Below are 144,179 nucleotides of genomic sequence, written 5' to 3'. Positions count from 1 at the left end.
CCGTGTGTTTACCATGTATAGATATCCTTACTTGAATCTAAGGTACCACTTACCGATGTAAAAGTCCATTTCAACCATGGTACCATGATCTGCTAAGACTCATTAGCCAGGCATGGTGGTATGGGACACCGTGGTCGAGCTGTCGGCCTACGCTGGGGTGATGAGCCTCCCTGTAATGACCAGTGAGCAACCCAAATTCGTGAGCTGAATACGGTAGTATGAGACACTATATTTGAGCTGTCGGCCTGCGCTAAGGTGACAAGCCTCCCCGTAGTGACCTTGAGTATAAACTCTTGAATTTACCTATCCACTGTTTTTCATTAGGGGTGATGCCCTACAACGTGCCTATCGTATGTGATTACTAGGATTGACGACCCTAGATGGATCTTTTGATTTGGGTAAATGATATAAAGGGAGGTAACTTGGCTTCCTAAATCTACTGCATGAATAAGTGTAATTAAACACTTGACTAACATGACCATGCACCGCATGCATGGCATGTGCTTTGGCGAGGAAGTACACATTTAGGGAGTTTTTCATGCGCGATGGTTGACATAGTTGCTTGAGGGAGCTTTGTACGAGGGCATGCATCATTACTGCACTTCATTCTTGCATTAACAAGAGTAGTTAGGAAGTAATTGTTGTATTGTTTTATCATTACTGCTTGATTAACTTGATAACATGTTAACCTTTGCCTTATAATACCACTGAGTTGATCACTCACTCCCACTCTGGGACGATGTTTTAAAACACCAACCAGACTTTGTTATAGATGCAGGTGATGAGGATGTATATGCAACAAAGTTAGACTTCGTAGATGAGGAGGAAGAGTTCTCCTATGTTCAGCTCTCTGGCAGGTCTATGTAGACCTCGTGCTGCTTCGATGGGATTACACTAGGATACTTGATTAGTTGGACATTCACATTTTGGTATTTTGTATATTGTGAAACTACACTTGTATATATTCAGCCCGGCTACATAATCATACTCTGGAGGTTGTGGAACACGTATATACTTTATATATATATATATATATATCAGTCTTCCACTTGCTTAATTACATTAACTATGGAGTATGATATGCTGATTTAGTGTAATCTCTTTCATGTTTAATGTACTAATATGGACAACATTTAAACGTCATTATCTATGTTGCACAAGTGATGCGTTAGATCTCGGGAGTTGAGCTTTGCTCGACCCTTAAAATCTGGGGTGTTACATTGGTGCATGTAGATCTCTTCTTCCAGGTCACCATAGAGAAAGGCAGTTTTCATATTTTACTGCTCTATCTCTAGATCCATGCTAGCCGCCAACCCAAGTAACACCCGTATGAATGTCATCTTCACCACTGGTGAGAATATCTCCTCGAAGTCTATATATTTCCTCTAACCAAAACCTTTTACCACAAGTCTGGCCTTGAACCTTGTTTGTGAATTCTTTTGCTCAATCTTCTTTCTGAATACACACTTGTTGCTCAGAGCTTTCTTGCCCTTAAGCAAATTCACCATATCATAGGTGTGGTTCTTATGCAAGGATTCCATTTTCTCTTGTATAGCTTTCAACCACTCCTCCTTATGCTCATCGGCTAGGGCCTTAAAATAATCTTCTGGCTCTCCCCCATCAGTGAGCATAATGTACTAATGTGACGAGTACCTCTTGGACGACTGTCTGTCCCTAAATGACCTCTTCACCTGTGGCTCAATAGGTGGATCAGGTGGGGGCTACTCCCTCAGTCCATCTTTTATAGGAACTCCCTTGTTCTCAGGCGTGATTTTTTATACGAACTCCCTCGTCTTCTATAGAAACTCTCTCGTCTTCAATAGGTGGATCAGGCGTGAATTTTTATATTTTATTTTTAAGTTTACAACTTCCTGGCTATTTATATGATGTTTGTGTTTATATGAATGAATATTCCTTTGACACTGTTTGTTGATTTTATAATTTGTGTTAGAAACTAGGAAGTATTCCTTATGGTTATTTCATTTGATTATGCTAACTTAAATTTGATATAAATGCCAACGAGTTAATTTCAGTTCATTAATAAGTGCTCTAAATGTACTCTTAGAGTTTCCTACATACCTTCACATCTTTGCAATTCAATTTAATAAGTTCTTCACTATTCCTTCATGTTTTCTTTGGATTGCAAAAGAAAATTATTAGAAATGCTAGTTGTAAGACCCATATCCTAGTCCGTACTGTTCCATTGACTCCCGCGATCCTTCCCGTTGAATTTCGGTAACCTACGACGTATAATCGACGTTTGCGCGCGACCGTAAGTCGAATTTCGTAGATTTGAGTCAGCGTAATTCGAAACTTATACCATTTCGACTGCACCGTCTCCGCGGTTCCAACGTCATGTCTTGCATACCGATCCGATACCCTGGCAGGGAGATGTGGACCCGCGTTCATTTTGAGGAAACGCCGTGCGTTTGCAATCCCAAGAGAATCTCTATAACATGTCAAATCAATCCAATCAATCACCTCACATGTCAAGTACATGTCCCATCCCCAAAAGCAACCCCAAAACTCAACTCTCTCCCTCTCTCTCTCTCTTACACACCCATACATGTCAAGTACATGCCCATTACCCCATCACTCCATCACTCCATCACACATCACCTCTCCTTACAACCCTCTCTTTCTCTCTTTCTCTCCACACTTTCCAAGCAACACCAAAGAAAGAAAAGAGTGTGGACGTCCAACATTTCTATAGAGAGAAAAGTGATTTTTGTGTGGCCCACTTTCCGAACCCAAATCCTTCATCCTATTCATTCAAACCTCATCACCCTCCATCAAAGAGAAGCACAAGGAGAACGGCTTTCCAACGGACCAAGAAGATCGAATGGTGGGTGCTTATTAGGCTAGAATTTTCATGTTTTGATGATGGGCCAAGTGAGGCCCACCGATTGATGGTATGGATCTCACTTTGGACCCTAGGTGTGGCCGATGGCCCACCTTGATCCACATGATCATTCTATGATGGGGCCATTCTCCATGGACCCCATCATGATGTTTATTTTCTTTGCATGGCTAGAGGTCATCTAGACCTTCAATTTTGGTGGAGAAGGAATCTCCACCATTGATCTTTGATTTGATGGGCCCACGTGTTATGAGACCCACTTGATGTATAATTGAATGCAAGGGAGGGCTCATAGTGGTGGAGTCCTCCATCAAACATGTCCCCCTTCTCTCTTTTTCTCTCTCCCTTTTTTATTTTTATTTTTATATATTGTTATTGTGTGTGATGGAGTGGTTGTGTGGCCCACTCAGATGGCCCCCACCTCGACGTATGTATTACCCACACCATCCAACCATTGGTGGCCCACCTAGACAGCATGCCTGTAGGTGGGGCCCACCTGAAATATGTGTTATATCCAAACCATCCAGCATCCAGGGACGCTGGACATTGCTACAAGGTGAAGGGTGAGCGTGCACTAACCATCCAATGTACTGACGGTAAAAACAAAAGGAAAATGTTTATATATTTTCAAGGTTTTGGGGTGGACCCTCACGCAAGCCCCACCTTGATGTATAAATTCAATCCACACCATCCATCATTTTTCCCAGACCATTTTAAGCGTTGAGTCAAAAAATAGGACCAATCCAATTTTCTGGCGGGTCATACCTTTGAAAACAGTGATTTTCATCATTTAAATTCACCTTAATTTTTCTATACGCCAAAAGATGCCCAATATTGGGCTTGATGGATGGGTTATGGACTACAGATTCCATTGGCCGAGGTGAATTCACCTGATGCGGGCCCTAAAAATCACAAAAAAAAATAAAAATATATAGAAAATATAAAAATACATACAGTAGCTGATGCTGCTGCTGTTAAAAGCGCAGGCAGCGCCTGCTGCGCTGGCGGGCGGACGAGCAGGGACCCATGGTCCCAGCCGTGGGCCCCACCATGATGTGTGTTTATGATCCACACCATCCATTTTGTGGACCCCTTAGGGCCGAGGCCATCCCCAAAAATCAGCCATATACACGGCTCAGGTGGCCCACATCATAGGAAACAGCGATGAATGAATGTTTGCCATTGAAACACTTTTTGGGTTCACAGAAGCTTTGGAACAAGATGAAATTTGTTTTTCCTTTTCATCCAGGTCCATGTGACCTTACCAACGGGTTGGATTGCAAATAAGCATTATGGTGGGCCCCACATGGGACCCACAGTGATGTATGTGTTTCATTCACACTGTCCACTGACCGTGGACGGTGGAACCCACCATGATTTATGCGTTCTATCTGCACCGTCCACATTGGTCGGTGAGACCCACCCCACGTGTGGGACTGCAGTGTGTGTGTGTGTGTGTATTGTATATATTATGTATAATATATACATGATGGTGGGCCTTCATGTGGACCCCCCACCATGATGCATGTGTTGCATCCAATCTATCCAACCATTTTGAAAGCTTGTTTTAGGGCTTGAGGCTAAAAATAAGATAGACCTATAGTTCAAGTGGACCCCACCTTGGTATATGTATGAGGCCCATCTTGATTTATTTGTAGCCTTCCGTTGAGGCCCACCTTGATATATATATAAGGCTCATTTGAGGAGGCTCATCTTAATGTATTTATGGCCTTCCATTGAGGCCCACCTTGATGTATACAAGGCCCATTGTGATGTATTCAAGGCCCATGGGTATAGCGCATTGCAATGTACATAAGGCCCATTGGTGCGGCCCACTTGATCAATATAAGGCCCATATGATGCAGCCCATTTGATGTATCTAAGGCCCATGGGTCAAGGCCCAACGGGATGTCCTTAGGGTCCATTGCAATGTTTGATTCTTCCGTGGTTTGTATAATGATGTTTTATGGCGGGCCATGCCTTGGGAGCAATGCTGGTTTGACGTCCACATTATAAGATTAATGTTGGTTAAAAGTCCGCATTGTCACTCTCCCTAGGGCCATTGATAAGCCCAACTTGTTGTGTATGAGGCCCCTATGCAGGGCCCATCTGTGATGTATATTAAACCCAAGTGTAGGGCCCACCCATTATGCATTAAGGCCCATGGGTTGTGGCCCATTGTGATGTATTTTTGGCCCAGATGGTAAGGCTCGATGTTATGTATGAGAGGCCCATGGGATGTGGCCCAATGTGATTTATTTGAGGCCCAGGTACGAGGCCCATTGTGATATATTTAAGACCTATGGGACGTAGCCCAGTGTGGTGTATTTGAGGCCCATGGGATGTGGCCCATTACGATGTGTTCGGGGCCATGGGATATGGTCCATTGTAATGTACATGCGGCCCGTATATGGGGACCATTATATTGATACATATGGCCTTGTGTGAGGACTAATGTGATGCATGCGAGGCTTATGTGATGAGGCCCACTTGACATGCGAGCCCATTGTGATGTATTCAAGGCCCATGGGCGAGGCCCATTATGATGTATTCGAGGCCCATGGGCGTGGCCCAATGTGATGCATATGTGGCCCATGAGTGAGGCCCATGGCGATGTATGTTAGGCCCTTGTGTAGGGCCATGGGCCCACTATACGTATGGCTCTATGTGGACCACTCCTTGGGGAGCGATGTCGGTTAAATGTCCATATTGATGGGTAATGGTGGTTAAATGTCCACATTGTGACCTTTTCTTAGGCCTTGTTCGGCCGATTCCGATTGTCAAGGTCGAGTATCGAGGCCGATTTTAATTATCGATCGATCTCGATTATCGTGGCTGATTGTCGATTCTGATTGACGTGACCAATTTGCCGATTCTAATTGTCAAGGCCAAGTATCTTGGCCGAGTCAGATTGTCGAGGCCTAATGTAATGAATATAAGGCTATGAAGCCCTTTGTGATGTATATTAGGCCCGTGTTAGAGGCCCATTGTGATGTATATGTGGCCCATATTAGAAGCCCATTGTGATGTATATGTGTCCCATGTGATGCGACCCACTTGATGTATATGAGGCCCATGTGACGTATTTATGGTCATCCATTAAGGCCCATCTTGATGTGATGCATAATTGACCCGTGTGAGAGGCCCATTACGATGTACTTGGGACCCATGGGTTGTGGCCCATTGTGATGTATTCAGGGCCCATGGAACGTGGCCCATCCGATGTATATAGGCCCATGTGATGCAGCATATGTGATGCGTATTAGACCCATGTGACACGGCCCATTATGATTATATGAGGCCCATTGCGTTGTATTTGACGGCTAGGCTATGGAGCCCATTGTGATGTATGTTAGGCCCATGTGAAAGGCCCATTGTGATGTGTATTAAGCTCTTGAGTGAGGCCCATGGTGTTGTACATTTGGCCCTTGTGTGAGGTCATGGGTCCACTATATGTTAAGATCTATGTGAGCCATTCCTTGGGGGTAATGTTGGTTAAATGTCCACATTGTCGAGATCGATTGTTGATGCCGGTTATTGATACCGATTATAAGTATGTGACAACATAGCATCATGATACATGCCCACACGCATCATCTGCATGTTTGTTATGAGATGTGATTGATCATTGCATATGTCATTGAGCATGTTGTTATGAGACTCCCTGATAAGCAGAGGTTATCTCGCATGAGCGTGCGGTATGCGCAGGATTGATGGATGACTGGATTGTATGACTCATGCACTTTGTATTATGATTATTGTACGCCCTAGCGACATCAGGGTCGTAGCCTCCACAGGCATATCGTGGATGGTCAGACGGGACACCAAAAATTTATTCTAGCATCGGGCTGCCATAGATGGCCCTGGGTGAAAATTTTTAAACCCTCTTGATACCAGAGGATGCCTCAACATCGCGACCGAGTAGATACATGAGCGCCCAAGTGCCGAATACCAGGAGGCTGCGTCTCCCACTATGTCGTGGTCGATTGGGAGGGGATGTGGCCTTACTCGTCCGAGCGTAGGGGGCATTGCTAGGCTGAGTTTGACCAGCTCGTGAATGGGTCCGCTATTGACGTGTCAAATATGTATTGGCAGACTATTGGCCAGGCGAATAGTGAGGTCTCTTACGCTCACTTGGATTGTGCGGCTGGGAGAGCAGCAGTGCCATTTGGAGTGTACTAAACCCCGGTAATGATCCCAGAGATGAACCGTACTGATATGTTGACTTATTGAGTAGGAGTTGCATGCTCATTCAATCATTCATTCACTATCCACTCGGGCTGGTAGTGCGCACTATTTGTTACGTGTACTTTCGCATGGCCAAGATTTTGGGTTGGGCGCATGACTAACCTGAGATTAGGAGTTTATCACATTGAGTCTGACTATCCAAATTTAGGTATGAGACTGGTTTGGATAGGAGTCCTTGGTGGTGGACCCCGTAGCCTACGATACTACATACTATCATCCTGACTTTATACTCCAGCATGGTCATTCCAATCGCACTGCATATTGCATTACATCCATGGCATATGACATTTTGGGTTACTATGTTTCTGCATTATATAGTCTAGATACGACTGATGCTATTCGTGGACTCATCAGGAATTGCATATTGCATCGCATCCTCGGTATCTGATATCTGGCTCTTTATGACCCCTCATTTGTATAGCTGTTCTATATTGCGTATTCTGATATTGATTGACTCATGGAATTGTCCGTATTTCCACTTACTTTGATATCGTATGATTGATAATCTTGTCAGTATTTCCACTTATTCCGATGATGTATGATTTATGGGCTTTATGGTATACTTAGCACTTATCTTGTGCACACACTTTCACCACCCTCTAAGCTTTTGTAAGCTTATGCACGATAGATGCGTGAAGGTAGTGTTAGGTTGCAACAGCGTTGAGCTTGGAGCGTGCAGCTATCCTCTGGAGCTTTGATTTTGATATATGTATTTCCCTTTCAGCATTGTATTTAAATGATTATATTAGTGGATATGTGATGATGATGTTGCCTTTATGATTTGGGTATACATGTGGTTATGCTTCTTATGAGACAAATATACATTGAAAAATCCTCCTTGTAGGACCTTAGGATCGGAACCTGGTGTATGTACTCCGGGGGCCGAGAATAGGGTACTACGGAAGCTGTCGGCACTGGGTTCGGTGATCGGGATTCCTGTGAATCCGATTTCTGGGTTTGGAGAGCATGACACTAGTGTTTTTATTTTTGAATTCTGTTTTCCATTTGATTTATTTGGATGGAATTTCAAGGCTTTATAGTAATCAACTGCAATTTTATTTTCTCTTCTTTGAGGCCTGTTTGGATGCACGTTGTAATGAGAATGATGTGGGAACAAGGGTGTTTGTTTTAGATGTTGGGTTTGATTTAGTTCAGAGGGGAGTAGCATTACTAGTTAGAAAATTATGCTCCATAACCATGGATGTCAAGGAACTCTTACGGAAGCTCAATTCTGTCAAAGAGCCGCTGAATCAGGCTAATTCTAATACAAGTTCGTTCATTGAAATGGCCGCATCTGAGCTTGGAAAGATGAAAGACATTGAGGTGAGTTTGTCCGAAAGAGAACCGTTTGTAGAGAAACATTTTACAAGGAAGTCTTTTCATTTTAAAAAAAAAAAAGTCACAAAAATTTCCCAAACCTCCCCTTGTCTTTTTTTTTTCCCCTCTCTAAATACTTTATTGAAAAATAGAAAATGTCACTCTCTCCTTTATTTTCCAAGATCCCAAACTGGCCTTTAATTTCTTTCTTCTATTAGTATTGTACAGTTATTACATAGAACAGTTTGATGGATGCTTTGATTGGTAGTTTGAACAATAGATGGCTTGGTGCATAACTTGCTTCACTGCCTTAGCTTTTACTTCAATTTCCTATAATATTTGCAAGGTTATGGAATATGAATTGATTCATTTGAATGGTCTAGACTCATAAATATGCATTATTCATTTGAACGATTTGAATTATGATTGGAATGAATACTCATAACCAAAACTCAAATTGAGGCTTGAAAACCGATAGGTCCCAACACAGAGAATATACACACTAATACAATTGTTCTCTTTGGGTGAGAACGTACCACACTTTGGAATGCAAATACTTGATATCCATTAACAAAAATAATGGCTGCTTAAATAGGCAAAGCCACGTACCACAACCGAAATACAAGGAAAACGGGAAACTGCAACTAACAAATGGAACTTAACAAATGTAAAATAGAATGCCAATAACAAAGCATAATGAACGGAAGATAAATGACGTAAAACTCGCAACAACCCATTCCACTTCTGCACGTTGAGCTACGACCCAGTCCTGTATGCAACTTACGTCCCCAAATATTTGGGATTCGGTTTACCCCCCCTCTCAGATCGTCGTGGCTTAACAATCCCTCCCCCATCAAGCGGAACCTTGTCCCCTAGGTCCAAATGTGGAAATTGCTCAAGCAACGACTGAATTGATTCCCATGTGGCCTCTTCCGCTGGTAGACACTTCCACTGAACCAAGCTCTCTTCTTCAAACCTGTTTCCTCGTTTGACCCAGCGAGTGTCCAAAATCTGTTGAGGTTCCAGTAAAATTATGCCATCATCGTTCACTGGTGGCAGTTCCGTAGAAGGTACCACGAGATCTCCCACGAATTTTTTTAGCAGTGAGACGTGGAAGACTAGATGAATTCACGCTCCTTCCGGTAGCTGAAGCTTGTAAGCAACCGTTCCAATTTTCTGTACAATTGGATAGGGCCCGTAAAAGCGACTAGCAAGCTTCTGGTGTACACGTTTGAAAATTGATTGCTACCGATAAGGATGCAACTTGAGAAACACCATATCACCCACTTCGAAAGTCACATCCCTTCTGCTTTGATCCGCTGTCTACTTCATACAATTAATGGAAGATTCCAAATTTGCTTTAAGTTAACGTAGCAACTCATCTCTGGACACGAGACTCTGGTCTAACTCATGTACCAAAGAATCACCACTTCGGTAATTGTGAAGGAGAGGAGGTAAACGACCATACAATGCCTAAAATGGAGTCATGCCAGTAGACGCATGGAATGTCGTATTATACCATAGCTCAGCCCATGGAATATAAGTGCTCCACTTGCGCGGCCATTGATGAACAAAGCAACGAAGATATTGTTCGACACATCGATTGACCACTTCCGTCTGACCGTCAGTTTGCGAATGATAGGCGAGCTGAGTTTCAGTTGAGTACCTGACATTTGAAAGAATTTCTGCCAAAACCTACTAATAAAAATTGGATCCCGATCGCTAGTGATCGATTTCAGAAGGCCATGCAACTTGATAACTCCTTCCACAAATTTTTCAGCCACACTCTTAGCAGTAAATGGATGGGACAAAGTTAAGAAATGTGCAAATTTACTTAACCTGTCAACGACTACTAAAATTGTATCCTTGCCGTGAGAGGTTGGCAATCCTTCAACGAAGTCGAGAGTAATATCATCCCAAACTTGGCAGGGGATGGGTAACGGTTGTAGTAATCCAGCAAGGGAAAGTATCTCAGACTTCATTTTTTGGCATATCTCACAGTGCTTGACATACTCCTAGACGGATTGGTGCATTTTAGGCCGATAAAATTGCCGAGCTAGCCGTTTGAATGTCCGTAAGACGCCTGAGTGTCCACCAATTTTGGTGTTGTGTGCCTCATGCAGGAGCTTAGTGCACAGCGTCACACATGAAGGAATAACCACCCTTCCCTTAAATAACCAAAGTCCTTGGCGCCGAGAATAGGGACCATCGGTTTGAGCTTTTGCCACCTGAGCTACGGACTGAATATAAGAATTTCCTTCGTAAGCAGCTTTAATCTCGTCCCACAAGGTAACAGCGGCTGTGTGCAGATGATGAAGTACTGGACTGTTTGGCTGGCGTGAAAGGGCATCTGCTACTGAGTTCTCGCGTCCTGGACGATAAATAATTTCGTAGTCGTAGCCCATTAATTTGGCTACCCACTTTTGCTGCTCCGGCGTCACTACACGTTGATCCAGAAAATACTTCAAGCTGCGCTGGTCGGTTTGAACGAAGAATTTCCTCCCCAATAAATAAGGTCGCCACATGCATATGGCTTCTACAATTGCAAGCATCTCCTTGGCGTAGCTTAACCATAATTTTTTGGTAACTCCAAGTGCACGACTCATAAAGGCAATTGGCTTGCCTTGCTGAGTTAGAACTGCGCCAATCCCATCTCTAGAGGCATCGATCTCAATGGTGAAAGAGTCATTAAAGTTAGGCATAGCCAAAGTGGGAGTGGTGGTCATTGCTCGCTTAAGAGCAGAGAAAGCTGTTTCGGCCTCTTCATGCCATCCGAACTTCCCCTTCTTGAGTAGGTTGGTGAGGGGTTGAGCGATAATGCCGTAATTTTGAACGAACTTCCGGTAGTAACCTGTCAAGCCTAAAAACCCACGTAATTCAGAAATATTAGCAGGTCGGGGCCATGCGAGCATGGCTTCAATTTTTTGATCATCAACCTTCACTCCTTGCGGCGTGATGATATGCCCTAGATACTCCAATTCTTGCTGGCCGAAAACACACTTGCTTGCCTTAGCAAAAAACTTATGCTGTCGCAAAATTTCCAGAGTTTATGCAACATGTATCACATGCTTCTCCCAAGTGGGACTATATATGAGAATATCATCAAAAAAGACCAAAATGAACTTTCGAAGATGAGTTCGAAATATTGAATTCATGATGGCCTAAAATGTGGAGGGTGCATTACGGAGGCCAAAAGGCATTACAAGATATTCGTAATGACCATTATGAGTACGAAAAGCAGTCTTAGAAATATCAGGAGGATTTACCCTTACTTGGTGGTATCCAGCTCGTAAATCCAGCTTCGTAAAATATGCGGCGCCGTGTAATTCATCCAACATGTCTTCCACTGTTGGGATGGGGAAACGATCTTTGATGGTGGCGTTATTGAGCGCACGGTAGTCTGTGCAAAATCGCCAGCTACCATTTTTTTTTTTACCAGTAGTACCGGTGATGAAAATGGACTGGTGCTAGCACGAATATGTCCGGAATCCAACATCTTCTGCACTTGCTTCTCTATTTCTTCTTTCTAGAAGTGAGCATATCTATAAGGGCATACATTAATAGGTTCGGTGCCCTCTTTTAATGTAATGCAGTGGTCTATCTCGCGCACAGGTGGTACGCATGAGGGGTCATGGAACACGTCTGCATACTCTTGTATTACCCGCTGCATGTCTTGATGATTAATACCATGATCTGCACCCTGTAAGACTTCCTCTGTAGCCGAAGGAAAACATACTGTAAATAATGTCTGGCTTTGTCGGCAATCCTTTGAGAGTTCTTTTAACGTAGCCTCCTGAATGGACTGCTCGCCCAGTCCTTGCAACTGTCGGGCTTGGTTATTCCAAATGAAATCCATGGTTAATTGCTTCCAATTACAAACCACGGAACCCAGCATTTCCAGCCATTGTATGCCAAGCACTAGATCAAGACCTGATAACGGCAATGAGAAGAGGGTGAGATAAAACTCAGTTCCTTGTAAATTCACCATTACCTTATCAAAACGCCCTTGACACTTCAATCGCTCGCCATTTGCAACCCGAACAGTAAAAGTTTCCGTTGGTACCACTGTTAACAGCAACATGCTTGCCAGACGATCACTGATAAAGTTGTGTGTTGACCCACTGTCGATCAGCACCACTACTTCAAGAGAACCCATTGTTGCTGTCATACGTATTGTTCTTGGAGCAGTCCATCCTGTCAATGCGTGTAACGTAATTTCAGGTTCAAGTTCAGGTTCCTGCACCTCTGCTGCATCTTCTCCTATGTCAAATTCTCCCGTTTGTTGGTCAGTGACATCCTCACAGGCCACATTACCAGCACCTGCGTAGCCTTTCAAGAGTAATAGTTGAGTTTTTTGGCATCGATGCCCAGCCGTAAATCGTTCATTGCAGTTAAAGCAGAGGCCTTGCACTCGTCTCCTCTGCATCTCCTCCCAGGATAAACGCCTGATTGGAGCAGCCAGAGTAGCAGGAGCAACACGAGTGGGTTGTGGAAGAGCTAGAGGAGCTCTCATAGGTGGTGGTCGCATGAACCGCCGCTGTCGTGCAAGCTGCTCGTCTCTCATTCGTGCTAAATTGATGGCCTCCTTGAGGGATTTCGGTTTAAACATCCGAATCCCATCAGAAATTTCAACCTTCAAGCCGCCCATGAACGTCCCCACCAACGCCTTCTGCGTCCATCCACTTACTTTGTTGCCAAGCTTCTCGAATTCACGTTGATAGTCTCTCAACGTCCCCAGTTGCTTGATTCTTGAGAGAGCTTCATCAAAGTCTTCACAGCCTGATGGTCCGAAGCGAGCCCATAATTCCTCTTGGAATCTTTCCCATAAAATCACCTGTCCTTCTTTCGGTAACGTCTTACGAAGCCACTGCCACCACTGGTTGGCCTCCCCTTCAAGTTGATAAGCAGCCATGGGAACCTTTTTGGTGTTTTGCCGTGCTTTGGTATTCAAAGAATTGTTCCACACGATTGAACCATACGGTTGGGTCATCTCCTGAAAATCGTGGGAATTCCAGCCTCGCTGTTTTGGAGGAAATGATCTGCCGACCCCCATTGTCGCCTTCTTGGTGATGGTTGTCGTGGTTAGGATTCTCCTGGGTAGGATGTTGAGGGTCAAATATTGCATATCAGACCCCATTTATTACCTGGATTTATGAGCATGACTCTGTTTAACGGCTTGGTTTAACTGTGTATGTGATGCAGAGTGTATGTACGAGCCTGGACCGAAATGGGTGCTTAAAGCATGGACTTAACGCTCTAATGACACCAAGGCAAGGAACGGACTCTAGAAGACCAAGAGCGACGGAATTATACACCAGGGGTCCGAGGAAATCGAGGAATTGAAGCTCAAGTGGCCTGAAAAGTGTCCAGAATGCAAGATCATAGGGTTCCCACCATCCGATCAGTTCAAAACTCCATACGTGGCCTGAGGACCATAAATGAACCGTACACATAAAATTTCAGCTCCTGGATCACTGTGGAAGTGGCCCAACTACATGATCAGCCCCTTTAATCATTATGTGGGGCCCGCCTGATATCCGGATATGCTTCAAAATTGTCATAGACCGTTTAAATGAGCTGACAACCAGGATGGACGGAGCTGATCTCTCATATACATCAGCATGGAACCTACATATGCATCGCACGTGTACGGCATGGATGCACCGGGTGTGCACGGAAAGTCCAGGACGGTCAAACCGTCCTGGACTCGATTTCTTTCACAAACAGAGACGGAAACGATCTCTGTTTCTCTTTCGCGCGCAGCCGACAGCGGGAAGTCGCAGTGGGCCACCATCATCATGGATTTAGATGATCCACACCGTTCATTCGTCCAGTGGGGCAGCTATAACCCTCATCTAGGTGACCTTTTGTCCCCATGCAGATGCAAACATGAAGATCGATGCACAACACAGGAATGGACGGTGGGAACGAAGATCGCATGGGCCACACCGAATCTAACATAAAACCAGCCGAATCTTACTGGTTTTTCGACGGAAATCTAATGGTCGGCGTGGATTTATCCATCACCGTCAATCTTGGACCCCCCTGCCATCACAGCGTGTAAACCGGCGACTCTGTTCGCAACAGGAAGCTGCGGTCGTCTCTGGTGGGCCACCATCATTAAACCTCTCGTTGATCCAAACCATTCGGATGGAGCAGGAGCGGAAACCGATCGTGCAAAGGAATTTTCTCGGAGATATCCGCGGTAAAGCATCACCGAACACGTTCTTCTTCCGGCTACGAATCCTTGCTGCATAGGCTCTTTCTGCGTAAACTGAGAGTCCGGCTCCGTTGCAAACGGACTGCGAAGAAGAATTCGGGGCTCGACTCAGCCATCAGGGCCGGGAATCCTATAAAGGAGGGAACGTCCGGAGGCAGGGGAGGGAGGAGAAAAACGGGGATTGACGGTGGGTTTTCTGCTGGCCCATCTTTAGTTCGGCAGGGTGAAAAGCTGGACGTGGCTGCTATCAGCGGGAGCAGGAGCTTGGCTTTTCGGAGAGAGCTTGGGAGAGGAAAAGAGGAGCCGGTTGAGGAGAGTAGAAGAAAGAGGTCTTCCTTTTTCTTTTATTTTATTCCTTTCCTTTAAATGTTTTTTTTTTCTTTTTCCTTCTTCTTTTTTTTTGGAATTTAACCCATATCATGCTCGGCTAAACCTCTTAGCTAGGGCTAAGGGGTGAAGCTTGTAGCCTGATGGGAGAGATGTTGCTGGTGCCCTTTGATTAAGATTGAAGAGATTATTTTTGACTTAATTTTATGGGAATATCTTTAGTTTTTAATGGCATGTTGTGACTGAAATTACAATGGGCTTGCAATGGCTTTGAATATTCCTTTCCTCTTTTTATATTTATGAAGTCAGGAAGCCCTGTTGTCACCATCGTCTCCTGGGCATGGTAGAATGACAGTCCTAACCTTCATACATTGTTGATTGGTTGGTAATTAGTTTAATCCTGTTGTTTACTTTGTCTCCTGGGCATGGTTAGATGATGGAATCCATTCTAATTCATATACCTTTCATCTCTTGAAACCTATATCAATGGCAGTTCAGTGAATTTTCACAATTTGTGATACTGGCATATGATCTCCCTGATCTCTAAAAGTGGATCCTCTGAATCCCTAGTTCCCTTTCTCTGAATTCCTTAAAGTCTTAGATAATTCTTCCACAATTATTTCTTAAATTCTATTTGGTTTAGATCACATTTTAGTCTAGTTCTAGTTCTACTTGGTTTCAGATAACGTACAGGTATCAGTCCCTATGGATTCGACCTCGGTCTTACCGAGTTTATTACTACATCACAACCCTATACTTGGGGAGTGAACAAGTTTTTGGCGCCGTTGCCGGGGACTGATGGTTACGTCTTCCTGGAATTAATTAGTTTTAGAATTAGGTTAGGATTAGGATTTTACTTACTTTAGGATAGAAGTTTTTATTTTATTTTATTCTATTTTTAGAACTTAACCTGTTTTCCTGTTTTGTAGGATCCTGACATAAGTTCTAAATTGGTAATTCCTTCCTAATCTCTCTCTCTTTCTACCTTTTAGAATTAAGGTTTAAATTTTGAAATTTTTAATTCTAGTATTTTTATTTTATTTTTAGGGAGCAGTTTATTTTTAGAAACTAGGGTAGTTATTTCCCTTTCTAGAAGAAATCCTCTAATTTTCGAAACTTTTCCCTTTTGTTTTTCACTATCTATTTTTAACTCTTTTTAAATCTAATTTGTTTCCTCATTTATTTTTAGGATTTTTGTTTAGAAACTAACCTTCCTATTTTGTAGGCTTTTAAGATATAAATTCGGTGAGCTCTTTCCCTACTTCCTATCTTTCAGTTCTCTTTTAATAATCTACTTTCTAGTTTAGATCTTTCCTAATTTATTTTAGAAATTTTCATTTTCTTTTAAGAATTCCTTCTTTTAGAAATTAATTTACTGCTATTTTTCTTTTTAGAATCTAACTTATTTTTGTTTTATTTTGCAGGTTTTTAACCTAGGACTTCAATTTGGTAATTTCTTTCCAACTCTCTCTTTCGTTCTAGATTTTCTTTTCCTTTCCTAGGGTTAAGTTTTTAACTGAGGGCTGCGAGTGTTTTCATGCCCAAGTGGGCCTGTGACGACACTCGACGTCTCTTGACTGAAGGAGGATTGGTTGAGGGGTTGACTATCCATCGCAGGACTAGACACCGCTCGAAATCCCCTGAGTTAACTGAAGTTATGGCTGAACACCAACCTCCTCTACTTCCACCCAGGGTGGAGGATACCCAAGATGAGAATGAGGTGCAACAGGCACCCCCGCCTCGTACTTTACGAGATTTTCTACAACCGGCGGGAGTGAGTACGCCCTCATGCATGATTTTTCCTGAAAACACAGGACAAATGGACATCAAGCCAGGAGTTATCCAACTCCTTCCCAAATTCCATGGACTTGAATCTGAAAGTCCATATTTACATTTGAAAGAGTTCGATGAAATAATAGCTACATTATGTTTTCCTAATGTATCTGAAGATACAATTAGGCTGAAACTCTTTCCTTTTTCCTTAAAAGAGAAAGCTAAGACGTGGTTACATTCACTGCGTCCTAGATCCATTGGCACATGGAACGACATGCAGAGGAAATTCATAAAAAAATTCTTCCCACATCATAAAACGATTACCCTCAGAAAAGCAATCATGAACTTTGCCCAAAAGGAAGATGAAACATTCTTTCAATGTTGGGAAAGGTTCAAAGATTTGGTCAGTTCATGCCCACAACACGGATTTGAAACGTGGCGCATTACAAATTTTTTCTATGATGGACTGACATCTTCCATGCGCCAAATGGTCGAGACAATGTGTAATGGAGAGTTCATTAATAAAGATGTCGACGAGGTATGGGACTACCTAGATATTTTTGCATAAAAAACACAATCTTGGGACTATTACCCAAAGTCGAACACCACGTCTAGGCCGACTCAATTAAAGGAGAAAGGTGGATTATATCTCTTGAAAGAAGAGGATGATCTCAAGTGTAAAGTGACTACGCTCATAAGGAAAGTTGAGGCCATGGAAGGAAAGAAGGATAAGGTCAATGAAATTGTTTGCGGCATCTGTGATTGCAACATTCACACAACAGAAAATTGTCCTACAATACCTGCCTTTCGAGGAGTGTTGAATGAACAAGCCAATGCCATAAACAACTATCAAAGACCTTTTACTGGACCCAACTCCAACACATACAACCCTGGTTGGAAAAATCATCCAAACTTTAGTTGGAGGAATGGACAGACGGCTGCTACTCGAGGTTTCTTCAATCAAAATCCAAATCAAGTGAAACCTCAAGAGGAACCGGTTCAAAATCCCATACAAGAGCTGGCTCAGGCAATGCGGGGAATTACAGATTTTATGCAAAAGATAGATTCTCGTATGACGGTTATAGAAAAGGGGATGCTTCCTGCACAACCTCTCCCCAATCCTAAACCACAATACGAGAATAATGATCCCAGCTCTTCAAATCAGATGGGACATGCTAAATCCATCACCACTCTTAGGAGTGGGAAGATCATTGACAACACTCTTCCGGTTAGGCCCGAAAAGCCTCAAGAACCAGAAGAGGACAACAATGATGGATCCAGTGATGCCCCACAAAAAGTAGAACCGGAACTTCTAGAGAAGCCAGTTGCTCCATTCCCCCGAAGGTTGGTTTCACCAAAACCTCTCTCTAACTCTCAGGATATCCTAGAGGTGTTGAAACAGGTGAAAGTCAACATTCCTCTACTTGATGTCGTTAAACAGATACCTTCATATGCCAAATTCCTAAAAGACTTATGCACGACCAAGCGACGGAAAATTATTCAAAAGAAAATCTTCTTGACTGAGAAAGTGAGTGCCATCCTGAAGCAAGACGTGCCACAGAAATTCAAGGATCCCGGTAGCCCAACCATATCATGTGTAATCGGGAACCATCGAATTGATCACGCACTTCTTGACTTAGGAGCGAGCGTCAATTTGATTCCCTACTCGGTATACAAACAGTTAGGTTTGGGTAAATTAAAACCCACCCTAACCACACTACAACTTGCTGATCGCTCTATTCGTGTACCAAGAGGGATAATTGAGGATGTGTTGGTCCAAGTTGATAGATTTTACTACCCTGTAGACTTTATCATCCTGGACACTGAACCCATCAATAACATGAGCACTCAGATTCCTGTCATTCTTGGTCGCCCATTCCTTGCCACGTCAAATGCAATTATCAATTGCAGGAATGGTATCATGACTATGTCTTTTGGAAATTTGACATTGGAGTCAAACATTTTTTTCAATAACGGCAGCAACTCAGAGGATGATGACGATTTCCACGACATTAACATGATTGACTCTTTCGTGGAAGATACGACACCTCTGACCTTATCCTCCGACCATCTAGAGACGTGCCTGGCCCACTCCCATGATTTTGATGATGACATGATTAGGGAGACGTGCGCCTTGCTTGATACTGAAACTTTACTTGAAGTTAACCGATGGAGGCCACAATTTGAAGAATTACCACAAACTGATGTAGTGCCTCTACCGTCTAACCTCAAGCCGCCGAAGCTTGACCTAAAACCTTTGCCCTCTGATTTGAAATATGCATATTTGGGTCAAGATGAGACATACCCGGTGGTGATCTCTGCCCACCTGGAGAAAGAACAGGAGAGTATGCTTATATCTACTCTCATTGAGCATAAAGGAGCCCTAGGATGGACGATAGCGGACCTCAAGGGAATCGATCCCTCGATTTGTACTCACCGCATATATCTTGAGGATAATGCAAAAACCGCTCGGCAACCACAACGTAGACTAAATCCCAACATGAAGGAAGTGGTTAAGGCCGAAGTTCTTAAACTATTGGATGTGGGTATTATATACCCTATATCTGATAGTCAATGGGTGAGTCCAACTCAAGTGGTTCCTAAGAAGTCCGGAATCACCATCGTAGCCAATGCTAATAATGAACTCGTGCCAACTAGAGTCACTACTGGTTGGAGAATGTGCATTGACTACAGGAAGTTGAATACCGTCACGAGGAAAGACCACTTCCCTTTACCATTCATTGATCAGATCCTGGAAAGGTTAGCTGGTCATTCCTATTACAGTTTCCTTGACGGGTATTCGGGCTACAACCAGATAGAGATAGCCCCTGAAGACCAGGAAAAGACCACATTTACATGTCCCTACGGCACCTTTGCCTATCGAAGGATGCCCTTCGGACTATGTAATGCCCCTGCTACCTTTCAGCGATGTATGCTTAGTATCTTTTCTGATATGGTAGGGCAATATCTAGAGGTCTTCATGGACGACTTCTCTGTTTATGGTCCATCTTTCAGCAAGTGCTTGGAAAGTCTTAAATGTGTGCTGAAAAGATGTGAAGAGAAGAACTTGGTACTCAATTGGGAGAAGTGTCATTTCATGGTTCAGAAGGGAATTGTCCTTGGGCATATCATCTCGTCCAAAGGAATCGAGGTAGATAAGGCAAAAATAGATCTTATCTCTAACCTACCTCCACCCAAGAACATCAGAGACGTGCGATCCTTTTTAGGACACGCAGGATTTTACAGGCGATTCATAAAGGACTTTAGTCTTCTCTCTCGTCCTTTATGTAATCTTCTTCAAAAGGATGTTCCGTACGAGTGGACTGAGCAATGCCAGGAAGCTTTCACCAAGCTTAAGGGCACGTTAACCACTGCACCTATCATGCAGCCACCCGACTGGAGCCTTCCTTTTGAGCTTATGTGCGACGCTTCTGATTATGCTCTTGGGGCAGTCCTAGGCCAGAGAAAAGATAAGAAGCCCTACGTCATTCATTACGCGAGTAGAACTCTAAATTCTGCCCAGGTGAACTACTCGACTACGGAAAAGGAACTCTTAGCTGTAGTGTTCGCCTTGGACAAATTTAGGTCCTACTTGATCGGATCCAAGATCATTATCTACACAGATCATGCGGCACTTAAGTATCTTCTTTCGAAAAATGATTCTAAGCCCCGCTTGATACGATGGATCCTTCTACTCCAAGAATTTGATTTGGAAATTAAAGATAAAAAGGGAGTAGAGAACGTAGTGGCCGATCACCTTTCTCGCCTTAATACCTCTGATTCCCTTGAGGCGACCCATATCAATGACATGTTCCCTGATGAACAGCTGTTCAGAGTCTCCCATTCACCTTGGTTCGCTGATATTGCTAATTATCTTGCTACAGGTGCCATACCGACACAGTGGACTGCGCAAGATAAGAAGAAATTTTTCACCGAGGTGCGCAACTTTTTCTGGGATGATCCTTATTTATTTAAATATTGCCCAGACCAAATTCTAAGGAGATGTGTACCAGACGATGAGCATCAGAGCGTATCCTTCTGTCACTCTCAGGCTGTGGTGGTCACTTTTCGCTAAAAGACCACGGCCAAGATTCTGCATGTGGCTTTTTCGGCCCACTATGTTCGGGGACACTCATGAGTTTTGCAAAGCTTGTGAGCGTTGTCGAAATTGGGAGCATTGTCCGTCGAAATATGATGCCTTTGAATCCCATCCTTATCATTGAAGCATTTGATTCTTTGGGGCATCGATTTCATGGGACCATTCCCCAATCGTTTGGAAATCAGTATATTTTGCTCGTGGATTATGTCACTAAATGGGTTGAAGCGATTCCGTGTCGAAAGAATGACCATCGCACGGTCATTAAATTCCTGAAAGAGAACATCCTTTCTCGATTCGGAACGCCTCGAGCCATCATTAGTGATGGAGGCTCACACTTCTGTAATAGACCATTCGAGAGCTTAATGAAGAAATACAGTATCTCTCATAAGGTGAGCACCCCATACCATCCACAGACAAGTGGACAAGCTGAGATTTCTAATAGGGAGATCAAACATATCCTGGAGAAAACGGTTAAACCTGATTATAAGCATTAGTCAATCCAATTGACCGATGCCTTATGGGCATACCGTACTGCATTCAAAACCCCTATTGGAATGTCTCCCTTCAGACTTGTCTATGGGAAGGCTTGTCACTTGCCTGTGGAGCTGGAACATAAAGCGTACTGGGCGATCAAAAATCTTAATTTCAATCTGGACAACGCTGGCTCGCTACGCAAACTTCAATTAAATGAACTTGAAGAAATTCGGAACGATGCGTACGATAATTCGAGAATTTACAAGGACAAGATGAAAGCATTTCATGACCAACATATTTTGCGAAAATCATTCACGCCTGGTCAGAAGGTCCTTTTGTACAATTCTCGATTACATCTCTTTCCGGGTAAGCTTCGATCTCGTTGGACCGGCCCTTACATTGTTGTCACTGTTTTTCCGCATGGGGCCGTTGAGATAAGAGATCCCGACAATGGCAAGGAGTTTAAAGTCAATGGACATCGATTGAAACCATTTGTCGAGAAATTTGATTCAGAGGACATGTCTATGCCTCTGACAGATCCTGTTTACCAGGATTGATCTCCTAGTCTGATGGAGGTATAGGTAGGTTTCCTGTTTTCTTAGGACTAGAGTAGTTAGTTCAATGTTTGTGGGTAACATTACTGCAAACCCTCACGAGACTACAACTCGTCCACTAGGGGCAACCTAGGGGTTTAAAGGCTTATTGCATACGCTAAATGCAATCGAGAGCACCTACGAAAGTGGTATAGGTAGGATTGTATTTTTGTTCTTTTATTGTACTTCTGTTGGTTTCTCTCTTGTGCTGACCGCTCCTACGTAGAAATCTTTGGAAAGCCTCTTGATTCTTTCATCCAGGTATTATCTTTCCATCACTTCTCATCTACTTTTTGTCCCATGTGCATCGCATGCTTATTTCTTTTACATTGAGGACAATGTAGATTTTGGGTTGGGGGTGGGAGATTATAGTTCACCTAATCAGCATTTTCTTGGTCTTGAACAAAAGTTGTAAGTTGTGAAAATTTTAAAAACTTTCTGACATTTTGTTGAAGTCGAAGTGATTTTGACGGCCATCTAGGGCACTTAGAATTTCAAGATGCGTGATGTTGGTACTTTATGACTCTTGGATTCAGTTATCTATTAAATTTCACAGCTAAGTTTGAATTATTAATCCATTATTAGAATTTGTAAACATTGGTTGAGTCATGAATTCGCAGGACACATCTCGCTTGCATATTAAGGTTTCAGTTCGATATTAAAGGATAAACTTGGTAATCACTAAACATGAAAGGAACCAACTTGGAAAATTGAAAGGATTGGGCAATTGGTCTTTACCTTAGGTTTGCTCCCTATAGGTGTAAGTTTAATTCCCCATGAATGATATGTGAAAAAGTTGGGTGTACAGACTTTACCTTAGGTTTGCTCCCTATAGGTGAGGATCTGATCTCTCTTTTATTTATTTACTTATTTTAAAATATATATATATATATATATATATATATATATATATATATATATATATATATATATATATATTAAAAGAATAAAAGATAATGAGTAAGCCAAGCCAAGAAGAGTTATCGTAAATTCTCTCAGTTGTTACCAATAATATCCTTAAATATCAAAGTGAATCTTAATGTTGACAAGTCGAGATTAGATTATGCATTCATAGATCTCAATGGTTAGAATTTTTCTAATTAATGGAATAATACTTTGAACTTGATTATGAAGTTTACCACGTATTGGAGTCTAGGAGAAAGTAATATCCAACATTCATGAATCTTAAACTTCTAGTATCTGGATTGTTCCCCAAAATCATGCGAGTTTTTAAAATTATGATATAATTCTCAATTTATTTTTCGCATACTTTGCTCGGGACTAGCAAAATGCTGGTTGAGGGTTGTGTTGAGGGTCAAATATTGCATATCAGACCCCATTTATTACCTGGATTTATGAGCATGACTCTGTTTAACGGCTTGGTTTAACTGTGTATGTGATGCAGAGTGTATGTACGAGCCTGGACCGAAATGGGTGCTTAAAGCATGGACTTAACGCTCTAATGACACCAAGGCAAGGAACGGACTCTAGAAGACCAAGAGCGACGGAATTATACACCAGGGGTCCGAGGAAATCGAGGAATTGAAGCTCAAGTGGCCTGAAAAGTGTCCAGAATGCAAGATCATAGGGTTCCCACCATCCGATCAGTTCAAAACTCCATACGTGGCCTGAGGACCATAAATGAACCGTACACATAAAATTTTAGCTCCTGGATCACTGTGGAAGTGGCCCAACTACATGATCAGCCCCTTTAATCATTATGTGGGGCCCGCCTGATATCCGGATATGCTTCAAAATTGTCATAGACCGTTTAAATGAGCTGACAACCAGGATGGACGGAGCTGATCTCTCATATACATCAGCATGGAACCTACATATGCATCGCACGTGTACAGCATGGATGCACCGGGTGTGCACGGAAACTCCAGGACGGTCAAACCGTCCTGGACTCGATTTCTTTCACAAACAGAGACGGAAACGATCTCTGTTTCTCTTTCGCGCGCAGCCGACCGCGGGAAGTCGCAGTGGGCCACCATCATCATGGATTTAGATGATCCACACCGTTCATTCGTCCAGTGGGGCAGCCATAACCCTCATCTAGGTGACCTTTTGTCCCCATGCAGATGCAAACATGAAGATCGATGCACAACACAGGAATGGACGGTGGGAACGAAGATCGCATGGGCCACACCGAATCTAACATAAAACCAGCCGAATCTTACTGGTTTTTCGACGGAAATCTAATGGTCGGCGTGGATTTATCCATCACCGTCAATCTTGGACCCCCCTGCCATCACAGCGTGTAAACCGGCGACTCTGTTCGCAACAGGAAGCTGCGGTCGTCTCTGGTGGGCCACCATCATCAAGCCTCTCGTTGATCCAAGCCATTCAGATGGATTTGGGGCGGAAACCGACCGTGCAAAGGAATTTTCTCGGAGATGTCCGCGGTAAAGCATCACCGAACACGTTCTTCTTCCGGCTACGAATCCTTGCTGCGTAGGCTCTTTCTGCGTAAACCGAGAGTCCGGCTCCGTTGCAAACGGACTGCGAAGAAGAATTCGGGGCTCGACTCAGCCATCAGGGCCGGGAATCCTATAAAGGAGGGAACGTCCGGAGGCAGGTGAGGAGGAGAAAAACGGGGATTGACGGTGGGTTTTCTGCTGGCCCATCTTTAGTTCGGCAGGGTGAAAAGCTGGACGTGGCTGCTATCAGCGGGAGCAGGAGCTTGGCTTTTCGGAGAGAGCTTGGGAGAGGAAAAGAGGAGCCGGTTGAGGAGAGTAGAAGAAAGAGGTCTTCCTTTTTCTTTTCTTTTATTCCTTTCCTTTAAATGTTTTTTTTTTCTTTTTCCTTCTTCTTTTTTTTTGGAATTTAACCCATATCATGCTCGGCTAAACCTCTTAGCTAGGGCTAAGGGGTGAAGCTTGTAGCCTGATGGGAGAGATGTTGCTGGTGCCCTTTGATTAAGATTGAAGAGATTATTTTTGACTTAATTTTATGGGAATATCTTTAGTTTTTAATGGCATGTTGTGACTGAAATTACAATGGGCTTGCAATGGCTTTGAATATTCCTTTCCTCTTTTTATATTTATGAAGTCAGGAAGCCCTGTTGTCACCATCGTCTCCTGGGCATGGTAGAATGACAGTACCCTTCCTGATCTTCATACATTGTTGATTGGTTGGTAATTAGTTTAATCCTGTTGTTTACTTTGTCTCCTGGGCATGGTTAGATGATGGAATCCATTCTAATTCATATACCTTTCATCTCTTGAAACCTATATCAATGGCAGTTCAGTGAATTTTCACAATTTGTGATACTGGCATATGATCTCCCTGATCTCTACAAGTGGATCCTCTGAATCCCTAGTTCCCTTTCTCTGAATTCCTTAAAGTCTTAGATAATTCTTCCACAATTATTTCTTAAATTCTATTTGGTTTAGATCACATCTTAGTCTAGTTCTAGTTCTACTTGGTTTCAGATAACGTACAGGTATCAGTCCCTGTGGATTCGACCTCGGTCTTACCGAGTTTATTACTACATCACAACCCTATACTTGGGGAGTGAACAAGTTTTTCCAAGTTTTACCAACCAATTGCCCAATCCTTTCAATTTTCCAAGTTGGTTCCTTTCATGTTTAGTGATTACCAAGTTAATCCTTTAATATCGAACTGAAACCTTAATATGCAAGCGAGATGTGTCCTGCGAATTCATGACTCAACCAATGTTTACAAATTCTAATAATGGATTAATAATTCAAACTTAGCTGTGAAATTTAATAGATAACTGAATCCAAGAGTCATAAAGTACCAACATCACGCATCTTGAAATTCTAAGTGCCCTAGATGGCCGTCAAAATCACTTCGACTTCAACAAAATGTCAGAAAGTTTTTAAAATTTTCACAACTTACAACTTTTGTTCAAGACCAAGAAAATGCTGATTAGGTGAACTATAATCTCCCACCCCCAACCCAAAATCTACATTGTCCTCAATGTAAAAGAAATAAGCATGCGATGCACATGGGACAAAAAGTAGATGAGAAGTGATGGAAAGATAATACCTGGATGAAAGAATCAAGAGGCTTTCCAAAGATTTCTACGTAGGAGCGGTCAGCACAAGAGAGAAACCAACAGAAGTACAATAAAAGAACAAAAATACAATCCTACCTATACCACTTTCGTAGGTGCTCTCGATTGCATTTAGCGTATGCAATAAGCCTTTAAACCCCTAGGTTGCCCCTAGTGGACGAGTTGTAGTCTCGTGAGGGTTTGCAGTAATGTTACCCACAAACATTGAACTAACTACTCTAGTCCTAAGAAAACAGGAAACCTACCTATACCTCCATCAGACTAGGAGATCAATCCTGGTAAACAGGATCTGTCAGAGGCATAGACATGTCCTCTGAATCAAATTTCTCGACAAATGGTTTCAATCGATGTCCATTGACTTTAAACTCCTTGCCATTGTCGGGATCTCTTATCTCAACGGCCCCATGCGGAAAAACAGTGACAACAATGTAAGGGCCGGTCCAACGAGATCGAAGCTTACCCGGAAAGAGATGTAATCGAGAATTATACAAAAGGACCTTCTGACTAGGCGTGAATGATTTTCGCAAAATATGTTGGTCATGAAATGCTTTCATCTTGTCCTTGTAAATTCTCGAATTATCGTACGCATCGTTCCGAATTTCTTCAAGTTCATTTAATTGAAGTTTGCGTAGCGAGCCAGCGTTGTCCAGATTGAAATTAAGATTTTTGATCGCCCAGTACGCTTTATGTTCCAGCTCCACAGGCAAGTGACAAGCCTTCCCATAGACAAGTCTGAAGGGAGACATTCCAATAGGGGTTTTGAATGCAGTACGGTATGCCCATAAGGCATCGGTCAATCGAATTGACCAATCCTTACGATCAGGGTTAACCGTTTTCTCCAAAATGTGTTTAATCTCCCTATTGGAAATCTCAGCTTGTCCACTTGTCTGTGGATGGTATGGGGTGCTCACCTTATGAGAGATACTGTATTTCTTCATTAAGCTCTCGAATGGTCTATTACAGAAGTGTGAGCCTCCATCACTAATGATGGCTCGAGGCGTTCCGAATCGAGAAAGGATGTTCTCTTTCAGGAATTTAATGACCGTGCGATGGTCATTCTTTCGACACGGAATCGCTTCAACCCATTTAGTGACATAATCCACGGCGAGCAAAATATACAGATTTCCAAACGATTGGGGGAATGGTCCCATGAAATCGATGCCCCAGCAATCAAATGCTTCAATGATAAGGATGGGATTCAAAGGCATCATATTTCGACGGGACAATGCTCTCAATTTCTGACAACGCTCACAAGCTTTGCAAAACTCATGAGTGTCCCTGAACATAGTGGGCCAGTAAAAGCCACACTGCAGAATCTTGGCCGTGGTCTTTTTAGCAGAAAAGTGACCACCACAGGCCTCTGAGTGACAGAAGGAGATGACGCTCTGATGCTCATCGTCTGGTACACATCTCCTTAGAATTTGGTCTGGGCAATATTTAAATAAATAAGGATCATCCCAGAAAAAGTTGCGCACCTCGGTGAAAAATTTCTTCTTATCTTGCGCAGTCCACTGTGTCGGTATGGCACCTGTAGCAAGATAATTAGCAATATCAGCGAACCAAGGTGAATGGGAGACTCTGAACAGTTGTTCATCAGGGAACATGTCATTGATATGGGTCGCCTCAAGGGAATCAGAGGTATTAAGGCGAGAAAGGTGATCGGCCACTACGTTCTCTACTCCCTTTTTATCTTTAATTTCCAAATCAAATTCTTGGAGTAGAAGGATCCATCGTATCAAGCGGGGCTTAGAATCATTTTTCGAAAGAAGATACTTAAGTGCCGCATGATCTGTGTAGATAATGATCTTGGATCCGATCAAGTAGGACCTAAATTTGTCCAAGGCGAACACTACAGCTAAGAGTTCCTTTTCCGTAGTCGAGTAGTTCACAGGCGGAATTTAGAGTTCTACTCGCGTAATGAATGATGTAGGGCTTCTTATCTTTTCTCTGGCTAAGACCGCCCCAAGAGCATAATCAGAAGCGTCGCACATAAGCTCAAAAGGAAGGCTCCAGTCGGGTGGCTGCATGATAGGTGCGGTGGTTAACGTGCCCTTAAGCTTGGTGAAAGCTTCCTGGCATTGCTCAGTCCACTCGTACGGAACATCCTTTTGAAGAAGATTACATAAAGGACGAGAGAGAAGACTAAAGTCCTTTATGAATCGCCTGTAAAATCCTGCGTGTCCTAAAAAGGATCGCACGTCTCTGATGTTCTTGGGTGGAGGTAGGTTAGAGATAAGATCTATTTTTGCCTTATCTACCTCGATTCCTTTGGACGAGATGATATGCCCAAGGACAATTCCCTTCTGAACCATGAAATGACACTTCTCCCAATTGAGTACCAAGTTCTTCTCTTCACATCTTTTCAGCACACATTTAAGACTTTCCAAGCACTTGCTGAAAGATGGACCATAAACAGAGAAGTCGTCCATGAAGACCTCTAGATATTGCCCTACCATATCAGAAAAGATACTAAGCATACATCGCTGAAAGGTAGCAGGGGCATTACATAGTCCGAAGGGCATCCTTCGATAGGCAAAGGTGCCGTAGGGACATGTAAATGTGGTCTTTTCCTGGTCTTCAGGGGCTATCTCTATCTGGTTGTAGCCTGAATACCCGTCAAGAAAACTGTAATAGGAATGACCAGCTAACCTTTCCAGGATCTGATCAATGAATGGTAAAGGGAAGTGGTCTTTCCTCGTGACGGTATTCAACTTCCTGTAGTCAATGCACATTCTCCAACCAGTAGTGACTCTAGTTGGCACGAGTTCATTATTAGCATTGGCTACGATGGTGATTCCGGACTTCTTAGGAACCACTTGAGTTGGACTCACCCATTGACTATCAGATATAGGGTATATAATACCCACATCCAATAGTTTAAGAACTTCGGCCTTAACCACTTCCTTCATGTTGGGATTTAGTCTACGTTGTGGTTGCCGAGCGGTTTTTGCATTATCCTCAAGATATATGCGGTGAGTACAAATCGAGGGATCGATTCCCTTGAGGTCCGCTATCGTCCATCCTAGGGCTCCTTTATGCTCAATGAGAGTAGATATAAGCATACTCTCCTGTTCTTTCTCCAGGTGGGCAGAGATCACCACCGGGTATGTCTCATCTTGACCCAAATATGCATATTTCAAATCAGAGGGTAAAGGTTTTAGGTCAAGCTTCGGCGGCTTGAGGTTAGACGGTAGAGGCACTACATCAGTTTGTGGTAATTCTTCAAATTGTGGCCTCCATCGGTTAACTTCAAGTACCGGTAGTATCAAGCAAGGCGCACGTCTCCCTAATCATGTCATCATTAAAATCATGGGAGTGGGCCAGGCACGTCTCTAGATGGTCGGAGGATAAGGTCGAGGTGTCGTATCTTCCACGAAAGAGTCAATCATGTTAATGTCGTGGAAATCGTCATCATCCTCCAAGGTTGTTGCCGTTATTGAAAAAAATGTTTGACTCCAATGTCAAATTTCCAAAAGACATAGTCATGATACCATTCCCACAATTGATAATTGCATTTGACGTGGCGAGGAATGGGCGACCAAGAATGATGGGGAATCTGAGTGCTCATGTTATTGATGGGTTCAGTGTCCAGGATGATAAAGTCTACAGGGTAGTAAAATCTATCAACTTGGACCAACACATCCTCAATTATCCCTCTTGGTACACGAACAGAGCGATCAGCAAGTTGTAGTGTGGTTAGGGTGGGTTTCAATTCACCCAAACCTAACTGTTTGTATACCGAGTAGGGAATCAAATTGACGCTCGCTCCTAAGTCAAGAAGTGCGTGATCAATTCGATGGTTCCCGATTACACATGATATGGTTGGGCTACCGGGATCCTTGAATTTCTGCGGCACGTCTTGCTTCAGGATGGCACTCACTTTCTCAGTCAAGAAGATTTTCTTTTGAATAATTTTCCGTCGCTTGGTCGTGCATAAGTCTTTTAGGAATTTGGCATATGAAGGTATCTGTTTAACGACATCAAGCAGAGGAATGTTGACTTTCACCTGTTTCAACACCTCTAAGATATCCTGAGAGTTAGAGAGAGGTTTTGGTGAAACCAACCGTTGGGGGAATGGAGCAACTGGCTTCTCTAGAAGTTTCGGTTCCACTTTTTGTGGGACATCACTGGATCCATCATTGTTGTCCTCTTTTGGTTCTTGAGTCTTGTCGGGCCTAACCGGAAGAGTTTTGTCAATGATCTTCCCACTCCTAAGAGTGGTGATGGATTTAGCATGTCCCATCTGATTTGAAGAGCTGGGATCATTATTCTCGTACTGTGGTTTAGGATTGGGGAGAGGTTGTGCAGGAAGCATCCCCTTTTCTATAACTGTCATACGAGAATCTATTTTTTGCATGAAATCTGTGATTCCCCGCATTGCCTGAGCCAGCTCTTGTATGGGATTTTGAACCGGTTCCTCTTGAGGTTTCACTTGATTTGGATTTTAATTGAAGAAACCTGGAGGAGTCGCCGTTTGTCCATTCCTCCAACTAAAGTTTGGATGATTTTTCCAGCCAGGATTGTATGTGTTGGAGTTAGGTCCAGTAAAAGGTCTTTGATAGTTATTTACGGCATTGGCTTGTTCATTCAACACTCCTCGAAAGGCAGGTATTGTAGGACAGTTTTCAGTTGTGTGAATGTTGCAATCACAGATGCCGCAAACAATTTCCTTGACCTTATCCTTCTTTCCTTCCATGGCCTCAACTTTCCTTATGAGCGTAGTCACCTTACACTTGAGATCATCCTCTTCTTTCAAGAGATATAATCCACCTTTCTCCTTTAATTGAGTCGGCCTAGACGTGGTGTTCGACTTTGGGTAATAGTCCCAAGATTGTGTTTTTTCAGCCAAACTATCGAGGTAGTCCCATACCTCGTCGACATCTTTATTAATGAACTCTCCATTACACATTGTCTCGACCATTTGGCGCATGGAAGATGTCAGTCCATCATAGAAAAAATTTGTAATGCGCCACGTTTCAAATCCGTGTTGTGGGCATGAACTGACCAAATCTTTGAACCTTTCCCAACATTGAAAGAATGTTTCATCTTCCTTTTGGGCAAAATTCATGATTGCTTTTCTGAGGGTAATCGTTTTATGATGTGGGAAGAATTTTTTTATGAATTCCCTCTGCATGTCGTTCCATGTGCCAATGGATCTAGGACGCAGTGAATGTAACCACGTCTTAGCTTTCTCTTTTATGTCAACATTAAGATTCACCTCGATATTTAAGGATACATTAGGAAAACATAATGTAGCTATTATTTCATCGAACTCTTTCAAATGTAAATATGGACTTTCAGATTCAAGTCCATGGAATTTGGGAAGGAGTTGGATAACTCCTGGCTTGATGTCCATTTGTCCTGTGTTTTCAGGAAAAATCATGCATGAGGGCGTACTCACTCCCGCCGGTTGTAGAAAATCTCGTAAAGTACGAGGCGGGGGTGCCTGTTGCACCTCATTCTCATCTTGGGTATCCTCCACCCTGGGTGGAAGTAGAGGAGGTTGGTGTTCAGCCATAACTTCAGTTAACTCAGGGGATTTCGAGCGGTGTCTAGTCCTGCGATGGATAGTCAACCCCTCAACCAATCCTCCTTCAGTCAAGAGACGTCGAGTGTCGTCACGGGCCCACTTGGGCATGAAAACACTCGCAGCCCTCGATTAAAAACCTAATCCTAAGAAAGGAAAAGAAAATCTAGAAAGAAAGAGAGAGTTGGAAAGAAATTACCAAATTGGAGTCCTAAGTTAAAAACCTGCAAAATAAAACAAAAATAAGTTAGATTCTAAAAAGAAAAATAGCAGTAAATTAATTTCTAAAAGAAGGAATTCTTAAAAGAAAATGGAAATTTCTAAAATAAATTAGGAAAGATCTAAACTAGAAAGTAGATTATTAAAAGAGAACTGAAAGATAGGAAGTAGGGAAAGAGCTCACCGAATTTATATCTTAAAAGCCTACAAAATAGGAAGGTTAGTTTCTAAACAAAAATCCTAAAAATAAATGAGGAAACAAATTAGATTTAAAAAGAGTTAAAAATAGATAGTGAAAAACGAAAGAGAAAAGTTTCGAAAATTAGAGGATTTCTTCTAGAAAGGGAAATAACTACCCTAGTTTCTAAAAATAAACTGCTCCCTAAAAATAAAATAAAAATACTAGAATTAAAAATTTCAAAATTTAAACCTTAATTCTAAAAGGTAGAAAGAGAGAGAGATTAGGAAGGAATTACCAATTTAGAACTTATGTCAGGATCCTACAAAACAGGAAAACAGGTTAAGTTCTAAAAATAGAATAAAATAAAATGAAAACTTCTATCCTAAAGTAAGTAAAATCCTAATCCTAACCTAATTCTAAAACTAATTAATTCCAGGAAGACGTAACCATCAGTCCCCGGCAACGGCGCCAAAAACTTGTTCACTCCCCAAGTATAGGGTTGTGATGTAGTAATAAACTCGGTAAGACCGAGGTCGAATCCACAGGAACTGATACCTGTACGTTATCTGAAACCAAGTAGAACTAGAACTAGACTAAGATGTGATCTAAACCAAATAGAATTTAAGAAATAATTGTGGAAGAATTATCTAAGACTTTAAGGAATTCAGAGAAAGGGAACTAGGGATTCAGAGGATCCACTTGTAGAGATCAGGGAGATCATATGCCAGTATCACAAATTGTGAAAATTCACTGAACTGCCATTGATATAGGTTTCATAGGATTTTCCTGGTTTACAATCACTATACTCGAAAGTCGATTGATAGCTTCCTCCATTCGCTAAAGTCCTGCGTGAACTACACCAAGTCCAGATTCCAAGTGATCAATACCCTTTTTGTTAGTACCCATTAGTAACCTGTCTCTGATACCAATGATAGGTCCCAACACAGAGAATATACACACTAATACAAGTGTTCTCTTTGGGTGAGAACATACCACACTTTTGAATGCAAATACTTGATATCCATTAACGAAAACAATGGCTGCTTAAATAGGCAAAGCCATGTACCACAACCGAAATACAAGGAAAACGGGAAACTGCAACTAACAAATGGAACTTAACAAATGTAAAACAGAATGCCAATAACAGAGCATAATGAACGGAAGATAAATGACGTAAAACTCGCAACAGCTCATTCCACTTCTACACGTTGAGCTACGACCCAGTCCTGTATGCAACTCACGTCCCCAAATATTTGGGATTCGGTTTACCCCCCCTCTCAGATTGTCGTGGCTTAACAATAACTCAGCCCAAGTCCAGCCCTCATGCATCTAGGGTCAACCAAAACTCGAACCGAGGCTTACCCCTTTTGGCTCTAGCTAGTAGACCAAGGCCGGCTCAATGGCAAATTGCTTTTCATGCCTCCTCAAAGTGCCTATTGGTTCACTTTCTTTGATGGGCTGTTTATTTTGCCCCGACAATGGTTGCATTCAGCCGCAATAATAGCAATTTTACATTATTTGATTCAGCCCCTAATTTTGTCCTGTTCCAGACTAATACTTTGACTAAGCAGTTTAATGATTTGAGATCCTTCTGCCTGAAGATCATTTCATTCAGAACTTGCAGCTGTTACTGCTAAAGAAGGTGGTAGCCATGAGGCTCTGTTTTGGAATTATTTCCTCCTTAATCAGCTCTGTATCATAACAATATAAGATACCCAAACTTGTTTATTAATTATAGCTGCCCAGGCCATTTGAAATGTGGGTCCCATTGTAGATGGAGCATATATCTAAAATCACGCTGATCAAGCAACCTTAACCATCCAATTAAAGGCTATCAAGCAGAGAGTTCCAAGAAATGGGCCTCGGGACTGGATTGGCATGGGCCCATTTTCTACTTTATAGTTAAGTCTCCTCTTTGTTGATATAATCTGGCTATGGCTATTAAGGTAAATAAACCAGGCTATGGCTGACTCATTCCTATATCAAACCATTTCTAGGATGCACGTAAGTGTTAACAAAAAGTTCCAATTCCCAAATATTACAAAGCTATGAATGGGCTTGAAATACAAGCCCTTAAGTAAATGGGTTGAAGGAGTGGTGCTTGGGCCTAATAATTTGTTGACAAGTGGGACCACATGTTAAATTTTAAACTAAATTCTAAATCCAATTAGTAAACGGATGATGATCGGGTCACGGGTCCATGGGTTGTACCTCTGTTTGGGGTTTGAATGGTTGATATGTTTCGTAGAGGCCCACTTACCCCAAACTAGTCCCTCCCTCCGCCACTCTGCATAAATTGTGGATGTGTTTGATCTTTGTAGAGGTGATGGTGATGATGACAAAGAGGAGATGAGCTCCCCAGGATGCCTTCCCATCATCACTTCAAGTACCACGACACCCAAGCTATATACGTCGCGTTTTTCAGTCACCCTCGTCATATATGCAAGCTCTGCAAGAAGGAAGAAAGTTTAGTCATGTTCTTTCTCTTTGTTAATCATCAATAGCTTAACTCTTAAGCATATATCAAACTCACAGGGATTTCTTAATCTAGGTTTCTTATCTTCTAGGTTATTTTGCTTGTTAACCCCAAGGCATCTCTTCAAATTGTGCATATGCCAACTGCCATGTGTGTGGCACATCTGGGAGTTGCATAAGATGTGCTAAACTTTTAGATGATCTTGCTATTAAGTTAGGATGGTCTACTTATAAGGCATGCCACACGCATACATTGAGTGTGTACTATGGGCATTTTTTCTCAAAACTATCCATTGTTTTCATGTGTTGGTGGCCTGCCTGATAAGAGGACCAGATTAATCATTGTGTTGGGTCATCTGCATGGTTAGGCCTACCTTTATGTATGCCTCACATATCCCAAACACATAAGAAGTTGGCATGTGTAATCTAGAGTGTATTGATGCGTCTATAGGTATCGTTGTATCTGCACATTTCATTGGCAAGGATTGGGTGATATGGGCATGTTTCAAGAATTTTCCAATCTTGGAATTTCTTTTGTCGTGTGGGGCATTCACTGTGTGGGACATCACATCAACGGTTTGGATCATAGAGATGTCTAACCCTTATGCAACGGAGTAACCCAACCCTTATGCATCATTTTCACATTTACTCGTATGGGTAGAAGCAATGAACTTTTTCAATCATTTATTAAATAGTGAAGACTTATCCATCTATACTTGGTATCCATGTAAATCTATCCAGACCATCCAATTGGTGGCCAACAAATGGACAGCTGTGGAAAATGGAGAGAGTCACAAATTTAATAGCTGATAACATATGGTTAAGTTGGTTGGGTAAGAATCCTCGTCAATCTTACCATGCAGCAACATTACTCTCATCGTGCATAATGTAAAAATGATGGACCTCAAGTGCAGCAAAGGAAAAACATTCTTAACAGTATCTTCATTTGCATGGTTATATATTAGTTTTAAATACTCACAGATGCTTTACAATTTTTTAGTTAAACAAAGTTGGGGATTTGAACAATACAATCCCTTTTATGTTTCTTTGCAAGGCCTCTTACGACTGCTGGATGAAGGAATCTTCCAGTTTCCCTAGAGTGCCACATTTGACAACAGTATCGTAACTCATGCACAAACTTTACTATGTAATTTCCAACAAAAAAATAGAAAATCTTACGGAAAATAAAAGACCAGTTGCTAATAAAACTATTAAAGCATGGAGAATGAATTAGCAACTACCCTGGAGCGATGTATCCATAACTGCCTGCAAGCGTGGTCCAATTGGATGAATCGGGTATCAACAATCTAGCATTTCCGAAGTCAGGAACACAGGTCTCGAATTCTGAATTCAACATAATGTTATTGCATCATAGCTCTCGTTGGATAATTGGTTGAGTGCAATCATGGTACATGTAAGATAATGCATGGGTAACACCTTTAATAACTTTCACTCTTATATTCCAACCCAACTGTGCAGCTCATTTATCGTTGCTTAGGATGTTGGCCAAGCTTTCCCTTTCCATGTAATCATAAACTAGAAATGAAAATTGATCATGGAAAAAAAATATATATAAAGCTTCACAATGTTGCGATGACAAATTTCTGTTAATGCTCGAATTTTATTTCTAAAACTTCTTTGATCAATTTGATCCGCACCTTTGAAGGGATAAAGTTTCTTCACAACTACTTCATCCCCTAGATGCATTGGACGGTTCGGATCGTCCAAATGGATGATCACAGTGGCCTATTATATGTCTCAGTGGTCGGACATTGTCGAAAAAACAGAATTGATATGCGCTGACCCGTCTCTTGGTTTCAGTGCAGCGCGGGAGTGCATTGACTGTGCACTCTCATGCCCCCATGTGGGGTTCACTGTGATGCTTATGAGAAATCCGCTCCACCCATCCTCTTTCTCGTCTAGTTTAAGGGGTTGAGACCGAAATTGAGGCACATCCAGAGATCAGGTGGCCCCCAAATCGATTATTCATGCACTAATCTGACCGTTGGGACACTATTACAGGGATCCAAGGGCTGAATTTCAACATGTACGGTTAATTTAGAGTCTTTAGGCCCAATATAAAGTTTTGAGCCAAACGAATGGTGGGAACCCTGTGATATTTCTTTCTAAACTATTTTTAAGCCTTTTTAGCATGAATTGCTTGATTTTATCGGATCTCTATTTGTAAATTTTTCGATCTCGGTCCCCTGCGGTCCGTCTCTTGCCTTGGTGATTTTTTAGGGTTAAATTCATGCCTTTAGTATCATTTTTCAGTTCAAGCTCTTAAATTTACCTTGCAACAAAAACACGATTAAAATAGGACGTTAATCATTATCATGTTTGTAAAATCAGGCAATAACCAGGGTCTAATATGCAATATTTGACCCTCAACAGCGATCAAACAAATGGTCCTTGAATTCATAGGATTTATTTATTTAAATTAATTTCTAGGGTTAGACCGAGTCAGTATTGGTTCACCAAGTTTCCCTTTGGTATTTCGTCACTTTTTGGTGGGCCACTTTCTGGGCATAACAATATTAGAACGTCATGAAATTGGTCACCATCGAGCTGGCTTCAAAATGATCCCATGATCATACGATTCTGATACAGTTGATGTGAGGTACAACCAATTGGTTTCTTAGTTGGGCATGAGGTTTTCAACGTCAAACATAGAGCTTGCGAGTCAATTACACTCTGAACATTATGTGCAGGAATGAATGATAATGAAAAGGGGGTGACAAAAATGCCATGACAACAGCATAGCCATTCATAAAAGCTAATGCATGTGTACATGTTCGTGCACTTTTCTATGCATATGTGTTTGAACAGAATATTCAGTCTGTCCAAATTCCTAAACATTAATTCGCAGAGGCCTATGTTAACAAAACAGTTAATATGTTAAACAGGAAAGAAAGGCCCTATGTCAACAAGGAAAAAGAGGTTATCGAATCCATGCACCATGCATGATGTTATGCGTGAGGCTATTAGCTACCAGAAAAACTGGATGCAGGTGGACCCAAATGGATTGGCAACGTAACAAAAATATTACTGGTTGGACAATCTTAGTTGTCCAACTGCCTGCCTACAAATGAGTGGTAGAAAAAAAAAAAGTGGAAATGGACAGCACTCTTTACGAACTAGTTCAATTGGATAGGTATAGATTCATCTCATGTAGCAAATTTTAGGATATGATCCATCCATGGTGGGTCCATGAGATGAACTATCCAGATCAAGGACTGGTATGACCTCTCCAATTAGCGTTATTACACCAGATAAGGAAATTAGTGTGCTGCACACAGGTTTCATTTCTCCCATAAGAAAGTGGCACAATAGGAGACATACAAAATAAAAATACATAACTTAGGGGGTGTTTGGGAACATGGAAACCCTGGAAATGAAATTGCTTTCCGTGGAAACCCGCTTTTTCTCCATTTGCAAAAAGAAAGAAAGAAAAAAAAAAAAAAGTAGTGTTGCAAACTGATTTCCATTTCTAAGATTTTCCTTGAAAAACTGTGCAGATTCATCTCTCTCAAAAAAGAGACACTGATGACTTCTGAGGCAAAGAAGACAACATGAGGTGACAGAACATGGAATCCCTGTAAAATTGGAATCCAAAACAAACAACAGAGAAAAGAAGAAACCATGGTTTCAATTTCCTGATGATTTCAGGTTACTTTTTCATATCCCCATTTTAGTAGTTATCCTTCCATTCAAACACATGAAAAGAAAAGGAAAAATAAAAAATAAAAACTAGAAGCATAGCGTGAAATACAGATACAAATCTTTCCACAGTATACAGAAACTTTCATTTCTAAAAAGAATGTCCCAATTGTTGAGCAATCCAGACCATTGGTGTGTTGCAGCCCACAGTCAATGAACCATGCACCCCTAGAAAAATAAATAAATAATCTCCTCGATTAGATGATCCCCCCACTATTAGGCTTGGAACTTGCCATAGTTAGAATGTGAACTGTTGCTGTAATTCACTTCCTAACCATCTATTTATAGGCCACAAATCTAACGGTTAAACAATTGAAGAGATTTTCTGGGGATTAATCAATCAGCAGTGGGACACAAAAGACTGGTGGTCTGATTACCAAACGGTGCGTATTTCACATTACAAATCACATAATTCCTATAAAAACTAATCCACATCGAATGTAGAGATTGCACGAAAACGCATGAAAAAACAATCATCAAATAATGCTTAAGCAGAGTATCCAAACCCAACTAATGCATAAAAACCGAATTGAGCTTCCAAAATTGGAGAAATATTAAAAAAGCGATGAAATGGAAATTCATTATTTTCTTTATTTCTCTTCTTTTCCCTTACATGAGGAAATGGAAGATGATGAGATGAGAGTTAGAGATTAGCAATATTACCATATTAGGCTTCGATGAGGCTGTGTTCTTCTCGGTCACCCCTTCGGAGTGGGAGAGGAGAAACCTGCAATCTTTCTCCAACCCAAACACTCCAATGCTCTCTTTAGCCGTTTATATTTTGGTGTCCAAAGCTCTGTTGGGCTTCGGGCTTGGCCCACTTTGGACTCATATCAGGTTTGGGCCCAGCCCAAATTTGTTAAAATCACTATTTTATACTTAAATGTTGTTAATCTATCTGTTGATCAAGTGGAGCACACATACACAATGAAATAGATGTTCAGAGAAATGAAACCAGTGGTATGAATTCAAGGAGAATGGGTTGTTGTCTAAAGGATGACTAGAATGGAATACTTATAGGAGCGAATGAAATTGGGTGAGTCTCAAATGACTTGAGCCCAGGCCCAAGCCAATACTGAGGCCCAAGCTTTTGCCATGAGCCGAGGTAGTGTATTCAAGCTAGATTCAAAGTAGAAATGAGCTCATGGAGCTTCTACGGGTCACCCAGTCCATTACTAGCCTTAATTTAAATACAAAGCATGTGGTCTAGCTTTGTTGTAGAATTATGTCATTCCTGAGTGACTCATGTATCCTTATTACTTTACACTTTCCTAGCAAAATTTCTAATAAGGTTGCATTACTTTGATGTGTATTATCAAAATTATGTACAAATTTAATTAGTTCAAAAGTATATTGAGAAGGTGAGCTGTATATTAAAATGTTATATTAGAGTACATTCAAAAAGTTATCTCTTCATTGAAATGCTATGCTAGAGCATTGAGAGCACTAATAAGTTCACGTGGTATTTCTAAATTTGCTGCAGATTGCCTGATTACCCAACTTTGTGGTGCCAACATGATGTATGTGTTTTATTGGTATGGTTCGTCTAATTTGCCTGATCAAAGATCAAGTGAACCACATCATAAGAAACAATGGAGATAATAATGCCCATAGATGAAGCCTTCTTAAGGCCTACTTTGATGTTTATTTGCCACCCAACCAGTTCATATGGTCACACACGCTTGAAGAAAGGAAAACAAAAATATCATTTTCATCCAAAACTTCTGTCACCCCTAAGAAACTTTCAATGGTAGGTATTTAATCCTCATTATTTCCTGTGATGTGGTCCATTTGAGGTGTGGTCCATATGGTCACACACTCTTGAAGAAAGGAAAACACAAATATCATTTTCATCCAAAACTTTTGTCACCCCTAAGAAACTTTCAATGGTAGGTATTTAATCCTCATTATTTCCTGTGATGTGGTCCATTTGAGGTTTGATATACCTCATTATAGGGCTCATGCCCTAAAATGACCTGGCAAAACGGATAGACAATATCAATAAAACATATTGTGGTAGGCCTTACATACTCAAGTCCTAGGTCATGAGTCAATCCATGTCCTTCAAAGTCACTTTTCATAAGAAGAAGAAGAAAAAAATCATCAAAAGCTCTTTTAAATGCCACAAACCTTATTACCTATGGGAGTGGATTAGGTGTTGCCCTTACAATTAATGACGCCCAACTTAATATATGTATTCTACCGTGCATGGCTTTCAAAGAAATGTCACTCTCTCCGTTAACTTTTCAAGCTCCCAAATAGAATCATATTTTACTTTATACAAAAAAGTAAATTTTTTATTTTTTTTATTTTTTTTTACCATCAAATATTAATATTATCTCATATATGGCAAAGCTACAAAAAAAAAAGAAAAAAAGGAGGGAAGTTAACAGCAAAAAGTAAATCATTCTCTTGAAAAAAAAATCATCTCAAGTATTTTCAAAGCTCCTAAACAAGTTTTGAAAATGTTGTCAGATGTCTTTAACCTGTACATGAAACAGGGGTTTGATCAGGTCGATCAATCAAGTGAACAAACATTCAGGGTGGGAACCACAAAGAAAGATATAGACCTCACCTGAAAACCTAAATTTTGCGTAAACATGGATTCCGCACACTGAATTACATTCATATCATAACAAGAAAAACACACCTTCTCTACATTGGATGATTTTCATACAATAAACACACATAATAATAATGTACTTGCCTCTACACACCCCCAACCTCAATGATTTTCATCCACCCAACTATACCTTGAGATCCATCAGCTGACGTAATGTAAGTGCATGGAATGGTCCTAGAGAGAAGGAAGGCCGACTAATAGATAACTCTTGAGCCACGTGGTGCATGGTTGGCCGAGAGTTTGGATCTAGCCGAATGCATGAAAGTGCCATGGACACCACAAATAAGACTTCCTGTGTAATCTCAGCCGTTGGATCCAAGAGACGTTGGTCCAACATATCCTTTAGCAGTGTGTCATGTCTACTTGGTGATGTCAAAGAGGAGATGAGCTCCCCAGGATGCCTTCCCATCATCACTTCAAGTGCCACAACACCAAAGCTATATACGTCACATTTTTCGGTCACCCTCATTGTAAATGCAAGCTCTGCAAGAAAGAAAATACTTCAGTCATGATCTTTTCTCCTCCTTAATCATTAATAGCTAAACTCTTAATCATATATCAAAGTCACATGGGTTTCTTAATCAAGGTTTCATATCTTTTAGGTTTTTATGCTTGTTAAGCCCAAGCCATCTTTATGAACTACGCATATGCCAACTGAGATGTATGTAGCACATCTGTGTGAGGTGTGATCTTGCTAAAAACCACTTGCCAGCCATGCTACATGTATACATTGTGTACCGTTGGCATTGTTTTTCCGAAAACTATCCATTGTTTTCACATGGTAGTGGCCCGCCTAATAAAGAACCAGATTAATAATTGTGTTGGGTGGTCTGCATGGTTGGGCCTACCTTTACGTGTGCCTCGGGTGTCCCAAACGCATGAGAAGTTGGCACATGTAAACCAGATTGTATTGATGTGTTTATAAGTATTGTTGTAGCTACACATTTCATTTGCAAGGATTGGGTGATATGAGCATTGTTTCAAGGATTTTTCCAATCTTGGAACTTCTTTTGTTGCATGAGGCATTCACTGTGTGGGACATTATATCTACGGTTTCGATCATAAAGCTGCTGAACCCTTATACAATGGAGGAAACACAACCATTCTCAAGGATCTATTGGCTGAACATTGCAGAGGATGCCATATTTCCATATGCATCATTTTCACATTTACTCATATGGGCCAGAAGCAGTGAGCTTTTTCAATCATTTCTTAAATAGAGATAACTCACCCATAGTACCCATGTAAATCAATCCAGACCATCTGAAAACATGGCCCCATATTGTAGATGGAGCAGATCCCAACAATTACACTTATTGGAGGATTTTATCTATCCCATCCAACTGGTGGCCAACTAATGTACAGTTAAGAAAAATAGTCAGCACCACAAATTTAATAGCTAATAACGTATGGTTTAGTTGGGTAACTTAAAATCATGGTTAGACTTACGATTATCTCCACCATGCATAATGTAAAAACGATGGACTATAAGTGCAGCTAAGAGAAAACATTATTCTTACAGTTATCTTCATTTGCATTGTTATATTATTTTTTATGTTGGGGATTGTAAAAATAGAAACCCATGTATGTTTATTTATAAGGCCTCTTACAGCTGTTGGATTAAGGAATCTTCCAGTTGCCCAAGATTGCAATATTTGACAACAATATGATAACTTATGCACAAACTTTAGTATGTAATTGCCAACAAAAAGAAAAAAGAAAAGGAAAAAAAAAAAAGAAAAAAAAAGAAGGAAAGCTTAAGAAAAATAAAAGACCAATTGCTAATAAAACTTTTAAAGCGTGGAGAATGAATTAACAGCTAACCTGGAGCGATGTATCCATAAGTGCCTGCGAGCGTAGTCCAATTGGATGAATCAGGTATCAACAATCTTGCAGTGCCGAAGTCAGAGACACAGGCCTCAAATTCTGAATTCAGCAGCACGTTGTTGCTTGATAGGTCTCGATGGACAATTGGTTGGGTGCAATCATGGTGCATGTAAGATAATGCATGGGCCACACCTTTAATAACCTTCACCCTTAGAGTCCACTCCAACTCTGCAGCTCCTCTGTCATTGCTTAGGATGCTAGCCAAGCTTCCCCTTTCCATGTACTCATACACAAGAAATGAGAATTGAGCATGGGAACAAAAACCATAAAGCTTCACAATGTTGCGATGGCGGATTTCTGTTAATGCTCGAATCTCATTTCTAAAACTTCTTTGATCAGATTGATCCCCACCTCCGAGTGGGTGAAGTTTCTTCACAGCTACTACTTGGCCTGATGGTAGATTTGCTTTGTAAACTTTTCCATACCCTCCAGTTCCGATGCAGTATTTGTCGTTGAAACTCTCTGTCGCTTCCACTATCTGTTCAAATGCATCAATCCCATCATAATTCCATATTGAAAATGGATTTCTGCTGCTCCTTTCAAGAACCTCTTTCTCTTTATTTCTTCGTCTTTGGTAATAAATGGAAGAAACGCCGATGACTATAAATAAAAGAAACAAGGCTGCCAAGAGAGGAAGAACAATGAAGATGACAACTTGGTGGGATTTTCTTGTATCACCATGGCTTGTTGAAGGAGCATTGCAGGGTCTCAAACCTTGCATTTCACCACATAAGCCTTTGTTTTTTATGAATGCCTCTGCAGGAGCCTTCTGAAAGGCTTTGTTGTTGGGAATAGGGCCTTCCAAATCATTGTATGAAAAATCTACGGATTGTAAGCTGAGCATCCCTTCAAAAGATTTTGGAATTGAGCCAGACAACATGTTGTGGGAGAGGTTTAACATTTCCAGCATCTGCAAGTTCCCAATTTGTGATGATATCTCTCCATTGAGTGAATTATGGCTAAGGTCTAATGCACCCTGTAGGTGTATCAGGTTGCCTATCTGAAATGGAATGCTTCCATTCAAATAATTTTGACTCAATTTTAGATACCATAGTTTGATGCAATTCCCCAACTGAGGTGGTATTGGACCAGCTAGGTTGTTCATTGATAGGTCCAGAATCTCCAAATTGGTCAGTTTCCCAATTTCTTGAGGAACCCTATTAGAAAGCTGGTTATTACTTAAATTCAAGTTGAACAATGAAGTCAACCTCCCCAATTCCTTTGGAATCTCTCCTACCAGACGGTTTGAAGAAAGACCAAGCACTCCAAGCCGCGTCAACCGCCCAATCTCGCAAGGAATTCTACCAGTGATCATGTTTCCAGAGAATCGTAGCGTCATCAAGTTTCTGCATTCTCCCCAGTTCGGTGAGAGTTCACCAAACAACCTGTTGTTGCTGACATCCATGAAATATAGATGTGGGTATACACCAAAGACCTCTGATACATTTGCAATGAGCTGGTTTCCGTCGAGTCGAACTCTAGTTAACCTAGTGCAATTTCTGAAGCTTTTTGGGATCTCACCAGTTAAATGGTTGTCACTTGCAATGAAGAGTTCAAGCTTGGTCAAGTTTCCTAAAGTGGAAGGGATAGAACCTGTTAGAAGGTTTCTGTATAGCACAAGCACATTGAGTTTTACCAAATTCCCAATTTCCAGAGGAATTGAACCAGAAATTTGATTGCTAGAGAGGTACAAAAGTGTAAGGTTTCTCAAATTACCTAAAGCAGGAGGGATTGGACCTGTCAGATTGTTATCGCTCAAATCCAAATCAACCAAATTCTCGAGATTTCCTAATTGTGCAGGAATTGAACCAGAAATTTGATTTGTGTTGAGGTACAAAACTGTAAGGTTTCTCAAATTACCTAAAGCAGGAGGGATTGGACCTGTCAGATTGTTATAGCCCAACTCCAAATCAACCAAATTCTTGAGATTTCCTAATTGTGCAGGAATTGAACCAGAAATTTGATTGTTGTTGAGGTACAAAACTGTAAGGTTTCTCAAATTACCTAAAGTAGGAGGGATTGGACCTATCAGATTGTTATAGCTCAACTGCAAATCAACCAAATTCTTGAGATTTCCTAATTGTGCAGGAATTGAACCAGAAATTTGATTGTTGTTGAGGTACAAAACTGTAAGGTTTCTCAAATTACCTAAAGTAGGAGGGATTGGACCTATCAGATTGTTATAGCTCAACTGCAAATCAACCAAATTCTTGAGATTTCCTAATTGTGCAGGAATTGAACCAGAAATTTGATTGCTGTAGAGGTACAAAAGTGTAAGGTTTCTCAAATTACCTAAAGCAGGAGGGATTGGACCTGTCAGATTGTTATCGCTCAACTCCAAATCAACCAAATTCTTGAGATTTCCTAATTGTGCAGGAATTGAACCAGAAATTTGATTGCTGTGGAGGTACAAAAGTGTAAGGTTTCTCAAATTACCTAAAGCAGGAGGGATTGGACCTGTCAGATTGTTATTGCCCAACTCCAAATCAACCAAATTCTTGAGATTTCCTAATTGTGCAGGAATTGAACCAGAAATTTGATTGTTGTTGAGGTACAAAACTGTAAGGTTTCTCAAATTACCTAAAGCAGGAGGGATTGGACCTGTCAGATTGTTATAGCTCAACTCCAAATCAACCAAATTCTTGAGATTTCCTAATTGTGCAGGAATTGAACCAGAAATTTGATTGCTGTGGAGGTACAAAACTGTAAGGTTTCTCAAATTACCTAAAGCAGGAGGGATTGGACCTGTCAGATTGTTATCGCTCAACTCCAAATCAACCAAATTCTCGAGATTTCCTAATTGTGCAGGAATTGAACCAGAAATTTGATTTGTGTTGAGGAACAAAACTGTAAGGTTTCTCAAATTACCTAAAGCAGGAGGGATTGGACCTGTCAGATTGTTATAGCCCAACTCCAAATCAACCAAATTCTTGAGATTTCCTAATTGTGCAGGAATTGAACCAGAAATTTGATTGTTGTTGAGGTACAAAACTGTAAGGTTTCTCAAATTACCTAAAGTAGGAGGGATTGGACCTGTCAGATTGTTATAGCTCAACCGCAAATCAACCAAATTCTTGAGATTTCCTAATTGTGCAGGAATTGAACCAGAAATTTGATTGCTGTAGAGGTACAAAAGTGTAAGGTTTCTCAAATTACCTAAAGCAGGAGGGATTGGACCTGTCAGATTGTTATCGCTCAACTCCAAATCAACCAAATTCTTGAGATTTCCTAATTGTGCAGGAATCGAACCAGAAATTTGATTGTCAGAGAGGTAGAGGACTGTCAGCCTGGTCAAGTTACCTAAAGATGGAGGAATAGGCCCAGTTATTTCATTAGACGAGATGATGAGCTCTGAAAGGTGAGAAAGGTTAGCCATTGAAAGAGGTAGAACTCCAGAGAGTTTATTCACAGAGATATTGAAGGAGACGAGTCTGGAAAGAGTGCCAATATCAGCTGGGATGGTTCCAGTGAGTGTGTTGTTACTGAGATTGAGACGGAATAGGTTTGGAAATGACGAGAAGCTCAAGTTATCAAGCTTACCTTGCAAGCCTGCACTCGGTAAGCTTATCTCTATTACACTTCCAAGGCCGTTGCAGTAGATCCCAACCCATTTACATGGAGAGATTGTGTTGGCACTAGCATTAGCAGATGGAAGTGACCATGAATGGAGAGCTTGTGGCGAGAAGACGCTGGCTTTCCATTCCAAGAGAGCCTCTGCCTCTCCGAGTGTGGATGCAGGTGCTGTTGTAAAGGCATTGGAAGAAAGAAATTCTAATAATAAAAGAAGAAAAGCAAGAGAGAGAGATTTCTGTATGGCCATGGCTGTTGTTGCTTATGCTCTGTTACGAACTTACGAGGATGGGTATTTATAGGAGGAGGTTGATCCTACTCTGGACAAGAACAGCTTGTCTTACTCTTACCAAAAAAAAGAAAAAAAAAAAAAAGAAAAAAAGAAAAACAAAAAAAGAGAAGAAAAAGAGAGAGTTAATTGATACAGGCGCTGATCGTAGAAATGCATGTGCACACGATCTAAACGCCCCCAATTTGTGGACCCTAACTTAAATGAGGAATAATAGCTGAAATTAGATCCGTTGGACCTATCTCACCTCTGAATGGACGCGGATTGCGTGCCAAGGACGCGGATTGGCTACTGATGCTGCTACTAGCTACTGGTCGGTGCTCTGTGGGCCCCACCATGATGTATGTGTTTCATCCATGCCGTCCATTCTTTTTCTTTTTTTTTTTTTTTTTAGTTCATTTTATGGTATGAGCCTACAAATGAGGTAGATCCAAATATTAATTTGACCGCTTCACAAGAAACAGTGTTGATTGAATGCCCATCTTGAATTGAGTCCAGAGGAACTGTTGTTCCTGATGGAGGGGGATTCTGCAAGTTCTGGCAGTTGTGAGTGCTTCTGTTGCCTCTTTGTTGTCTGTTTCAGGTTTTGTGGCCGAGTTTTGTTGAAAGCCTCTTTAGCCTTTTCAACACTGGGAAGATTGCATCCACATTTCATGTGCTACTTTCTTTTTTGTAATTTTGTTGATGCTATTCAGAGGTCTATATGATAGGTAAGGCTCCTTTTTTTTTTTTAATTAAAAAAAAAAAAAACCTGAAGGATCCTGATCAGATGGTTTATGTGTACTTTGAAAAGAAATAAAAGGGCTCTGGCATTGCCGACACAGCACACATGTGTCACACGATTGAATTCGAGCCTAACCAACAAAATATAAAAATAAAAATCCACTTATCACAGGATCATCATTGTGTGAGTTCCATGCATCTAAAATCATGCAAATATGATCATCATGGGAGAAAACATGATTTGAACCATTGGACACTTTCTTATAACCATTCATTTTATTTCAATAGGTGTGGCCCGCCTGATGATCATTAGGCTATGTTTTTAAGACATGAAAACTAGATATTGTTAGTATAACCTAAGGAGCAGCTCTAGTCTCACATGAGTATGGCTTGTCTCACTCACATTAGCAAAAGTAAAACAAGGCAAGTGAAGTGATGCAATGGCAATAAGATGAGCTTTCATGGAAAGAGGTAAAGACTACTTTTGTCTCTCTTAAGTTGTGTAAACTTCCAAAGCAGACTGGAATTCCAATGCACGTTTCGATAGCTTATAATGTAGTTAATTATAAATAATAAAAACAAAGTATTATAGCATAATACAATATGTTAATAAAAGGTGTTTGGAACACTCATTAAGATATTAATCTAAAGGTATTATACATGCTTAATGACTTGTTTTATTAATTTTTAGAAACCTAGAATTGTAAGCTTAAGTCATTTCATGCGCTCTCTCCCTCTCACATTTCTCTCATCTCCAATCTGTCTCATCCTCTCCCCAGTGGTCCCCACACCATGTGGGGTCCAAACCAGTGATTGGATCTCCTCAATTGTAATCAATGCACCTTCCTTTTTCCAATCCATGATTGGATGGTTATGACAATCAACTCTAGCTACTTAGAGTCAAGTCTCCATTTTGTTGGGTTTTGCCAATTTTCAAGTAGTAGGCCCATCAATGGATGTATTTGGTCTAGTTTTAAGCTGATTTGTTTGGCTTATCAAGCCTAGTCTATTACAAGTTTTATTTTGCATGGCCCACATTGAAAGAGACCATTGAATTAGAGCTGGCAATATTCTTCAACTCTGTCAGCCCATGGCCGGATTGCCAGTACTCACCTCAGGTCATGCATATTGTGTTGTGCTTCGTTTTTAGCCTGAAACTATTAAGTAGGTTAGAAGATGTGGCATGCAATGACATGGAGAGAGAAAGGAAGAGAGAAATTGGGACTGTAATGGCCTGAATTGCATAGGCACATGGAAAGGATGACATGTGCCAGCTAACTAATCATTATGGGACAAACATGCATCAGATCCACACTATAGGGAAATCCAAGACTTACATCAACCGCACCATAGGGAAGATGGTTTTTCACAACATGGAACAGTGTAAAATCATTCCTAAAATTTTTTAAATCACATGGTTTGGCCAACATGACTATCAGAATGCCTTAATTCTTGGAGAATCAATTAATCTTGGTGTGGAATGTCAGGTGAGTGGATTGGATGGTGGATGCACACCAAAGTGGACACCACATGTAATGTACCCGGACTATTTAAATGATGAGACTTCTTATCTCAGCTATTTTCCATGGTGTGTACTAAGTGTTGAATCAGCCTGATTTTTGGGCCCTGGTCCAAATAAGAGTGGCACACTTGATTGACAGCGTGGATCTCATCCACATGAACCTGGTCCTCATTAAATAAAAGTAATGCATCGAATACATACGAAGTCGTGGACTGCATTTTGGAATTCAGGCAGAGAAGATTGGAGAGATAGACCCAAGTGGAACTACTTACTCGGGATAAAGAATGAGCCATAGGTTGGCTTTTGCAGGTAAAATTCTTAGCCATCATTCGGTTTTTAAACAGAGGTGAATCATAATATGCGCATTTCTATGAGCATTGAGGTGTCAACTTCCACATTGGGGAATTTTGATTGCACACCTAGCAATAATTCCAGGACTTTCACAGTCAATTCCATTTTTTGTTGGGTTTTGCAAAATTCCATTAAGGAACCTGTGACTCCGGTATCAAGCAGGTCCATATGAAGATCCATTTGCCCATTGATAGGACTGTCAACTCATCAAGTGGGTAACCTTTGGCAGAAAGAAAGATAATTGACATCTACTGCATCTAATTAAAGAAAAGTGATAAACAGAATTTTCTAAATCTGTGGGATTTCTAGACCATAGGCCTGAAACCAGGGACTGTAATCGCGGTTTTAAGGCACAACTCTAGCTGACTCGCTTGATTTTGAATCAAAGTTGCAACTCAGAGGACTTGGTAGTGAATTGGCTGGTCAGGCCAAGTCACCAATATTTTCTGTGCAGACAACTGCTGAACTTAATCAGATGCGACCCAGCGGATCAAGTCCACCCAGCCAAGTCGTCAAGCCAAACTGGACATTTTATGGACCATGCATAAACAATCGTGTTGTCCGATCGTATTCTATTGTTCCCTGCAACCTAGCCACCTGAGTTTTGGATTGGCATAATTGTTTGCCTCAGGTCATAACACGAAGAGGCATGATTGATGAACGTGAATCAAGGTCACAAACATGTCACCGTGGACTTACTGAGCATGATAGTTGCATGCTCTACCTAGCTACAACAGGTGTTGCACAGGATTTTAGTCCCTTGGATGGCAATGCCCCAGTCCTCAATCTCATTTTTGCAGAATCCCTTACCCAAAACCCCCCAAGTAAAATGAGAAACTGAGGTTTGAAACTGCCCCCAATGCATAGAAGTGGGTCACATGTGTAAAATCAGATCCACTTAACACAAGATCATCACTGTGTGAGTTCCATGCATCTAAAATTATGAAAATATATTATCATCATGGGGGAACACATGATTTGAACCATTGGACTTTTTCTAATAACCATTCAATATTTCATTTCAACGGTATAACCCACCTGATGATCGATAGGCTATGTTTTTAAGACATGGAAACCACGTATTTGTTAGGACAACCTCAGGAGTAGCTACAGTCTCAAATGAGCAACACTTGTTTCCATGTGTGAGGTAATTAACTAAAACAGATACGAGTGAAGTCATGAAATGGCAATAAGATGAGCTTTGATGGAAAGAGGCAAAGACAACTTTTGTTTTTCCCTAGTGTTGGGTACACCTCCGAAGGAGACTTAACTGGACCTCTCAATATCTCAAGACTTTTTAAAAAAAAAAAAAATTTACCACGCACACTCACGCTAGTGGAATTTCACCACTTATGGATACTCAACACTTGACCGAGTGTTGAAACTCTTGAGAGTCTACCACCCAATATCTCAAGACTTAATTCTGGGGCTCGTTTGGATATATTGTTCACTATGAACTTAATTATAAATTATAAAAATGATGCATTATGTTAATAAGGGAGTGTTTGGATAGTAAATTAGTTAAGATAAGCTATTTATTGCACAAGTAACTTATTTTAGTTTCTACTATATGTTTGGCAAACAACATACTAGCTTCTCCTCTCATTCGTCAGTCTCCATCTCCTCTCTTCAGTCCAAATCAGTGATTGAATCTTAGAATCATCACGCACCTCTCCTTTTTCCTCATCCACTGATCTGATGGTTAAGACAATCAATGCCAACGACTTTTAGACTCAAGTGTCATTTTTGTTGGGTGAGTGGGGCCATGAATTTATGGGTTTGATTCTGATTATAAGCTAATTTGTTTGGACTTTTCAAGCCTAGTCTATTACAAGGTTTTATTTTGCCTGGCCCACGACAAGGAGACCATTAAATTAGAGACAGCAATGGTCTTTGACTTTGTCAAGCCATAGGACGGATGGATGACCAGTACTCGGCCTCAGGTCATGCATATTGCGTTGTTCTTCCTTTCTAGCCTGAAACTATTAAGTAGCCTAGGAAATGCGATGCACAATGACGCAGATAGAGAGAAAGGAAGGAAGATAGAAATCGGGACTACAATGGCCTGAATTGCATGGGCACATGGAAGGGATGACTTGCACTAGCTAACTAATCACTATGTGGGACAATCATGCATCATATCCGCCCCATCCATCAGTTGGGCCGTCACATACCATGAGTCCTGTAGATTCACGTGTAATCCAAGACTTACATCAGCTGCACCATAGGGAAGAGGGTTTTTCACCATAAGTAAAGGTGTAAAATCATTCTGAAAACTTCAAATTCACACTGTTTAGACAACATGAGTAATAGGAGAATTTACTAATCCTGGTATGAAACCACATATGAGTGGATTGCATGGTCAGATGAGTGGATTGGATGGTCTATATAGACAAAAGTGGACACCACGTTACTTGAGTATTATAATAATGAGACTTATTCTCTCAGCTATTTCCCATGGTATGTACCGACCGTTGAATCAGCCTGATTTTTGGCCATGGTCCAAATAAAGAGCGGCATACTTGATTGACGGATTGGATCTCATCCACACATGAGCTTGAGCCAACCAACAGGAAAGAGTCTTCAAACATTCACAGGGACACAGGGTGTTCATGCCAAATCTATTCAGTCCATCTATTTTCTTAGTGAATGGCTCAAAAATGAGGCCGACCTGAAGCTCAAGGGAGCCACGTGACAGGGAACAGTGAGATCCAATGTCCACCCTTGAAACATTTGGGGGCCATTTTGAGCTTCCGATCTGCCTCATTTTTGGGCTCATTCCCTCACAGTGACTGGAAAATGGATGGATGGAATGGATTTCTCATGAACATTAAGATAGGCCCCAGGTACAGTTTGAGTTAGCATGGTGATGCACAGAAGGAGGTGAGGTGGAGCATAGTCTTCCTGAAGGGGATGATGCTCTCCTAACTTTTCTAAGCACTTTCCGTGTTTTACTATTTTTAGTAAAAAATGGAATTAAAACAAGGAAATAACTGTCGATCTGATGGTATTTCACAAATCCGGCTTCCGCATCCCGGCCATGCCAGGTTGGGTGGCTAAAGAAGCTTTTCCTACCTTAAAATCATACATTTTATGTATGATAACTCATTCCGGTTTGTGAGATATGTCCGTTTTAAGTTCTGATGGTCTGGATCATCTTCGTCTCCAATCGGGCCTCTTTTGATCCATCCTGGCCATGAGATTACCTGCAACCCACTCTACATCAGATGGCAACGTTAATTAATGGGTAAGCCAGAAGTCCAGTGGGCATTTAAGCATAGAGGGTGGGGTTGCTTGACCGATGGTGGGGCACACAATGACATGGGTGACAAATACATTCTATCTAGTTTTCGACCTCATTTTAAGGCATGAACCAAAAAATAAGGCCAGTCTAAAGCTCAAGTAGACAAAAACGAATATGAAAGTAAGGGAATATAATTAATGTGAGAGCAAGAGGTTGGTGGACATTTAAGTCTGAGGGTGAGAGTTGATGGACTATAGGTAGGTCCACAAATAATGTTTGTGACAAATCTGCTCAATCTGTCAATTTTGCCACCTCATTTTGAGGCCCGGGACTATGCATAAATTCATGCATAGAAGTGGGTCACATTTGTAAAATCAGATCCACTTAACACAAGATCATCACTGTGTGAGTTCCATGCATCTAAAATTATGAAAATATATTATCACCATGGGGGAACACATGATTTGAACCATTGGACTTTTTCTAATAACCATTCAATATTTCATTTCAACGGTATGTTTTTAAGACATGGAAACCACATATTGTTAGGACAACCTCAGGAGTAGCTACAGTCTCACATGAGTATCATTTGTTTCCATGTGTGAGGTAACTAAAACAGGTACGAGTGATGAAGGCATGAAATGGCAATAAGATGAGCTTTGATGGAAAGAGGCAAAGACGACTTTCGTTTTTCCCTTGTGTTGGGTACACCTCCGAAGGAGACTTAACTGGACCTCCCAATATGCCAAGTTTTCTGGGGCTCGTTTGGATAGCTCGCTATGACCTTAACTATAAATTATAAAAATGATGCATTATAGCATAATGCATTATGTTAATAAGGGAGCGCTTGGATAATAAGTTAGTTAAGATAAGCTATTTATTGCACAAGTAACTTATTTTAATTACTACTATGTTTGGCAAACAACATACTAGCTTCTCCTCTTATTCGTCTGTCTCCGTCTCCTCTCTTCAGTACAAATCAGTGATTGAATCTTAGAATCATCTACTGATCTGATAGTTAAGACAATCAATGCCAACGACTTTTAGAGTCAAGTGTCATTTTTGTTGGGTGAGTGGGGCCATGAATTTATGGGTTTGATTCTGATTATAAGCTAATTTGTTTGGACTTTTCAAGCCTAGTCTATTATAAGGTTTTATTTTGCCTGGCCCACGACAAGGAGACTATTAAATTAGAGTCAACAGCAATGGTCTTTGACTGTGTCAAGCCATAGGACGGATGGATGACCAGTAGGCCATGCATATTGCGTTGTTCAAGGAGACCATTAAATTAGAGACAGCAATGGTCTCACCACAAAAAGGAGACCATTAAATTAGAGACAGCAATGGTCTCACCACAAAAAGGAGACCATTTTGAATTTGTCAAGCCATAGGACGGATGACCAGTACTCGGCCTCAGGTCATGCATATTGCATTGTTTTTCACCATAGGGAAGAGGGTTTTCACCATAGCCTGATTTTTGGCCATGTTCCAAATAAAGAGCGGCACACTTGATCGACGGATTGGATCTCATCCACATGAGCTTGAGCCAACCAACAGGAAAGAGTCTTGAAACATTCACAGGGACACAGGGAATTCATGACAAATCCATTCAGTCCATCTATTTTCTTAGTGAATGGCTCAAAAATAAGGCCGACCTGAAGCTCAAGGGAGCCACATGACAGGAAACCATGAGATTCAATGTCCACCCTTGAAACATTTGGCGGCCATTTTGAGCTTCCGATCTGCCTCATTTTTTAGCCCATTCCCTCGTATTGACTGGAAAATGGATGGATGGATGGAATGGAATTTCTCATGAACATTAAGGTAGTCCCCAAGTACATTTTGAGTTAGGATGGCAACGTCAATCAAGTCCGGTGGGCATTTAAGCATAGAGGTTGGGGTTGCTTGACCGATGGTGGGGCAAACAATGACATTAATTGGTGACAAATACACTATCTCATTTTCCACCTCATTTTAAGGCATGGACCCAAAAAAGAGGCCCATCTAAAGCTCCAGTAGGCAAAGCGAATATGAAAGTATGTGAATATAATTAATGTGAGAGCAAGAGGTTGGTGGACATTTAAGTCTGAGGGTGAGAGCTGCTGGACTATAGGTAGGGTCCACAATAATGTTTGTGACAAATCTGCTCAATCTATCTATTTTGCCACTTCATTTTGAGGCATGTGACCAAAAAACGGGGCTGATCCAAAGCTCAAGTGGGCCAAACAAACATGGAATAGTAGACTAAAACTGCTGTCTAGCTTTGTAACATTAGTGGGGCCACACGATAAAAACAATGGATGGAATGCTTACCATTAAAGCATCTTGGGCCCACTTTGAGCTTTTGATCTGCCTCATTTTTAAGCCTATGACTTAAAATGAGCTGGAAAAATAAGATGTATGGGCCAATTTCTTAGAAACATCAAAGTGGCCCTGTAGACTATCAAAGTTAGGTTTGTAAGGAAAGCTATGCCAATCAATGTGAGAGCTAAAGATAAGTGGACATTTAAGCTGGAGAGTGGGAGTTGCTCGACCATAGGTGTGGTCCACAATGATGTTTGTGACAAATCCGCTCCATCATCTGTTTTGTCATATTATTTGAAGGCATGGGACAAAAAAAATAATGCAAATCCAAACTTCAACTGAGCCAATGTATACGGAATAGTGGAGTTAAACAGCCACCATTGAAACATTAGTGGGGCCACACGATAAGAAACAGCAGGTTGGAACGATCATCATTGAAAGATCGATCATGGGGGCATCATGGGATCCACCTTGAGCTTTGATATCTACCTTATTTTTAGGCCTTTGGCCTAAAATGAGCTGGAAAAACAGATGTACTGTCGATTTCTCACAAACATGCCCCACTTACTGTCGTTGGGTTAGCACCACAATCAATGTCTATCAATGTGAGAGTCAAAGGTCCTTTGTGGACATTTAGGCCAAAGTTGCTCAACCATAGGGGTGTCTGCAGTGATGTTTGTGATAAACTCGTTCAGTCCATTTGTTTTGCCAATTCATTTTAGGGCATGGGACAAAAGTTGAAGCTAATACAAATCTCAAGTGGGCCAAACGAACATGGAACAGCAGGGTTAAATGGCCATCGTTGAAATATTAGGGGGCCATAGGATGTTTGTGACCAATTCACCCGGTCCATCCTTTTTTTTTTTCCTGGCTCATTTTATAGCATGGGCCCAAAAATGAGGCCAATATCAAGCTCCAGTGGGCAAACAATACTAAACAGTGGGGAATGAACACCCACCGTTGAAAAATCTTTGGGCTTTCATAGGCCCACTTTGAGCTTTCGATCTGCCTCATTTTTTGGCCCGCACCCTATAATGAGCTGTCAAAACAGCTGGATTAAGTAAAATTTTCACAATCAACAAGGTGGTATGCCAATGAATCCAACGTAATGTGAGGTAAAGATAATAAAATACCAAAAACCAATCAGCAATTGGTTTAATGTTTAATGGTGAAAACTATAGCCACGTTTCAGGATATAGTTTAAAGGGTTCCGATCCATAGCCGAAAAGGCAGGAGGCCATATGGAAAAATCCCAGTTCTCATGTCCTTTGAATATTGGCATCCCTAAAACTAATAATGGGGCAAAAATATCCAAATGATTCTAGGCATTATATATAGTATTGATCTGCCAAGCTATGGTTTCTACCCATCCATTTAAAACTTCTATGAACGGTTCAGTCCCCAAACCTTAAGAAGAAGTCACTACCGGATCATCCAAGTAAATAGATCAAAGAGCAGCGCTTGGACATAATAATCTTTTTAATTATGCGTGGAGACACATGCTTAAATTCTACTATTGGTTAGTGACAAGGTAACACCGGTTCATGGATCATGGGCTGCAGCTCGTCTGATTTAACGTTGAGGGCGGTTCCTCTGCAAGTCTTTTACGGCCAGCGTAGTCTATGAAAGTTGCACATGGGGTCTACTCTCGTATGTTTATTGCATCGAATCTGTCCAGCAGGGCCATTCCATTGGATGCCCCAAAAATAGGCCGATCAACTGTCACGTGGGCCACCATAGGCCTGTTTTTTAGGCATTCCATCATTATGGCGGTGCTCACTTAATACATTAGTTGGATGGGATATACATAAATGTTGGGCCCCACACATGCAATAGTGTACAAGCATGTGAATAGTTTTTTTAGACGCAGGTAGCCTCAACTTCCAGATCAGACAGTTTGAGGGAGATTGATTGCATGCCTACCAATAATTTCGGGACTTTCGCAGCTAATTCCGTTTTTTTTTTTTTTTTATGGTTGGGTTTAGCAAAATTCCAGTCAGGGCCCATGACTGGATGGCATTGGGCCCAAATTCTTAGCTCGTTCGTTTGGTTAGGCCAAGTCTATCTATTTTCTGCGGTCCATGCTCAAGTGGACCACTTAATTAGGGCTAGAAATCGGTCTGTGATTCTAGTATCAGGCAGGTGCAGTGTGAAGATCCATTTGCCCATTAATATGACCATCAACTCATCAGATGGGCATTTGACAACGTACCACATTTCATGAGTGGAGCAGCCTAACTCATGAGAGAAGGCATGCTAACATTGGACACAGGTCATGGATGGCAGAGATCTTGCACACATGACTTATATATAGACACCTGCCCTGTCAATCTCCCCAGAATTAATCTCTGGCGGGAATTGCCTTGGCAGTGTTCATTAATTTGGAGTAGCGACACATACAAGAAAGGCTAATCTTTCAGGGATCCATACAGTTCATTTACTGGGAGTCTCAGGACTCAATAAATAGGTGGAACTGCAAGGAACTCTGGTATTGAATGGATATAAGAATATATCCAAATCTAAGCTTGAAAGTTGCGGTTAACATTGGAATACAGCCATGGTTCCACGAAAGCAGGTCCGGTAATCAGATAATTGAGAGTGTTAAACGGAGGAGGATTGTTAAAAATGGGTAATATGCATGCTTCTGTGACACGCGTACGTATAGACTACATGTACTATGATCTAGACTATCATTCTAAGCTTATGGACCATCCACAGTTTGCAGCAAGATTTTCACGATTGACTTATCCCAGGCCATCACTGTGTGAGTTCCATGCAAATATGATTATCATGGAGGGCACGCGATTTGAACCTTTGGTGTTTTTTAATACATGCCCTTCGGTCTTTCGAACACATTAAGCATTTTTATGTGTCTAATGAATCAAGTATTAAAGTCATTCATTGGCCGATTCATAATAGTATATTTGATGACATCCTGATATATAGTTAGGGTGAGACAAAGCACATGGAACATCTTAGGCATGTGGTACAGGTCCTGGCAGTTAATAAGTTGTACCTCAATTTGAAGAAGCATAGTTGTTTAATGAATAGCTTATTGTTCTTAAGATTTTGTGTGACCTTCATGGGCATTCGTGTGGACGATGAAAAGGTGGGAATCATCAAGGAATGGTTGATCCTAACGAACATTAATAAAGTGAGGAGTTTCCACCGGTTGGAGACCTTATATCGTCGATTTGTGCAGAATTTTAGCATTATAGTCTCACCAATTATAGATTGCATGAAAAAATGTCCGTTTCAGTGGACCAATTAGGTTGACAAGAGCTTTGTTGAAATCAAGCATCAATTGTTCACGTCACTAATCTTGGTTTTTCCCTGTTTGACAAATTGTTTGATGTTGAGTGTGATGCCCCATATGTCAGAATTGGAGGAGTCTTGTTATAGGAAAGCAGACTGGTAGCCTTCTACAATGAAAATCTTGGCAAAGCTTGAAAGAAGTCATCGACATATCAGCTTGAGTTGTACGTACTTGTTTAAGCACTGTGACATTGACAATATTATCTGATCCAGAGAGAGTTTGTTCTTTATATTGATCATCAAGTCTTAAAATTTATTAATAGTCAAGATAACGTGAATTGTGTGCATGCTAGACGGATTACATTTTTGGAAGAATTCACATTCATTATTACAAAGCACAAGTCAGGACAATAGAACAAGATGGTTGATGCACATCCCAATATCTTAAGACTTATGGGGCTCGTTTGGATAGCTCACCACGTCCTTAATTATAAATTATAAAAATGATGCATTATAGCATAAGGCATTATGTTAATAAGGGAGTGTTTGGATCATAAGTAGAGGTGGGCATTTCTGACCTGATCCGATGGATTCAACCCGATTAAACCTGATCAGAACCGTTCCAAATAGATCTGACAGCCTAGATCAGGCCTGATCGATTGTATAAATCAAGATCCAAATGTTTTTTGGGTCGGGTTCAGATAGAGGTTTATCCGGACCGATCTAACCCGGATACCCAAACCGAAAGGATTCGGCCCGAACAGACCCGACCCGACCCAGAGCTGGTAGTATAAATATTTCTTTTAATTTTTTACCCTAGCTCGTTTTCACCTTTCCCCTCTTTTCTTACCCTAGCCAGAATGAGCGAGCCTTTTGTTCTTCTTCTTCCTCCGCTCCACTCTCCAGTCTCTAGCCTCCCCTTCCCAATCTTCTTCCTCTTAAGTCTCCTCTTCTTCTTTAGCGCCCGATGCCCAACGCCCTTCATTTTAATTTGATTAAAACTTGAGTGTAGGTGGAGAGAGAGTACAGATGTTGAGGACCTTTTCATATCACACATCTCTGGAATTGATACCATGGCCCACGGACTCTGTAATGCTATTAAGCTAATTGAGGTGAGTTCATTGACAGAACCATTGACTTATGTGGGTTTTATGGGATTGCTGACTGTGGATTTTCATGGATTATAAGGATGGTTCTTTGGATGAGCTTGTTCGAAAGCGGTACCAGAGTTTAGACTCAGAAATTGGGGCTCTGATCGAGGGTTGCGACTTATCTCAAGTCATCCCCTCTGTCCTGTGTCTTTTTTGTCTTATGGATGGCTTGGTGTTTAAGCAGGCTGGAAAGGTTGATTTTCAAACACTTGAGAAGAAGGCCATGGAATGGGGTGAACCAGCTGTTGCTTCTAGAAAGCAGGTAACATGCCAACTATATTGATTATGAGCAGGCCTAGTGTGTGTGAGATTGAGGATTGTCTTTGTGCCACACTGGAAACTGGGTCATTAATTAGGTAGGGTCCACAATGAATTGTCCAGAAAAGGATATATGGATCCGAACATTACCCAACTCGATCCGACTCGGTATTCATGACCGAGTCAGACTCAGATCGGCTCAGGAAAGCAGAGGTTCTAGTCGGTCCGAGTCAGTTGACCTGAACTCGGTCCTGGATCGGTCCGAGTTCGAGTTTGCCCATGACGAATCCAGATTGGGTTGAGTTGGATCGAATCCGATTCGACTCAGTCCGATGCCCAACGCTAATCATAAGTTACTTAAGATATGCTACTTATTCAACAAGTAACTTATTTTAGTTTCTACTATGTTTGGCAAACAACATCATGGCTTCATCTCTATGATGCATCTCTTTGGAGGCTTTTAAAAAAGAAAAAAAAAAAAGGAGAAAAAAAATTTAACTGAAGTGATTAAGTACTTCTAAGTTTTTTTTTTTAATTATTATTCTTTTATTTTTTATTTTTTAAGTTGCTTACAACTAATCATAAACCAAACTTAGTTACTTATAACTAATTGTAAAACCAAATTTACTTATCTAAAATAAGTTCCTTATCTACTTATGTAAATAGAAAAAGTAAAAGTTGCGTATCTACTTCTCTAAATAGAAAAAGTAACTTATTTGGTAGCAACCAAATGGACCCTAAAAGGCATATGAAACACTGGTTAAGATCATAATCTAAAGGTATTATGCATGCATTATGCATGCATGATGATTTATTTCCTTAATTTTTAGAAACATAGGAATTGTAAGCTCAAGTCATTTTCATGTACCCTCTTCCTTTCTCTCCTTTCTCTCATATCCCATCTCTCTCATCCTCTCCCCAGTGGACCCCACAGTCCAAATCAGTGATTGAATCTTAGAATCAATAGGCACAATCAATGCTAACGACTTTTAGAGTCAAGTGTCCTTTTTGTTGGGTGAGCGGGGCCATGAATTTATGGGTTTGATTTTGATTGTAAACTGGTTTGTTTGGGCTTTTCAAGCCTAGTATATTACAAGGCTTTATTTTGCATAGCCCACGCTTCAGGAGAGCCTTAAATTAGAGCCAGCAATGATCTTTGACCCTGTCAGCCCATAGGACGGATGGCCCCAGTTCATGCATATTGCGTTGTGCTTCATTTTTAGCCTAAAACTATTAAGTATGCTAGGAAATATGATGTACATGAATGACGTAGAGAGAGGTAGGAAGAGAGATCTTGAAACTATAATGGCCTGAATTGCATGGGCATATGGAAGGGAAGACTTACACTAGCTAACTAATCATTATGGAGGACAAACATATATCATATCCGCCCCATCCATCAGTTTGGGCCGTCACATTCTCACCATAAGTCCTATAGAATCAGTGAAATCCAGGACTTATATCAGTCGCACCACATGGAAGAGGGTTTTTCACCATAGGTAATGGTGTAAAATCATTCACGGAAACTTTAAATTCACATGGTTTAAACAACATGAGTATTAGAAGAATTTAATAATCTTGGTATGAAACGTCAGTTGAGTGGCTTGGATGGTCTATACGCACAAAAGTGGACATCACATATAACTTGGAGTATTATAATAATGAGACTTCTTATCACAGCTATTTCACATGGTGTGTACCGAGGACGCGGATTAGATACTGACAAGGTCAGTAGCCAAATCCTACTGAAGTGACGTCACCAAGCTATGTGGACCCCACCATGATGCATGCTACCATTTGTAGGGATCGTTTTATGGCATGAGAAAGAGAATGGGATTGATCTAAAGTTCAAGTGGACTCACCATGAACATCCTATTCATAAGTTAACATAGAGATAGATGAATTGAAAACAAAAATATCAGCTTTTGATCGGAAACTTCCGTGGCCCCTAAGAAGTTTTGAATGGTGGATGTCAGTCCCCACTGTTTTCTATGGTGGGGTCCACTTGAACCTTAGATCTATCTCATTCTTTTTCTTATGCCATAAAATGATCTCTCCAAATGGATGGACGGTATAGATACAACACACGCATCATGGTCGGGTCCACAGAGTTTGGTGACGTCACTTCAGTAGCGATTTGGCTACTGACCTAGTCAGTATCTAATCCGCACCCATGTACTGACAGTTGAATCAGCCTCATTTTTGGCCCGGGTCCAAATAAAGAGCAGCACACCTGATTGACGGGGTGAATCTCATCCACATGAGCTTGAGCCAACCAACAGGAAAGAGTGGAGATTAAACATCTACAGTTGAAACATTCATAATGAGGACACAGGGTGTTCATGACAAATCTATTCAGTCCATCTGTTTTCTTAGTGAATGGCCAAAAGTTGGGAAGACCGAAGCTCAAGTGAGCCACATGACAGGAAATAGTGAGATTGAACGTCCACCCTTGAAACATCCTAGAGCCATTGTGAACTTCGGATCTGCCTCATTTTTGGCCCATTCCCTCATATTGGCTGAAAAATGGATGGACGGAATATTGGACTTCTCACGAACATTAAGGTAGGCCCCAAGTACGGTTTGAGATAGGATGGCAACATTAATCAATGGGTCAACCAGAGGTCCAGTGGACATTTAAGCATATAGGGTGGGGGTTGCTTGACCGTACAATGATGTTGGTGACAAATCCACTTTATCCATCTATTTTCCACCTCATTTTAAGGCATGGACCCAAAAATGAGGCGGATCTAAAGTTCAAGTAGGCAAAACGACTATGAAAGTATGGGAATTAAACGTCCTGCCAATGAAATAGTCATAGTAGAGTCGCATGATGTTTTTGACAAATCTGTGAGTCCATCTATTTTGACAGATCATTTTATCGAATGGCTCAAAAATGAGGACGATACCAATCTCCAGTGGGCCCACGATAAGAAACGGTGGTATGAAATGCTCACCATTGAAACATCTTGAGGCATCCTCGGCCCATTTTCAGTTTTTGATCTGCCACATTTTTAAGCCCACGACCTAAATGAGCTGAAAAAATGGATGTACCAGTCAATTTCTCACAAACATTAAAGTGGGCCCATGTACGATCAAGACTAGGTTAACACGACAATCAATGTGACAGCAAGAGATTGGTGGACATTTAAGTTGGAGGGTGAGAGTTGCTTGACCATAGGTGTGGTCTACAATGATGTTTGTGACAAATCTGTTCAATCTATCTATTTTGCCACCTCATTTTGGGGCATGGGACCAAAAATGAGGCTGATCCGAATCTCAAGTGAGCCAAATTAAAGAACATGGAATGGGCTCGGATTTTACTTTTAGATTCAAGTCTCCTCTTTTGCAGGGAGCATCAAGATTTCAAAGAGTGAACCCTGGGACCATATGAGTTTTGGCTCATATTCTATTATTAGAGTCAAGTCTCATCTTTTGTTGAGAACATCCAGTTCCAAGCAATGAGCCTCGGGACTGGATTGGCATGGGCCCATTTTCTACTTTATACTCAAGTCTCCTCTTTGTTGATATGATATGGAGTTTGGACATGGATTTCAGAGTCAAGTCTGCTTTTTCATTAATGTTGCCAAATTCTAAGTAGTCGGGCCTGGAACTTGATATGAGCCCACAATTTTTACAGTCTTGTTTGAGCTTGTCATGTCAAAGTCAAAGTTTTTATTTTGCACAGCCCAATCTCAAGTAGAACAATAAATTAGGCTGGCAATGGGCCTGTGACTCTTGTCAACCCTTTAGCCAACTAACCAAGCTTGCTTCTAACTTGGGCTCAGGTGTACTTATTGGGCTATGTTTTGGTTTCAGCATGAAAACAAAGGCTATTAAGGTAAATAAATCAGGCTATGGCTGACTCATTCCTATATCAAACCATTTCTAGGATGCACGTAAGTGTTAACAAAAAGTTCCAATTCCCAAATATTACAAAGTTATTAATGGGCTTGAAATACAAGCCCTTAAGTAAATGGGTTGAAGGAGTGGTGCTTGGGCCTAATAATTTGTTGACAAGTGGGACCACATGTTAAATTTTAAACTAAATTCTAAATCCAATCAGTAAACGGATGATGATCGGGTCATGGGTCCATGGGTTGTACCTCTGTTTGGGGTTTGAATGGTTGATATGTTTCGTAGAGGGCCACTTACCCCAAACTAGTCCCTCCCTCCGCCACTCTGCATAAATTGTGGATGTGTTTGATCTTTGTAGAGGTGATGGTGATGATGACAAAGAGGAGATGAGCTCCCTAGGATGCCTTCCCATCATCACTTCAAGTACCACGACACCCAAGCTATATATGTCGCATTTTTCAGTCACCCTCGTCATATATGCAAGCTCTGCAAGAAGGAAGACAGTTTAGTCATGTTCTTTCTCTTTGTTAATCATCAATAGCTAAACTCTTAAGCATTTATCAAACTCACGGGGGTTTCTTAATCTAGGTTTCTTATCTTCTAGGTTATTTTGCTTGTTAACCCCAAGGCATCTCTACAAATTGTGCATATGCCAACTGCCATGCGTGTGGCACATCTGGGAGTTGCATGAGATGTGCTAAACTTTTAGATGATCTTGCTATTAAGTTAGGATGGTCTACTTATAAGGCATGCCCTATGCATACATTGAGTGTGTACTACTGGCATTTTTTCTCAAAACTATCCATTGTTTTCATGTGTTGGTAGCCTGCCTGATAAGAGGACCAGATTAATCATTGTGTTGGGTCATCTGCATGGTTCGGCCTACCTTTATGTATGCCTCATATATCCCAAACACATAAGAAGTTGGCATGTGAAATCTAGAGCGTATTGATGCGTCTTGTATCTGCACATTTCATTGGCAAGGATTGGATGATATGGGCATGTTTCAAGAATTTCCAATCTTGGAACTTCTTTTGTTTGTGTGAGGCATTCACTGTGTGGGACATCACATCAACGGTTTGAATCATAGAGATGTCTAACCCTTGTGCAACGGAGTAACCCAGCCCTTGTGCATCATTTTCACATTTACTCGTATGGGTAGAAGCAATGAACTATTTTAATCATTTATTAAATAGTGATGACTTATCCATCTATAATTGGTATCCAAGTAAATCTATCCAGACCATCCAATTGGTGGCCAACAAATGGACACCTATGGAAAATGGAGAGAGTCACAAATTTAATAGCTGATAACATATGGTTTAAGTTGGTTGGGTAAGAATCCCTTACCGTTCAGCAACATTACTTCCATCGTGCATAATGTAAAAATGATGGACCTCAAGTGCAGCAAAGTAAAAACATTCTTAACAGTATCTTCATTTGCATGGTTATATATTAGTTTTAAATATTCACAGATGCTTTACAATTTTTTAGTTAAACAAAGTTGGGGATTTGAACAATACAATCCCTTTTATGTTTCTTTGCAAGGCCTCTTACAAAACTGTTGGATTAATGAATCTTCCAGTTTCCCTAGAGTGCCACATTTGACAACAGTATGATAACTCATTGACAAACTTTACTATGTAATTTCCAACAAAAAATAGAAAATCTTACGGAAAATAACAGTCTAGTTGCTAATAAAACTATTAAAGCATGGAGAATGAATTAACAACTAACCTGGAGCAATGTATCCATAACTGCCTGCAAGCGTGGTCCAATTGGACGAATCGGGTATCAACAATCTAGCAGTGCCGAAGTCAGGGACATAGGCCTCAAATTCTGAATTCAACATAACGTTATTGCATCATAGGTCATGATGGAAAATTGGCCGAGTGCAATCATGGTACATGTAAGATAATGCTTCGGCGACACCTTGAATAACCTTAACCCTTATATTACAGTCCAACTGTGCAGCTCATTCATCATTGCTTAGGATGTTAGCCAAGCTTTTCCTTTCCATGTAATCATAAACTAGAAATGAGAATTGAGCGTGGGAAAAAAAAAAACCATAAAGTTTCACAATGTTGCGATGGCAGATTTCTCTGTTAATGCTCGAATCTCATTTCTAAAACTTCTTTGATCAATTTGATCTGCACCTTTGAAGAGATGAAGTTTCTTAACAGCTACTTCATCCCCTGGATGCATTGGACAGTTCGGATCGTCCGAATGGATGATTAAGGTGGCCCATTACACATCCCAGCGGTTGGTCATCGGCAGAAAAATGGGATTTCAGCTCGGGTTAGCGTGGGCTGACCCGTCTCCTGGTTTCGGTGCGGCGCAGGAGTGCATCAACTGTGCACTCTCACGCCCCCGTGTGGGGTCCACTGTGATGCTTATGAGAAATCTGCTTCACCCATCCTCCTTCTCGTATAGTTTAAGGGGTTGAGAGCGAAATTGAGGCAATCTAGAGATCAGGTGGGCCCCAAATCGATGATTAATGGGCCGATCTGAATGTTGGGCCACTAGCATAGGGATTCAATGGCTAAATTTCGACGTGTATAGTTAATTTAGGGTCCTCAGGCCAGATATAGAGTTTTGAGCCAAACGGATGATGGAAACCCTGTGATCTTGCATTCTGGACGATTTTCAAGCCTCTTTAGCATGAATTGCTTGATGTTCTCGGATCTCAGGCATATAATTCTTCGAATCTCAGTTCCCTGGAGTCCGTCCCTTGCCTTGGTGATTTTTTAGGGTTAAATCAATGCCTTTAGTATCCTTTACACGATTAAAATAGGACGTTAAATATTATCATGTTCGTAAAATCAGGCAATAACTAGGGTCTAATAGGCACTATTTGACCCTCAACAGCGATCAAACAAATGGTCCTTGAATTCATAGGTTTTATTTATTTAAATTAATTTCTATGATTAGAGTGAGTCAGTATTGGTTCAACAAGTTTCCCTTTGGTATTTTGTCACTTTTTGGTGGGCCACTTTCTGGGCATAACAATATTAGAACGTCATGAAATTGGTCACTATCAAGCTAGCTTCAGAATGATCCCATGATCATACAATTCTGATACAGTTTATGTGAGGTACAACCAATTGGTTTCTTAGTTGGGCCTGAGGTTTTCAACATCAAACATAGAGCTTGCGAGTCAATTACACTTTGAACATTATGTGCAGGAATGAATGATAATGAAAAAGGGGAGAGAAAAATGCCATGACAACAGCATAGCCATTCATAAAAGCTAATGCATGTGTACATGTTCGTGCACTTTTCTATGCATATGCGTTTGAACAGAATATTCAGTCTGTCCAAATTTCTAAACATTAAGTCACCGAGGCCTATGTTAACAAAACAGTTAATATGTTAAACAGGAAAGAAAGGCCCTATGTCAACAAGGAAAAAGAGGTTATCGAATCCATGCACCATGCATGATGTCATGTGTTAGCTACCACAAAAGCTGGATGCGGGTGGAGTCATATTAGGTTCGTAATTGGCCAGGTTTGTGCTGGGCCTACACTTATGATTCACGGCCGGCACCAGCCCCAGCAGAGTAACCAACATGTGAGCCCGAAAATTGGTTAGGCCCAAACTCTATCCTGCCCAGCCCAAATTTGTTAAAATCACTATTTTTCACTTAAATGTTGTTAATCTATCTGTTGATCAAGTCGAGCACACGTACACAATGAAATAGATGTCCAGAGAAATGAAACCAGTGGTATGCATTCAAGGAGAATGGGTTGTTGTCTAAAGGATGACTAGAATGGAATACCTAAAGGAGCAAATGAAATTGGGTGAGTCTAAAATGACTTGAGCCCAGGCCCAAGCCAAAACTGACTGGGCTATGCATGTGAGGCCCAAGCTTTTGCCATGAGCCAAGGTAGTGTATTCAAGCTGGATTCAAAGTAGAAATGAGCTCATGGAGCTTCTACGGGTCACCCAGTCCATTACTAGCCTTAATTTAAAAACTAAGCATGTGGTCCAGCTTTGTTGTGGAATTATGTCATTCCAGAGTGACTCATGTATCCTTATTACTTTACACTTACCTAGCAAAATTTCTAATAAGGTTGCATTACCTTATTATAAAAGTTATCTCTACATTGAAACGCTATGCTAGAGCATTGAGAGCACTAATGAGGCCACGTGATATTTCTAAATTTGCTGCAGATTGCCTGATTACCCAACTTTGTGGTGCCAACATGATGTATGTGTTTTATTGGTATGGTTCGTCTAATTTGCCCGATCAAAGATCAAGTGAACCATATCATAAGAAACAATGGAGATAATAATGCCCATCGATGAAGCCTTCTTAAGGTCTACTTTGATGTTTATTTGCCACCCAACTAGTTCATATGGTCACACACGCTTGAAGAAAAGGAAAACACAAATATCATTTTCATCCAAAACTTACTGTCACCTCTAAGAAACTTTCAATGCTAGGTATTTAATCCTCATTATTTCCTGTGATGTGGTCCATTTGAGGTTTGATATACCTCATTATAGGGCTCATGCCCTAAAATGACCTGGCAAAACGAATAGACAATATCGATAAAACATATTGTGGTGGGCCTCACATACTCAAGTCCTAGGTCATGAGTCAATCCATGTCCTTCAAAGTCATTTCTCATAAGAAGAAAAAAAATAAAAATCATCAAAAGCTCTTTTAAATGCTACAAACCTTATTACCTACGGGAGTGGATTAGGTGTTGCCCTTAAAATTAATGACGCCCAACTTAATATATGTATTCTACCGTGCATGGCTTTTCAAGAAATGCCACTCTCTCCTTGAACTTTTCAAGCTCCCAAAAAGAATCATATTTTACTTTATACAAAAAAGCAAATTTTGTATTTTTTTTAACCATCAAAAATTAATATTATCTCATATATGGCAAAGCTGCAAAAAAAAGGGACGTTAACAGCGAAAAGTAAATCATTCTCTTGAGAAAAAAAAAAAATCATCTCAAGTATTTTCAAAGCTCCTTAACAAGTTTTGAAAATGTTGTCAGATGTCTTTAACCTGTACATGAAACAGGGGTTCGATCGGGTCGATCAATCAAGTGAACAAACATTCAGGGTGGGAACCACAAAGAAAGATATAGACCTCACCTGGAAATCTAAATTTTCCCTAAACATGGATTCCACACACTGAATTACATGCATTATCATAACAAGAAAAACACACCTTCTCTACATTGGATGATTTTCATACAATAAACACACATAATAATAATGTACTTGCCTCTACACACCCCCAACCTCAATGATTTTCATCCACCCAACTATACCTTGAGATCCATCAGTTGACGTAATGTAAGTGCGTGGAATGGTCCTAGAGAGAAGGAAGGCCGACTGATAGATAACTCTTGAGCCACGTAGTGCATGGTTGGCCGAGAGTTTGGATCTAGCCGAATGCATGAAAGTGCCATAGACACCACAAATAAGACTTCCTGTGTAATCTCAGCCGTTGGATCCAAGAGACGTTGGTCCAACATATCCTTTAGCAGTGTGTCATGTCTACTTGGTAATGTCAAAGAGGAGATAAGCTCCCCAGGATGCTTTCCCATCATCACTTCAAGTGCCACAACACCAAAGCTATATACGTCGCATTTTTCGGTCACCCTCATTGTAAATGCAAGCTCTGCAAGAAAGAAAATACTTTAGTCATGATCTTTTCTCCTCCTAAATCATTAATAGCTAAACTCTTAATCATATATCAAAGTCACATGGGTTTCTTAATCAAGGTTTCATATCTTTTAGGTTTTTATACTTGTTAAGCCCAAGCCATCTTTATAAACTACACATATGCCAACTGAGATGTATGTAGCACATCTGTGTGAGGTGTGATCTTGCTAAAAAGTTAGGATTCTCCACTTGCCAGCCATGCTACATCTATACCTTGTGTACTGTTGGCAATGTTTTTCCGAAAACTATCCATTGTTTTCACATGGTAGTGGCCCACCTAATAAAGAACCAGATTAATAATTGTGTTGGGTTGTCTGCATGGTTGGGCCTACCTTTACGTGTGCCTCGGGTGTCCCAAACGCATGAGAAGTTAGCACATGTAAACCAGAGTGCATTGATGTGTTTGTAAGTATTGTCATAGCTACACATTTCATTTACAAAGATTGGGTGATATGAGCATTGTTTCAAGGATTTTTCCAATCTTGGAACTTCTTTTGTTGCATGAGGCATTCACTGTGTGGGACATTATATCAACGGTTACGATCATAAAGCTGTTGAACCCTTATACAACGAAGGAAACACAACCATTCTCAAGGATCTATTGGCTGAACATTGCAGAGGATGCCATATTTCCATATGCATCATTTTCACATTTACTTATATGGGCCAGAAGCAATGAGCTTTTTCAATCATTTCTTAAATAGAGATAACTCATCCATAGTACCCATGCAAATCAATCCAGACCATCTGAAAACATGGCCCCATATTGTAGATGGAGCAGATCCCAACAATTACACTTAGTGGAGGATTTTATCCATCCCATCCAACTGGTGGCCAACTAATGTACAGTTAAGAAAAGTAGTCAGCACCACAAATTTAATAGCTAATAACGTATGGTTTAGCTGGGTAACTTAAATCATAGTTAGACTTACGATTATCTCCACCATGCATAATGTAAAAACGATGGACTATAAGTGCAGCTTAGAGAAAACATTATTCTTACATTTATCTTCATTTGCATTGTTATATTAGTTTATATGTTGGGGATTGTAAAAATAGAAACCCATGTATGTTTATTTATAAGGCCTATTACAGCTGTTGGATTAAGGAATCTTCCAGTTGCCCAAGATTGCAATATTTGACAACAATATGATAACTTATGCACAAACTTTAGTATGTAATTGCCAACAAAAAGAAAAAAGAAAAGGAAGAGAGAGAGAGAGAGAGAGAGAGAGAGAGAGAGAGAGAGAGAGAGAAGGAAAGCTTTAGAAAAATAAAAGACCGATTGCTAATAAAACTTTTAAAGCATGGAGAACGAATTATCAACTAACCTGGAGCAATGTATCCATAAGTGCCTGCGAGCGTAGTCCAATTGGATGAATCAGGTATCAACAATCTTGCAGTGCCAAAGTCAGAGACACAGGCCTCAAATTCCGAATTCAGCAGCACGTTGTTGCTTGATAGGTCTCGATGGACAATTGGCTGGGTGCAATCATGGTGCATGTAAGATAATGCATGGGCCACACCTTTAATAACCTTCACCCTTAGAGTCCACTCCAACTCTGCAGCTCCTCTGTCATTGCTTAGGATACTAGCCAAGCTTCCTCTTTCCATATACTCATACACTAGAAATGAGAATTGAGCATGAGAACAAAAACCATAAAGCTTCACAATGTTGCGATGGCGGATTTCTGTTAATGCTTGAATCTCATTTCTAAAACTTCTTTGATCAGATTGATCCCCACCCTCGAGTGGGCGAAGTTTCTTCACAGCTACTACTAGGCCTGATGGCAGATTTGCTTTGTAAACTTTTCCATACCCTCCAGTTCCGATGCAGTATTTATCGTCGAAACTCTCTGTGGCTTCCACGATCTGTTCAAATGTATCATTCCCATCATAATTCCATATTGAAAATGGATTTCTTCTGCTCCTTTCAAGAACCTCTTTCTTTTTATTTCTTCGTCTTTGGTAATAAATGGAAGAAACGCCGACGATTATAAACAAAAGAAACAAGGCTGCCAAGAGAGGAAGAACAATGAAGATGACAACTTGGCGGGCTTTTCTGGTATCACCATGGCTTCTTGAAGGAGCATTGCAAGGTCTCAAACCTTGCACTTCACCACATAAGCCTTTGTTTTTTATGAATGCCTCTGCAGGAGCCTCTTGAAAGGCTTTGTTGTTGGGAATAGGCCCTTCCAAATCATTGTGTGAAAAATCTACAGATTGTAAGCTGAGCATCCCTTCAAAAGATTTTGGAATTGAGCCAGACAACATGTTGTGGGAGAGGTTTAACATTTCTAGCATCTGCAAGTTCCCAATTTGTGATGATATCTCTCCATTGAGTGAATTATGGCTAAGGTCTAATGCACCCTGCAGGTGTATCAGGTTGCCGATCTGAAATGGAATGCTTCCATTCAAATAATTTTCACTCAATTTTAGATACCATAGTTTGATGCAATTCCCCAACTGAGGTGGTATTGGACCAGCTAGGTTGTTCATTGATAGGTCCAGAATCCCCAAATTCGTCAGTTTCCCAATTTCTTGAGGAACCCCATTAGAAAGCTGGTTGTCACTTAAATTCAAGTTGAACAATGAAGTCAACCTCCCCAATTCCTTGGGAATCTCTCCTATCAGACGGTTTGAAGAAAGACCAAGCACTCCAAGCTGCGTCAACCACCCAATCTCGCGAGGAATTCTACCAGTGATCATGTTTCCGGAGAATTGTAGCGTCATCAAGTTTCTGCATTCTCCCCAGTTCGGTGAGAGTTCACCAAACAACCTGTTGTTGCTGACATCCATGAAATATAGATGTGGGTATACACCAAAGACTTCTGATACATTTGCAATGAGCTGGTTTCTGTCGAGTCGAACTCTAGTTAACCTGGTGCAATTTCTGAAGCTTTTTGGGATCTCACCAGTTAAATGGTTGTTAGTTGCATAGAAGTATTCAAGCTCGGTCAAGTTTCCGAAAGTGGAAGGGATAGAACCTGTTAGATTGTTTTGTGACAATGCCAACTCGACCAAATTCTTGAGATTTCCTAATTGTGTAGGAATTGAACCAGAAATTTGATTGCTGTGGAGGTACAAAAATGTAAGGTTTCTCAAATTACCTAAAGCAGGAGGGATTGGACCTGTCAGATTGTTAGAGGACAAGTCCAACTCATCCAAATTCTTGAGATTCCCTAATTGTGCAGGAATTGAACCAGAAATTTGATTGTTGAAGAGGTTCAAAAGTGTAAGGTTTCTCAAATTACCTAAAGCAGGGATTGGACCTGTCAGATTGTTATCGGACAAGCCCAACTCAACCAAATTCTTGAGATTTCCTAATTTTGCAGGAATTGAACCAGAAATTTGATTGCTGTAGAGGTGCAAAACTGTAAGGTTTCTCAAATTACCTAAAGCAGGAGGGATTGGACCTGTCAGATTGTTATAGGTCAACTGCAAATCAACCAAATTCTTGAGATTTCCTAATTGTGCAGGAATTGAACCAGAAATTTGATTGTTGTATAGGTACAAAAGTGTAAGGTTTCTCAAATTACCTAAAGCAGGAGGGATTGGACCTGTCAGATTGTTATTGTACAATGCCAACCCAACCAAATTCTTGAGATTCCCTAATTGTGCAGGAATTGAACCAGAAATTTGATTGCCGTAGAGGTACAAAACTGTAAGGCTTCTCAAATTACCTAAAGCAGGAGGGATTGGACCTATCAGATTGTTATCATGCAACGACAACTTAACCAAATTCTTGAGATTTCCTAATTGTGCAGGAATTGAACCAGAAATTTGATTTCTGTAGAGGTACAAAAGTGCAAGGTTTCTCAAATTACCTAAAGCAGGAGGGATTGGACCTGTCAGATTGTTATTGTACAATGCCAACCCAACCAAATTCTTGAGATTCCCTAATTGTGCAGGAATTGAACCAGAAATTTGATTGTCAGAGAGGTAGAGGATCTGGAGATGTTTAAGCAGGCCGATTTGAGATGGAATTTTCCCAATGAGTTGATTGTTCTGGAACTGAAGGGAGATGAGTTTGGTCCAGTTGGTGAAGAAACTTGGAGCTAGTTCGCCTCTTATTTCATTAGATGAGATGTGAAGCTCTGAAAGGTGAGAAAGGTTAGCCATTGAAAGAGGTAGAACTCCAGAGATATTATTCATGGAGATATTGAGGGAGATGAGTCTAGAAAGAGTGCCAATGTCAGCTGGGATGGTTCCAGTGAGTGTATTGTCACTGAGATTGAGACGGAGGAGGTTTGGAAATGACGAGAAGCTCAAGTTATCAAGCTTACCTTGCAAGCCTGCACTCGGTAAGCTTATCTCGATTACACTTCCAAGGCCGTTGCAGTAGATCCCAACCCATTTACATGGAGAGATTGTGGTGGCACTAGCATTAGCAGATGGAAGTGACCATGAATGGAGAGCTTGTGGTGACAAGATGCTGGCTTTCCATTCCAAGAGAGCCTCTGCTTCTCCAAGTGTGGATGCTGGTGCTGTTGTAAAGGCATTGGAAGAAAGAAATTCTAATAATAAAAGAAGAAAAGCAAGAGAGAGAGATTTCTGTATGGCCATGGCTGTTGTTGCTTATGCTCTGTTACGAACTTACGAGGATGGGTATTTATAGAAGGAGGTTGATCCTACTCTAGACAAGACCAGCTTGTCTTACTCTTAGATCCGTTGGACATATCTCACCTCTATATGGACGCGGATTGCGTGCCAAGGACGCGGATTGGCTACTAATGCTGCTACTGGCTACTGGTCGGTGCTCTGTGGGCCCCACCATGATGTATGTGTTTCATCCATGCCGTCCATTCACTTTTTCTTTTTTTTTTTAAAGATCATTTTATGTTATGAGCCTACAAATGAGGTAGATCCAAATATTAAGTTGACCGCTTCACAAGAAACAGTGTTGATTGAATGCCCATCTTTAATTGAGTCCAGAGGATCTGTTGTTCCTGATGGAGGGGGATTCTGCTAGTTCTGGTTGTTGTGATTGCTTCTGTAGCCTCTTTGTTGTCTGTTTCAGGTTTTGTGGCCGAGTTTTGTTGAAAGACTCTTTAGCCTTTTCAACACTGGGAAGATTGCATCCACATTTCAGGTGCTACTTTCTGTTTTTGTAATTTTGTTGATGCTATCCAGAGGTATATATGATAGGTAAGGCTCATTTTTTTTATTATTATTTTTTTTTTATTTTTTATTTTTTTCGTGGGGCTCACCCTAATGATTTAATTTAATTTAATTAAAAAAAAAAAAAAAAAAACTGAAGGATCCTGATCAGATGGTTTATGTGTACTTTGCAAAGAAAAAAAAGGGGCTCTGGCATTGCCGACACAGCACACATGTGTCACACGATTGAATTCGAGCCTAACCCGCAAAAATGAAAAATCCACTTATCATAGGATCATCATTGTGTGAGTTCCATGCATCTAAAATCATGCAAATATGATCATCATGGGAGAACACATGATTTGAACCATTGGACACTTTCTAATAACCATTCATTTCATTTCAATAGGTGTGGCCCACCTGATGATCATTAGGCTATGTTTTTTAGACATGAAAACTAGGTATTGTTAGTATAACCTAAGGAGCAGCTCTAGTCTCGCATGAGTATGGCTTGTCTCCATACGCAAGGTACTCAAATTAGCAAAAGTAAAACAACGCAAGTGAAGTGATGTAATGGCAACAAGATGAGCTTTGATGGAAAGAGGTAAAGACAACTTTTGTTTCTCTCTTAAGTTGTGTAAACTTCCAAAGCAGACTGGACTGGACCTCCCAATATCACAGGACTTCTATGCACGTTTCGATAGCTCATAATGTAGTTAATTATAAATAATAAAAACAGAGTATTATAGCATAATACATTATGTTAATAAAAGGTGTTTGGAACACTCATTAAGATAATAATCTAAAGGTATTATACATACTTGATGACTTGTTTTCTTAATTTTTAGAAACCTAGAATTGTAAGCCTAAGTCATTTCATGCTCCAAAAAAAAGAAAAAGAAAAAGAAAAAAAAAAAAAAAATCATTTCATGCTCCCTCTCCCTCTCTCACATTTCTCTCATCTCCCATCTGTCTCATCCTCTCCCCAGTGGACCCCACACGATGTGGGGTCCAAACCAGTGATTGGATCTCCTCAATTGTAATCAATGCACCTCTCCTTTTTCCAATCCATGACTGGATGGTTATGACAATCAAGTCTAGCGACTTATAGTCAAGTCTCCATATTGTTGGGTTTTGCAAATTTTCAAGTAGTAGGCCCATCAATGGATATATTTGGTTTAGATTTTAAGCTGATTTGTTTGGCTTATCAAGCCGCGTCTATTACAAGTTTTATTTTGCATGGCCCACATTGAAAGAGACCATTGAATTGGAGCTGGCAATATTCTTCAACTCTGTCAGCCCATGGCCGGATGGCCAGTACTCGCCTCAGGTCATGCATATTATGTTGTGCTTCGTTTTTAGCCTGAAACTATTAAGTAGGTTAGAAGATGTGGCGTGCAATGACATGGAGAGAGAAATTGGGACTGTAATGGCCTGAATTGCATAGGCACATGGAAAGGATGACATGTGCCAGCTAACTCAGGATAAAGAATGAGCCGTAGGTTGGCTTTTGCAGGTAAAATTCTTAGCCATCATTCAGTTTTTAAACAGTGGTGAATCATAATATGTGCATTTCTACGAGCATTTGAGGTGTCAACTTCCAGATCAGGCTGCTTGAGGAAAATTGATTGCACACCTAGCAATAATTCCAGGACTTTCACGGTCACTTCCATTTTTTGTTGGGTTTTGCAAAATTCCATCAAGGAACCTGTGACTCTGGTATCAAGTAGGTCCAGTATGAAGATCCATTTGCCCATTTGATAGGACCGTCAACTCATCAGGTGGGTAATCTTTGGCAGTGTCCATTTGGAGTAGCACCACATATAAGAAAGGATGATTTTTGAGTGATCCAGACAGTTCATCTGTTGGGAATTTTGGGACCATCTGCAGATAACTCTGGCATTGAACGAATATAACCATCCAAATCAAAGCCTGCAAGTTGCAGATAACATTGAAATACAGCCAATGATTTAATGAGAAAGGGTCTGGGAATCAGATCATAATTGAGATCGTAAAAATGGGTAACATGCAGACTTCAGCTACTTACACACATACATATAGACTGCATGTGCCGTGATCTAGACTTTCATTCTGGCAGTCCATCCGCTGTTTTTAACAAGATTTCCACTATCCCACATTCATGACACATATGATGTCTATGTTCACTAACATGGATGATTTCAGCCGTCTATCAATAAAGACGAGTGGGGAATGCGAATGCTATCTTATGCTAGCAAGCTGACACGGTAGAGCTAGTGATATGGGAACACAGTAGATTCATCACTCCACAGTACATGCTGTTAGATGAAGAATCAATCAGAACCGTATATCTAGTTTTTCGTGCTCTTTATAGTTTAAAATATTGGAGATTGTGCTATAGAATCACATAGAGATGGATCTATGATAGCAATCCAAAAGTATCAAGCAAACATAAGAGAACACAGATTTAACGTAGAAAACCCTTATGGAAAAAAACCACGGCATAAAGCGATAGAAATTTCATTGTGAAAGCACATATTATAGAGATAGAGAATTTACCCGGCTTGAGCAATCCTCAAACCTCACCTTTCTTACCCCTTGAAACCCTAGAGCCCCCTTTTAGAAACCCTTTCAGAAACCTTAGAATGCCTTAGCATACATTTCAATCTCGTATACACTCATTTATATAGGTTTAGAAAGAAAGCGAAAATAGAATAGGAAACAAAATCACAAAATTTGCGTTTCCGCAGAAAATCTGCATAAAACTTTCAATGACATCGAACTAGCTTTGATGTCATCCAAAAATTACAAAACATTTCCAGCGAGCAAGGGCGAAAATCTGAAGAATACTTGATGGCATCGACCGACTTCGATGCCATCAAACCCTCATGGACAGATTTAAGACATATGTCAGTAACAATCTCCAGCATGTCTTCAATTTTCAAACGTGTAACTTCTTATCATCTTCTCTTATCTCTATATTGCATAATAGTTTCATTAACGCTTCTCGTGTATACTCTGTCCTCCTTTTACGCTATCACAAGCCCAAAAAAATTGCACAAAGCTTGAACTTTTCTGTACGAACAACCTTAGTGAGCATGTTTTCTAGATTCACACTGGTGTGAATCTTCTCCAGTGTTCACTATAAGAAATTGGTCTTTTATCGACAAACTTATTTTCAACGAAATAAATTTTGTCGGTACACATAACTTTCTTCGATGAAATCATATTTCGTCGGCAAAAGATTCCGGCCACAACTAAATATGCTCCCACCACCATCTACAATGACGGTTTGCAAAACTTTTCCTGACGACATCATGTATTGTCGGTGAAAACTATTTTCCCGAAGATTATTTCATCGGGTAAATGTAATTTTTCTTGACGAACCAAATAGTTTGACAGCAAAAGATCCCTTAGTGTCCTTTCCGATGACGGAGAGGCTATTTTTAGCAACGTTATAAAATATCATCGGTAAAGGAACCTTTTACTAACGAAAAAATCGTCAGTAAAGAAACTTTTTACCTACAAAATAGACACATCGTCGGAAAAAATGAACTGTGGACATATTATTTCACTTTGTGTGGTCGGGCTTGGAGGATGATGATGATGACAGAGGGAGAAAGAGAGAGTTTGGGATCGGATTGGGTCAGGGTTGGGTGCGGCAGGTAAGGTTACAAATACTTAGAAATTATGATTTTTTATTATATATATACTTGAATATGTGTCGAGTCAAGTTTCAGATCGAATCGAGTATAACCGGATTGAGTTAGTGGGTAACTCAGACTCAACTCAGTTTGGATAGACTCACCCATTCAGCTCGGATGGAGTTTGACAAGTCTAACTCGTCACATGCGTTCGATGCACCTTAAGCTACCTTAAGCTACCGTGCATTCAAGCTGTGAGGGGCAAAATTCATGTATATGTAGAATTTAGGCCGTCCATCTTCTTTCTCCCATACATTTTAGTTCCAGATGACAACGTTCATCCTGACCCATAGATCACGTGGACAACACTCATGGAAACGTGACACCCCTTGTAGAAACTTTCAGATGGAATATGGAGTCCATCGTGCTTTATATATACCATCCAAACCACTCATCAGGTGAGGAAAGAAAGGATCACGGGATACACAATCGCAGGATATTCAGAAGGTCAGATATGCCACATCACACGAATATATAATCTTTATCCTTGAACGTACATTTATCGTCGTGGTGTGTTCCCACTTGAAAAGTGATAAACAGAATTTTCTAAATCTGTGGGATTTCTAGAACATAGGCCTGAAACCAGGTACTGTAATCACGGTTTTAAGGCACAACTCTAGCTGACTCGCTTGATTTTGAATCAAAGTTGCAACTCAGAGGACTTTGTAGTGAATTGGCTAGTCAGGCCAAGTCACCAATATTTTCTGTGCAGACAACTGCTGAACTGAATCAGACGCGACCCAGCAGATCAAGTCCACCCAGCCTAGTCGTCAAGCCAAACTGGACATTTTATGGGCCATGCATAAATAATCCGTGTTGTCCGATCGTATTCCATTGTTCCCTCTACCGACGATGTGTCTATTTCGTCCATGTATTATATATTTTACATACGTTTTCTCCTTTCGCTTCGAGTTTGTGGTGTCCAGACCTCTCCATAGAGGTGAAAGACTTTTGTGGCATGGTAAAAAATTACTTTAACCATGGTCGGATGCTGGGATAGTTAAACCATACTGTCATTGCTTTAATTCCAAGACAAACATCTCAATATATAAATTGGATAAAATCAAATATGAGAAAATTCACATCTAATATAATGTAGCGAATATATTGCCTAAGTTTATTGCAGAAAGATTTATTTGACGTGAAACTCAACTTGTTACGTGTTGATTAGTAATGTCTGGATAACTGTTATTTAAAAAAAAAATTCACAATTAAAAATTTTAGTCTTCAATTAAGAAAATATTGATGAATATGCATTTCTTAGTTGAGGAACTCCTCGCCTTTTCACATGTGTATGCCTGAAGCTTGATTCCAGTAGGCGTTAAGCAAGTGTCCTTGGTTGTCTGTGTGGGGAACACATGTAGAGCGAGAGGGGGTATCATTTTGAAAGGTGAGAAATAAGTCTTCTACTATTGTATTAATGAAGAAAAAAGCCTTTTATCATTGCCTAGCAGAAATAGGAACATTAGCCAAATCACATGGATTTTTATCTCATATCTTATGCTTTTGGATTTTTGTTTAGCTTTTTTCATTTTATAGGTTTGATTTGCTTGTATTGATTGCCTGCAGGGTTTTTGTGCAGTGCCAACTACTTGGGTTGCTTAGATTTTCTCCATAGGGTGTAATGTTATAAGTTAGAAAGGGGTATGATACAGCTCCGTGCGCTGTATAAAATAATAATAATAATAATAATAATAATAATAATAGGTCCTCATGAATCATGCTTCAAAGATTGGATTATCATAACACTCTTTAAACAGGGTTTCATGCCATAACGTTTTGTTCCCTAGCAGATTCTATCCAAACATAGGGGATCTAAGGTGGATGGCTCATAGTGATTACGTATGCTTGTGGTGAACAATCTAGGCCATCCATTTTCAAGCCATTGATTGGATGTATAGTTGATTTTCACTGGCCATTGAAAAATGTGTTAGACTAAATTAAGGGTTCAGATTGATTGAATGCACAGCTAAATCAGGTTTTTATTGGCCTCAAACCGATCATGTAGTGCATGGTATATAGATGCCTAAGAAAAAAGGATCAAGTTGGTTCACACATTTGGTGGGGCGCTGTGTATGAAAGATATACTGAACTAAAACACACTTTTTTTTCTCACCCTCCATTTGTTTTGTACAGTTGCCTCACCATATGAGTGAACCGATTTGACTTGAATCTCGTGCCATGAATCTGCAAACTATGATCTACCTGATGAACTGCTCGGATATTTCACTTGTGTGCCATATTTGCACGTGTTTTGGGGTGTTGATGCGCAGAGCTACACAAGCATGGACAAAGCAAACCACAGAAATATAAAATCCTTGGCCTTGAACAAATGGTCAAGAGTCTGATGTTGATTGTGTGGCAATCATGCATTGAATGTAAACAAAGGAGAAGCTGGCTTTCCACCGACCCATGTTCCCTTATGTTCCTTGACCACGTGTTTTTCGTGGCTTTTCAATTGACAAGACTGAAAGTAAGTTGCCCTGATGACACGGCGATTGCAGGAATTCACCCATGTTGCTTTTTCTTCCTTGATGACAGGTTTTGTGGTTTTTCAATTGACAGGACCGAAAGTAAGTTGCCCTGATGACACGACGATTGCAGGAATCCTATTCATTCGTTTCCATGACTGTGCTGACCTTATGAATGTAATGACCAATCTTTCGTCCAAGCATCAAATGATAGGGTCCACCGTTATCTGGATGTCTTCAATTTGTGCGGAAATTTGGAGTGTTCGGTGTTTGATTGATCGAACAGTCTGCCTGATCAATCGAGAAAATTGAGAAAACCCCGTATTAAATAACTTAGTTTTTGCACAGTTTTGTACAGGTTTGATTGATCAGCCTTGGTGGTTCAACTTATTGATATAATTCAAAAAATTTATATTAACTCTCTTAACATTTTTAAGCATGTTCGATTAATCAAACATGGGAGCATGATGGATTGAGGGTTTGCTTGATCAATCTGGATTGATCGATGCTTATATTGATGGCTTGCATAATTGTGTATTTTGTTTCTTGTTTCGAATGTAACATTATATATATGGGTGTAATGAGGAATTAGGGTATCAAATTGTTTATTCTAAAGAGAAGCTAGGGTTTTGAGAAGGGTTCTCGCATCTGTAAGTTGATTTATCTCTTGTATTTTCAATTTCATAGTGAATTGCTCGTCACTTTGTGTCGTGGTTTTATTCGTAATGATTTTTCCACGTAAAATCATGTGCACTCTATGTTACTTTGTTATGTTTATCTTTCACTTGTGTGATTTAAATTCAGATTCTCTTATAAAGAGCTTGAAGCATGTTTCCATTTACACCTATTGGTTGTAAATTTCAAGAAGAAGTGTGAAGTAGTCATGAGGTAGACTACTTAGGGCTGCGAGTATTTAATTGTAATACTTACTCTCATGTACCATCAATTGAGAAAGATAAGCAAGACTAAAGGACAGAAAAGTATACATTTGTTGGTTATGGTGATGTTGTGAAGGGATATAAGTTGCATGACCAAGTTATATGGAAGATCACGATAAGACGTGATGCTAGGTTTGATGAGGATTCCTTGTTCTACAAAGATAGAGACAGGAAAACTGAAAAGTCAACGATAATTGATGTTGAAATCGAAAAAAGGTGAGACATATGTAGAAGCCGAGCTGCAGGAAGAGGTATCAGAGCAAGCGAAACAGTCACCTATGAGAAAAATTCCACCGAGAGCACGTAGATTACCGACAAGATATAAAGATGACTCAAATATTTTATTTGTTCTCATTATGGATGAGGGATATCCATCTATCTTATATGAAGCATCGGATGACACAAATACTAAGAAGTGGATGCTAGCGATGCATGATGAGATGGACTCTTTGTACAAGGATAAGATATGAGAGCTAGTGGAGCTTCCCGTTGGGCGTAAAGTAATTAAGTCCAAGTAAATTTATCAAAAGAAACAGAATAGATACAAGGCCTGACTGGTTCCGATAGGTTATGCATAGAAAGAATGTATCAACTTCAGTAAGATTTGTGCACATATGGTCAAGCATGTATATATCAGATTTATATTGGTGTTAGTTCTCAATATAATCTAGAATCAGAACAAATGCATATGAAAACTGCTTTCCTACAAGTAGAATTGGAAGAACAGATATACATGAAGCAACTAAAAATATTCAAGATACATGGTTAAAGAATAAGGTTTGCAAGTTGACACTATAAGAAATTGGCCTTTTACTGATGAACTTATTTCCAATGAAATAAATTTCGTTGATACACATGACTTTCCCCGACGAAATCATATTTCGTCGACAAAAGATTCCCGCCATGACCAAATATGTTCCCGCCACCATTTACAATGACGGCCTGGAAACTTTTTCCGATGACATTATGTATCGCCGGTGAAAACTATTTTCTCGACTTTTATATCGTCGGTAAATATAATTTTTCCCGACGAACCAAATAGGTCATCGGCAAAAGATCCATTGATGTCCTTTCCGATGACGGAGAGGCTATTTTTTACCGACGTTATAAAATATCGTCGGTAAAGGAACCTTTTGCTGACTAAAAAAATCGTCTGTAAAGAAACTTTTTACCGATGAAATAGATAAATTGTCGAACAAAATGAACGGTGGACATATTATTTCACTTTGTGTGGTTGATCATGGATGTTGATTTGTAATTTTTATTTTTGGTGTAGCTAATAAGTATATTTAAAAACATATGTACGGAGTGGATGGGGTTAATAGAGCACGGGTGGGCCCAAATATTTTTAAAGCCTTTTACCGAAGAATTGTGAAAAGTATTACCGACGAAAAGTTTCGTGGATAATAATGATATGTTTTACCTCGAACCGACTCCAACGCCCATCTCTCTCTCTCTCTCTCTCTCTCTCTCTCTCTCTCTCTCTCTCTCTCTCTCCTCTTCTTACCCTACCCCCCTCTCCCGCCCGAACGAGTGCTGCTGCCTGCCCAATGCCCCTATTCCGGTCACCCTAAACCCTAACTCACTACTGCCTGCCCGACGCCCGATTGTCTCCTTCTTTGTCTCTCTCGTCTCAAATCTCTCTTATGTTGGTTGAAAAGGTATTTTATTTCGTTCTTATGATTCCAGTCTTTTTGAAATGGGGGTGAATCAATTTTCGTTTGGATGCACGTAAATGGTTTAGGGCTTGTTTGGATGCTTGTAAGTTGGGTTAGTGGGAAGTGACTTACAAGGAAGTCACTTGTAGGTGCTATTTAGGGGAAGAAATTCACCTGTAAGTCACTTACACGCAAAACTGCTAGGAAACTTCTAGGGGCTGGAGGTGAGAAGTCACTTCCCTGCAAGTGACTTACGGGCCAACAGTCTAATTTTTTTAACAAGGGGAAGAGAGGGAAAACACACCTCCATTACCAAAAAGATCTAGCCATTGAAGAAGCTCCACTAAGCTCTCTCTCTCTCTCTCTCTCTCTCTCTCTCTCTCTCTCTCTCTGCAATGGCATTGTGAGCATCCATCTCTCCCTCTCTGCAATTGGTATTTCTGTGCACCCATCTCTCTTCCCCTCTCTCGTTCTTTGCATGCAATTAGGGTTGTCATTTTCTTTTTCTTTTATTCTAATAGACGGATTTAGTTAGGCTGTGACAGTGGGGCCCACCATAATTTGTGTTTTATTTTGGTATATCTATGCCACCTATCAGTTTTGCCTGCTCATTTTAGGGCCGAAGCCCAAACATGAAGTATATCCAAATCTTAGGTGGGTCATACCACAAGAAACGGTGGTGATTAAATGTCCACCATTAAAGCTCCCCACCGTCCAGTCTATTGAGGTGGACCATTTTTATTTAATTACTTTAAAAAATTTTATTTAATTATTTCAATGGATCCTATAAATATGGAGGTGAGCATATAAATATCACAGTGGACCCTAGTAAGGTTTCAATGGTGGGAGTTCCAATCCCCTCTGTTTCCTATTATGCTTCATTTTGGGATCACATCCTAAAAATAACTAAAAAAAAAACTAATGGATGGAGTGGATATTGTCGTAAGTTCTGCTTCCTATAACAGATGTTAAAGTTCTTGTCCCATATCTTTCCTTTATTGCATTTACTAACGACTACTTTCAATTTGTAGAGATTAAGCCATGGCTTACTGATCCTGACTATTGATAAGATGAATCTCACCATAGATGGGCAATGCCTCTACACTCTCCTAGATGTGACGATCCTAACCCTTTCACTGGTTGCATCTAAAAACAGATGATTTGGGAAAGAAGTAGAGCAATGGTCCACATTTAACTGAAAATGGCAAAAGATGTTCGAATCTGGGAGAGTTTTGGAGCATGGTCCATCAGGTTGGTTCCATCAAACCAACAGTCTGGATCGCAGAACCTACAACCTTAAAACCAGAGGATACTTTGCATATTCCTAGGCTGAAGATCCACCATTTTCTGAACCATGCATTCAAAGTGAAGCCTATGATTTGGACATTGTTGATTTGGTGGGGCTCAACAAGGATGGAAGATCCTAACCCCTGGCATTTACTGCATCATGTCTCTTTTGTTTGGCCTTCCTGAATTGTTCTTTCAATTTTAGCATGCCCATCACCCACATGATTGAAGAGGCTATTGAATTAAACAGTCCAGTTTAAATGGATCCTTCTGTCAGGGAATTAATGTCATCCATTTGCATGCACCCATTTTTATTTTATTTTATTTTATTTATTTTTTGCGTCGGATGTAACAATTTGTAAATTTAAAATGGGTGTATGTAAATCAATGAGAGTGTGCATAAACATCAATTCCCTATATAAAACGATTCATCTAAGTTGCACTGTTTGATTTGAACTACTAGTATGCTGCATATGCAATTTCATAGTAATTTCTCAGTACTAACCACTAATTCCCTAGATAGAATGACCCATCTAAACTAGACTGTTTGATTTGATCTACTTGTATGCTGTATATGCAATTTGTAAGTAATTTCTCAGTATTAAACATCAATTCCCTAGATAGAATGATCCATCTAAACTGGACTGTTTGATTTGAACTACTTATATGTAGCCAATGCAATTTCTAAGTAATTTCTAAGTACCTGAAATGTGTGTTGGACCTACTTGAAAATCTAGATAGATAAACTATTGAAGTGTACCACTGCAACTCAGAGCACTGAAACTTATAGTGATTTAAAAACACTGTAGCATCTCCCAATAATCTGTTTGACAAATGCTTTAGGGATAAAATTACTATCAATGGGCTGTGTTTGAGCCCGCCAAAATCAAATTTTTGAATAGGACTGGCCCATCAGGCCCAGCTCAAACAATTCAAAATCCATGAAGAAGCCAACCCCAAGCTCATAAATTAGACATCCAAATCCCAACAATTGTATAATTAATTAATTGTATTACATTGCTTCTTCGCTTTTCTCATTATTATGCATTGTTTATAGTTAACCTAATATGTATTATATTTTTTTCTTAAATTATTATTGTGACTTGTTAGTTTATAGTTGTGACTTGTGAGACAGTTTTTTCTCAAAAGTCAGGCAATTTTACTCCTCAATGGGTCATAATATGTAAAGTGAACTAACAATCAAATGGATGCTTTCTACCCACCCATTTGTTCTATATGCTTTAGCCCACCTGAGTTTTGAAAGAGCATGACCCACCTGATTGAGCTTACTCGGATGTGCGTTAGAGCTATTTGGATGTTGAGCGGGGATCCCTAGAAGGTGAAAACCGTTGTTATAACCATGATGAAGCTGTCCATTTCCTATGGACAACAATATAGGTGGCCTGGCCATTTGGACGAGCCCATATTTATGTATTAGCTCAGAATTGATGGAGCAGACCAGGATGTGCGTCAGAGCTATCCGAATGTTGAGCAGAGGGTCCTTGGAAGGTGAGAACCGTTGTTATGACCATAATGAAGTTGTCCATTTCTTATGAACAGCAATATGAGTGACCTGGTCATTTGGATAGGCCCGTGTTTATGTATTAACTGGAAATTGATGGAGCAAACCCTAGTATAACCCTAAACATAAACCTATACCTAAACATATTCTCAAATCCCCAAACCTAAACCTACACCTAAACATATTCTCAAATCCCCAAACCTAAACCTACACCTAAACCTAAACCTATCCTAACCTAAACCTAAACTCGAAAACCTAAGCCGAAACCCGATCTTGAACCCGAACCCGAATCTTAATCCCTAAACCCTAAACCTAAACCTATTCTCAAATCACTAAACCTAAACCTACACCTAAACCTAAACCTATAACCTTAACCTAAACCTAAACCTAAACTTAATTCACTTAACTTAAACCTACACATAACCCTAAACCGATAACCCTAACCTAAACCTATATGTATTTGTGCATGGATGAATGGCTAAAGGAAACAATTTCCTCCCTTAATTTACCTCTCTTTCTGCAATGGCCTACTAAAGTTTTAAATCAAGTTGAAAGTTGGCTCTCAGGGGTTTCATGGGTGCCACATCACATGGACCAGATTTTGGGCCTATGACACACACACACACACACACACACACACACACACACACACACACACACACACACACACACACATATATATATATGAGTAATGCTCACACACAATCAGTTGGACATTACATTTTCGTCCAACTAGTTGTGCATTTAATGAAAACTTTCTTCCTAATTAATGTAAATGCTTCCATTACATGCTAATTAATGTAAACCTAAACCTATTCTCAAATCCTTAAACCTAAACCTACACTTAAACCTAAACCCGATCCCGACCATGATGAAGCTGTCCATTTCCTATGGACAGCAATATGGGTGGCCTGGCCATTTGGACAGGTCCGTGTTTGTGTGGAGCAGACTCGGATGTTTATTGAAGCTATCCTTGAGTTGGTTGAGTGTTCAAGACCTAAACCCTAAACCCTAATCCTAAACCCTAAACCTAAAACTAAACATCATGGTGGGGACAGTGTCGCCGACCGTTGATTCCTTCCTGGGATCCACCATGATGATTGTTTGAGATCCAACCTGTTGGTAAGTTCACACAGACTTAAACTGGAAGAAGGGATAACACAAATATCAGCCTGATCGAAAACTTTTGTGGCCCCAATTAGTTTTGAGGTCCACTTGACCTTTGGATCTACCTCATTCTTCAGCTCATGCCCTAAAACGATCTCTCCAAATGGATGGACGTTGGATACAACATATACATCATGGTGGGATCCAAATCTTAAGTGGACCATAATATAGTAAACAATGGTCCATCGTGATTTATGTATTCCATCCACTCCGTTCATCCATTTTGACAGATAATTTTATGTCTTAAGACAATAAATGAAGTGTGTGTGTGTGTGTGTGTGTGTATCTTAAATGGACCACACATTCAGGAAAGAATGTGAATTGAACTTGTTCCATTCAAAAATTCTTGGGGGACCGCGGAAGTTTTAAATCAAGGTGATATTTATTTTTTCCCTTCATCAATGTCTGTATGATCTTGTGAATAGGTTGGATGATAAATAAACATCACTACATGCCCTAGAAAGGTTTTAATGATGGAAATCATTATACCCACTGTTTCTTGTGGTATGGTCCACCTGAGTTTTGGATATGATTCAATTTTAGTTTCAACCCCTTAAATGATTTGGAATGGCAGATGGACAGTGTAGATCAACTACATATACTTATAGTGGGCCCAACTGAGCATACTGAGTAACTCAGGACGCAATCCGATTCCAGGCGTAACTAGCTTAGTGGGTTAGGCCTTGACTATGGGACCCAACTCAATCTGTGTTGTACATTTATGTCATGCACTACATTTGCAGCAGCTTATTTTAGAGGATGTCCCAAATTGAGGCACATCCAAAGATCAAGTGTGGATCACACCACAGGAAAACAATGGTGATTGAATGCCCGACGTTAAAAACTTCGTCGAGCCCACTATAATGTTTATTTGGCATCAAACATGTTGATAAAGTCTAACAGATCCTAAACCTAAGAAGGAAAAACACAAATATCTGATTGATCGAAAACTTTTGTGGCCCTAAGAAGTTTTTAATGGTAGGAGATCAATCCTCACTATTTTCTTTGGTGAAGTCCACTTGAGCTTTAAATCTGTCTCATTCTTTAGTTCATGCCTTAAAATGATCTCTCTAAATGGATGGATGGTGTGGATACAACACATATATCATGGTGCGCCCAAAGAACTGGGTGACGTAACATCCGTCTAGTGCAAAAGAGCCAACCAGCTTCCATTTCCACTCCGTTTCCGGATACAGCCAGTTACGACCCTGACCTACACCTTAACCTAACCCTAAACCTACACCTTAACCTAACCCTAAACCTACACTTTAACCTGACCCTAAACCTACACCTTAACCTAAACCTTTAACCCTATTCTCAAATCCCTAAACCTAAACCTACACCTTAACCTAAACTTATAACCCTAACCTAAACCTAAACCTAAACTCGAAAACCTAAACCTAAACCCAATCCTGAACACGAACCCGAACCCGAATTCCTAAATCTAAACCTAAACCTAATCTCAAATCCCTAAACCTAAACCTAAACCTAAACCTAAACTTAAACTTGAAACCTAAACCTACACCTAAACCTAAACCTATAACCCTAACCTAAACCTAAACCTAAACTTAATTGTCATGTTCTTCTGCAACGTCTACTACTGGTTGCGATTCGTGAATTCATAAGCAAGGATATCAGTGCGGCGCTGATTGAGTTGGGGATATTCTTTAAAGATTTATGTTCGAAATTGTTGAATGTAGAGGTTATTAAATGACTGGAGATGGACATTGTCGTAATCCTTTGAAAACTTGAAAGAATATTTCTACCTGTGTTTTTCGATGTCATAGTACATCTAGCGATTCACTTACCGCACAAGACGAAGCTTGCAGGCCCAGTACAATATCCTTTGCAAACTTGAGACAATAAATGACAACATTGCAGATGATGAAGAGGAAATACTAATTAGCAATAGTGACGGTAAAGAAGAAATAGTCCTAAGCAATAGTGATACAGACGACGATTATTAAATGTACACAAGATTTACATGTCATTTTTCAATTCGAATAATTTGATTATTACATGTATACATGTTTTACAAGTCAAGATTTATTCATTTAATTGACTTGTTTATAATCCACATTTGCAGTTGAGTTAATTTCTTATCATGTCTTTGTCAAATTGGAGCATAGCGGAAGCACGCAACATACTTCATCAGTTGTTGCGGATGGACTTTCCCGCCCTATCTTCTTCTGGTAGGGCCAAAGAGATACCCGGCCTGGTCGATAAGTGTAGGGAGGAATATATCAACGATGACTTAGATGAAAGATTAAAAAATCTTAAAGAAATTTCGGACCTGATGGAGGAATATAACCGCGAAAAACTTCATATAGAAGCTGCAGTTATGTCACTTGTACATGTGAATGGAGTCCTGAGAGATCAAATTTCTCTCATTGTGACTAGCATGTTGGTTGTAACAATGTCGAGTGCTTCACATAGCTTGACATATACTTCTACACTGTACAATAACTTACGCAAGGAGTACTTCGGATAATTGATCCAAAGTTGTTTATATTACAATGAAATACATGTATTTAATATAGAATGACAATGTGTAATGAAATTTTTAAATTTTACTAGAATGTTTACGGTTTTATTATATTCTGCTTGCATTATAGTGTAATGGTCTAATCATATTTTAATCATCTCTCTAAGCATAAGCACAAATTCATTCTACCATCAACACTACTTGTATAATGTTTTAGTATATTCCACTTGCACTGTAAAGTTTAATGTGTTTATTATATTGATGTTCATACACTTGTACTGACATTGTTTAAATTTATAAGTTCGTAGTTCGCACATATTCAGTCATGGCACCAGGTGGGAGATCAGGTCGTTCGCGCACTGGATCTACCCCTTCCACCCGTGATGCGACGGAGACAGCATCGACGTCACATGCTGCATCACAGGCGTCTGATCCCTCGGTTGCGCATACACCGGGCACTGCATGTAAGTCTAGACATATATTTCTTTTAGTGACTTCTGTTTATGTTTAGACTTACATATTTCTTTTGCGACAGCATCGTCGACCAGCCGACGAGGACGTGGACCCACGCGTGGGTTAGTTTTAGAGCGACTTACGCGTGAGGGTAGGGTGACGGTAGAGTTCCCACAGGACTGCCTTAGACCTGTTGGGGACAATGTCAGGTTGTTTACGTCGGAGGTCAGTGTCCTATGCCGATCTCTGATCCCCGCCACCACCCCCCGTTGGGCAGACGTGACAGATGATGTGCGACAGCTCATCTGTCAGTGCCTTCAGGTAAATTTTAATAAATTAAATTTTCTTTTGTGAAAGTTCATTTACGGTTAAGTTATTTTCTTAATAAGTTTATTGCCTTAATCTATTATTTACGAAACTGCAGGATAAATTTATCTTAGATTTGAGTGTTCTGTACATTTCCCATGCCGTCGATAACATGATTAGGGAACAGTTCAAGGAGTATCACGGAGAGTTACACCAGCGGTACAAACTGTGCAGGACCTACGATGAGGCCGTACTGTCTACACCGCCACACATGACTTTAGACGACCGGAGGATACTCTACGAGAGATTTTAGTCTGAAGCTTTTCAGGTAATATTTATATATTTATGATATCTTAAGGTAACAATTAAATTCACAATTAATAACAATGTACTATAAATAATGTGTTCAGAAGAGGAGCAGAATAAATTCTGCGAACGAAGAAAAGTTACAAGTGAACCACGTAGCTAGTTCAAAGTCATTTATACGACATCGTTACGATATGGTAAGAAATTACTGGTAATTATTAAGTTGATATATTCTTTCCATGCATTTATATTAACTCTATTGTCCTTTCGATTGTGCAGTGAGATTCTGTAACCGGCCAGAAGCTTGAACCAGTAGACCTCTACAGAGGGACTCACTGTCGGCAGATGATGGGATCTTGGGTTCACCATAGAGTAAGCGAGAATTGAGCAAAAATCCTTACATTGTAAAATTTAATTGCATTGATTTATAGTAATATCATTCGTTATGAAAATTCATATATTTTCATTACAGGCAGTGATGGACACCATACGCAGTCAGCCCACTTCCGATGGTAGTCAGCAAAGTGAGCCAGATATCCTGAGCGAGGTGCTTGGCACCCGTTCTGGATATGTGTGTAGGCTTGGCCATGGTGCCAAGATCATGGCACCCGTTAGAGCTACCTCCAACCGATCCATTGCTGGGGAGAGTGCCCTACGCCGAGCTGATATGGTAAAGAAAGAGGTTTAGTAGCTACGAGTCATCGTCGATGAGATTAAAGAGCAACTGGAGTGGTAGAGGGAGGAGGAGCAGAGGCGTGGGGAGGAGGAGAGGCGACGAGATGTTCAGGAGAGGAGGATCGAGGAAACACGGGTGGAGCATGAGCGACGGATGCAGGAGATGTTTCAGGCTCTTGCTACATGCTTTGCCACTGATGTCCCACCACCTCCACCTTCAACTTTGTGATTTTTTTAATTTTATTTATGATTTATTTTATATACAAATGTTAAACTTATATGTATTTGTGCGTAAATGAATAATGTGGGTTGTATGTGGGTGTGGATAGGATTTTTTTTATTTTATATATGAATGTTAAACTTATATGTATTTGTGTGTGGATGAATGTGGGTTATATGTGGATGTGGATAGGATTGTTTGTGTATGGATGGATGTGGTTTGTGTTTGGATGGATGTAGTTTGTGTTTGTATGGATATGAATGTGAATATGATGAAAATGTATCGTAACAGGTTACAGGTGTATATCAAGAATTTTTTCCTAAATTTTGAAAATAAATGAAACCGGTAAGGAACAAACTATTACCAATGAAATATTTCGTTGGTAATAGCAAGTCGAAAACTTATACCGACGAAATCTTTCGTAGGTAAAAATTAATACAAAAATTTATACCAACGATCTATATGGGATATACCGACGAATTATTTCGTCGATAATAGAGGGCTTATGCTAACGAACATACTCGTCGATATTATTGTTTTACCGACGAACATACTCGTCGGCAATGTCATTCATCCACAGTTTCATCGATGAAGATATTCATCGGTATAAGATGTGTTTACCAACGAATTATATTATTTTTTCCTACCAAAAGTAACATGTTTTGCTGATGATTTTAGTCGTCGGTATTTGTTTTATCATTGCTGACAAAGTCATATTTCGTCGGGAAAAGCCTTTAGCCACAATCTTATTGTGACAATCTTTTCGATGACAGATTTCGTCAGTAATAATCATTACCGAGGAAGAAAGATAAACTAACAACGAATTATGTCGTCGGTAAAAGAGCAATCTCCTGTAGTGGTTATACCTCCTTCCTTAAGCACCTATCAGATAAAATGGTGATGAAAATTAATGTGTTTAGTACATGAGTGATAAATAAAAATTTTAGCCAAATTAATAGCACTCTCGCTATCACAATTAACTGGCACGGCCTCCAGCTGAAGTCCCAACTGATTTATCATGCCTTTAAGCCAAATACCTTCTTTAAACGCTTCCATCACTGTCAAATATTCTACTTTGGTTGTAGAAAGAGCCACCACGGACTAAAACTTTGACATCCAACTGATTTCCCCACTCGCCAATACAAACGAGTATCTTAAAGTTAACTTTTTGGAATCCACACTGCCTATGTAGTCTGAATCCACATACGCTACCAACTTTGCCTCTGTCTTCTTAAAAGTTAAGACGTAATCTTTAATACCTCGAATGTATCGAAGTAGCCATTTCACTGCTTCCCAATGTTGTTTACTAGGGTTTGACATGTATCTGCTCACAACACCGACTGCATGTAAAATATCTGGTCTTATACAGACCATGACATATATTAAACTGCCAACCACATTTGAATAAGGCATATAAGTGTAACATCCCATCCAGCCAGAACAGTGTCCTAGGGCGTCCACGTAGGATTTGCCGCAGGACCGTTCGATTATACTACGCGTGGTGAGGCACCACAGATAAAATTAAAGCTAGGATTAGCCAAATTGAGGGGACTAGACGGGTCATGGCAAGACTAAGTGCGGGCCGCCAAGTCGGATGACCATTTACACTTAGCAACAGTCCGTGCGGGATATACTGCGACGCGGGAAGGTCAGAAAAATCTAAAAATTTAGGGAACCATAAAAATCACTAGGCTTGTAGACCATTGCGGACCACGGACCCAGTGGACACCAAAAGTGTGATCTAGCACTGGCTAAATGCACCCCATCAATGCCAGGACCGGAATCTGGCACTTGCAAATGAAACCGAGATACCAGGCTATCTAGCCATCGGATCTCTTCTACGTTTGCGATGAAGGTCTAATGTATTTTTCTATGACCATCCATAAACTCTAGGACCCGATCGTGGAACGGTGACCGTTGATCGCAAATCGGGCCCGTACGACCAAACCCCATATCCGATTATCTCCAAATTTTGTATGGCCCTTCATCGGGCCATGAAGTATCTATCCTATAAGTTTCATAGCCAGAGGGCTACCAGAACCACTCCAATCACCAGAATGGACCCCCATAGTGTCATTTAAAGGCCGAAATCGCTTACTCTGACCTTATATCCGTTCATCCGTTTGTCTCCAAATTTTACACGGGCCCTAATCAGGCTATAAGACATCTACACACCGAATTTGATGGCCAAGGGGGTGTTAGGGCCACCCCAACTTCACTAGGGATCCCTAGAAGGCTAGTTTGGGCAAGTGTGGGAACTTAAGGCCAAAGGCCCAAGTGTAGGGAATCAACCCTAGCTCTCACCAAGGAGAAAAGGGAGAGAAAGAGAGTAAAGGAGAAGAAAGAGTGAGTGAAGAAAGAGCTTATGTGGACCCTAGATCGAGGTGGGGCCCAAGGGAATTAAACACCACAACTCCCTACCTCTTCTCCAAGAAGAAACTCTCCACCACAACCACACCATTAGTTCCATGATCGTCTAGGTAAGATCCTTCATCCCTTTTTCTTGAAACCCTTGAGTAGAGAAGAGATTTATATGGGGTTCTAATATACAAATGTTTTTGTAGGGGTTCTAGCCGATAAACCCCCGAAATCCACCCTCCTAGGTCGATCCCACGCCTTCTACAAATCCAAAGGTGCGGACTATTATTCTTAGGTGGCTTAGCACTAATTTTAGTACGAGCTTAATGATTTTGGATTGTTGGGTGTTATATTTGAAATTCTAGAGGACCCTAGGAAGTGTATGTTTGTTGAAATTGTATAGATTTGCATGTTCGACTCTCTCTTGATGTCATTCTTGCCTCTCACCTGATTGTGTATGTATGATTACATGATCATGCCTTGTCTGATTTCTCCATGTATTGTGCCTCATAGTATGTATGATGTCATTTCTCTTGTGCATATGATTTCGTAATATGGAGGGAAGTGTTTAATTTCCTCATAAACCCACACAACTCACATGCACTTGTTTCATGATAGCGATAGCTTACTTGTTAAGAATATTTGATTCATATGATTGAGATGCATGAGAACATAATGTTGATATGCTAGTTGATAACTTGGATAGTGGTATGTTATGGATCTCCAACACATCAATGAGTTGGTCAAGAACAGGATGAGAGACGGTAGCCCCATCGGTAGGACTATACTATGGTCAGACCCCCGGGTTTGGGCAGGTGTGTTCATGTGCCTGTATTTCGACTACATGGGTCCCTTGTGCCCGATGTCACTCGTCTCACGTTCGCCCGACTCGTGCGGTCTGGCCTACTGTTTGACCAACCTTGTTTGTTAACCATATTTGCTCACACCTGTATGGAACCTAGAACACCTTACGACCGTAGTGGCCCACTAATAACCGACTGAAACTGGTCCACAGTCTCGTGAGTCGAGCATGGTGGAATGAGACACTATGTCCAAGTTGTTGGCCTATGCTGGGGTACCGCGCCTCCCCGTAGTGACCGCGAGCGATCCTTTTCTCTTGGCACTCCTCATGTGCTTGAAGTCGAGGATGAGGAACCCGACAAGATCACGAACCACGGGGTCTCGGCCTCACATGTTGGGGGGTCTTGGCCTCGCAACCAGTTAGGGCATTGATACATTGGGTGTACCAGAATCCCTAACCTGCTGGATGAATGGACTTAACTGATAACTCGACTAACACAATCGCATTGCATCGCATTAGTTAGGGTGGCGACTCGGCAGTCGAGATCGCTCTGAGGGAGTGTTGTCATATGCGATCGTTAGATGAAGTTGCTTGAGGGAGCGTTGTAGAGAAGGCACGCATCATATATCATGCATGCGCATTAATAAGATTAGCTAGGTGTTTATGATTGACTATTTTTCATTAAGTTCATATTATAATTGATGCCTGTTATAACTTGAGACTAATGGCACCCACTGAGTTGATCACTCACTCCCACTCTGGGATGGTGTTTTAAAACACCAACCAAACTTGTTCTTAGATGCAGGTGACTCAGGGCTGGAGGAGCCAGGTGAGGCGAGCTTCGAGGAGGACGAGATGTCCTACTTCCAGTTGATGGATGGCTCTCCGTCAGCTTGAGAGACGGGATTGAATCGCTGAGCGGGGGCTCGACCTTATTCTTTTGGACATATCATTCTTTTGTGATTTTGTTGGGTGACGCCTTGGGCGACCCGTTTATATTCTTTTGGATCTGTATATATGTCATGGTTCACTTTCATTCCAATGGACTTGTATAGTTGTGCTTCATATTTCAGGAAATTTCAGGCTGCACATTTAGACCGGATTAATCGCACATTAATGGAAATCGGTTATAAGTGACTCTCGAGAACTCGGGAGTTGAGCATGAGCGTGACCCCCGATTTTCAAGGTGTTACAATAAGACATAACTTATTTTTCCTCATTTGATTTAGGACATTGTTCTGAAGAAAGCTTGAAGTGAGCCACGTGGGGAATGCTCACTAGCTTTGCCTGGTCCATCACATACTTGATCAGCATATTTTTAAGGTATTCTGCCTGTGATAACCAAAGTCTGCTCATCTTCTTGTCTTTATGAATATTTATGCCGAGAACCCTTTTTGCAATCCTCAGATCTTTTATCTCGAATGTCCTTAATAACTAGGTCTTCAGTACGTTGATTTCTGACATATCATGATAGGCAATCAACATATCATCAACATACAATACTAGGATAATGAATTTGTCATCACTTAATATCCTATAATAGATACAGTGACCGTATTCACTCCGAGTAAATTTTTGACTTAACATGAAAGAATCAAATTTTTTATACCATTGCCTAGGCAGCTGTTTTAAGTCATACGATGACCTTATTAACCTACAAACATTTTTCTCCGCCCCTGTAACTTTGTAGCCCTCTGGTTGCTTCATATAGATCTGCTCTTCTAACTCCCCATACAGGAATGCAGTCTTGACATTCATCTATTCCAGCTCGAGATCATATTGGGTAGCCAACGCCAACATGAATCTGATAGATACTTGCTTAACCACTGGCGTGAATATCTCTATGAAATCAATTCCTTCTCTCTGAGCATAACCCTTCGCTACCAACCTTGCTTTGTATCTATCCTATTTTATTTTAAATAATCACTTGCATCTGATCACTTTTTAGCCCACTGGAAGCTCCACCAGTTCTCATGGGTCTCCCCCATCTGTAATGAGGGCATATGCGACATTAGAGTCATCCTTGTATCTTACCGTTAACCTACAATCACGCGGTGGGTTCCTTCTCACAGGTGGCTGATCCACTTGATCCTATACCTCTGTCTGTACATCTGTCTCTACCTGAGTATCATTGTGTCAATCTGGACGTCTACGATTAACCTTTCTGGTTCCTCTTGCTCCTCTTGATTATTCTTATAGAAGAGTGAGCTTTCATCAAATCTGACGTCCCGGATAGTGATAACCATGCGTGTGACCTTGTCAAATAACCTGTAACCTTTCACACCAACACCATAGCCAACAAAAATATATTTTTTGGCTCTGTGATCTAGCTTATTTCTCTCAACTGACAGTACATGAAAGTAAGCCTTACACCCAAATATACACAAATCTGAGTAGTCCAGCTTATGACTACTCCATACTTTGTAACACCCTAAAAATCGGGGGTCGCGCATACGCTCAATTCCCGAGTTCCTGAGAGTCACTTTAACAGATTTTCATTAATATGCATTTAATCCGTTTAAGTTGCGCAGCCTGAAATTCCCTGGAACATGAAACATAATCACACAAGTCTACTGAAATGAAGAGATCTATCATATACACAGGTCCAAAATATAAATGGGTCGCACAAGCGTTGCCCAACCCAAACAACAAAAGAATACTATGTCCAAAAAGAATAAGGCTGAGCCCACTGCTCAGCAATCCCGATCCTGCCCATCAAGCCGATGGAGAGCTGTCCATCAACTGAAAATAAGATAGCTCGTCCTCCTCATCGAAGCTCGCCTCGCCAGGCTCCTCCAGTCCCGAGTCACCTGCTGTTGAGACTCAAATATTGCATAATTTTGCCCATTTACATCTTGGTTTTATAAACATGAATCAGCTTAATGTTCTAATTTACTCATGTATGTGTTGCAAGGTGAATTTAAGAACTTGGATTGAAAAATGGTGCTAAAAAGTAAGAATTTGATGCTAAAAAATCACAAAGACAAGGGATGGATCTTAGGAAACCAAGATTGAAGAATTCACATGCCAAAGATCCAAGAAAACTAAGTGAGGAATGAAAAGAATCGAAGATTTGAAGTGAAGAATCCTGAAATCGTCCTGAAAAGTGTATTCTAAAGCTCTGAAGTCTATTTTAAAAAACTACGCAGCAGGAAGTCTGTTTTAAACGAACTATGCAGCGAGAAGTCTATTTTGAGAAAATATGTATATTTGAGGCGTTTTCTAGGATTTTCAACTTTGTACGAAAATTGGAGTTCCCTACTTATAAATAGGGCCTCCTAGGGCATTCTAAAACGTTATGAAAAGCATTCAAAAGCAATATTTAGGGTTTTTAAAGAGTTTTAAATTTTATTAAAGCTTTATAAGTTATTTTTTTTATTTTAGATCTTTTCTATTTGCATTTTTTTTCTTCTTTCTTTCTTGTTGCTTTTTATTTCTGCAATTTAATTATGTTTTTCTAAGTTCCTTCTAGCCTAAGCTAAAAGGGAAGCACATGGGTTAATAATTTTTTAAGATTATAATGATTGATTGTTTTAATAATGAGAAGAATGGTGTACGCATGTTATCTATTATTTAGGTTTTGTTTTTTTTCCTCTTGTAAGATCCATATGTTTCCATCATATGAGATCCACATTGATGGATAGGCTTACCTTATATCAATCAGATTTCCTAGATAGGAGATGTTCTCAACCTGTTATTTCTCTTTGATATTCATTATCTTATAGATATTGAATATTTAAAATCACTGGCGCTTGAGAATATATGTTAATGATGCAAATCCATTATTTTCTAATCTTTTATGTCATTTATTAAAATATTTAAACTGTTTTATTTTCCGATTAGGCTGACCATAGTGCCAAGATCCTAATTGTGTTATCCAAGTCATCATGATTTTGGAACATTAACCTATGTGTGGAACTTTGAAGCTTAGGTGTTATTTTATTTAGTTGAATTACATCCATTCAAAAATTTCAAAATCAAACATCAGATTAATTTTTATTACTTAGTTTGTTTTGCATTTGATTTTTTTCTTCTCACAATTCATCTCCCTGTGGGATCGACCCTGTATTCACGGGATACTACTTACGAACCTCTGCACTTGGAGGCAAGCAATCAAGTTTTTGGCGCCGTTGCCGGGGAGAGACTGAAATAGATCAGATCTGTGCAAGATAGCTAAGGTGAGTTTTCTTTTAAGGTAAATTCTCTTCTAAACCCTCCAGATTTTTTGTAGATTTTTTTTTTCTTTGAAAATAAATTCAATTGGGTCTTTCAAGCACTAACTATGACATAAGGTTGCCCTGCTTGGGATTTTATCACTCAAGTGCTATGGTTGTCCTACAGTTGCTATATGATCACAAAGATCATCCGCTGAATCTATTTTCCAAATTAGCATAGTTTAATTTCTGCATTAGTTTTACTTTTATTTATTTATTTATTTATTAATTTTTTTGGTGGACTGAACCCTCATGGTCGGCTCTGCCACCTGGGTTGTTGATTTATTTTGCTTTGTGGACTGATCCCTCATAGTCGGCCCTACTACCTGGGTTGTTAATTTATTTTACTTTGTGGACTGAACCCTCATGGTCGGCTCTGCCACCTGGGTTGTTGATTTATTTTGCTTTGTGGACTGAACCCTTTGATCGGCCCCGCCACCTGGGTTGTTGATTTATTTTGCTTTGTGGATCGAACCCTCATGGTCGGCTCTGCCACCTAGGTTGTTGATTTATTTTACTTTGTGGATCGAACCCTCATGGTCGGCTCTGCGAACTGTGTTGTTGATTTATTTTGGTTTGTGGATGAACCCTCATGGTTGGCCTGCCCACTGGGTTGTTGATTTAAGTTTTTATTTTTATTTTAAGTATCATACTTGCGATTTGAATTAGTGGTATTTGTTGTGTGGTGTGGATGGTTTATGTCCCGTTGGAGTAGTAATCAAAACAATCAACTCTCCTCCGAAGGCGGACTAATTCCAGGCCTTTATTATTCACTTAGAAGAGGCATTCAACATCACTTGGATTTACATCACCAGTTGATAATCCAAATCCAAATCACGATCCAATTATAAATCAAAATAGAGAAAATCAACATAATCCTCCTCTTGAGGATGAAAATGAAGTTCATATGAATGTTTTAAACCAACCACGGACTTTATGTGAACATTTACACCCTGAGAGATTAATTTTACCATCTTGCATAGTTTTCCCTGCTCACACAGGGAACATTGATTTTAAACCAGGTGTGATTCAATTAATTCCTAAATTTCATGGCTTGGATTCTGAAAGCCCCTACTTGCACCTCAAGGACTTTGAGGAAGTAATTGCAACGTTACAAGTAAACAATGGCAATAGGGATGTACTTAAGCTTAGGTTATTCTCATTTTCTCTAAAGGATCGGGCCAAAGCCTAGCTCAACTCTCTAAGACCTAATACCATCACTTCATGGCAAGCCTTAAGTAGAGAGTTTTTGAAAAAGTTCTTTCCCGAGCACAAAACAAATGCACTAAAACAAGAAATCATGTCATTCTCCCAAAAGGGGAATGAACTATTTTTTCAAGCTTGGGAGCGCTTCAAAGACATTCTAATTACTTGTCCACATCATGGTTATGAACCATGGCACGTGATTGATGCTTTCCGAAAGGGGCTCACCATGGATACCCGTCAGTTCATAGAGATGATGTGTGGTGGAACCTTTCTTGACAAAGATCATAATGAGGCTTGGGATTTTCTAGATTTGTTAGCAGAGAATACGCAGACATGGGATGTCTCTGCTAAATCAGACCAAACTAGACTCATTCCTAGAGAGAAAGCGGGAATGTATGTCCTAAGAGAGGAAGACGACCTTAATGCAAAATTCGTTGCATTGGCTAGAAAGGTCGAAGCCTTGGAAATTAGGAAGGTTGATATGGTTAAAGCAAACACTTCCTTAGGTAATTTTTGTAGCATTTGTGGTGGTACAGACCATGACACAAAGGATTGTCCAATAATCTCAGTTGTACAAAATATCACGCATGAGCATGAGCAAGCAAATGCTATAAATAATTACCAAAGGTCAGTTATGCAACCAATGGGAAACACGTATAATCCAAATTGGCGTAACCATCCTAATCTTAGTTGGAGGAATGGATCACAAATTAATGCGCCCAATGCAGCCTCTACAAAATAATTTCTTTGGGACACCTAACAATGCACCATATGTGCCCCCACAAAAGCGATCATCTCTGGAGGATGCATTGACCGCATTCATGAACTCTCAAGCTCAAATGAATCAGTCTCTAATCCAATCAAATCAGGAATTAAAGACGACCGTGGCTAGGATTGAGACTTAACTAAATGCTAAGGAAAAGGCATCCTTCCTTCTCAACCTGTACTAAACCCTAGAAATACACATTTCATTCGAGACTTAAATCCAAGTGAGTTACATCATGAACAAGCTAAGGCCATCATTACCTTGAGAAGTGAAAAAGAGGCCAATAACAAAATAATGCAACCGGTAGAAATACCGGAGGATGAGCTACTGTCTCAAGAAAATGATGAACCGGCTATAGTTCAAGAGCCGCAACAGCAAAAGGATAAAGAGACTAAGTCATATGAGCCTCCAGTTCTGTTCCCATCTAGACTTCGAAATTCGACTGTCCCCATGAAATATCATGAGGTGTTGGATGTGCTCCAAAAGGTTGCTATTAATATTTCTCTACTTGATGTCATTAGACAAATTCCATCATATGTTAAATATCTCAAGGACTTGTGCACTGTAAAGAGAAAATTAAATGTGCACAAAAAGGCCTTCCTTACTGAGAAAGTGAGCGATATCATTCAATAAAGGGTCGTGCCCAAATACAAAGACCCGAGAAGTCCCACTATTCCTTATATTATTAAAAATTTCCAAATTGAGCAAGCTTTGCTAGATTTGGGTGCAAGTGCCAACTTAGTACCTTCTTTGGTTTACAAATAAATGGGGTTAGGCAAGCTTAAACCAACCACGATTACACTCCAACTCGCTGACCACTTCATTAAGGTACCAAGGGAAATTTTAGAAGACGAGCTAGTCCAAGTGGAGAAATTTTATTTTCCCGTGGATTTTATTGTACTAGACATTGAACCATGTGTAAATGCTAGCGCTCAAGTTCCCATCATTTTAGGCCGCCCATTCCTAGCAACTTCAAATGCAATCATAAATTGCAGGAATGGAATATGAACTTGTCTTTTAGTAACATAACTCTAGAGCTAAATATTTTCAATCTATATAAGCAGCCCATTGATAATAATGAGATCCATGAGCTAAATTTCATGGACTGCTTGATAGAAGAAGGGGAATTGGAACCTAGTCTGACTAAGGAATTGATTTAACTCTTTGGGGAGTTAAAAAATTCTAATTTAGAAAAAGTGCTTGCTGAAATTTGTGATGATAATGAGAGCACTACCACCCAAGATATTGGTATGCACCAATGGAGACCGCGCACTCAAATCCTATGTATCGAGGACTTGCGACCTCTACCATCACCAACCAATGTTTCAAAGCTTGATTTAAAACCACTACCAAATGAACTTAAGTATGTATACTTAGGTGAAAATAAAACTTATCTTATGGTGATCTCTTCATTTTTAGATGAGGATCAAGAGATTAAATTGTTGAATATTCTAAGGAACCACAAAGGAGCCTTGGGCTGGACCATTTCTAACATCAAGGGTATAAGCCCTTCTATATGCACAAATCGGATCCACTTCAATGAGGATGCTAAACCAATTAGACAACTTCAAAGGCGTCTCAATCCAAACATAATGGAAGTTGTAAAAAATGAGGTGATTAAATTATTGGATGTGGGAATCATCTACCCAATATCCGATAGTGTTTAGGTGAGTCCAACTCAAGTAGTCCCAAAGAAATTCGGAATAATTTTTATGCAAAATTCTAATAATGAACTCATACCAACATGTCACCACAGGTTGGCGTGTTTGCATTGACTATAGAAAATTGAACTAGGTCACAAAGAAGGACCATTTCCCTCTACCATTCATTGTTCAAGTTTTAGAGTGGGTAGCAGGTCACTCCTTTTATAGTTTTCTTGATGGATATTCTGGATATAACCAAATAGAGATAGCCCTTGAAGACCAAGAGAAAACCACGTTCACTTGTCCATTTGGCACGTTTGCTTTCAAACGGATGCCATTTGGATTGTGTAACGCCCCAGCAACTTTCCAACGGTGTATGTTAAGCATTTTTTCAAATATGGTTGGAAAGTTTCTTGAGGTTTTCATGGACGACTTCTCTATATTTGGGAGTAGTTTTGAGGAATGCCTCAACAATTTATCTCTTGTCTTGTCTAGGTGTGAAGAGAAACACCTTGTCTTAAATTGGGAGAAATGTCATTTCATGGTTCAAAAGGGAATTGTTTTGGGCCATGTTATCTCCAAAAATGGAATCGAGGTAGATCGCTCAAAACTCGACATTATAGCTAATCTACCTATCCCCCGAACTGTTAGAGATATTAGATCACTTATAGGGCATGCTGGTTTTTATAGAAGATTCATCAAGGACTTTAGTGCCATTACTAGACCCTTGACTAATCTTCTTCAAAAGGATGTTCCATTTAAGTGGACAGATGAGTGTGTAAGTGCCTTTAATAAAATTAAATCATCCCTTACCACTGCACCTATCATGTGTCCACCAGATTGGACACTTCCTTTTGAACTAATGTGCGATGCAAGTGATTATGCCATAGGGGCTATTTTGGGCAAACGGAAAGAAAAACGGCCCTACGTTATTTACTATGCAAGTAAAACTCTAAACTCGGCCCAAGTGAACTACTCAACAACTGAAAAAGAGTTACTTGCAGTAGTTTTTACTTTGGATAAGTTTAGGTCTTACTTGCTGGGATCTAAAGTGGTCATTTTCATGGACCACTCGACTCTGAAATATTTGCTATCTAAGAAGGATTCAAAGATGAGACTTTTGAGATGGATCATACTACTCCAAAAATTAATAAGAAAGGAGTAGAAAATGTAGTGGTCGATCACCTTTCCATATTGGCGTTAGATGATTCAACTGAGAAGATTCATATCCAGGATACTTTTCCTAATAAACAATTATTTGCGATCTCCAAATTGCCTTGGTATGCAGATATAGTAAACTATCTTGTAACGGGAAAAATATCATATCATTGAAAGTCACAAGACAGGAAGCGTTTTGAAACCGAGGTTAGGAACTTCTTCTGGGATGACCCGTATTTATATAAATATGGGACTGATCAAATTTTTAGACGTTGTTTCTCAGATGATGAAGTTCGAAGTGTTATTTCTTTTTGTCACATGGAAGCATGTGGTGGCCATTTTTCTGCTAAGAAAACCACTGCAAAAATCCTGCAGTGTGGTTTTTACTGGCCCACCATGTTTAAAGACACTCATGCTTTCTGTGTTGCTTGTGATAGATGTCAAAGGTTGGGAAGAGTGTCCCGGCGCAACATGATGCCTTTATCCCCAATTTTACCATTGGAGATTTTTTATTGTTGGGGTATTGATTTTATGGGCCCATTTCCATCTTCTTTTGGATTTCTTTATATATTGGTTGGTGTGGACTATGTTTCAAAGTGGATTGAGGCAGTTCCAAGTAGGACCAATGACAACAAAGTGGTCATACGATTCCTCAAGAAAAATATTTTTGCTAGATTTGGAACTCCAAAGGCCATCATTAGTGATGGCGGGTCTCACTTTTGCAATAGGACATTTGAGGCTTTGATGAAGAAATATGGCATCAAGCATAAAGTGAGCACCCCATACCACCCACAAACGAGTGGGCAAGCTGAGATTTCTAATCGGGAAATCAAACACATTTTAGAGAAAACTATAAGGCCAGATAGGAAGGATTGGTCCCTCAGACTATCCGACGCTTTATGGGCTTATAGGACTGCTTATAAGACCCCGATTGGAATGTCTCCATACAGATTGGTGTATGGGAAGGCTTGCCACTTGCCTGTGGAATTGGAACATAGAGCCTACTGGGCAATAAAGAAATTAAACTTTGATATGGATCAAGCAAGTGGACAAAGGAAATTAGAGTTGAATGAATTAGAGGAGCTGAGGAGAGACTCCTATGAAAATTCTAAAATCTACAAAGAGAGGACCAAAGCTTTTCATGACAAAAATATCCTGAGGAAGAATTTTGAACCTCAGCAAAAGGTCCTATTGTACAATTCCCGTCTCCAGTTCTTTCCGGGAAAGTTAAGATCAAGATGGACAGGACCCTTCATTGTGAAGAATGTTTATACTCATGGGGCTGTTGAAATTGAGAATCCATGTAATGGCAATGTGTACAAGGTTAATGGTCAGAGATTGAAGCCTTATGTGGAAAACTTTCATTTGGGAGAGGAGTCTGTCCCTCTTCATGAGCCAGAATATTCAGATTGATGCTCCTAGTCTGACGGAGCATTTCTGTAGGATTTGTATCATATTCAATTCTTTTTAGTGTCACATAGCAGGTGAGTTTTTCATGGTAGGTACTATCCACCATTTCTTTTATTTTTATTGTTCTCTGCATTACATTATCATTACATTGGGGACAATGTAGATTTTAGGTTGGGGGTGTGGATAGTCATCCATGTGAATGTTTTTTTTAGGTTTCAGTTTATTTTATTATTATTTTTATTATTTTTAGGTTTCAGTTAAGTTTAAGTTTTTTCCTTTGTTTTTTTAGGTTTATGGAAAAAAAAAATTTCAACATTTTCAAAATAATATGTTTATATACAAGAATGTAAACATGATATTATGCGAATTCCAAAGGCAAAGTTAATATTTATTCTAGGATGATAGTAGTCAGAATTCTTACAACTGAAAATTATAAACTTGAGTTCAATTATCTAATCACTAGTTTAAAGTGAGTTGTAATTTGATGTACTGAATTCACAATACACCCTATCTAACTAAGTGAGGAATATGATATGTGAACTAGAATAACAACTTTTGATTCAAACAAGGTTGAATGAACTAGTACCATTGATATATGTTTAAAAGAGAGAATATTAAAGAAAAAAAGAGTGATGGAAAAAAGAAATTTTTATTATAGAGCATGAATGCAATGACCATAACAATCGTGTCAGTAATCTGGAGTAAGGATACCTAAGTATCCATTACTGTTACCATTACAAGTACGATACCTTAGGTTATGAAGCAAACCCGATGGGAATCTTCATCTAAGGGTGGTCTATAATAATGAGGATATAATGATAAAAGAAGAAATATCATGAAAAAAATGAGATAACTAGAGATTTCATATTCTTGGGATGATTGAAAGGAGTTAGGATAGGGAACATGCATATTTCTCAAAGTTAGACTAGTGTCACGGAGCACCTAAGGATATTGGATCATAACTATTCTAAATTTTAATTAGGTCTCTGAACTCAAGGATGTAATGGATTAGAAAATTGAGATTCTAACTAACTTCAGACTTAGGTTAAGTATTGTTTTGTTTTGGAATTCATATGATGAATGAAGGCATAATTGTATAAATTTCTGAGTGTTGAACTATTTTTCATGTTTTCAATGTTCATGGGTAACATTTTTGGAAACCCTCATAAGATTATAACTCGTCCACTAGAGGAAATCTAGGAGTTTAAAGGCTTGTTGCATATGCTAAATGCAATCGAGATTACCTGTGAAAGTGGTGTAGTTAGAATTTTTTTCATTTTAATTTTGTTTCTAGAATTAGTTTTTATTCTTATTTTTATTTTTCTTCGCTTATTTTGATCAACACTAGCAAAATGCTACTTGGGGGTGTGTTGAGACTCAAATATTACATAATTTCCTCCATTTATATCTTGGTTTTATAAACATGAATCAGCTTAATGTTCTATTTTACTCATATATGTGTTGCAAGGTGAATTTAAGAGCTTGGATTGAAAAATGGTGCTAAAAAGTAAGAATTTGATGCTAAAAAATCACCAAGACAAGGGATGGATCTTAGGAAATCAAGATTGAAGAATTCACATGCCAAAGATCCAAGAAAACCAAGTGGGGAATAAAAAGAATCGAAGATTTGAAGTGAAGAATCCTAAAATCGTCCTGAAAAGTGTATTCTAATGCTCTGAAGTCTATTTTAAACGAACTATGGAGTGAGAAGTCTATTTTGAAAAAATATGTATATTTGAGGCGTTTTCTAGGGTTTTCAACTTTGTACGAAAATTGGAGTTCCCTACTTATAAATAGGGCCTCCTAGGGCATTCTAAAACATTATGAGAAGCATTCAAGAGCAATATTTAGGGTTTTTAAAGAGTTTTTAGTTTTATTAAAGCTTTATAAGTTGTTTTTTTAATTTTAGATATTTTCTATTTGCATTTTTTTTCTTTCTTATTACTTTTTATTTCTGTAATTTAATTATGTTTTTCTAAGTTTCTTCTAGCCCAAGCTAGAAGGGAAGCACATGAGTTTAATAATTCTTTAAGTTATGATGATTGATTGTTTTAATGATGAGAAGAATGGTGCATACATGTTATCTATTATTTAGGTTTTGGTTTTTATCCTCTTGTGAGATCCATATGTTTCCATCATATGAAATCCACATTGATGGATAGACTTATTCTATATCAATCAGATTTCCTAGATAGGAGATGTTCTCAACCTGTTATATTTCTTTGATATTCATTATCCTATAGATATTGAATACTTAAAATCACTGGCGCTTGAGAATATATGTCAATGGTGCAAATCTATTATTTTCTAATCTTTTATATCATTTATTAAAATATTTAAACTATTTTATTTTCCGATTAGGCTGACCATAGTGCTCAAATCCTAGTTGTGTTATCCAAGTCATCATGATTTTGGAACATTAACCTATGTGTGGAACTTTGAAGCTTGGGTGTTATTTTATTCAGTTGAATTACATCCATTCAAAAATCCCAAAATCAAATCATCAGATTAATTTTTATTACTTAGTTTGTTTTGCATTTGATTTTTTTCTTCTCACAATTCATCTCCCTGTGGGATCGACCCTGTATTCACGAGATACTACTTACGAACCTCTGCACTTGGAGGCAAGCAATCACCTGCATTTATGAACGGGTCTGGTTGGTGTTTTAAAACACTGTCTCAGAGTGGGAGTGAGTGATCAACTCAGTGGGTGCTATTAATCTTAAGTTATCACAGGCATCAATTATAATATGATCTTAATGAAAAGCAGTCTATCATAAACTTCTAACCAATCTTATTAATGCGCATGCATGCAGAATGATATGATGCATGCCCTCGCCACAACGCTCCCTCGAGCGACTCCATCTAACGATCGCATATGACAACACTCCCGGTCCGTGATCCTATCGGGTTCCTCATCCCCGACTTCAAGCACATGAGGAGTGCCGAGAGAAAGGATCGCTCGCAGTTACTACGGGGAAGCGCGGTACCCCAGCGTAGGCCGACAGCTCGGACGCAGTGTCCCATTCCACCATGCCCGGCTCACGAGACTATGGACTACTTTCAGTCGATTATTAGTGGGCCACTACAGTTGCAGGGTGTTCCGGGTTCCATACAGGTGTGAGCAAACAGGGTTAACAAACAAGATTGGTCAGGCAGTAGACTAGACCGCACGAGTCAAGCGAGCATGAGGCGAGTGACATCGGGCACAAGGGACCCATGTAGTCAAACTACAGCCACCCAAATACATCCGCCCAAACCTGCGGGTCTAGCCATAGCTTAGTCCTACCGATGGGACTACCGTCTCTCATCCTATTCCTGACTAAACCAATAGTGCGTTGGTGATCCCTAACATACCACTATCAAAGTTACCACCAAGCATATCAACATCATGTTCCCATGCATCTCAAGCATATGAATCAAATTTTTTTAATAAGCAAGTTATCGCTATCGTGAACCATGTGCATGAGAGTTGTGGGTCTATGAGGAAGTTAAGCACTTCCCCCATATTAAGAAATCATGTGCACAAGCGAAAAGTCATCATATATACTATGGGTTACAATACATGAAGAAATCAAACAAGGCATAATCATGTAATCATACATACACAAAAATCATGTGAGAGGCAAAAACAACATCAAGAGAGCCAAATATACAAATCCATGCAATTTCACAAACATATACTTCCTAGAGTTTTCTCTAGAATTTCAAACATTGCATCCAAACAATCAAAATCATTAAGCTTGTACTAAAATTGGTGCTAAGCCAACTAAGAACAATAGTCCACACCTATGGATCGTTGGGGATTTGGAAAAACGTCCTACGAAAGAGGGCTTTCGGGTCGATCGGCCGGAATCCCTAAATCAAGCTCTTGCATGTTAGAATTCTAAGCCAATCCCATCTTAATACATAGATTTCCAAGAAGAATGAGTGAAAGATCTTACCTAGACAACCCACGGACGATTGTTGAGGTTATGGAGGAGAGTTTGGGAGTTGAAAAGGTTGATTTCCTTGGCCCCACCTCGATCTAAGGTCCTCCTTAGCTCTCCTTCACCCACTCTTTCTCCTCTCTAGCTCTCTCTTTTTCTCCCTTTGGTGGTTGTAGTAAAGAGGGAGTTATGAGAGAAGCTAGGGTTTATTTCCTAGACTTGGGTCTTTTGGCCTTAAGTTTCCACATTTCATAAAATAGCCCTCTAGGACTCCCTATCGGTGTTGGGGTGGGCCTAACACCCCCTTGGCTACTAAATTCGGCGTGTAAGTGTCTTATGGCCCGATTAAGGTCCATGCAAAATTTGAGGACAAACGGATGAACGGATACAGGGTCTGAGTAAGCAATTCCGACCTTTAAGTAGCCCTATAGGGTCCATTTTGGTGATTGGATCAGTTCTGGTGGCCCGCTGATCATAAAACTTATAGGATAGATACTCCATGGCCCGATGAAGGGCCATGCAAAATTTGGAGACCATCGGATATGGGGTTTGGTCGTACGGGCCCGATTTGCGATCAACGGTCACCGTTCCTCGATCGGGTCCCAGAGTTTGTGGACGGGCGTAGAAAAATACATTAGACCTTTACCGTAAATTTAGAAAAGAACCGACGGCTGGATCGCCTGGTATCTCGGTTTCATTTGTGAGTGCCAGATTTCGGTTCTTGCATTGATGGGGTGCATTTAGCCAGTGTCAGATCCTACTTCTGGGTGTCCACTGGGTCCGTGGTTCGCAATGGTCCACAAGCCCAGTGAGTTCTATGGTTCCATAAATTTTTAGATTTTTTAGACTTTCCTGCGTTGCGGTATAGCCCGCACGGGCTATTGCTAAGTGTAAGCAGCCATCCGTCTTAGCGGCCCGCACTTGATCTTGCCATGACCCGTCTGGTCCACTCAATTTGGCTAATCCTAGCTTAATTTTACCTGTGGAACCTTACCATGCGTAGTATAATCGAACGGTCCTGCGGTAAATACTACGTGGACGCCCCAGGACACTGTGCTGGTTGGACGGGATGTTACATAGTTCCTCTGAAAATTTACATTTAATTGTCGTGAAAGGAGACCAGTTCACCAAATAGCAAGCCGTGTTAACGGTATCAATCCATAAGTTCTTACCCAATGCAACATTACTTAACATACATCAGGCCCTCTCCAAGAGAGTCCGATTCATCTACTCAACCACACTATTTTGTTCGGGCGTGTGGCGCACTGTGTTGTGCCTGATCTTCATCCTTACAATATTCATTAAATTCAGTAGAAGTGAATTCTCTACCATTGTCAGTCCTTAAAACCTTTATTTTTCACCCTGACTGTTTTTCCACTATTGCCTTCCATTGTTTGAATATGGGAAAACTTTGGATTTAAGTTTCATGAACTAAATTCAAACTTACCAAGAGCTGTTGTCAATGAATGAAACAAACTATGACGACCCCCCAAAGGAAACCTTTGGCAATGACCCCTATACATCAAAGTGCACATAATCAAGCACTCTCTTACATACATGTTTTCCATATTTAAAAGATAATTTAGATTATTTATCATATATACAATGCTCGCATATATGTAAATCAGAATTCTTAAAAGCTGGAATCAAACAACGATCAAATAGTACCTTCATGCCCCGCTCACTTATGTGGCCTAGACGAGCATGCCACATACACAGAGACGTGGAATCTGAATAGCTACTGCTACTCCATCTGCTGAAGTGCTCTCGATCAACCTGTAAAGGTTTTCATACCTTTGTGCTCTCATAACCACAAGTGCCCCTTTTGAAACTTTAAGGGCACCATCAATACCAGTGAACTTGCACCCTATAGCGTTGAGTACACTGAGAGAAATTAGAGTTTTCTTCATATCAGGAACATGCCTGACATCAGTCAAGGTACACTCCATCCCATCAAACATCTTGATATTCATAGTACCAATAGCTACAACATTACTTACAGGCATTGTCATTATCAATAAAAACCTATCCACCATCGCATTCCTTATAACTAGCAAACCAACTCCGATGAGGAGTCATGTGATATGATACTCCTGTGTCAAGGATACATTCATCTTATGATTATCGTGCAAGTGACCAATCATGGACACAGACAGAACATCACCACCACTTGTCTCTTCATCAGATGTGACAACATTGACCTCCTTAGAAGAAGCATCTGAGTTTTCTTTCTTCGCTTTAGGATTAGTACAATCCTTTTTCATGTGTCCAATCATCTCAAAGTTCTAACACTTTAATTTTCTTTTGCCCTTACCCTTGGATTTGGATCTAGGTCTTGAAGATCATGTACCTCGCTCAGTATTTCTTCCCCTCGTAAGCAATTGTAAACACCCCACCCAAGCTAGCATCTTGAGAAAGCAAGGACGACCCTCAGAAGACAACCCAGAAACCCTAATCATCCCCTAAACCCTAACCCTAACCTACCCCAACCAACCTAAACCCTAACCCTGGCCTAAACCCTAACCACCACCCAAGCTAGTGCATACCAGAAAATCGATCCAATTCCCAAAAATACACCCGAACATTTTGAGCCAAACATCCAAAAACATGTTTTGGGCCCATCCAAGATCCCAAAGCAAGCCCACCGGCCAAAGCCCAGAGGGAACCAAGCTAGGGCGATAGTCGGACTACCGCCGGTGATAATTGGAGTGTCGTTCCTTATCCAACAGGTGTCCCCTCTGAGCACACAGTTGTCCCACGTCCCAAAGTCAACTTTCATATTGAATTATCCCTGAAGTTCACCCCACTTACCCTTTTACCAAACCCCAAGAGCTTATAAGAGTATGCCACATGGCATTTCTCTCTCATCAACCAATCCCAAGCTGCCATGCCAACTTTTACCCTTTCCAAACCCAACAATTACCAAAATGCCATCATAAAAGGCTATAAATAGCCTTCACCTCTCCTCATTTCACATAACAATTCCATTTCCTAAATTTTCTAAAGGGGGGAGTAAGAGAGGGGAAGAGAGTGAGAGTAAAAGGAGAGCTCCAAGCCTTCAAGCCTTAATCTTTTAGCCTTCCTTTAGCCTCCTCCAAGCCATCCTCAAATCTTACAATCCCATCCGAGTTGGTCATGGTGCACTCCATGTCCTAGCTATCTGTAAGACTCGTGTCCTAGCTCGTACCGTTCATTAAAACATTCATCACATCATCTTCTCTCTTCTCAACTCCCTTGCTACTCTAAAACACTATCGAACGTATGCTCTGTGACTTGCCGTATATCGAATCCTGTCACATCAGAAACTCATAATGATCTAGTCCGCTTTTTCTTTATTATTGCATTAGCATCATTACATCCGCTTTTCTAGACATTCTTTGGACATACGCTCTATAGCTTGCCGGAATCTTAGATCTTGCTACATCAGAAATCCGAATGCGCCTAGTCCCACTTCGACCATAACATTTATCCCTTAAGATTACTTACAACACAGAGTAGAAACCATACATTTGTACGGGTAGAAAGGTGCCTAACACATTCCCTCTTTATAATCGAGGTCCCTTAGAATCCCGGATCGCAGACTAGTAGTTGACCTAAAGGAAGAGAATTCTCGGATTCTCTAGCTTTACATATTCCGCAGGTTCTAGCCGACTACAGGATTTTAAGATTAAGTGGCTAGTGACAACTCCAAATCTACATCAGTCAAATCACCCCCACACAACAACAACAAAAAAAAACATAAGATAAACCAAGCGCGGGCGCCAATTTCCTAACATTTATAGCAATGCATCGGAAGATATCCTCATGCCGTTGTTAGCTTTCTCATGGCCTTCCCTTGAAGGGCTAAAATAACGGTGTCAACACCCTGGGTTTTATTTGTCATGCGCATTATGTCCTTAAATGACTCATACGATGTCAGAAGAGAAATCAACAACATACATGCATGTTCCTCATCTTTGATCACATCCTCATTACCAAAAAAACAGGGCAACGCCGACGGCTAAAAGCCGTCGGACGGTCCGTCGAAAAAAGAGGCATGGCATTGCTCCCCGACGGATTTAAACCGTCGGCGTCTTCGATGGCTAATGGCTACAGCCAAAACCGTCGGCGTTTAACGTTTCCTATGGGCATTCGCTGATTTTAAAAATAATAATAAATTAAAATTAATCGCCTAATCAATGCACACATCCAAGAGAATCACTTTTTAGACGGACCACAACAATAGTTAATTATTTGGTTATTTGTCAAATTAGTTGTTCTATCAAACATTTTTATAGGCTCCGAATCACCTGCAAGTTTTTAAGTGCTGTAAATTTTACAACTAGCAATTCAACAATGTAATGGAAGTTCCCAACTGAAATATAAATTGATCTATCAAAAAAGAAAAGCGAGAAACAGAATGAAGTTGAAGAGAACCTTGTACAAAAGGAAAAATGCAATATTACGTTCTATTGACCAATGAACACTGATGTTTGTGTGACCAGCCCCAAAGTAGTGAACTACTAAGAGTCAAAAAGGACCAGCAGGGTACAAGAAAAAACTAGAGAGTTCGACAAACAGTAATAGTATAGGACTGTGATCAAGAAATAAAGAATTAAGTTCAGAGAAGAATAACAGCCAAAGCTAAGAAAAGCAGTGTTTGTTTATATTTCTATTTATTTTCGTTTGTCAGAAGGCAGTGGACAGGTTTATGTTACTCTAGTATGAGGAAATTGTACATGTGGCACACATTGTTTCAGACTAAAACGAGTAAAATGTGGAATTCACTTTTTTCTAATCAGTCCCAAAAATTAGATATGGTGAAAAGTCCTAATCTATGATTGGTGGACGTTTGTTTGTATAAGTAGGACCAATGGATGAACATCCAATCAGTGTCCACCAATCTGATAGTCGGATTGGCAAATAAGCAGGAGTTTCTAATCATGACACATCTTTCAAAGAGAATTGAAGCTATGGTAACACATGAACCACACTACAACCATCCATAGTAACCAATTGCTTTCCCAATTCATCTCTACTATGCAACATAATTCAAATTCAAAGCAATGAGCAATGGATCATTGACTGTGCTAAACATATTCCTTACTGCTTCCTTCAGTTCTTCACCCTGCCCTTTATGCGCGTCGAGCCTCTGCTTTAACGCCATGTTTAGAAGAAGAAAATCAATCCAAATATTACAACATTTTGAAAAAGAACAGAAATTTGGCATCTTTTAATGACTTGTGGAGAAACTCTAAAGCACATCATTTTCAGAATACCTAGAAAATAGACAATATTTAAGTGAACAACATCAAAGATTGTTAAAATGTTCTAAAATAATTCTTCAAAGAATATTCATAGAACACATTTTGATATTACTTCAGATTTAAACCCCAAGTTCATGTGCAAACAAAAGAAAGCCTAATTAATCCAAAAGTAAATTGAGATAAATCTTGTTTGAAAAACATGTGTAATGGTGTTTCAGAGAACTCATTACGCCATCTTAGCATCTCAAGATTAGCATAAGCTGTGATGATCTGATAAGAAAATTACATTAAACAGATGATTCTGAGAAGGGTAGGAGAAGTATAGTGACTGGGAATGTACAGTGCAATAGGTAGTGCAATGAGTAGATAAAAGATGCTAACAATATACAAAAGAAAAATAATCGAATATGATAGGGTGCCACAAAACATAAACATGATAAAATCCAATACAAATCTGCCGAGTAGTGTGTACAGATGATAAGAGAAACTTCAATCAAAACAAAAATCTCATTTAAAGGCGAAACCATACGGAGTGGCAGCAATCAGAAGCATGAGAACTTTGAATGAGGACGCCAACAATCCACTATGCGTTTCATGACGAATCAAGTATAGTAAGCCTGCATGGTAAGAAGCCAGAAAACTATAACACATAAGCACACAGAAGCAAGCTGGTATATGAATAAACGAATGGCCAACTCCAACTGCAAGCACACCCAATAGTTTATTTTGTAAAGAACAGGTATCTCTACGACATATTTGTTCAAGCCCATGGATCAATGAAAAGCACTTTGTGCTTCAACAATAATGCCATGGGTTTGAGACAAGCTTTACCTACAAAATCTAAAACATGTTACTTCTCCTCTACCTGTATGAAGCTGCATTAGAATTTAACCGAGGGAGCTTGAAAGAGTAGTAAAAGGTCCATGTTTTGTGGATTCTTTGTATTCTGCTACTCGCAGAAAAATGGATGAAGGACCATCCAACATAGTAGCTAAAGTTGAGGCAGCTGGAATCCGTGTCTGCAGATGTGATGGGGTAGGAACAGTCAGTCACAAGACACAACTACTTGACTCTGGAAGATCATTAGCTGGTAAGAAAAGAACATACAAGGAAGAAACAAATTATGTAACATGCTTTAAAGCAAGGCTGACTAAAGAAAATATGATTTATGCACAAGGCACAAATGAAAAAAAAAATAAAGAACCCAATGAAGGCCCTGCTGTTACCATTGCTTGGTCGAACAAAAGAATGCGAGTTCTTTTGACATGCATCATGAAATATCTCAAAAGCAATGCAGTAAATGTTCATACACAAACAGAATGCAAAACAAAATGAAATCTGACCTAGAAAACAAACCCATTCATTCAGCAGAATATGTAATAGCAGAGAGTTTCTTTGATGTAAGCTACGATATGTATTTTTAATACAAAAAAAGGTGTTCTTTTTGTCGATTCTAACATCAGATTCAAGTCTACACACCTTCAATCGCATGAAACACAAGTTCCAGTTCTGCTCCAGAAGCTTGAAATTTTTTATCAGCCCAATCAGACTGATTTGACTAACCGATGTTTGTAGTAGAAAAGCATTCGGTTATTGAGGTCTCACTCACAGCTAGTTGTACAATAAGTTACCATCCAACCAGTGCACAAATGTCAGTCTGGTTGAAAGTATATGTGGACCACCTGATGAGTGGATTGGTCTTTGTGTGTGTATGTGTGTGTGGGCAGACTGCCTGTGTTTGAGACCGATTATTTATCATCAGTGCAATTATTCTTAGTTGCCCAAGGCATAGAGGGGAAGCAGTCTCTGATAATTTATATTTACATACACAAAATGTATGTTCCCTCCATACTCTTGAAAGCCTGTTTGGATATGTCATCATGTTTCGTTAATCAGTTGCATTTCTGACATGACACAAATTCCTGCCCACGTCACATATCGGATATATAAATTCTAGTACTAAACTATATTGCCAACTGGACTTCTTCTTTGTCTGGAATCTGGATTGTCTCTGAAAACTGTTGTTTCCTATCATATGTAATTACCAAATGCTTGACTAAACAAACTTAGTGAAATTCAAGACCAATGAATTATGGCAAAGAAACAGAATGGCAAGTTATTAATCTGATGTTGATTATATGCATGCAATTAAAACAATCTATTTTCATGAAACATCAGGTGACAACATTCTTTGCATCAAATTCATTAAACAACATTAATTACTAATTCAATAGCTTTTTTCTCAAACAGAGGAATACTCACACAAGGGAAATTAGTTTTCTTTTCGAGGTTTTCTCTCCAAACAAATACGCTAGCAGAAGTAGGAAATCAGTCTAGGAATACAATATAATCCTGCATCCCTACATTTCGCATTTTGAGGAAGGAGGGCGATTTTGGCATATTCCACAAAATGCAGATGGTGGGAGATGGTAAAGGCCCCCTTCCATGAAAGGCTTCCAGAAATAAGGAAAATATCATAAAGGAACATTAAGAACCCGTTCTCATTTTATGCCTTGGGCAGGTTCTCATATACTCCTATTAACATTTTCGATGTGCCAGACCAGCCCATAAGCCATAACTAGTAAAAATATAAACAGATTCAAAAGAAAGAATGGTTCCTGACCTGCATGGCTTAGAGTCAAATATGCTGGGCAGGCCAACTTCTTTGGGAAATGTGACAACTATGGCAGTTGGGCCCATGACCCATTTGACAGCGCTTGACGCAAGCATCATAGCATTGGTAGCCTTCTCCTACATAAACAACAGAAATCCCAAATTAAAGGGTAAACAATCAATCCTCAGGCAGAGAGGAAGAGTTTTGGTGCAGAGAAGAAATTAAGTAGATAGCTATATATATATATATATATATATATATATATATATATATATATATATATATAGAGAGAGAGAGAGAGAGAGAGAGAGAGAGAGAGAGAGTTCCTGAATAATTCACGGTTTTCTTAATACACATTATTTGTGAACAATGTGCAAATTGTTCACTAATTATTCGTTAGTCTTAAGAAACCCAAAAGAAAAATCTCTACTTCTAAAGTTCTCCCCGGAATTTTCTGAATCTGAACTTGTAGAAATGCAACGAAGTTAGTTACATGCATTTTCTATCTGAATCATACTTACAAATATTTCAGTGAGAGGAGGCTTGATAGCTGGAGACCCAATGTTCCGTTGATCCCTAGTCCAACAATCTTACTGCAAGAAGAGAAAATGGCTTGAGACATAATAAGCGGAAAAGAGGAGTGTGTGCAATCCAAATGGCTCCTTGGATTGAAAAAAATAGTAGTTACAGCACATGGATTCCTTTCTTCCAGAAATTCATAGGAGGGCATATGGACCAGTAATCCAGGAGGGTCAGAAAGAGAACAAGTACTTTGTATGTCTGCATAAGCAAATCAAACAAACCTGGCACAAAATCTCACTGATGTACAGATAAAGAACAGATCTGCATGGGGAAAACAATGAACATGAGCAATATTGTCCTTGCACATGAAAAGCAAAAAAAGAAGAAGGATTGAAACATGTAGAGGAGTGGATATTATACACATTCAAATCGGTCACCACCTAATCAGTCATCACATGCTAAGTAGGTTTTGCAGGAAAATTTTGTGACACAAATATAAGCATATGAAATCAACAGATAGTACAAGGTCTACAACAGACCATATTTCAAAAGAAAATTATTCCAGAGCTGGATGTTTTGCTCAAGCAAATAGAGTTCAAACAATCTACTGCAAAGTTCAAAAATTAAGAAAATATGAAAGAAGCTAATCTTGAACTTACAGAGAAGTAACAATCAATTTTAGAGGCCCACTCAATAATTACGAAACTTGCCCTTTGGGAGATCAAATCCGTTGTCTTGCTCTCATTGCGAAAAAATCTGGTGTACCTTTCCTCCCAAACTGACCACCTGGTAGATAAATAAGAACATAATATAGACAAACAAGTAATTAACTACAAATTTGCTTCTTTTTTAAAAATCTAATATCCTAGAAGCCCCTTGTGCTGACTATCCACTCTTATGTTAGCCTCAAAGGAACAAGAAGAAAACAAACAATATATCTACCTAGATCTTGAATCTCATAACGGTTTTCATAAACCCAAAACTTTCCTCGAGGCCCAAGCAATAATACAAAAAGAACCTCCTCACACCACAAGTTCAGAAATTTGACATACCCATATGTGCAGATTTTACAGAAAATTGAAGAGATAAGATGCAATATCAAAAGGTATTAGACATGGACCACCCATTTCCATAGCAGCCCACCTCCTGTCTATACCTCACCTTTTATAATAGACATGGACCACCCATTTCCATCCATTGATTGGATACTTACGATCTAATCACAGTGACTTTTGGAGGTGATGGACAATAAAAAAAAATGGGGCCATTATGTCCAATGATTAGAGCTTTTCTAGTAAGAAAATATGAATAAACCATTTCCTATCAATTGATCAGATAGTGAATGCTTAGGATAATGAGACCCAAGTGACTTTTGGGGGGGGATGGGCAATCAAAGGTAGGTCTCACTTAATGGATTGCTTGGATGTTCAGACCTAGTATGACAAATATAGACCTATCTTCCATCTATTGACTGAAAATTAAGGATCATCAAATCAGAGTGATTTTTAAGAGGGTCATGTAATCAAATATTGCAAATCAGACCCAGTTATTGCCTGGATTTATGAACATGGTACCATTGAATAGCCCATTTTAATCATGTTTGTGTTGCAAGGTGGAATTGCGAGCTGAGACTGGATCGGGATGCTAAAAGCACGGATTTAATGTTCAGAATGCACCAAGGCAAGGGACAGACTCCAGGAGACCAAGATCGACGGAATTACACGCCAGGGATCCGCGAAAATTGAGAAATTGAAGCTCAAGCGGCCTGAAAGTCAGCCAGAATGCAAGATCACTGGGTTTCCATCATCTGTTTAGCTTGAAACTTTATACATGGCTCGAGGACCAAAAACTAACCGTACACGTCAAATTTCAGCCATTGGATCCTCGTGAAAGTGGCTGAACTAACAAATCAGTCCATAAAACCTTGATTTGGGGCCCACCCGCTGTCCAGATACGCTTTAACTTCGGCCCCCACGGCTCAAATGAAATGGGGAACAAGATGGATGGTGTGGATTTCTCATAATCATCATACAGTGTACATAGTACACTTTTTGCACTAAGACATGCATGGCAACACAGGGACGTCTCCTCTTCAAAAACATAACTCTGTTTCTAGTATGAAACAGAGACTGCGGATGATCTCAGTGGGCCATCATCATGGAAAAAAAATCAATTCGAGCCATCAATCATGCATAAGGGCGCGATATGGTCAGAACCATGTTGATATTATATACCCATGCACCCATACATGCTGGTTTCAACGGTCACAAACGGACAACCCTGCACTGATTGGAGCCTGATTACCACCTTTGGCCGCGTCCATAACATTCCAAAGCCGGACACATCCAGCTGAAATTTCGTTGTAAAGACAATTGACGGAGTGGATTTACTGCATAGGATTGATCATGGGCCCCACAGCACTCACTGCAACTTGTTTTACCCAGGGAGTGCGCGTCCGGGAAATCCTGCTGCGTAAAGTCCTGCTGTGGGCCTCTGTTTTGATGTTTGAGAAGAATCAGCACCGTCCATATTGTAGGGATGAAAAATCTGATCAAGAGCAGAATTGATCAGAAAATGAACAGCGGGCCGCACGAAGTTTCTGATTACTGGCTGCGTAAGCTGACCCGCGCCTCTTCTGCCGATTCCTTGCTGTGAAAGGGCTCTTCTGCACGCACCGACTCTAGCCAGGACTCCCTTCCACCGGCCTTCCTGTTATTAAAGAAAGAAAGAGATGTGAACCGAAGGGAGGAAAAGGAAAAGACGTGAAGACAGTGCTGCTATAAACGGGAGGTGAGCAAGAGTTTGGCGGAGACAGCTTGGCTGGAGGCGGCTGTGGAGCAGTGAAGAGGCTGGAACGTGGACGTGAGGAAGGAAGGAAGAGAGCTTGGTTTGGCATGAACGAGAAGACAGGAAGAGGAAAGGGAAGTTTTTCCTTATTTTCTTTTTCTTATTTTTTCTTGGCCGTTATTCTTTTCTTTCCTTATGAATCCTAAGGATTTTAGCCTAATCATGGTCGGCTAAACCTCTTACCTAGGGCTAAGAGGTGAAGCCTGTAGCGAGATGGGAGATGATATTTTGTGCCTTTAATTTAAAATTCATAAACTGGATTTGATTTTAGTTGATTATTAAAGGAATATTTTTCTTAGTCTTTAATGGTCTGTTGTGACTGAAATTACAATGGGTTTGCAATGGCTTTGAGTATTTCTTTTCCCTTTTTTTATGTTTATGAAGTCAGAAAGCCTTGTTGTTCATCATTGTTCCATGGGCATGGTAGGATAACAGTACCCTTCCTGATCTTCATACATTGTTGGTTGGTTGGTAATTAGTTTAATTCTGTTGTTTACTTTGTCTCCTGGGCATGGTTTGGTGATGGAATCCATTCTAATTCATATACCTTTCATCTCTTGAAAACCAGATCAAGTAAGTTCAGTTTGAATTCCATAATCCTTGATGCAGGCATAAGATCTCCCTGATCTCTACAAGTGGATCCTCTGAATCCCTAGTTTCCTTCCTCTGAATTCCTTAAAGTTTTAGATAATTATTCCACAATTATTTCTTAAATTCTATTTGATTTAGATCACATCTTAGTCTAGTTTTATTTCTACTTGGTTTCAGATAACGTACAGGTATCAGTCCCTGTGGATTCGACCTCGGTCTTACCGAGTTTATTACTACATCACAACCCTATACTTGGGGAGTGAACAAGGGTCAACCTTGGCAGATGGACCCCACATGTAAACTGAATCAGGCCCTTTCTAGTATAAAAATGGAATCAAAGGTGGCCCCTCGTGATTGACAATCTACATTAACGATCAAACCCTTATCAGTATGATCAGTATAGATTATCCATTTTCATTGCAGGTGGTTTGTTGGTTATGATCATCTAAATAGGGTGACTTTTGAGAGGCATGCCCAATCTAAGGTGGGCCCTACATGATAGTCTCAATTAATGATTGGACCTCCGATATAATCCATATGGATCACCAATGGATAAGTTCCCAAGTAACACCAATGGATAAGTTCCCAAAGCAACCAAACAGACCCTTAGGACTTGTTTGCATAAATAAATCATTTTTTTTAAGGATTAGACTCCCAACTTGCCCTGATTGCCGCAGCTGACTAAAATCCTGATCATTCTGCAGAAAAGAGCCCGGGTTGCTCCAATTCATCCAAATCCATGTCGTTCTGCTGAAAAGAGCCCCGATTGCTCCACCTCACCAAAACACGTCATTTTTCAAAAAAGAGCCCCAAATATAAATGCCCATTTTCAACTCATTGAGTTCGACATTTAGATTCTGTCTACAAACAGATATTCCAAAACCCTAATTTAGGCCACTTCTTCCAAATGCCTATGAAAGACGAATTCATTTCATCCAGCTACATCGCCAAATCTCGACATTGTTACAATCAGGGGTTTTGGAATAAGAAAAGAGAGAAGAAAAGAGAAAGCAATGACAGATGGAATGGATTTTGGAATAAAAACAGGGATTTCGGAGAAACTCACCCACGATAGGAGAGATATGCCTGAAATCCTTCAAAGATTCGGAGCTCACCCACTGGCGGAAGAAGGAAAATGAGAAACCACGCAGAGGGAGAGGCAGAGGGCGTCGTTCGAAAAAGGGATTTGAAAAGGCAGAGGGCGTCTTTCGGTAGAAGAAATCCCTCTTTGAAATGGGATGTTACACCGCAAATTGTGAGTTTTCCACAATTTAACACATCAACTACATTAACAGCCATACATTTAAGGGACCATTTATTGAATGATTAAAATATTTTCAAATCGGAAAAATATAAATATTAACCATTAACAACTAGACCCATTATTTAGATGGTCTGAATAACTCTATATCATTTCCACTATTATTATAAATGAGTCACCACTATTTTACGTCAAACATGAAACTCACACACTGTATCCGTACGAATAAAAGGTCACTTGCTCTTTGGATCTGATAGGGCTCAACGGGCCCCACCATGATGTATATGTTTTAATCCCCGCCATCCATCCATTTCTCAATATCATTTTAGGATCGATCCCAAAAAATGAGATCTATATAAATCTTGAGTGGACCACACCACGGGGAAAACAATACAGATTGAACGTCCACCATTAAAAAGAGAACTTTAGCTACGGATTATTGTATTAGGCTACGAATTTTAGCCGTCGTAATTTAATGTCTAAAGGGCATAGCCAAAACAACCACATGTCCGTTAGCTTTGCCCAGTTTTTTGGTAGTGCCTCCATATAGTTTGAAAACTAATTTGTTAAAGTTGTTGATGTGAGCCTCCAGATCTTCACCCTCTGTCATCTTAAAGCTATACCACTATAACTTCATGTGTAGGCAATTTTCAGAGAATTTTTTCGCATAGATATCCTCTAACTTCACTCATAAACTAGCCACAGTTTTAACCTTCAAAACATTATAGAAAACTTCATTCGTGAGACATAAACGGATAGAGGCTAAAGCATTACTATCAAGAGTATCCATTCTTCATCTTTTATAGTCGATTTTCGCTCCTTAGGAGTCTTAATTTCACCTTGCTTAGTTAATAGACTAATCATTTTAATCTTCCATAACTCAAAATTATTTTTACCTGTGTACTTCTCAATATCAAACTTGGCGTTTCTCATTGATCCTAATCCTGCAGATCCAGATCTGTGCCCCAACGATTTCTCTGATACCACTTGTTGAGGATTGTGCTGCAGAATCACACAGAGATGGATGTAAGATAGCAATCCAAGAGCACCAAGCAAACACAAGAGAACACAAAGATTTAATGTAGAAAACCCTTTCAGGAAAAAACCACAGCACAAACCGATAAAAATTCTACTATGAAAACACAGATTACAAAGATGGAGAACTTACCCAGCTTGAGCAATCCCCAAACCTCACATTTCTCACCCCTTGAAACCCTAAAGCCCCCTTTTAGAAACCTTAGAATACCTTAGAATATATCACAGTCCTATACGCACCCCTTTATATAGGTTTAGAAAGAAGCCAAAACGGAATATGAAACAAAATTTGCAAAATCTGTGTTTCCACAAAAAATCTACGCAAAGCCCTCGATGACATCGAACTAGCTTTGATGTCATTGAAAATTGACGAAACATGTCCAGAGAACTGGAGCAAAAATCCGAAGAATACCTAATGGCATCAACCGATTTTGATGTCATCGAACTGGCTTCGATGTCATTGAACCCTCATTAACAGATTTAAGACATGTCAGTGACACAAAACACATACCCATCAGATGATCTTAGACATCCGATCCAAGGGATTGTTTGAAACAAAGATAGTTAACCTCTCTGCATCCAATTGAAGAAAAGTGATGCACGGGATTTTCTAAAAATGTGGGATTTCTAAAACATAGACCAGAAACCACGTATTGTAATTATGGTTCTAAGAGACAACTCTGGTTGTAAGAGTCAATTTCTCTATGCATATGAGACCCTCGTCAGCGTTTGGAATAGATTTTTTTTTTCATCAATTTTCAGGCTGGGTCGAACCCGTTCCCAATGAACTTAGGCTTGTAGTACTATGCTCATGCCAAGGTCAGGCTTTGTGCCAAGTTTAAACCTGACCCATTACCACCCCAATCATTAGGTGGGGCCAGCAGAGAGGGATAAGCCCATCCATTAATCAGGTGGGAAATTTTTCAATTCCATAAGCATCTAAATGCACCATTGGACTTACCATGCAAATCATTTTTCATGCCTGAACAGATCACTACAACTTTTGTGACATATCAACTTTTCGACTAGCATGACAACTGTGCAAGGTATCTATGCCATGAAAAAAAGTAGACCCCGCCATGAAGATCACCCTTCTGGAAAATCAATTTGATTGACTCATTAGGTAGGCCACACATAATGTTGAGCCAAACCATCAATTACATGGTGGTACTGATATATAATGGCTTATCTGATTAGTAGACCCATAATTTTCTCCACTTTACTTTTACTTCTTCCATACATTTAGTAATTTTGTTCCATCCAAGGTAAGTTTACCTTTTGATGTTAACACTATAAAATAATAAACCATCAAGTTGTTGTCTGAACACCCTAGTGGGTGGGGTATCCCATCTCCACTGGACAATGCATGTGGTGTGATGTGTACATTAGGCAATTGTTACCATATATGGCCCTATGATTGCTGTGTGGGCCATATATATGAAAGCTTTTGATTGTTCTCATGCACCTCTATCACAGGAAAATCCTTTTCAACTCTGTAGTCCAAATAATGACAAATGTGGCTGTGCTACATTTAGAAACCAAAAGATAAGATAAGGACTGCATGAGCACGCTCATCCTAGGTATCTCACTAGCCTTTTTTTTAGTTAACTGAGCCATGTGGGTAGAACTTCATGAGATGAGAAAGAGTATAGTTTTGTAGAATGCTCAATAACCTTAATTAGGGTGAGATGATGTATATATTATATACTCAATAATTATAAAAGTGCTGATATAAACTTTGTTGTGTATATGTCATGGTATATATACAAATATTCTCGCAAACTAATGATTGCTATGGTGGCATTGGTTTATCTTTGAATAAAAGAAACTGAGAAACATAAGTAGAATGTAGGATCCCGTAAGTATTGCTTGATTCCATGTGCAATGTGCTCAAATTAGCATTCCTATAAGTAAAACAGATGAGAGTGAAGTCATGAACTGACAATAAGATGAGCTTTGATGGAAAGGCAAAGAAAGAACCTTGTTTCTCACTTGAGTTTTGGGTAAACTTCCAAAGCAGACTTGACTGGATCCCTCAATAATTTCAAGAATTTTAGGCCCACTTAGATATCTTGTTATGTACCTAATTATACATTTTTAAAATGATGCATTATGCTATAATACACTATGTTAATAAAAGCCATTTGGAACACACATTAGGATTATAATCATAAGGAATTATGCATCATGTTGTCAGAAGATGTCTTAAATCTTTTGTCCATGATGCTCGACCAGTCGAGGGACTGGCTCAACTAGTCGAAGGTCCCTTCGACTAGTTGAAGGCTTCTTCGACTGGTCGAAGCCCGTTCGACTCAAAGTCCAACAACAATGTATTTGGATTTTCGAGACGCTTGACTAGTCGAGGGACAAGCTCGACCAGTCGAAGCCCTGACTCAACTAGTCAAAGGTTACGCAGACTGCGCACGGACTGCGTAAATTTGAGGCAGTTTCAGACTTTTTCAAAGACGGTACATAAGTGAAGTTTCCTAAACTATAAATAGGAATCCCTAAGGCTTTTTTAAAGTATTCCAAGGCTTCCTAAAGGTATTCCAAGGGTTTCTAAAGGGGTTCTAGAGTTATTAAAGGGTGTAGCAAGGGTGAGATTCGAGGTTGTTTGAATCGGGTAAGTCCTCTCTCTTTATAATTTCTATTTCCATAGAGAAGATCTGTCGCTTTGTGCCATGATTTTTTCCCAAAAGGATTTTTCACGTAAAATCTTTGTATTCTCTTGTGTTTGCTTGGTGCTCTTGGATCGTTATCCTAGATCCAAATCTGTGTGATTCCGTAGCACAAATCCCAACAAGTGGTATCAGAGCTATCGTTGGGGCACGGATCTGAATCTGCAGGATTAGCAATAATGGAAAATACTAGGTATGATATTGAGAAGTACTTAAAGAAAAATAATGTTGAGTTATGGAAGATTAAGATGATCAGTTCCTTAACCAAGCAAGGCAAAGATGGTGCTCTTGAGGTGAGAAAGTCTAGTATGACTGATGATGAATGGAATACTCTTGATAAGAAGGCCTTATCCTCTGTTCATTTATGTCTCACGGATGAGGTTCTCTACAGTATTTTGAGGGAGAAAACTGCAGCTAGTTTATGGGCGAAGTTAGAGGATATCTATGCAAAAAAATTCTTTGAAAATCACCTACACTTGAAACAGCAGCGGTATAACTTCAAGATGGCAGAGGGTGGAAATCAAGAGGCTCACATCAACAACTTTAATAAATTAGTTTACAAATTATTGGATATGGAGGAAGTGATCAAAGATGAGGAACAAGCATGAATGTTGCTAAATTCTCTTCCAGCATCGTATGAGTCATTCAAGGACACAATGTGCACCATAAATAAAACCTTGAGTGTCAACGCCGTTATCTCAGCCCTTCAAGAGAAGGCCATGAGAAAGCTAAATGACGACATGAGGACATCTTCTGATACACTGATTACGAGAGACAGGAATTCTGAATGAGATACATGATCTTCAAGACCTAGATCCAAATCCAAGGGCAAGGGCAAAGAAAAAATAAAGTGTTGGAACTGTGGGATGTCTAGACACATGAAGAAAGATTGTACCAATCCTAAAGCGAAAAAAGAAAATTCAGCAGTTTCTTCCGAAGAGGTCAATGTTGCCACATCTGATGAAGAGACAAGTGGTGGTGAAGTTTTATCTATGTCCATGATCGCATATGTGCACGACAATCATGCAAATGAGTGGATCTTAGACACATGAGCATCATATCGCATGACTCCTCATCGGAGTTGGTTCACCAGTTATAAGGAATGTGATGGTGGACAGGTTTTTATGGGCAATATCAATGCCTGTAATGTTATGGCTATTGGTACGGTGAGCATTAAAATGTTTGATGGGGTGAGCATATCCTAACTGATGTTAGGCATATTCCTGATATGAAGAAAAGTCTGATTTCTCTCGGTGCACTTGAGGCTATAGGGTGCAAGTTCACTGGTATTGATGATGTTCTTAAAGTTTCAAAAGGGGCACTCGTGGTTATGATAGCGCAAAGGCATGGAAACCATTACATGTTGATTGAGAACACTTTAGCAAATGGAGCGATAGCAGCTATTGAAGATTTCATGTCTCTACATATGCGGCATGCTCGTTTGGGCTACATGAGCGAGCGGGTCATGAAGGTACTATTTGATCATTGTTTGATTCCAGATTTTAAAAATTCTGATTTATATATATATATATGCGAGCATTGTATATATGATAAACAATCTAGATTATCTTTTAAATCTAAAAAATATGTATGTAAGGGAGTGCTTGATTATGTACACTCTGACGTATGGGGGTCATCCCTAAAAATTTTCGATGGAGGGTCGTCATGGTTGTTTTATTTATTGACGACTACTTCAGGAAAGTTTGGGTTTACTTCATGAAACATAAATTCGAAGTTTTCAACATATTCAAACAATAGAAGACAATAATGAAAAAATAGTCAGGGCAAAAAATAAAGGTTTTAAGTACTGACAATGGAGGATAATTTACTTCCACTGAGTTTAATGATTATTGCAAGGATGAAGAGATCATCAGGCACAACATAGTGTGACACACGCCCGAGCAAAATGGTGTGGCTGAGCGAACGAATCGGACTCTCCTAGAGAGAGTCAGATGCATGTTAAGTAATGTTATGTTGGGCAAGGACCTATGGACAAAGGCCGTTAACATGGCTTGCTATTTGGTGAACCGGTCTCCTTCAATGGTAATTGAATGTAAAATCTCAGAGGAAGTATGAAGTGGTTAGAAAATCGACTACTCAAATCTACGCATATTTGGTTGTGAGGTTTACTCTAATGTACCGTCAGTTGAGAGAGATAAGTTAGACCATAGAGGCAAAAAGTATATATTTGTTGGATATGGTATTGGTGTGAAAGGTTATGGGTTATTCGACAAGGTCACACGCAAGGTCATAACTAGCCGTGACGTCACATTCGATGAAAGCTCCATATTCCGCAAGAATGATCAGGAGAAGTAAAAAGAACCTGAAAAGTTAATCGTAAACGTTCAAATTGACACAGATGATACTTAGGTAGAGACAGATGTGCAGACAGAGGTACATGATCAGGTGGAGCAGCCACCTGTGAGAAGAAACTCACCACATGATCACAAGTTACCGACAAGATACATGGACGACTCTAATATTGCATATGCCCTCATTACAGATAAGGGGGACCTGTCTACTATTCAAGAAGCTCTCAGTGAGCCTGATGCAGAAAAGTGAAAGGCGGCTCTAGACGATGAGATGGACTATTTGCACAAAAATCACACATGAGAGCTGGTGGAGCTTCCAGTGGGTCGAAAAGCGATCAGATACAAGTGGTTATTCAAAAGAAAATAAGATAGATACAAAGTTAGATTGGTAGCGAAGGGTTATTCTAAAAGAGAAGGAATCGACTTCACAGAGATATTCGCGCTGGTGGTTAAGTAGGTGTCTATCAGATTCGGCGCAAGTTACCAAACACGATCTTGAGCTAGAACTTATGAATGTTAAGACTACATTCCTGCTTGGAGAGTTGGAAGAGCATATCTACATGAAGCAACCATAGGATTACGACGTTAAAGGGGCAGGGAGAAAATTTTACAGGTTAATAAGGTCGTTATATAGCCTGAAACAGTCACCTAGGCAGTGGTATAAAAAATTTGATTCTTTCATAGTGAGTTAGAAATTTACTCGGAGTGAATATGATCACTGTGTCTATTACAAAACACTGAGTTATGACAAATTCATCATCCTAGTATTGTATGTTGATGATATGTTGATCGCATGTTATAGTATATCTGAAATCAATGTACTTAAGACTCAGTTATCAGGAACATTCAAGATAAAAGATCTAGGGGCTGTAAAGAGTGTCCTCGGCATAGATATTCATAGAGACAGGAAGAAGAGCAAACTTTGGTTATCACAAGCAAAATACTTTGAAAAGGTATTGATCAAGTATGGGATGGACCATGCAAAGCTGGTGATAGTGTAACACCTTGAAAATCGGGGATCGCGCATACACTCGACTCCCGAGTTCCCGGGTGTCACTTATAACCGATTTTTCTTAATATGCATTTAATCGGGTTAAATGCACAGCCTGGAGTTCTTGGAACATGAAGCACAAATGCACCTGTCGACTGAAATGAAAGAGAACTAGCATATGTATATATATACACATATACATGACCAAAAAATAAAGGGTCGCACATGTCGTCACCTAACAAAATCACAAAAGAATAATATGTCCAGAAAGAATAGAACTAAGCCCTCTACGTAGCGATCCAGCGTGCCATCTACAGGTTCGAAGAGGGCCCGTACATCGGCTGGAAGTAAGAGAACTCATCCTCCTCCTCGAGGCTCACGTCGCTAGGCTCCACGAAATCTGTATCACCTGCATCTATGAACGGGTCTGGTTGGTGTTTTAAAACACCGTCCCAGAGTGGGAGTGAGTGATCAACTCAGTGGGTGCTATTAGCCATAAGTTGTAACAAGCATCAATTATAATAAGAATTTAATGAAAAACAATCAATCATAAACATCTATCTAGTCTTGTTAATGCGCATGCATGCAGGATGATATGATGTATGCCCTCGCCACAACGCTCCCTCGAGCGACTCCATCTAACGATCGCGTATGACAACACTCCCTCAGTGCGACCTCGACTGCCGAGTCGCCAACCTAGCTAATGCCATGCAATGATGATGTTAACCGGGTTCTTAGTTAAGTCCATTCATCCAGCAGATTTGAAAATCTGATACACCCCACATATCAAATGCCCTGAACTAGTTGCGAGGCCAAGACCCCCCAATGTGTGAGGCCGAGACCCCGCGATCCTTGACCCCGTCGGGTTTCCCCCATCCCCGACTTCAAGCACATGGGGGGTGCTGAATGTGGGGTCGCTCGCGGTCACTACGGGGAGGCGCGTCACCCCAGCGTAGGCCGACAGCTCGGACACAGTGTCCCATTCCACCATGCCCGGCTCACGAGACAGTGGATCGATATTCAATTCGTTATCGATGGGCTACAACGGTGGTAGGGTATTCCAGTTTTCATACATATGTGAGCAAACAAGGTTAACAAACCAGGTGGGTCAGCCAGTGGACTAAACCGCACGAGCCCAGGCAAGTATGTGGCGGAACGACATCGGGTACAAGCGACCCATGTAGCCTAACTACTGCCGCCCACACGTACTCGTCCAAACCCATGGGTTTAGCCTCAAGGTGGTCCTACCAACGGAACCACCTTCGCTCTCCTCATGTTCCTGACCAACCCAAGGGTAAGAATAGTGATTCATAGCATGCCAACTACCAATGTAACATCAAGCATATTCAACACCATGTTCTCATGTTGCTCAACATACAATTCAAATTTCTCTAGCAAGCAAACTATTAATATCATGAATAAGGTGTATGTGTGTGGTGTGGGTTGGTGAGGAAGTTAAGCACTTCCTACACCTCAAGGGATCAAATACATAAGAGCAAATGAATCATACACAATATGAAGCAACACATATGAGAAAAAGAAATCAACCAAACATGAGCATGTAATCATCCATGCACTAGATCATGAGAGAGACAAGATTAACATCAAAGAGAGATAAACATGCAAATCATACAATTGTAACAACATGTCATCCCTAGGTTCCTTTAGATTTTTCCATACAACATACCAAGCAAACAAAATCATTAAACTCCAACTATAATTGGTGCTAGGCCACCTAAGGATAATAGTCCGCACCTATGGATCGTTGAGATCTTGGAAAACGACCTAGAAACGCCAAACTCGATGTTGATCGGCCGGAATCCTAAGACAATGCACCTGCATGTTAGGATTTCATACAAAAGATTACAAAAAGAATGGGTGCTTACTTCCCCAATCGGATGAAAATCACTTGTATTTGTGGATGTGGGATTTCTTGATCAAAGGGAAGAGGGGTTTCTAGATCTCACCTCCCTTGGGCCCACCTTTCTCTCCCTTCTTCCTTCTCTCCTTCTCTCTTTCTCCTCTCTTCTCCTCTTTTCTCCTCTTTCTCTCTCTCTTTCTTTTCTCTAGGGCAAATTCGTATGGGGAGAGGGGTGCCCCAAATGAGGCCCTTTTATAATGCCAGATTTGGTGCAAATGGCCCCAAGTGCTAGGTTTTTACTATACTAGACCTATGAGATGGTTTTTCTAAGCTTTAGGGCCCACTATGGGGTGTACAAGTCAATATACGCTGTAAGATAGCTAGCCCTAATGATGATCTACGTATGGATGTGATCGGCCCGCCATTTCGATGCGCCGATCGATAGATATGATAAGAAGTCAGTTCAACGGTCACCGATAGTCGATCAGGGCCGCGGCTATACGGATATGAGCAGGAAAATATCCTTACTCCATGGGTAAAGTTTGGTCACAAACCGACGGTCCGAAATCCTCAACTTTGCATAAGAGTGGACGACTCAATTCACTTAAGTTCCAACTCCTTCCTTTAGGGTATTTGCACTTCTCATGCACTCGTCCTTCGGCTCAAGTTGACCGGTTCTGGACCGTACCCAGGTCCGATTCCCGCGATGGACGTCAAGCCCAATGAGACGGACATTATTCTATAGTTTTGGAACTAGTGGTCCACCAACGAGCGGTATAGAGCTTGTTTGGATAACCGGGGCAGTTCTGGTGGCCCTCTGACCATGAAACTTATAGGATAGGTGCTCCATGGCCCGATGAAGGGCCATGCAAAATTTGGGGATGATCAGATATGGGGTTTGGTCGCACGGGTCTGATTCGCGATCAACGGTCACCGTGCCACGATCGGGACCCAGATTTTGTGGGCGGGCGTAGAAAAATACATTAGACCTTTACCGTAAATTTGAAAGAAATCCGACAGCTGAAATGCCTGAATCTCAGTTTTATTTACCAGTGCCAGATTTCAATTCTGGCATTGGTGGGTTGCATTTGACAAGTGCCAGATTTCACTTCTGCGTGTCCACTGGGTCCGTGGTCCGCGATGGTCCCCAAGCTCAATGAGATATATGCTCCCTTGAATTTTTTTATAATTTTTTGACCTTCCCATGTCGCTGTATAGCCCGCACGGGCTGTCGCTAAGTGTAAACGGCCATCTGGCTTGGAGGCCTGCACCAGGTTCTATCAGGACCCGTCTGACCCATTCAATTGGGCTAATCTTGGTCTAATTTATTTGTGATACCTCATTACGAGTAGCTTAAACGAACGGTCTTGTGGCAAATCCTACGTGGATGCCCTAGGACACTGTTCTGGTTGGGTGGGACGTTACATTACACCTGATGCTCAAGTGATCGGGCGGATTCGTTGGCTCCCTACGGTTGATTAATCGGATTTGTGCGGTTCTTTACTGGCTTCACTCCTGTATAGAGTAACATTAAGTGCTATTAATCATTTAAGTGATATTATAAGTTAATTAAAAAAAAAAAATTCACGGATTTTTGGAAATCCAAAACATGCAAAGCTGGTGAGCCTTCCCCACGCGACTCACTTCAACCTTTCCTTAAAATAATGTCTTAAATCAAATGAGGAAAAGCAGGTTATGTCTCATGTGCCTTATTCGAATGCGGTTGGCAGTTTAATGCATGTCATGATCTGTACGAGACCAGATATTTCACAGGCAATCAGTGTTGTGAGTAGATATATGTCAAACCCTGGCAAGAAATATTGAGAAGCGGTGAAATGGCTACTTCGATACATTCGAGGTACAAAAGACTACGTCTTAACTTTTGAAAAGACAGGGGCAAAGTTGGTAGGATATGTGGATTCAGACCACGTAAGCAGTGTAGATTATAAAAAGTCTATTTTAGGATACTCGTTTGTACTAGCAGGTGGAGCAATTAGTTGGATATCGAAGCTTCAGTCCGTGGTGTCTCTTTCCACTACCGAAGCAGAATATATGGCAATAACAGAAGTGTTTAAATGAGGTGTTTGGTTAATAGGCATGATAAATCAGTTGGGACTTCAACAAGAGACCGTGCTGGTTAACTGTGATAGTGAGAGCGCTATCAATTTGGCTAAAAATTTTATTTATCACTCACATACTAAACACATTGATGTTCATCACCACTTTATTCGACAGGTGCTTAAGAAAGAAGGCGTAACACTGAAGAAGATTTACACCAGCGTGAATCTAGCATATATGCTCACCAAGGTCATTCGTACAGAGAAGTTTAAATTCTATGCAACTTCTTTGAGCATGGCAATGGCGTAAAAGAAGGATGGAGTGTGCACGAGAAGCGTTGTTGAAACTATAATGTGATGCAAAGATAAGAGAAGAGGTCAAAAAGTTATACGATTGAAGATTGAAGACATGGTGGAGATTGTTGTCAGAAGATGTCTTAAATCTTTTGTCTATGATGCTCAATTAGTCGAGGGATTGGCTCGATTAGTCGTGTAACGCCCTGAAATTCGGGGGTCGAGCATAACTTGAAGTCCAGTAGCAATGTATTTGGATTTCCGAGACGCTCGACCAATCGAGGGATAAGCTCAACCAGTCGAGGGGTCCTTCAACCAGTTGAAGGCCTGACTCGACTAGTCAAAGGTTACACAGACTGTACGCGGACTGCGTAAATTTGAGGCGGTTTCCGGACTTTTCCAAAGTTGGTGCATAAGTGGAGTTTTCTAAACTATAAATAGGGGTCCCTAGGGCTTTTCTGAAGTATTCCAAGTCTTCCTAAAAGTATTTCAAGGGTTTCTAAAAGGGTTCTAGGGTTATCAAAGGGTGTAGCAAGGGTGAGATTCAAGGTTGTTCAAATCGAGTAAGTCTTCTTTCTTTGTAATTTAATGGCTATGGAAGCTGACTACTTTTAGCTACGGATTTAATCCGTAGCTATATCCTAGGTTCTCTGTAGCTAAAACATACTTCTCAACCTATAACCTATATGGTGCTCAGGGAGATCCATGAGGTCCACTAGAATATATGTATTTGATCTAAGCCGTCCAAAAATTCGGATATGTAATTTTGTTACATGAGCCCAAAAATTATGGAGATTGAATATCTAGGTGGACCACACCATAAGAAATAATAGAAATTAAATGTTTACTGTTAATTTGTTGTGTGGTCACCTTAAAGATTTGATTTAAATGAATTTTTTATCATCCTTAAAATATTAATTTAAATTTATTGGATGGAGTGGATATATGAAATACATCACAGTGGGCCCCACGCAAGTAAAATCCTAAAACAGCTCAGGGCCGTCCGTCACGCGCCAGTCGAAAAAGCCCTCTCCCTCCAAAAACGCCATTATCTCCCGCCCTCCCAAACAGAAACCCATTCCCATCTCCGTCTCCATCTCTCTCTCTCTCTCTCTCTCTCTCTCTCTCTCTCTCTCTCTCTCTCTCGCACTCAGTCTCTCTCGTTCCCTTGCCCTCTCTTCATCTCCCGATCTCCCTCACCCTCTCTCACTGTCTCAAGGGCCGCATTCCGCATCTCCCGAAACCCATTTCGCTGCATGAAGTAGAAGAAGAAGAAGCATCGTACGGTGAGTATATTTCTTTTTCCCTCTTTATCTCTTTCTCAAATCTTTCAGAGGTTCAATCCGCATTCCCCTCTCTCTGTTTCTGAAATGTAAGGGCCGTTTGGCCGGTCGGATTGGAAGGGATTGGATGTTATTGGAAGGGATTGGAAGGATTTGCCCCTTCTGTTTCTGAAATCTAAGGGCCGTTTGGCCGGTCGGATTGGAAGGGATTGGATGTTATTGGAAGGGATTGGAAGTTAAATCCTGGGATTGGTCGGGCGTGCCAAACAGAGTCGGTGATCAGATCCCAATGCCTGAGACGCGTTTGGCTCGAGGGATTGGAAGGGATGGGAAGGTTTAATCCCAGTATTGGCCGGGTGTGCCAAACAGACTGGATATATCAATCCAGGGATATAGCAATCCCATGTATCTGAAGACAATCCACTGACAACACCATCAATACCTAGAAATCTAGGCCATCCACCATAATACCATTCAATCCCTTTCAATCCACCCAGCCAAACGGGGGAACGGACTGGCTACTCCCCCTGACACCAGCCAATGGCTGGTGGTCGGTGCTCCGTGGGACCTACCATGATGTATGTGTTTCATCCATCTATTTTTAGAGATCATTTTATCGCATGACACTAAAAATTAGATATATCTCAATCTCAAGGCGACCGCATTACAGGAAACAGTGTTGACTCAGCGTCGACCATTAAAAAAAATTTTTGGGGCCACAAAAGTTTTGGATATAGATGATCGTTGTTTTTTCCCTTCGCCTAGTCCTTTATGACCTAATCAACAAATTGGATGTCAAATAAACAGTACAGTGGGCCTTAGGAGGATTTTAATGGTGGATATCCAATCAGTATTGTTTTCATGGGGTGTGGACCACCTGATATTTATATCCTTCTAATTTTTTCGATAATACTATAGAATGATCTTTAAAAATGGATAAACGGAATGGATGAAAAACATACATCATGGTAGGGCCCATAGAGCACAGACCACCAGCCACGGGGCTGGTGGCAGGGGGAGTAGCCAATTCGTTCCCGCCAAACGGGCCCAAAAAATGCTTTGTGGGCTCCACCATAATATATGTATGCAGGCCATTCATTTTTTCAACTTCATTTTAGGGCCAAATCTCAGGTGGACCACACCATAGGAAACTGTGGTGATTGAATGCCCACCATTAGGGCCTGTTTGGCCGGGCAGATTGGATGGATTTGGATGGTATTAGAGTAGATTGTACAAATTTCAAGGTAATGATAGTTGCGTCAATAGATTGGTGCAAGATCTATGGGATTGCTATATCCCGGGATTGCTATTTTTGGTCTGTTTGGGACGCCTGGCCAATCCTGGGATTAAACTTTCCAATCCCTTTTAATCCCTTGAACCAAACACGTCCCAAGCAATTTTAAAGGGATTAGGGTGGATTGGATGGGATTTAAAGGTAATGATGGTGATGTCAGTGGATTGTCTTAAGATCCTGAAAGGAATTCCAGAATTATTTTTTTTTGGGTTTGTCAGATTGTGACATCAATTTGAATTTCTATGTTTTTTATTTTTTATTTTTATTTTTTATTTACAATGTCTTTTATGTTACTGGCATAGGCATTCATATATATATTGAGAAATATGATTGAAGTGTTAGACTAGCATGTGCATTTACACCAATTTGTTAAATGTTGGTGACTCATCCACCACACGTGTCATAAAACATGTTAATCCACTGCATTGCATTCATCAGGAATCAAGCTTAGGGGTAAACATTTTTGGCTTTTATTCAAAAAATCAAGCTATTTCAACTCCTAGTCTGGCCACTTATAAAATTATACCTAAAAATTGTAAATATACATCATATGGTCCACTTCAGTCTCGGAATAATACAATTTTTGGATAGTTTTTTTCATCATGATGAGCCAATACTATATGAATGGATTGGATGCACAGGAAACTGTGGTAATTCACCATTAAAACTTAATGTGGGTTGAAGAAATTTTGGATAGAGCTGATATTTGTGTGGTTTCTTCATCCTAGGTCTTTGTAAGCATTCCATTGCCCTTGTGTGGTGAAGTCTTTGACTGGTACGATCCATCATTTAGCTTGATATATTAGAATTGCATGCGAGACTTTTCATCTATGCAAGTGGTTTAATATTATACTTATTAATTACATTATTAATTTTTTGTAAAAATACAATGATGGCAAACTCCTTAATACATTGTATTTGGTAGGTAATATCTGTATGGGTCCAATCATCTGATAGCACTTCCTTCATTTTCAACTTTTGAGGAGGATGGTGCATTAGGTTAATTTCCAACTTTAATTTTTGGTAAGGTGCAGGTTGAAAATGGACCCATTGGTTAATCGAGATTTGGCTGTAATGAATAGGGAGTGGATGACACTAAGTTTCCCTGACCCACATTTTCTTTTTGGAATCAGAAGTTTTTCAAAGTTTGCACAAGAAAACCTTCCTGGTAGAGAATTTATTCCTTGTCCATGCACCACTTGCAGATGTGCACGTTTTTCGGTTTCTTATGATGATATGGAAATACATCTAATGAAAAATGGATTCGACCCAAGCTATAGGGTTTGGAACATGCATGGGGAACATGTATCACCTAAGTGTACTGTACGTGAATCAAGTTCCCAACAATACCATAGTGTCTCGAACTTAAATGAGGTTCACAACGCGATCGTTCAAGAACTTGGTGGTAATAACCTAGATGAAGTTGTACAGGATGAGCCCAACGTGACCCCTATAGTTGAAGGCGTCTTCGGAGAAAATGAAACTAATGAGTTTGAAGCAAATCTACGAGACGCAATGACTGAGCTATACCCTGGGGCCCTAGATTTCACCGTGTTGACTTTCATTGTACAACTTTTCAAATTAAAGGTGAATCATAGATGGAGTGAAAAAAGCTTTATAGAGCTTCTTCAACTACTAAAGAAGGTATTACCTTCCGGTAACAAGGCCCCAACTAATACCTACTAAGTGAAGAAGATCATTACAAAGTTGGGTTTTGATTATGTGAAAATTCATGCTTGTCCAAATGACTGCATCTTATACTGGAGAGAGAACGAGATGAAAACCATTTATCCAAATTGTAAAACTTCTAGGTACAAGACTGAAATGGGTTCTGAGAAAAAAGGATCTACAATACCTAGGAAGGTGTTAAGGTATTTTCCATTAACACCAAGGCTACAAAGAATGTTCAGTGTGCCATGGTTGGCGAAAGAAATGTCTTGGCACTCAACCAGAAAATTTCAACATGAAAAGATGGAGCATCCGGCTGATTCTATTGCATGGAAGAATCTTGATGACAAGTATACAGATTTTTCAGCTGAGCCTCGCAATGTTCGATTGGGTTTGGCTACAGATGGGTTTAACCCGTTCGGCACTTTCAGTATGTCGCATAGTTCATGGCCCGTTATGTGTGTGACGTACAACCTTCCACCAAAGCTTTGCATGAAACCTCAGTTTACTATGTTGACTTTGCTCATTGAGGGACCGCGACAACCAGGAAAGGATATTGATGTTTATCTACAACCATTGATTGATGAACTGCAAAAGTTATGGCGAGAAGGGGTCATGACGTTCGATGCATACCATGAAAATAAATTCAACATGCGTGTTGTTCTGCTTTGGACAATTCATGACTTTCCAGCATATGGTAACGTTTCTGGTTGTAGGACAAAGGGTAAGTATGGTTGTCCTATATGTGGTCCTAACACAGATTCTTTGCGACTCCAATATGGAAAGAAACATGTTTATATGGGCCACAGACGATGGTTGCCAATGTCAGAACAGGCTAGGAAGGACACAAGTGCTGGCACGTTCAACAAGAAGGTGGAGATACGACGTCAACCGATCCGTCTGGATGGGAGTGAGGTTAAAAGACAAACCGCGAACTTGAATATGCAGTGGAGGAAGACTAGGAAGAGTAATATAAGGGGTATTGATGGAGGCCGACAAGAGCTAGCGGATAATGTTGAATCACCGTGGTTCTTCAAACGGTCTATATTATTTGATCTGGAGTATTGGAAAGATATTTCCATGCGTCATAACCTTGATGTCATGCATATTGAAAAAAATATATGTGAAATCCTTATTGCCTTGATGTTGAACACGCCTGGTAAAACCAAGGATGATGCTAATGCACGCAGGGACCTGAAATAATTAGGAATTAAGAAGCGTTTATGGCTGAAAAAGAACAATGGCAAGGTGATTCAGAAATAAAGTCCTTTCTGTCTAAGAAAAGAAGAAAAAAAACTTTTCATCCAGACTTTGCATGAGCTGCGTGTTCCGATCGGTTTTAGTGCGAATTGGAGGACCATCGTAAAGGAAGATTGCGTGGATTTAAAGGGAATGAAGTCTCATTCTTACCATGTGTTGATGCAACATCTGCTCCCAGTTCTCATCCAGCATGCATTCAGGGATAGAAAGGTCATTCGTCCTATAATTACAAGCTTTTGCACCTTCTTTAATGCCTTGTGCTCGACAACCGTAGACCTTCAAACACTCCTTACTCTCGAGAGGGGCATGGCTAGGACGTTATGTCAGCTTGAGACTATATGCCCGCCATCGATATTTGTCATTATGATGCATTTGTCGATCCATTTAGCTTACGAGGCTCACATATGTGGTCCTGTATACTATCGATGGATGTATCCATTCGAAAGGTACATTGTGAGCTTAATAAGAATAAATCGGCTTAACATCTACATTTGCATGTATATATAATGTATCATTAACTTTGTCAGGTTCATGAAGACATTCAAGGCCTATGTCCGTAACAAGACACGACCTGAGGGTTGTATTGCAGAGCAGTACATCCAAGAGGAGACAGTTATATTCTGCAATCAATATAAAGGAAAACAGAAAACAAGCCTACTGGAGAAGCTGGAAAAACGGTTTAACAGAGTCATTCCAGGACTACGTAAGTTGAAAGATATCGTTGATGATGACTCTAATGATGACGATGTTGGTCCAGTAGGTACGGGTCAAAGTGTTATCCTAGCGGGTATCGAATACGAACAAGCTCGTAGATGGGTACTGAAGAGTCATCCCAGCTACGACGAGTGGGAATGGTATGTATAATAAGCTCATATATATATGTATGTATATATTTATCTTCCTTACTTTATGCGATTTTAATATAACAATGTTATCGAATATCACGCAGGAAGCACAAAGATTTCTTGTAGCGATGCTATAAGAGGATCAACAGGGTGCCTAACGAGGACGAATTCATATCTTGGTTGAAGAGGCAACCGGAGTTCATTGAATCTAACGATAATGAATTTAAAGATGTTGTGAGAGGACCTCTAGCTTTTTCTATGCAATACAATAAATATTGTATTAATGGTTTCGTCTTTGTCACTAAGGACTATGAGGAGAATAAAACGAACCAAAACAGTGGGGTTAGGACAGAGGGTATGACAACCTTTCGATCAAGTGCTAAGGATATCAATACAGTGGATGAAAATCAACCTTACTACGGAGTCCTTCGTAGAATTATCCAATTGGAGTACCGAACAAGGTACAAGCCCGTCCTATTTAAGTGTGATTGGGTGAAAGTGACACATCATGGTATTTCTTTTGATGCAGAAGCGAATTTGAGATTAGTAGATTTAGCTAGTCTTTACAGTTCAGACAAAGTCGGTGACGAGCCCTTCATTCTTGCAGAGCATGCCACGCAAGTTTTCTACTCCAGAGATCCAAAAATCTGGCATGTGGTCTTGGAGGTTCCTCAAAAAATTTTTGTCGAAGAAGAGACGTATGTTCTATTGGAACGATTAAGGGCTGTAAGTAATGCCGATGCAGACTGATCTCACCTCATTAGCAATGGTTGATGAATTGATATTCAATGAATCTGATGTCAATGTTGTGGTCGAGAAAACAAAGAAAAGAAAACGATCGAAGAGAATCTACCGATTTGTTTGTATTTTCTAAGCATGTAACAAAATGATATTTATTGGAGGAAGTTTAAACAAGGTTTGGATAATATAGTGAATTTTTGTACTTTATCGTGATCTAAATTATTTCTTAACTATTAGCTTTTTTAAAAAAATCTTTTCTTATCTTTTCATATTAGGGAATAAATAGGCACATGGATTCACAAGCGGAGGTATTGGGTGCGCAGATGCTTGGGAGTACAGATTCAACCAATACCAAAGGTAATAAGATACTTCTCCTTAATTATATATATAAATTTCTTTTTTCTTATATATTAGCGATAATCAATGATGTGTATATATAATTGTTATTCTTTTTATGTAATTGTGTCAGCTTCTTCTTCATCTAGAAAGAGAGGCATTACTAGGGGGTCTCTTTACTTGTGCAACCTGATAGGAAAAAAGTCCTAAAGACGAATGAATTCAGGTAACCGAATGAGGACTGTTCTGATCACAGAGACTTTGCATCACATGTCGGTGTCCTCACCCGTTCTCATATCCCGATCATATACCTGGACTTTCGTTAGGTGCCTCATGAACAAATTCATATGGTCACAGAAAGATTGTCACAGTTTTATGAGTTTGAGGGTCAAAGTTGGGATGCAAGTCTTGATTACGTTACAAAACACATCAAGGAAGCGTGGAGAAATTACAAGAGAAGATTAACTGTAAAATATATTAAAAATAAGGATCCTATTGCTGTGAGAGATGGTCTTGCCCCCCAAGTATCCCTATGAAGGATTGGAGGGTCTTCGTGGATCAACGTACCACCGAAGAATTCAAGAGGGCAAGCGCAAGGAATACGGTCAATCGGTCCAAGCTAAAAGGACTTGTGTGTCTTGGGTGGCATAGCATGGTTGTTACTCGCCATAAGATGGTATGTATTTAAAAATAGATATTATAGTTTAAAATTAAATTTAAATTTGAATTATCATTCATCTAAATCTATTAATGATGTGTATTTGAATGATATGTAATGTGCCAAAGGCGATGGAGAAGAATCTTACCTCTGATGTCGAGATAGGTAGATGTGAAGTCTTCTTAAGAGCCCATACAAGAAAGGACAAAGTTGTCTAATATCCTGACCTTGCTGTAAGTGTATCCCTCGTACCACTAACTAGTACCCTTGTGAAAAGCCTAAGTATAACTTTGAATTATATTGCATTCATTTGTATTTTTTCACAGGAAAAACTAGATGAGCTCTATAGTAGCAATCCTGCTTCTAGGATGACCGGCATGGATGATGCCCTTACAAAGGTAGTAATAAAATTTAAAAATTAGTAGAGTTTTATGGTAATTATGAATATCCTAATAACTTAATTTACAATGTTTTACAGTTGGTTGGGTCTGACAATAGAGGGCGAATGCGGGGTCTAGGTTGCTCAATAAGCAAGGTCGGACTGAAGAAGTCAGCCCCTGCTCGTTCAAAGGTAGAGAATGTGACAAAAGAAAAAGAGAACGTAACTCAAGAGTTATCTCAGGTGAAGAAAAAATTAGATGGTATAACTCAAGAAATAGTTGAGATGAAGAAAACATTGGTGGATATGCAGAAAGATAGACAGTATACTCAAAATCTCTCATCACCAACAGTCGCTAAATCTACTCAGGCATCGTCGGTATGCAAGTATAAATTTTTTACTATAATGAGCTTACAATTATATTATAAACGCTAACAATACCAATGCCATTTTATGTGTAAATGTAGCCGGATATTATATATATCGGTAAGAGATGCGACTTGCTTGGTTTTGGAAAACGTGGTGTAGTTGCTCATGGTGAAGTACACGAAGTTAATCCAAATGCAACTGTCCATTGCGAGCCGTTGGAGGATGGAGCTTTTGTTGTTGTCCTGACTGAGGTTATACAACCTCACGCTCCTTTGTGGAAAGAAGATGAGTTCGCATCTACACTTGGAGAGGCCGGTCCAGGATCATTTGTGCAATGGGGGAAAGAGGCTTTGAGAATTCAATAATTTGAACAAATTTGGTACTGTATAATTGAACATGTGTTGTGTGCATTTTGAACTCAATTTAAACTTGTTGTGTGCATTTTGAACTAATTTTGAACTTGTTGTGTGCATTTTGAACTAATTTGGCACTTGTTTTTTTTTATTTCTTTTAATATTGAATGAATTTTGTACTCTATATTTGAACGTATTTATAGTCTTAGGCTCCATTTGGTCATCACATTAGTATTTATAAAAACATTTTTTTTGAAAACCAAATGGAGCCTAAGCTCTTTTTTAACTCCGCCAATGCAACTCCTTGCATTGCCGGTCCCAAGCCCGGGTAAAGGAGGAGGGAGAAGGGCTTTAGAATGAATCGTCAACTATGGAGGAGATCTTGAAAATGCAGTGAGTATCTCTGGTTTTATAGTTTTACTTGTACATTCTTATATTGATTACTCAAGCATGACGGTTATGCGCATTCTTTCAGGTGGATGTTGCATGTGGGAGGGTTGGAGCTGCATATTTCAGATTCAAGCATCTGGTACGTCTCTTGTCAAGAATGCACATGTGTAGTTCATTAAATAGTACATTATGTGATATCGTGTGCATGATATCTATGTTGTAATTTCCCTCATGTATTTTGCTTAAAATCCATGTTTATGTATGATTCTCATGCATTGACATGGATTTGAGCTAAAAAAGATCGAAATAGAAAATTTGAGAAAACAGGGGAGATTTTCTTTTATAAAGTAAGTATTTGGGACCAAGTGGTTACGTATTTGCTCCATTAAATTTGCTCGAAATTAATGGAGCAGACCCGGATGTGCGTCGGAGCTATCCGGATGAGTGGGGGTCCCTGGAAGGTGGGAACTGCTGTTATGACCATGATGAAGCTGTCCATTTCCTATGGACAGCATTGGAGGGGCCTGGCCATTTGGATAGGCCGTGTTTATGTATTTGATCGAAATTAATGGAGCAGACCCGGATGTGCGTCGGAGCTATTCGGAAGAGCGGGGTTCCCTAGAAAGAGGGAACCGCTATTATGACCATGATGAAGCTGTCCATTTTTTATGGACAGCATTGGAGGGGCCTGGCATTTATGTCGGATGGCCGTATTTATATCTGTATTTGCTTTGCAGGGACCATACCCTTAACCTAAACCAAAACCTAAACTTGAACCTACACCTAATCCTAATCTTAACTCTCTAACCTAAACCTATACCTAATTTTGAAAACCCAAACATAAACCCCATCCCGAACCCAAACCCAATATCCTAAACCTAAACCTTAACCTATTCTCAATTCCCTAAACCTATATCTTATAACCTAAACATAATCAAACACCGAAACATATACCTTAACATATACCTATAACCTATAACCTAAACCAAAACCCATGACCTAAAACCTTAACCTATAACCTAAACCTCAAACTTAACTTAAACCTAAACCTTAACCTAAACATATAACCTTAACCTAAAACCTAAAACCTAAACCTAAACCTATAACCTAAATGTATTCTCAATTCCCTAAACTTAAACCTACACCTAATCCTAATCTTAACTCCCTAACCTAAACCTATACCTAAACTTGAAAACCCAAACATAAACCCGACCCCGAACCCAAACCCGATATCCTAAACCTAAACCTTAATCTATTCTCAATTCCCTAAACCTATGTCTTATAACCTAAACCTAAACCTAAACCTTAACTTATACCTATAACCTATAACCTAAAACCAAAACCCATGACCTAAAACCTTAACCTATAACCCAAAACCTCAACCTTAACTTAAACCTATAACCTAAACCTATAACCTAAACTCAATTCCTTAAACCTCAACCTAGACCTAATCCTAAACCTATAGCCTAAACTCAAATCCCAAAACCTTAACCTATAACCTAACCTAAACTTACACTTAAAACTTAAAACTATTCCGAAATCCCAAAACCTATAACCTAAACCAAAACCAAAACCTATAACCTAAACCCGAACCCATTCTCAAATCCCAAAACCCAAACCTCAACCTAAACCTAAACCTAAACCTATAACCTAAACTCAATTCCCTAAACCTCAACCTAGACCTAATCCTAAACCTATAACCTAAACTCAATTCCCAAAACCTAAACCAAAACCCA

General features: G+C 40.1%; 3 protein-coding genes, 1 long non-coding RNA gene and 3 other non-coding genes across 16 annotated transcripts; 3 read left to right on the top strand and 4 right to left on the bottom strand.

Annotated features, from left to right (window-relative positions):
* Positions 1 to 17,067: 17,067 nt before the first annotated feature.
* LOC131217709 (small nucleolar RNA R71) lies at positions 17,068 to 17,174 on the bottom strand. Its single transcript, XR_009157301.1, has one exon. It is a non-coding gene; the product is annotated as a small nucleolar RNA R71 (small nucleolar RNA).
* Positions 17,175 to 30,935: 13,761 nt separating this feature from the next.
* LOC131217698 (small nucleolar RNA R71) lies at positions 30,936 to 31,042 on the top strand. Its single transcript, XR_009157290.1, has one exon. It is a non-coding gene; the product is annotated as a small nucleolar RNA R71 (small nucleolar RNA).
* Positions 31,043 to 38,001: 6,959 nt separating this feature from the next.
* On the bottom strand, positions 38,002 to 73,406 carry LOC131257973 (probable leucine-rich repeat receptor-like protein kinase At1g35710). Of its 3 annotated transcripts, none has more exons than XM_058258970.1 (4): positions 71,861 to 73,406; positions 70,133 to 71,788; positions 68,405 to 68,757; positions 38,002 to 38,246 (listed from the first exon to the last, which is right to left on the bottom strand). In XM_058258970.1, exons 1-4 carry the CDS (start codon positions 73,365 to 73,367, stop codon positions 38,229 to 38,231), a joined length of 3,534 nt encoding a protein of 1,177 aa, XP_058114953.1. In that variant the 5' UTR covers positions 73,368 to 73,406; the 3' UTR covers positions 38,002 to 38,228. The 3 variants fall into 3 exon arrangements, with proteins under 3 accessions (XP_058114953.1, XP_058114951.1, XP_058114950.1); XM_058258968.1 differs by lacking the exons at positions 38,002 to 38,246; positions 68,405 to 68,757; positions 70,133 to 71,788 and adding exons at positions 40,650 to 41,184; positions 42,526 to 45,765 and having other exon boundaries at positions 71,789 to 72,055; positions 72,197 to 73,393; XM_058258967.1 differs by lacking the exons at positions 38,002 to 38,246; positions 68,405 to 68,757; positions 70,133 to 71,788 and adding exons at positions 40,650 to 41,184; positions 42,526 to 45,765 and having other exon boundaries at positions 71,789 to 73,393.
* Positions 73,407 to 89,173: 15,767 nt separating this feature from the next.
* LOC131217338 (uncharacterized) lies at positions 89,174 to 90,184 on the top strand. The gene is made up of 3 exons (XM_058212252.1): positions 89,174 to 89,576; positions 89,648 to 89,886; positions 89,990 to 90,184. Exons 1-3 carry the CDS (start codon positions 89,438 to 89,440, stop codon positions 90,182 to 90,184), a joined length of 573 nt encoding a protein of 190 aa, XP_058068235.1. The 5' UTR covers positions 89,174 to 89,437.
* Positions 90,185 to 99,728: 9,544 nt separating this feature from the next.
* On the bottom strand, positions 99,729 to 99,835 carry LOC131217877 (small nucleolar RNA R71). Its single transcript, XR_009157463.1, has one exon. It is a non-coding gene; the product is annotated as a small nucleolar RNA R71 (small nucleolar RNA).
* A 13,399-nt stretch (positions 99,836 to 113,234) lies between these two features.
* Positions 113,235 to 121,566, bottom strand: LOC131257972 (uncharacterized). Of its 8 annotated transcripts, none has more exons than XR_009177747.1 (7): positions 121,445 to 121,566; positions 117,600 to 117,726; positions 117,112 to 117,261; positions 116,940 to 117,011; positions 116,428 to 116,555; positions 114,636 to 114,823; positions 113,235 to 114,421 (listed from the first exon to the last, which is right to left on the bottom strand). It is a non-coding gene; the product is annotated as an uncharacterized LOC131257972 (long non-coding RNA). The 8 variants fall into 8 exon arrangements; XR_009177748.1 differs by having other exon boundaries at positions 113,235 to 114,444; positions 114,670 to 114,823; XR_009177741.1 differs by having other exon boundaries at positions 114,670 to 114,823.
* A 19,872-nt stretch (positions 121,567 to 141,438) lies between these two features.
* LOC131257347 (uncharacterized) lies at positions 141,439 to 142,103 on the top strand. The gene is made up of 2 exons (XM_058258242.1): positions 141,439 to 141,709; positions 141,799 to 142,103. Exons 1-2 carry the CDS (start codon positions 141,458 to 141,460, stop codon positions 142,063 to 142,065), a joined length of 519 nt encoding a protein of 172 aa, XP_058114225.1. The 5' UTR covers positions 141,439 to 141,457; the 3' UTR covers positions 142,066 to 142,103.
* The last annotated feature ends 2,076 nt before the right edge of the window (positions 142,104 to 144,179 follow it).

This window comes from Magnolia sinica, chromosome 10, assembly GCF_029962835.1.
Source record: "Magnolia sinica isolate HGM2019 chromosome 10, MsV1, whole genome shotgun sequence".
In the NCBI taxonomy this organism is placed as follows: Eukaryota; Viridiplantae; Streptophyta; class Magnoliopsida; order Magnoliales; family Magnoliaceae; genus Magnolia; species Magnolia sinica.
This window is presented reverse-complemented; position numbering and strand designations above follow the sequence as displayed.

Coding starts and splice junctions, on each gene's coding strand:
- LOC131257973 (XM_058258967.1), bottom strand. CDS start 73,367: ATGGCCATACAGAAATCTCTCTCTCTTGCTTTTCTTCTTTTATTATTA. Junction 45,766..71,788: donor GTCACAAAACAATCTAACAG/GTTCTATCCCTT, acceptor ACAATCTGACAG/GTCCAATCCCTCCTGCTTTA. Junction 41,185..42,525: donor TTATGGATACATCGCTCCAG/GTTAGCTGTTAA, acceptor TCTTTCTTGCAG/AGCTTGCATTTACAATGAGG.
- LOC131217338 (XM_058212252.1), top strand. CDS start 89,438: ATGGCACCAGGTGGGAGATCAGGTCGTTCGCGCACTGGATCTACCCCT. Junction 89,577..89,647: donor GCATACACCGGGCACTGCAT/GTAAGTCTAGAC, acceptor CTTTTGCGACAG/CATCGTCGACCAGCCGACGA. Junction 89,887..89,989: donor TCATCTGTCAGTGCCTTCAG/GTAAATTTTAAT, acceptor ACGAAACTGCAG/GATAAATTTATCTTAGATTT.
- LOC131257347 (XM_058258242.1), top strand. CDS start 141,458: ATGCGGGGTCTAGGTTGCTCAATAAGCAAGGTCGGACTGAAGAAGTCA. Junction 141,710..141,798: donor AATCTACTCAGGCATCGTCG/GTATGCAAGTAT, acceptor GTGTAAATGTAG/CCGGATATTATATATATCGG.